The sequence below is a fragment of the Alnus glutinosa genome, chromosome 1 (genome assembly GCF_958979055.1).
Source record: "Alnus glutinosa chromosome 1, dhAlnGlut1.1, whole genome shotgun sequence".
Lineage (NCBI taxonomy): Eukaryota > Viridiplantae > Streptophyta > Magnoliopsida > Fagales > Betulaceae > Alnus > Alnus glutinosa.
The window spans coordinates 36,877,371-37,019,972 of record NC_084886.1 but is presented as its reverse complement, the minus strand read 5'-3'; the positions used below and the strand labels follow the sequence as shown (position 1 = coordinate 37,019,972).

General features: G+C 36.9%; 13 protein-coding genes and 1 pseudogene across 18 annotated transcripts; 10 read left to right on the top strand and 4 right to left on the bottom strand.

Moving 5' to 3' along the window:
• The first annotated feature begins 10,651 nt into the window (after window positions 1–10,651).
• LOC133861168 (probable aspartic proteinase GIP2) lies at window positions 10,652–11,993 on the top strand. Its single transcript, XM_062296926.1, has one exon. The coding sequence runs from the start codon at window positions 10,652–10,654 to the stop codon at window positions 11,966–11,968; it is 1,317 nt and encodes a 438-aa protein (XP_062152910.1). The 3' UTR covers window positions 11,969–11,993.
• A 24,733-nt stretch (window positions 11,994–36,726) lies between these two features.
• LOC133858839 (dirigent protein 11-like) lies at window positions 36,727–37,350 on the top strand. Its single transcript, XM_062294294.1, has one exon. The coding sequence runs from the start codon at window positions 36,776–36,778 to the stop codon at window positions 37,316–37,318; it is 543 nt and encodes a 180-aa protein (XP_062150278.1). The 5' UTR covers window positions 36,727–36,775; the 3' UTR covers window positions 37,319–37,350.
• A 1,049-nt stretch (window positions 37,351–38,399) lies between these two features.
• On the top strand, window positions 38,400–42,649 carry LOC133858838 (uncharacterized). The gene is made up of 14 exons (XM_062294293.1): window positions 38,400–38,511; window positions 38,598–38,743; window positions 38,814–38,862; window positions 38,992–39,138; window positions 39,707–39,840; window positions 39,938–40,007; window positions 40,217–40,307; window positions 40,585–40,654; window positions 40,772–40,867; window positions 40,994–41,093; window positions 41,194–41,280; window positions 41,377–41,468; window positions 41,620–41,769; window positions 42,304–42,649. Exons 1-13 carry the CDS (start codon window positions 38,463–38,465, stop codon window positions 41,755–41,757), a joined length of 1,269 nt encoding a protein of 422 aa, XP_062150277.1. The 5' UTR covers window positions 38,400–38,462; the 3' UTR covers window positions 41,758–41,769; window positions 42,304–42,649.
• Window positions 42,138–42,248, bottom strand: LOC133858966 (U2 spliceosomal RNA; annotated as a pseudogene).
• Window positions 42,650–52,732: 10,083 nt separating the features above from the next.
• Window positions 52,733–59,634, top strand: LOC133879842 (ATP-citrate synthase beta chain protein 2). Its single transcript, XM_062318613.1, has 17 exons — window positions 52,733–52,890; window positions 53,804–53,922; window positions 54,072–54,174; window positions 55,115–55,180; window positions 55,269–55,392; window positions 55,480–55,614; window positions 56,308–56,368; window positions 56,476–56,552; window positions 56,886–57,041; window positions 57,160–57,288; window positions 57,448–57,580; window positions 57,670–57,797; window positions 58,009–58,114; window positions 58,235–58,311; window positions 58,412–58,482; window positions 58,623–58,907; window positions 59,325–59,634. Exons 2-17 carry the CDS (start codon window positions 53,823–53,825, stop codon window positions 59,398–59,400), a joined length of 1,827 nt encoding a protein of 608 aa, XP_062174597.1. The 5' UTR covers window positions 52,733–52,890; window positions 53,804–53,822; the 3' UTR covers window positions 59,401–59,634.
• Window positions 59,635–61,082: 1,448 nt separating this feature from the next.
• On the top strand, window positions 61,083–73,111 carry LOC133879836 (phytochrome B). Its single transcript, XM_062318608.1, has 4 exons — window positions 61,083–63,425; window positions 64,365–65,172; window positions 67,150–67,449; window positions 72,259–73,111. The coding sequence occupies exons 1-4, from the start codon at window positions 61,352–61,354 to the stop codon at window positions 72,473–72,475; spliced, it is 3,399 nt and encodes a 1,132-aa protein (XP_062174592.1). The 5' UTR covers window positions 61,083–61,351; the 3' UTR covers window positions 72,476–73,111.
• Window positions 73,112–76,123: 3,012 nt separating this feature from the next.
• On the top strand, window positions 76,124–82,867 carry LOC133879798 (uncharacterized). Of its 5 annotated transcripts, none has more exons than XR_009902147.1 (14): window positions 76,125–76,966; window positions 77,501–77,921; window positions 78,000–78,663; window positions 78,926–78,966; window positions 79,376–79,444; window positions 79,633–79,733; window positions 79,842–79,920; window positions 80,115–80,213; window positions 80,624–80,692; window positions 80,851–80,900; window positions 81,032–81,113; window positions 81,424–81,518; window positions 82,084–82,610; window positions 82,694–82,867. XR_009902147.1 is itself a non-coding variant. In XM_062318594.1 (14 exons), the coding sequence occupies exons 2-14, from the start codon at window positions 77,299–77,301 to the stop codon at window positions 82,208–82,210; spliced, it is 1,926 nt and encodes a 641-aa protein (XP_062174578.1). In that variant the 5' UTR covers window positions 76,870–76,966; window positions 77,266–77,298; the 3' UTR covers window positions 82,211–82,867. The 5 variants fall into 5 exon arrangements, 3 of the variants coding, with proteins under 3 accessions (XP_062174561.1, XP_062174570.1, XP_062174578.1); XM_062318594.1 differs by adding an exon at window positions 77,266–77,327 and having other exon boundaries at window positions 76,870–76,966; window positions 82,084–82,867; XR_009902148.1 differs by lacking the exon at window positions 82,694–82,867 and having other exon boundaries at window positions 76,124–76,966; window positions 81,413–81,518; window positions 82,084–82,113.
• A 150-nt stretch (window positions 82,868–83,017) lies between these two features.
• LOC133879825 (uncharacterized) lies at window positions 83,018–86,050 on the bottom strand. The gene is made up of 4 exons (XM_062318601.1): window positions 85,824–86,050; window positions 85,618–85,673; window positions 83,489–83,555; window positions 83,018–83,366 (listed from the first exon to the last, which is right to left on the bottom strand). Exons 1-4 carry the CDS (start codon window positions 85,953–85,955, stop codon window positions 83,286–83,288), a joined length of 336 nt encoding a protein of 111 aa, XP_062174585.1. The 5' UTR covers window positions 85,956–86,050; the 3' UTR covers window positions 83,018–83,285.
• An 8,337-nt stretch (window positions 86,051–94,387) lies between these two features.
• On the top strand, window positions 94,388–95,604 carry LOC133859623 (glycine-rich cell wall structural protein-like). Its single transcript, XM_062295091.1, has one exon. It carries the CDS (start codon window positions 94,474–94,476, stop codon window positions 95,602–95,604), a length of 1,131 nt encoding a protein of 376 aa, XP_062151075.1. The 5' UTR covers window positions 94,388–94,473.
• Window positions 95,605–96,111: 507 nt separating this feature from the next.
• On the bottom strand, window positions 96,112–97,965 carry LOC133863131 (probable pectinesterase 67). The gene is made up of 5 exons (XM_062299123.1): window positions 97,673–97,965; window positions 97,407–97,569; window positions 96,747–96,953; window positions 96,392–96,639; window positions 96,112–96,265 (listed from the first exon to the last, which is right to left on the bottom strand). The coding sequence occupies exons 1-5, from the start codon at window positions 97,963–97,965 to the stop codon at window positions 96,112–96,114; spliced, it is 1,065 nt and encodes a 354-aa protein (XP_062155107.1).
• A 10,941-nt stretch (window positions 97,966–108,906) lies between these two features.
• LOC133858836 (peroxidase 29) lies at window positions 108,907–111,029 on the top strand. Its single transcript, XM_062294291.1, has 3 exons — window positions 108,907–109,781; window positions 110,101–110,461; window positions 110,549–111,029. Exons 1-3 carry the CDS (start codon window positions 109,560–109,562, stop codon window positions 110,959–110,961), a joined length of 996 nt encoding a protein of 331 aa, XP_062150275.1. The 5' UTR covers window positions 108,907–109,559; the 3' UTR covers window positions 110,962–111,029.
• A 4,553-nt stretch (window positions 111,030–115,582) lies between these two features.
• On the bottom strand, window positions 115,583–116,002 carry LOC133859613 (uncharacterized). Its single transcript, XM_062295082.1, has one exon. It carries the CDS (start codon window positions 116,000–116,002, stop codon window positions 115,583–115,585), a length of 420 nt encoding a protein of 139 aa, XP_062151066.1.
• Window positions 116,003–117,117: 1,115 nt separating this feature from the next.
• On the top strand, window positions 117,118–119,353 carry LOC133858835 (GDSL esterase/lipase At4g16230-like). Of its 2 annotated transcripts, none has more exons than XM_062294290.1 (5): window positions 117,118–117,448; window positions 117,535–117,644; window positions 118,031–118,276; window positions 118,357–118,612; window positions 118,982–119,353. In XM_062294290.1, the coding sequence occupies exons 1-5, from the start codon at window positions 117,199–117,201 to the stop codon at window positions 119,203–119,205; spliced, it is 1,086 nt and encodes a 361-aa protein (XP_062150274.1). In that variant the 5' UTR covers window positions 117,118–117,198; the 3' UTR covers window positions 119,206–119,353. The 2 variants fall into 2 exon arrangements, with proteins under 2 accessions (XP_062150274.1, XP_062150273.1); XM_062294289.1 differs by having other exon boundaries at window positions 117,119–117,448; window positions 117,514–117,644.
• A 4,408-nt stretch (window positions 119,354–123,761) lies between these two features.
• LOC133879790 (putative ubiquitin-conjugating enzyme E2 38) lies at window positions 123,762–125,513 on the top strand. The gene has a single exon (XM_062318567.1). The coding sequence runs from the start codon at window positions 124,106–124,108 to the stop codon at window positions 125,189–125,191; it is 1,086 nt and encodes a 361-aa protein (XP_062174551.1). The 5' UTR covers window positions 123,762–124,105; the 3' UTR covers window positions 125,192–125,513.
• The last annotated feature ends 17,089 nt before the right edge of the window (window positions 125,514–142,602 follow it).

Sequence of the window (142,602 nt, the reverse complement as noted above, 5' to 3'; positions counted from 1 at the left end):
AAAGCTTAGAAATAATGCTGTAATTTGAGTGTCCAGACGGACCCTAGAAGCATCTGGAAGGCCTCCGTCCGGATGGAAAGATTTTCCTGTCCTGACGGCCCTTCAGAAAATTTCAAAATTACTTTCCGGACAAGAAAAACTGGACCCGTCCGGACGGCCCTGGCTCTCGTTCGGACGCGCGTGCCCCAAAATCCGTTTTTGACTCAGTTTTGGGTTTCCTAAGCCTATAAATAAGAGGCTCTAGGCATGCTTTCAACACAGAATTCGGTGGTGAATTCTCTACAGCTTAGAGACGTGATATTTCCTCTAAAGCCTTGCCAAGTGTGTGATTTGATCAGCTGTCTTAGGGGTTGGCCCTAAGGTAAAGGATTCCATTGAAGACCCCTTCAGGTAGGAGAACCTGGTTGGGAAGCGTTCGTGTTGGGTTACACGTTAGAGAGCAAGGTACGACCACTGCATCAGGGGTATGTGAGTGTTACTGCTTTGTATCTAGCTTTGTCTTCTGAATAGTGGATATCCTGGGTTTGGCTGTCCCGGAGTGGTTTTTCTCTTAATTGGGTTTCCACTTCGTCAACAAAATATTTGTCTCCTTTAAATTCCGCATTTAATATTTTGTTGCACACTGTTCACACAGACTTGTTAAATTTAGAAGTCCATTTATTTTTCAGATACATTACCGGGAGAAAATGAAAAGATGGGGCAAAACGTACTCCCCCAAACTTGGATGTAAGCACACTTGTCTTGAAAAACAAAACACTACTCCAACCGTGTAATAGAAATAAGCACCTTGAAATGAACGTGAGGAGTGTTAGTAAATAAAAACAACTAAAGAAAATAAGCAAAAAGAAATGAATATGAACAAAAACAAACAATTGAATGGATGGGTTGCCTTCCACCAAGCACTAAGTTTAACATCTTCAGCCAGACCCTTCAAAACCGACTTCCTAAGGTAGGATCAAGGAATGATGGGTGATGCGCAGCACTGAAAACCATCCCCGTTCCTAGTGGTCTCCTTGAGACATTAAGGAAATGAAGCTTTGGGTTGATAGTTTGTCTCAAAAAGGTCAGTGGCTGAGTAAGGTACTTCACTTATCACTTCCTTGCCTTTGGCCAGATTAGGCTTTTCTAGTGGTCCTATTTGTTCTGTCCTCTTTTCCTCCACCTGATTATTGACTATCCCTCCACTCCAAAGATTGGTAATCTCCTGGACCTGCTCATGATGAGAATTACTGGAAGCATGCTTATCAATCATGTAGTGTCCTTTAGGGTTAGGCATTCGTTGACTAGGAAGCTTCCCTTCCTCTCTTTGATTGAGTGCATTAGCTAGCTGTCCAATTTGGACTTCTAGCTTGGCTATGGATTGAGAGTGGGAATTGAGCAATTGAGTTTGTGACTCAAGTTTGCTGAGAGCAGTCAACACTTTATCTTCAAAAACAACGTTCCTAGGAGGTGGATGGGCTAATTGCTATTGCTGGTAGGGAGGACGAGGGTTGGATGGTGGCTGGAAAAACTGATTGTTGGACTGCGGATATGCTTGATTGTGCGGTCCATTCAATTGTGGAGCAAAATTTATGTGAGCTTGAGCTCGCCACGCCAAATTAGGGTGATTTCCCCATCCCGAGTTATAGGAATTGGAATAAAGGTCATTTCCCAATCTAGAGAAAGTAGCATTCGCTTGCTCTGTAGAAAATTCAAAAAATTGTACATTGGTAGGACAATCTCTCGCATGGTGTGCGTAGCTAGAGCAAAATGCATGAACAAGGTTCATGCTGTGTGGACATGTGGGAAGATGAAGTAGGAACAAAACCAACTGCCATTAATTGGTCTATTTTACGAGATAATGCGTCCACCTTCGCAGTCACATCGAATGGAGTGCTTGCTTTAAAAAGACTTTCGGTCTTTGAAGCTTTGGGAGTAGGTGTCCTATGACTAGTCGAAGCATGTTGCACATAATTTTCAGTCAAATTGTCAAACAAAATCCATGCTTCGTTCTCGCTCTTCATCATGAAAGTACCTCCACAAGAGGCATCAACCATCTGCCTATGTGGCTTAGTCAAGCCATCATAGAAACATTGTAAAAGCTGCCATTTTGGGACAGCATGGTGCGGGCATTTCCTTAAAAGGTCTTTTAGTCTTTCCCATGTCTCGTGGAATTGCTCTCCCTCAAATTGGGACAAACCAATGGTGGCTTTCCTTATTTGATTGGTTTTGCTAATGAGAAAATATTTCTTCAAGAACTCTTGCTGCATCTGAGTCCATGAAGTGACATTGTTAGGTTCTAAGGACTTTAGCCAATGCTTGGCTTTGTCCTTTAGAGAGACCAGGAAAAGAAGCATCCTCAAAGCATCTTTTGAGAAACCTAGTAACTAATGGTTGAATAGATTTCTAGGAATTCATCAATGTGATTGTAAGGATCTTCATTATTAAGTCCATAAAATGATGGTAGCATTTGAATTATGCTGGACTTAATTTCATAATTAGCCACCGTTACATTTGGCAGCTGAAGGCATGGTGGTGAATAGTAAGTGGATGGGAGATAATGATCTCGCAATAGAACTGGTCTTTCTCCCTCTCCAGCCATGATTTTATTTGAATGTTCTCTAGACACTAGATTTACTTTTAGTCCTACTTTGTCTAAGAGTACGCTCAAGTTCAAGGTCGCACAAATGTAATGGAAGTGATAAAGAACAATGACCTAACATAAACTAACTAAAAACAAATCACAATATATTTACACCACCACAAATTTGTTTTTTTTTTTTTAAACAAAAAAAAAAAAAAAAAAAAACTTAAAACCCCAATAAACCAATAGAAAAACTCACAAAGAGTCTAGAATTTCAGCTTAAAACGATTTGCAATGAATCTAGTTGTTAATGGGGGTTCACTATCCTGTCCCGCATGAGTGCGCTCGATAGCAGGTCGAATGCGCTCGAGCGCTCGATCCACCTTAATGTCGCTTGAGCGACTTTGTCAATGCACACAATCCTGGAAACATAACCGAAACAAAAATGCAATTTATCAAGTCGAAACTTAACCAAACAGTAACTCGGCAAAGCAGATACTTGTAACACAAAGACTTGAAAACCAATTTTTTTTTATATATTTAGAAAAACAGAAACTTTACAACTCTAAAAAAAGGAAAAACAAAAGGGGTAAAATTTGACTTAATTCTAGAAAAACTCGATAATGCAACCGTTAAACAATCCTCGGCAACAGTGCCAAAAATTGATGTGGTCGTTTTGTAGCTTTAATAATAATAATACCACTCGCAATAGCACAAATCACTATAGGATAGTCTATATTAAGGGTGTCGATCCTCAGGGATTGTGTTGATTATATCTATCAAGCTTTAATAAAATCACTTCTAATTTATCCCTTGGAAAATGATATTTTTGTGATTTTTGTTTTTTAAACTAACAACTAAAATTAAATGCTTGAAAATAAATTAAGCTGAACTTAATGAGATGGAAAATAGGGAACTGATTTCACCACTAATCGTGTACCAATGGCTATCATATTAAACATGGGATATTCATTATAGGCATGATATTACTTGTATGTGGTTGTCAAGTACACAACAAAGTGTCAAGAAAATACCTTCATCAACAAATAAGTATAACCCATCTTTGACTAGCACGGATCGTTTACCTAAGCTAGGATGCACCACGATCCATCTACCCTAAGCATGGATTATCAAATTTATTAACTTAGTTACAAACAGACAATGATTAAGCGTAACTCATCTTAGGATTAGAACAAATCATCTACCTAAATTACTCTAATCTAAAATGTAGCATGACTTGTCTATCCTAGGCATGAATTATTAAAACCTCTTGTTGCATGTTCAAATAATACCATTACATTTATCATCCTTTGAACAATAAATATAATTTGAGCACAAGAATAAAAAGCTTTCTCATAGACAAGATAAACATTTCATCATGATTGCATATAACATTAAAACCAATTACAAAATTGGAATCCTCATAGTTATACAATCATCAATGCCCAAAATAAAAATCCCAAAGTAAAACATAATTAAGCCATTGATACTTGGATAGGGTTTATCAAAACCCTAGGGAGAGCTTAGCCACGCATAAAGGTCCTTTGATAATTTGGAGTCGAAGAGCAATCCCCCATGATGTTTGCTGTCCACGAACAAACTAAAAAAAATGCTAAGAAAAGAAAACTCTTCACTATACTTGAAGAGCTTCCTAAAACTAAAACTACCTAAAAATTTAATTTCTACTAGTCTGGAAGCCCAACATTGGATCCTTCTTTTATAGGGAGAGGGAGCTTTCTTCAGCACAAGGAAAGAATCCTTCCATCACAAGCTGCACCGCCCAAGTTACGTATGCCTTTGAAAATGTTCCTTGCTTTTCCATTTTTCCAGACTTGCAGATTGTAAGTCAGCAGTGCGGCGCCACATGGGTCCAGAAAAATTGCCTTTGTGGTTATTCTCCTTTCTTTTTCATTTTTTCAAAACTGTAGAGCTACAGTTTACATTTCGATGCAGCTAACTGCGCTCGAGCGCAACTCGAATGCTCTCGAGCGTCGTTGCGCTAGAGTGACTTAATTGGTCGCTCGAGTGACTTCGCGTTGGCAGGAATAGTCTTTTCCATTTCAGCTCAATTTCTGAGGGCTTTTACGTCTCTTTTCATTTAACAACCTAAAAATGCTGAAAATACTACAAAAATGCAAAATGTTAAATTACAATAAGGCTAAGGGTTTAACAATAGCAAATTAATGGGCTTGGATGTGCAACATTCAAGACCTATCAAAACCCATCTCTCCACTAAAAATAGTAGCATACAAAGCAGCCATTGCCTCCGCAAATGTAGGTTCCATAACATGCTGAAGTGTGATACAACGAGCCACCAACACCAAACCCTTGTAGTCAAGTGCTATCATCCCAAGACCTACTTGACCATTTGCTTTGTCCAAACCAGCATCCCAATTGACTTTTATTATCCCTAGGTGGAGGTTGTCAAATAACATCTTGTGTGTGAGTAGCATCTGGTGGATTCTGCTCATCCCCCTCATTGGTTCTATTGAAATCAGAGAGCATAGTGAAGGCTTCCCTACAGACTTGGTTAGAATGGTGAAAATCCCCTCCATGTACAAATTTATTTCCTCTAAACCAAATACCTCTTGCTGTAATTGCCCACAATTCTAGATCATCTGCTTCACATTGTCCCACGACAATGCATGCACTAAGGAAATAGTATTTGACTAGCTAAATTAACATTTTGTTACGTGCGAATAGAGTTTAGGTGCAATTCAGTAGTTGGTAAGTATTGTGTCTGTTAGAAAGTATTATCTGTTAGATTATTCAATTTATTGCTTTACTAGTTGTTCAATTCATTAGTTATTTTATTAGTTTACTATTGTCGTTTGGGTAGAATTATGTTTCATGTTTATCTTTTTATGTTGTTATTTGGGTAGGATTAGGTTTATCTTTTTTATCTTTATCTATTGGAAGTCTTGTTGTTAGTAGGTTAGGTTGTTAAGTTAGGAGTCAAATGGAAGTTCTATTTCATGTGAAACTCTATTTTCTATTGTATTTCATTCTTTTAAATACTACTTTGTTATTGAATAAAAGTAATCTATCAAGTAAATTATCAAACCTTATGTTTGTTCCATGCACCTCTAATTGCTCAACCAAGAAGGTGTAACGCCCCGCCTTTTACCAAAAGGCATAAGTGAAAATTTCAATTTTTACGTGACATTACGACATCATCAGAATTAAATATTAGAAGCAAAATATATTTTTTCTTTAACAATAACACATCAGAGCTGACTGAATTACCTTATTCTATAAATTATAAACCACGTGTTCCGATATATATAAATACACAAAGCAATAACATATGTGCCACAAGCGGCACTTAATAAATACTTAAACATTGTTTTCTCTAACATATTAAATATAACATATCAACTTAAAAGTCTTCAACCACATTGTAATAATATTATCGTAATATTCCTAGTAGTTCCGTCCATCAATCCATCTTGCAAAAACTCGCATGAGATTGAAGTTACCACCACAATCTCATGATGTGGTCAAGTGAGTCAACGGTCCTTGACCATATCATGAAATACTGAATCATTTAAAAGTACACTATACAATCATATAATGAAAATTATATGTATGCACAATTTCAATATTCATTTGTGCCTCGGGATTTAAACCGTTGGACTTATTACTGATTAATGCTATAGGGTCTAAGCCTTGGTCTTATTATTATCAGTGAATTACTGATCAGTGCCTGTAGACTCTCGCCATCTTAGGTCTTATTAAAACCTATGGTCTGAATCAGTATTACCTCAGGACTATTCCCCTTGGTCTTTGCCTCAAGACTATACCACTTGGTCTGCCTCGGGACATTAACCCTCGGTCTACTCGATTGATTGGTGCATTGGGACTACAACTTGCAGTCTTCGCCTCAGGACTATACCCCTTGGTCTTTTCTTGTTAACAGGTCATATGTTCTCACAGTAAAATATGCAATGACAGTTCATTAGTATAATCATTAATCATGTCAATAATATACTCAATAAAATAAGCATGGTTCCAAACAAAACATGTTACACACAACTCGCATATAATTAAATAAAACAGACGTCACAACGTCATCAAAGACCACCAACACGTATCATCTGCAGTGAGTAAGAAATACTCATAGTTATTTCTCTGCTTCAGAAAAGTATTCACACAAATATTAGCTGCAATATAATTTAATACCAATAATAGTGAATTAGTACAACCCATGATTTGGACGAAACTTAATATCTAACATGAGTGAGCCCATTTTATTCTTACATGAAACCAGCCCAACCCAGTAGAACTCAACCCAGCCCACGTGAAGAAGACCCACAGCCCAGTGTTGGCTTAATCACAATAGGAGATAACAATTTTTCCTTGGAGATGAGTCACGATGCAGCCCCTTTTCACTATTCAGCTCCTTCTCTTCCTTCTTTTTTTATTTGTCTTATATATCAAAGCAAATATCTTACATCAAACTTGCTCCCCAATTCAATTTGCAGCCCTTAGATTAGATCAAGGTGGAGCAATCTCCACCGTTCAAACTTGTATAAAAGAGTGCACCCCTTTTTGTTATTCCCGTTTCATCTCTCTTTATCTCTCCTTTGTTCTCTTTCAATTATAGCAGCTCTCCCTCTTTTTGTTTATTCTTTCTTCAGCTAACAAGACAACAAGAAGAAGAAGCAAAACCAGAAAACTACTCTTCTTTCTCTAAAAAACTCCATCTCTTAACCATCTCTCGGTGGTTGTTGTTTTTACTGGTTGGGGCTCTTTGAGTCCTTTTGCCATTTTAAACCGCCTAGTGCGGCCCCAGGAAAGGCCTAGCTCGTTTATGATTTTTCTGGAATCATCGATGATTACCATTGCCTACTGTTCTCTATTTGTGTCTGTTTTTGCTGCCTTTTCCGTTATGATTCGGTTGGATTGTAGCTTGATCCCCTTCCCCTTTCCTATGTTTGAATAAAAAAAAAAAAAAAAATTGTGTCAATCTCACTCTTAAACTACTAAAACAATGTTAATATCCTATAATGACAAAAATACATTTCATAAAATTTTAGAACATTTCTTAAAATTATAACAAAAAAACTATAAAAAAAAAATATTAAAAAAAAAAGACAATTAATTTTTTTTTCCTTTTTTTTAATTAATTTATTTTTTTTCTAAAAACTGGAAAAAATGATAATTTTTTTTTAAAAAAAAAATATCAAAAAAAAAAGAAATAAATGAAAAACCAAGGCGATCATTTTATTTTTCTTAAATTGTTTTTAATTTTATTTTTTAAAACACTTTTTATTTTTTAGTTTTTTTTTTCGAATTTATAAGGATTTTTTTTTGTTCTATTGACAAATTCTCAAGGTCATTTTTGTCTTTTTGCTGGCCTTGAATGAGACATTAACATTATTTTTATAGTTTAGGGGGGACATTGACAATGTAGTGGAAGTTTGAAGAGATTATCTGTACCAACTTTTCCCTTTAAAAGATATAAATGATTTTTTTTTTTTTTTTGGGTAATGTAATACATATATCTTAAATTATTGTAATACCTAGGCCTATGGAAGATTTTCTTATTAAGTAGCTCGCTACAAGTGCTGAATGCTGTCAAATCTCCCCGTCAAAATTGGAGTAGGTATGTGTACTACATATTATTGATGACATGGTACTGATTTGTATACAAAGTTGGCAGATTGGTCATATTAGTAGGGTGGTAAATTTTGCTACCCATAGTTTAACCCAAGCAGCTGTTAAACAAGTCATACATCAAGCATGAATAGAAGACATTCATAATTGTATTTGTAACTTAGGGTGCGTTTGGGATTGCAATTTCGGAGACAATAAGTGCAATTTTAAACCAAATCGCAGAATATAAATCGTTTAGGAACTGCGTTTTTTAAAATTGCGATTTGAAAACACAAAAAATCTGTTTTTTTTTTAAAAAATTGTAGGTAAAATGATACTTTTTTAAAAATCACTTTTTTCAAATCGCTCAAATTTTAAATTCGTTATTTTAAATTGTACTTTTTGAAATCGTAAACCTAAACAGACCATTAGTTTTATTAGAGTAATTTGCAATATCTTTATCAATTCAATAAAATTCGAAATATTATTATTATTAATTTTTTTTAAAAAAAAAAAAGAAGAAGAAGAAGTCTTCATATATATATATGGGTGGCTTTGTGTGTGATTGTATATCATGCTATAAGACAGATTTATATCTTTCATGTATATTATATATATACTTCTTTTTATCTATATCATTGGCTTTTGAAATTAATTTTAATAGATTTACTTCTTCATACGCATCCTGTTCACACATTTGGTTAAAAAAAGAATTAATAAATAACAAACGACTTGCAATTTCATGTATGAACGAGTTCCGTTCTCGAGGTGGAAGACTTTGACCCATCAACGGGATGACATATCCACATCATATATACAGCTCTTGATGTGTCAAAAAAACCCATCCACTTCAAATAAAATAAAAAACCATATTCTCGATCTATCTTTACCACCCACCAATGACCAACCCATGACATACTTGTTTAAGGAGTAACGTTATATAACAAATTTTTATTTTAGCACAATGGTAACGTGTGTTGGTTACAATTATCTTTTTATTTTTTAAGTAAAAATTGATTAAAATTATATACCATGCACATCATTATTTTTCTTTGTTGACGTGATTAATTCACCTTTGATATAAAGTATTACTCTTTTTAAAAGCAATAAATTTTCATCCACATACTTTATATATTTATAAAAAAATTGTCCCTTTATCCATCTACCATAAAAAGAACTAATTAATAGAATTTTTATTGTGTGTATAAAAAGCTACATAAGAGTTCTAAAATATTATTAAGTGTATATTTCTGTCATATAAATATATCCCTTAAAACAAAAATAAATAGAGAAAGAAAGGAAAAGAAAAAAACAATGAAAGTGCAGTGGTGATGGAACATTTTGTAAGAGCACTAGTAGCAGATGCCCTATAAATAGTTCTATTTCTTAAAATAGGAAAAATTTGAAAAAAGTTTCAAAAAAAACAAGCCACAGCAATTGTCCTATTTTAAGACTCCATGCTTGGGTAGCTACAGTGCTACCCAATTGGGTAGTTCTGTAGCTTCCCAATCTAATATTTTAATAATAAAAAAAAGTCTCTCTCTAATCTCTCTCTCCTTCACGCGTCATTTCTCTTTCTTTTTCGTTCTTCTTCCTTTTCTTCCTTTCTCTGATTCTCTCTCTCACACACAAATGAGAATTGTTGTGGGGCTAGAGGAACCTGACCACGCCGAAAATTCGTCCGATAATCACTAAAACTTGGAGACCCACCGACTATGAGAACACGCCCATGCCTCGTTGATAACAGAGGTGATGTGGGCATCTGCTGAAATTGCGACTATATATGAGAGCACGCCCATGCCCCGACTATGAGAACACGCCTAGCTCATCGTCGTCATCTATTGCTCCTTCGTGAAATTGTGTTTTAATTTGGCAAACCAAGATGAGAGCGCACGTGAAGCTTGAGAAACGTTGTGGTGTTGATGACTATTCCATTGATAACAGAGGTGATGTGGACTCTTGGGTTCGTGATGCTACTATGGATGGCTTGGAAATTAGACCCAAAAGAAGCATTTCTTCCGAGTGATTTTCACTGAAAGGAAGGAAATTCTGGTGGTCAAAATTTAGGTGCGATGGAGAAGATGAGAGAGCATGAGAGAGAAGAAAAGAAATGAATAAAAAAATAAAAGTAAGAAAGAGAAAAAAAAAAGAATAAAATAAGAATAAAAAATAATATTTAATTGATATAGGAAAAATTAAGAGAATCAATTGTGAGGTGTTTTTTCATAGGGAATCAAAAAGTGGTTTGGTTCCCTAAATTTTTCCTAAATTAGGAAAAATGGTTGGGTGTCTGCTGCTAGTGCTTTAAGAGTTTTCAGTCTTTTTGTACACGTGACGTGACAAAAACTGTATTAACCTAAAATTATGTAAAGCAACTTGAAACAAATATTAAAGAAATTCCAACACCACCTATATATATAAAAGTTCACTGCGATCGATCCCATGCACTACTTCCCCCACACACAAAACTCAATTTCTTTTCAATCATCAATGGCTTCCTTATTTCATTTCCTTCTCTTTTGTTCCCTCCTTTTCCTCATCTCCTCCTCCATAACCATAGCCACAACATCCTTTCGTCCCAAAGCTCTTGTTCTTCCTGTCTCCAAGGATGCCTCAACTCTACAATATCTTGCCCAACTAAACCAGAGGACCCCTCTTGTCCCCGTCAAACTAACGGTTGACCTTGGTGGCCAATTCCTTTGGGTAGACTGTGAACAGGGCTATGTCTCATCCACCTACCAACCTGCCCTTTGCGGCTCAGCCCAATGCTTACTTGCTAAGGCTACTATTTTGTGTCAAGACTGCCCCTTTGGCCCTAAGCTAGGGTGCAACAACCACACGTGCAATGTCTACCCAGATAACACCGTGATAGGCACTGCCACAAACGATGAGCTTGCTATAGATGTTGCTTCCATCCAATCCACTGATGGGTCTAACCCCGGCAGGGTGGTTTCAGTGCCCAAGCTCGCCTTCGCTTGTGGCGCCACATTTATCCTAGACCGCCTTGCTAGCGATGTTAAGGGTATGGTTGGCCTTAGAAGGACTGGAGTTTCGTTTCCTTCCCAATTCTCTGCCGCTTTTCGCTTCCGTAGAAAGTTTGCCATTTGCTTGAGTTCTTCAACACGATCCAATGGTGTCATATTCTTCGGCAATGGGCCATATGTTATGCTTCCAAATATCGATGTCTCTAAGTCTCTTATCTACACCCCGCTAATCTTCAACCCCGTAAGTACAGCCTCAGCTTACCAAATAGGTGACCCTTCATTGGAATACTTCATTGGCGTAAAATCCATCAAAATCAACGGAAAATCTGTCCCATTAAATGCAACATTGTTGTCCATTGACAAAAAAGGCTTTGGTGGAACGAAAATCAGCTCCGTTAATCGCTATACCGTCGTGGAGACCACAATCTACAAGGCTGTCATTAAAGCTTTCGTGAAAGCGCTCGCAAATGTCACTAGAGTGGCGTCGGTGGCACCCTTCGGGGCGTGCTTTAGCTCGAAAAACATCCGTAGCACACGCGTTGGGCCGGCAGTGCCCCAGATTGATCTTGTTCTGCAAAGGAAACGCATGCACTGGGCGACCTTTGGCGCAAACTCGATGGTCCAGGTTAGCAATGATGTGGTGTGTTTGGGGTTCGTGGATGGAGGATCAAACCCAAGGACTTCGATTGTGATTGGAGGGCATCAAATAGAGGACAATCTTCTGCAGTTTGATTTAGCCAAATCGAGGCTTGGCTTCAGCTCCTCACTACTTTTCCGGCAAACAACCTGCGCCAACTTCAACTTTACCTCTAATATTGCTTGAAGGCAATAATTTGGACCAAGTGTCGGGGATGACCAGATGAATGAAGACTGGCCTTACCAATATGTTTATTACATCGCATTTTGTATTTTATTTTAATTTTGCTGCAAATGAATTAATAAATAAATATATTACATTATTATATGAGTCCAGGGCATGTGCTTCTCTTTGACCAAGATTTAGCTTCATGATCTCCACATGCATTCTAAATTTCTAATATTTAGAATAGAAAAAAGGGTATGGAGATTGGAGACGCAAGGTATCGATCCCCGTTCCTTCTACCCAGCTCTAAGTAGAGGCTCTACCAATTGAGCTACGTCCCCGTTGATTGAAATAATCTAAACCTAATTGACTACCATTTGATTTAAGTTTCTTTAATTTCCTTCATTTCTTTTTTTCAAAAATATATATTATGAGAAATTTTGTTGATAAATCAACTTTTGCTTTAAAATCACAAACTATCGGCATTCGAAAAAACGCGTGTAAAAACAATGCGTATCAACGCTTATTTAGAGTGCTTGGAAAGTATGCGCTAGTAAAAGACATTTTTTAAGTAGCATGTTGCACTAGATAAAACAAATGGTTACATAGGCATCGGCATTATAGTAGAGTCGTATGGCTGTATTCAAGTTGGGTTGAGTCGAATATTAAATCTTTAAACTTGTTGGGGATAAATTTCACTCAACCCGATCCAAGGAGGAGATAGCCATTTAGCAACTACTTCAGGGAAATCATGTATCAGTTATCTAAGTAAATTGTGATAGGACTCTAATTAGTCCAAGTATAGTTTGATCAGTAATCCTATCCCTAGTGGAATTGGAATAGGACTTATGGTCCAATCAGATAAAAAGAATGATCAGATCAGAAGTCTAATAAAGGATCAGAGTCCAATTAGAACTCTGACATCAATTCTAAATCTTGATTAGAACTCTGACAGCAATTCTAGATCGACAAAGAGCAGGAATTCTAATCCAGCTTTGACTCCACCTCTTTGCCTATAAATAAGCCCATACCCCAGGTATAAACTAAGTCTCAGTTTTTATGCACAGAGCATTATTTTCTTGCAGAAGCTAATTTAGGCATCGGAGAGGACCCCCGAAAGGGTCTGATGTGTCACAAATATTGTATATTTGGACCCCTTAATCTACATTAGTTAAACCTTTAGCTTTGTTATTTTCTAATGCTTTTGTTAGTTTTGGTACTTTAGCATTTTTTAGGTAATAGAGAGAAAAGAGTCTCAATTGTTGCACAATTCTTTCCAAGGGCAGCACGTGGATAGCAGCATCCACTCACTCCCATTTCAGCAAATCCAAGGCACAAACCTCTCCTTAACTTGCCCATGCAGGAACACATGGAGGGGAGTCCAAAAACTGCTTGAGGACCGAACCAAAAGGGGGATTCTGCCCTTCACAAAGCTGTTGAACAGCAGCACCATTTCCACTCCAAGCAGCTCATGCACGTGGGCAGCAGCACCCTTCCTTCTCCTCACCAAGAACCAAGCTGCTGGACAGCATGGACAGCACTTCCCCCAAGCTTGGACGGCCTGGACAGCAACAACATTCTGCAGCACTTGACAGCATGGACAACAGCTCTCCCCAAGGCCTGAACAGCAACAACACTCTGCAGCACTTGCAAGGGACAGCAGCTGCTGGACAGCAACTTGCACGACCTGCAACACCTTCTGCACTTGGACAGCACGCCTGGCAGTACCTGCAAGGGACAACAGCTGCTGGACAGTAACCTGCAGCACCTTTTGAACCTGGACAGCACGCCCAGCAGCTCCTCCAGACAGCACCTTGGACACCACACTCCAGCTTGGACAGCATGTAGGGGTGTTCAAGCAGTTATAACCGACGGTTATTGGCTAAAACCGCTAACCGCATAGGCGGAGGCGGTTATTTTTATAACCGCCGGTTAGCGGTTATTACCTTAATAACCGGCGGTTTTAAAACTGCTTTTGAATTCCGATTTTGGGCCGGGTTTAAACTGGGTTTGGGCCGGGTTTAAAGTGTTTTGGGCCAAGTTTACACCTGTTTTGGGCCGGTTTTTGTACAGATTTAATTTTTTCAAAAAAAAAAAATTTAATACTTTTTGGGCCTTTTGCCCTTTGGCCTTTGGTACAAAATTAACAAATCTAAATACAAAATTACAAATCCAAAACACAAAGACACAAACAAATAACCATATAACCAAATTCAAAATCATAAAATTACAAATCCAAATAACCACATAGGTATTCCAAATTCCAAAACCAAACAAATCCACATACTCCAAATCCAAACAAATCCAAATAACCAATACTCCAAGGCAATACAAATCCAAAATAACCAAATTCAAAACCAAAAAATTACAAATCCAATAACCACATAGATATTCCAAATTCCAAAACCAAACAAATCCAAATACCAAATACTCCAAGGCAATACAAATCCAAAATAACCAAATTCAAAACCAAAAAATTACAAATCCAATAACCACATAGATATTCCAAATTCCAAAACCAAACAAATCCAAATACCAAATACTCCAAGGCAATACAAATCCAAAATAACCAAATTCAAAACCAAAAAATTACAAATCCAATAACTACATAGATATTCCAAATTCCAAAACCAAACAAATCCAAATACCAATACTCCAAGGCAATACAAATCCAAATAACCAAATTCAAAACCATAAAATTACAAATCCAAATAACCACATAGGTACTCCATATTCCAAATACCAAATACTCCAAGGCAATACAAATCCAAAATAACCAAATTCAAAACCAAAAAATTACAAATCCAATAACCACATAGATATTCCAAATTCCAAAACCAAACAAATCCAAATACCAATACTCCAAGGCAATACAAATCCAAATAACCAAATTCAAAACCATTCTTGCATTGTATTATATGAAAACCCCATTCTTGCATTGTATTATCCAACACTATTCCAATAGTCTCACCCTTATGATTGGGAACTAGGCAAAACTTCACGATTTTCTTATGCAATACCCAATTAAAATCTATAAAATGAGCGGTAACACATATGTAATTCAAATTTTGTATGGATGTCCATGTATCAGTAGTGAGACAAATCCTTTGACCGCTCATCAAAGCCTTCAAATGAACCTTCTCTTCCTCATATAACTTCAAACAATCTCTTTGTATAGTAATACGACTAGGCAAATTGAAACTAGGTTCCAATCCATTAACAAATAATATAAACCCCTCACTCTCTACTTGACTAAAAGGCAACTCACATAAGATGAGATACTGAACAAGCAAACGCCTTACACGGTCCGGATCATACTTTACATATCCTAGTTGGGTGCCTTCTACCGCCTTCTTAAAAGACATCTGCAACAAAGTTTGATCTTTGGCAATTTTTGGTTTTCTAAAGGGAGAGTTTGGACAGTTAGAGGTGAGGTGGGTCATCATGGCTGAAGTGCCTTGTTTTTTATAGTGACACCTTATCAATCTCTTGCAATGATTGCAACAAGCTTTAGGGTTCTCCTTATCAATTGGTTCCACCTTTTTAAAGTGATCCCATACAAGAGATTGATTAACATGTCGTTTTTTGAATTGTGTGGAATTTTGAGCATTTATGGAGGAAGGTGTTCCGGGATTATCCTCATCCATAAGAACAGGGGCAGGGCTACTCATGGGAGTCGAAGTAGCACCAATTGTACCACTATTAGCATCCGACATCTGTTATTAAATAAATGATAAATTATATGATAAGAAAAAACAATAAATATAGCAAACCCCCAATCAAAAACTAGAACGAAACCACTAAAATCGAAACCAATATGAGAAGGTTATAGTTAACATGATAAATAATGCAAAGGCAACTCGTTAATATTTTCCCTATATACTTGGTATAAATGAAAGCATAATTTTTCGCAAGCTGAAAAAGAATAGCCTTAAAATTGAAAGCCTAATACCCACAAAATATTTGACTCCATAGAAAAGAGTTCTCACCAAATGTAAACTATTCTCTGCAACAAATAAGACTCCTTTTGGACATTCCACAGAGCATACACTATACAGGGGTCACATGTGTCGAAGGTTGCAATACTTATTCACTTTTCAATAAATAAAAAAAATAGGGTAATAATAATAAGGTACCTTAAGTAGGTGGGAAAACATTTAATGTTAATTAAAGAAAATGTCTCTTTTAAAAGTGGGACAAGGGAGTAGTTCCATATATTGCTTTCTTTCACACATACAGAACAACAAATCAATTTCTAATACGCCAGCAAGTTAACCTCATCAAATTATCAATGATATCAGTGTTATTAATTGTAAGATACAAATATAATTATTAAAAAAAAAAAGTCTGTTTCTACCCCTAAAAGTGGCAGGAAAAACACAATCAATCCTCAAAGGTTGCGGTTTTCACGATTTACAGAACATTGTGTATTTCTTATTCAACCCAAAATGAAAAACCGAATCCCTAAAATGAAACCCTAAAACAAACAAATGCCCTAAATCAAAATCCCAGTGACACACCCTAAATCAAAATCCCACACACTCACACAGTACACAACATACTCTAAAAATGCCGAGACAAAAGCGTGAGAAAGCGAGAGAAATTGAGAAAGAGTGGAGAAACTTACAGTGTAGCAACGGCGGAGACAAGCGGCGGCGAAGACGAGATGGGCGAAGAGGTAGAGGCTAGGCGTCGTGGAGAGTGGAAGGAAGACGAGAGGCAGAGGCTTGGCATCGTGACTCATGGGCGAGCGGCAGCTGGGAGAGAGAGGTGAGGAAAAAAACGATTAAACCCTAAACCTAAAAGAGTAAAATATGGTTATATATGTTGTAAAAAACAGCGTCGTTTTGGGCATTCAGCAATGCCCAAAACGACGCCGGACGCCCTCCAGGTTTTTCACTTTTTAATTTTTATATTTTAATATATATATATATAAGCGGTTAGCGGTTATTAACCAATTTCTCCAAACCCTATAACCGCTTTTAAAACCGGTTAGCGGTTATAAGCGGTTGGCGGTTATAAGCGGTTAGCGGTTTTAAAACGGTTATAACCGCACCATTTGAACACCCCTAACAGCATGGGCATCACGTGAAGGCAGCAACTCCTCTCCAAGACAGCATGAACAGCTCCTAGGACAGCACACTCCACCAAGACAGCAACCTACAGCATGCTATTTCTTTATAAAAGGTAGCACCATGCCATGGAAGAAGGGAGGAGAGAAAAAACAGAAAGAAGAGAAGAGGCATAGAGAAAAGAAAGAGAAGTGTGAGAGCAGAGGCTACGCCTCTGCTTCTCTCCTTCTTGGGCTAGATTTTCTGCACCATATGTCTTTTGTAAATGTTTGATTTTTATGTTTTTAATTTAATGTCTTAGGTTTTATTTATTTTATTATGTGTAGTTAAACCTTCTACTAAGGTTGAGGATGAAACCTCACCATTGAAGAGCGAAAATATTTTCATGAGAGTTTATATTATCTGATTTTATTGGGGTTAATATTTTCAATGTTTTACTTCTTATCAATTTTTGAGATGATTTTTGGATATCTCTTGTGATTTCCGGATACAAGTAATGATTTGAAATAGTCTCATTTAATTGATTGCTTGGTTTATATATATAAATGTTGGATATTCATTGTGTTTCGCTCTACGGATACATTTGTTTTTTTGGTTTAAACCGGATATCTTTTGTGATTTGTACAAAGAATGGATTCATTGAATGATTTAAACAATTTTTTGAAGCATAGTAGAACATACATAAGATTTTTATAGTGACAACTTCGGATAAGTATTGATAAACATGAGAATATTTTGCTATGATTTGGAGGGTGTGGATTCCAAAACCCTAGACCCCTTTATTTTCATTAATTTTGTTTATGTTTTCTTTCATAAAAAACCCCTAAATTTGGAACTAGGTTAAAATAGGATTAGTTTGAATAGGGATTAATTTTCACAACACAATTCCTCGTGGGATCGACCTCGCACTTACATAACGCTATATTGCAAACAATTCGTGCACTTGCGAGTATTATAATTTGCACAACAGGGTCCCTTATTTTTTGTTGTTTTGCAGAATCATTAAGAAGCGTGAAGAACATCAGAAGAACGTGGAGATTCACACCATACCGGAAACTGTACCAACAGTTTGGCACCGTCTGTGGGAACCGATTATTCGTTCCTCATGAAAGAAAAAGAAGATTCAGCATGGTGATGAACACAAGTTCCGGAAGCCAGACCAACCGAGAGCCCATAGTCCGAATGGAGCCAGTTATTCAGAATAACCCACAACCTCCATCGCCCAATGGAGACCAGGATCACATAGCAGCGTTGGAAGCCTAGATCAAATCCTTAACACAGCGGAATGCCGAGTTGCTGCGCAGGAGGCCGGGACAGCCCAATCTCGAGATGAACAGGGATGAGCGTGAGGAAGAAGATCACAACGGCAACAATAATCCTTGGAGGGAGGATGACCGCCAAGGAGATCTGAGCAGAGTTATTGCCGAGCTGGAGAGAAGGTACACATACATGGAGATGGAAAGGAAGGACAAAAACAGATTCGTAGTTGTGGATAAGCTCCTAATGGGTACAGACTCACCCTTCACTAGACGAGTAGCAGACTATTAGCTACCCGAGAAATTTAAGAAGCCTTCGGGATATTTGTTATCATTGCACCAGCAAAGCAACAAAAGTCTTAAGGAGTTCATGGCTCGGTTTAACCGAGAGAAGGTAACGGTCGAAGATCCAACCAAGGATATGGTCTTTGCTGCCATTTATCAAGGAATTTCACTCGAGGTGCCTTTGATGAAGAAGTTGGTCCGAAAGCAACCAAGTACCTTGCAGGGCCTCATAGATAAGGTAGAAGAATTCATCAATTAGGAAGAGACGCTGAAGTCTATGGCCAGTTCTAGGCTACCCCGAGAGACAGCCCTAGAAAAGAAAATGAAAGAATTCAGAAAAGCTGATGGGGAAGAGCAGAGGCAGGTAAAGAAGTTCAAAGATTACAATTTTACACTTCTCAATGTCGAGAGATCAGAAGTCCTTATGGAGATAAAAAGAGATCCGACGTTTCGAGAACCACAAAAGATACCAGGTAATCCTCCTTACAGGAATGCAGGCAAGTATTGTGATTTTCATAAGCAAGCAGGTCATTACACAGAGAGGTGCGTAACCCTAAGGTTGTTAATAGAAGACTTCATAAAGAATGGCAAGCTGGTTCGGTTCTTGGGAGAGCAACGGAACCAGCCAGGAAATAACAAGCCTCGGAATCATCGAAACTATCAGCCCCGAGATCAGCAGCCAAGGGATTACTATCCCCGAGACCGTCCTCAGCTAGACGAGAGGCATCAGAAGAATGATCCCCGAGATGACATAGAAAGAAGAGAAGACCGAGGAAGCAGAAGCCCACGGCGTAGAGAGCCGAGGCAACAACAGAATCTGCCCGTGATCATGTAGAAAGGACTCTCGGGAATTTCAGGCTAGACTTTTATTTTTAGCATTTATGTTTGCAAAGAACTAGACTTTTATTTTTAACTCAGACTAGTTATAATAAAAGACAGAAAATTCCCCAGATTTTGGGAATAAGTATTTTCAGAAAAAAAAAAAAAAAAAAAAAAAAAGAATATAGCTGACTTAAGCATCGGAGTGTTCCCGGTCAAGGGATCGGGAACCCATTGATGTTGCTTCTTTTGCAAGCAAAAGCCTCTCGGATCAGTCCTAGCTGAGAGCAAGAAGAAAACTCTTGGATTAGTCCTAGTCAAGAGAAAGAAGAAAACTCTCGGATCAGTCCTAGCTGAAAAATTGAAATGACTTCTAAAAGTAAAGTGTGTGCATAAGTGTCAACAAAAATTAAAGTACAGCGGAAAGTAAATGACACAGATATTTTTGTTGACGAAGTGGAAACTCAGTTAAGAGAAAAATCACTCCGGGGCAGCCAAACCCAAGAATTCCACTATTCAGAAGACAAAGCTAGATACAAGACAGTAACACTCACATGTACCGATGCAGTGGTCGTACCTTGATCTCTGACGTGTAACCCAACACGAACGCTTCTCAACCAGGTTCACCTACCTGAAGGGGTCTTCAATGGAACTCCTTAACTTAGAGCCGACATCTAAGATAGACTTCGGTTTGCAGCACAACACACTTGAAAAACGGCTTCAGAGGAGATATCACGTCTCTGAGTTCTAATGGAATTCACACCGAATTCTTGCAGCTCTAAGTGCCCAAGGACCCCTATTTATAGGCTGGGGGTCAGAATGGGCGTCAGACAAATTTTGCCTGGGAGCCGTCCGGATGGTGGACCATGGCCGTCCGGACGGACAACTGTGCGACAGGATTTTCCAAAATTTTTGAGGAGAAATCTTTCCTGTATAAGAACATCGTCCGGACGGGATGGCTCGATCGTCCGGACGGACGCACGTCCGCTGCAAGTAATTTCCATAACAGGCTTAGCGCGTCCAGACCATGGGACAGAAGCGTCCGGACGGCTAAACTTCAACACGCAATTTCCATATCTTATGCACGTGCGTCCGGACCATGAGAGGGAGACGTCCGGACGGTTGAAGTCGAATTGGCAGTTACCATATACGATGCACCAGCGTCCGGACCACAGCTGTCAGATGTCTGGACGGTTCATTTTGAACTACGATTCTTGCCTTACGGAGATACGCGTCCGGACGGGATACCACATCGTCCGGACGGTTGATTGATCTTCCCTTTCTTGAAACTTGGAAAGAATCAGTGAACCGTTCGAGAACTGATAGGTGTCCGGACGTGCTGCTGAAACGTCCGGACGGAGCAAGTTTGCACAGAAGCTTCTCAATATGATGTAAGTGTCCGGACGGAAGAAACACGTCGTCCGGACAGATGATGCTTGTATGTCTGATGTCCGGACGGAATGATATGTCATCCGGACGGATGGATCAGTAGACAGATGGGCGTCCGGACGGGATGACACATCGTCCGGACGGCTGACAGGGAACTCTGAAATTCTTCTGACTTTACTCTGAACGTGGAATCCCTATTAACCGCATCATTACACATAAGTGATTTTGTCCAAACACAAAATAAGGCCAAAATACTAACAAACTCTCCCTTTAGCCATTCTGGGACAAAAATCACTTGACCGGTTTGGAAATACATTCTCGGTCCAAAATAAAAATTACTCCCCTTTTTTGTCACAAAGGGACAAAAGGTAAACAGAGTAATAAAACAACCATCTGAATAAAAATTACTCCCCCTAACGGTCTCAGAAGGACCCGGGAAATAGAGTAATATAAGTTCAACAGTTATAATAAGCAACAAATTGTCTCAGAATAACAAAACAATAAAAAAGACAACAAATAAACATGAGGGAATCAAACACCCTCTGCCATAGGTGTAGCTCTGGGAATCTGACGTGCAGCCTTGGGTGCAGCAGCCTCATCATCACTGCTATCTGGATGATGGACTTGGAGGCACTCCTGAAGATCCAGATGGGTCTGCTCCACCCTCTTGCCAATGGACCGCATTTCCAGCTGCATGGAGGACACGGACTGCTACAAGGTGGACATCGACACTTGCATATTGCTCATCCCCCCCTGGAGAGTAGCAAGAGCCTCTATAATCTGAGAAAAATTTACCTCCGGCTCAGATGGCGGGACAGTGTGAGAGGATGAAGCTACGTCCGGAAAAGCAACATGCATCGCAGCAGGTATATCCTCATCAAAATCCTCTCTCCGCAGCTGCGCATTCAACTTCAGCAAAGTCTGTTTGCTGAGGGGCTGTTTCATCTTCATCCTAGGCTCTCCATCTACATTGATACCAGACTGCAGGATGATCTGAGTAATGAGGCAGCCAAAAGGAAGACCGGCAGTGCCCTCATCACGAGCCTCGAGAATGACTCCCAGAATATGCTTGCAGAGACAGAAGGGAAGGTGAAAGTGAATAGCATAAACAAACTGGGCCTTCTTCAAAATCAGATTACTGCGCTTGGTAACCGGCCACAGATTGTGCAGAATAATTTTGGCCAACATACGATGAGTTGGACCTAGAGCACCAATCTTGATGGAGGTCGGATGCTCCTCACCTTGTGGAGCAGCATGGAAAAACTCTCAGAGCTCATCCATAAAGGGAGGAAGCACCACCTCGTTGAATGGACTAGCAGGTAGATCGAGAACAGGTACCCCGATAAAGTGGCTGATGATCTGGGGATAAACAGTGATTATGTGTCCGTCAACAGTGGACTGCAGTACCGTCCCACGCTCATCATCCTGAGCAACCTCCAAGTTTGGATAAAAGAGTCGGACCAGCCTGGTGAGGACGATACAGGCACAGGTATAGAGGTAGGTCCACTGATAATGCTAGATAGTCTCATGGATACTATTCAGCGGAGGCACCATGATATCTACACGGACCACGTTCCGTTCAGCAATGACAGTCCGGTCCATAATCTTCGCTTGAATTTCATTTTGCTTTGCTTCTGTCCTCTGACGGACCCGGCGCTGGGAACTGACAGCAGACAAGATTCTGCAAAAAGAAAACCAACAAGAATATTCCAAAAAAAATAATCCCAAAAAAAAATCTTGTTAGGTTAGCAAAAAATTTGGCAGAATAATAGCAGTAAGAGGACTATCATAAAATTTAGACACAGTCCTACAAATAATCCCACCATGGTATAAGCATTTCAAACTCTCAATAACACTCATAATCAAATATTGAAATTTTAACAGTGTAAGAACTGAAAAGAATAGGACAAGAAAAATACCTGAAGAGGGATTGAGAATGCAATGAGACACACAGGGATGATATTACTCCAAAAACACCAAAGAAAATTACTCACAAAAAGCCAAAAGGTGGATTTGGTGGGGTATGAGGGAGAGAATGACTGATTCTGGGCAATTTATAGCCTCTGTGGGTGACCCGTCCGGACGGAGTTTTCTAGACGTCCGGACTCGTGGGCCTCGGGAACGTGCGTAACGGTCATGCTCGTCCGGACGAAATAAATTACCCGTCCGAACGATGTTGACAGCGCACGTGAGTCCGGACATACAACAAGACCTGTCCGGACGACGAGGCACTGCACATGTCCGGACTTCCAGAGAATACCGTCCGGACTACCATGCTACACCCGTCCGAACGCTCCACACTGAAACACCAAAAAAACTGAGAAAAATTAACAGAGATCAAATTTTCTCAAGTCAGTGTCAGAATACGCATACATAATCAACTGATAACACAATCAGAACGCATCTCAAAAATAAACAGAGATATAAAAGGAAGTTGAGATTTCAATTGGCACAAATAATTTTTCTTGATCATATAAAGATCAAATAGGCAACTCAACTCAAACAATGCGTGTGTGTGTGGAGACTCTTTTCCCACCAGGTAAGACTTTCCAAGACATGACAAATAGCAACTAGATTTTCTAGACATGAGAGAAAATCAAAGACAGATTAGCCAAAAGTCAAACATTATAACTTGCTAGGGCCTAGACACCCTCATCTGATACACTCCCCCTAAGATGCAGCATATATTTTGTTTTACTTGTACCATAAAGGACAAGATAAAATTTTACTTGCTCATAGAGAGCAAGGTGAATTTAAGCACATAAGTAGTGATTAAACAGATTTAAAAAGCACAAAACTTTTTATGAAATACTGCTCGAATCTTATAGAACTGCATACTGTAGGGAGTGCCAGAGTTTATAGATGTTAGGTTCAACTAGCATGTGGTCAATTTGGCCATCTTATCAAGGACTTCTTCTCTATCCAAAATTTCCAAAAGCAAAGAGTCAGAGAAGAAAAGATGTACCATTTAGGGGAGTCCGGGATAGTGCACTTTTTCATCGCATGAGGAAAGAAGCTATCCTACTTTTGTATAAACAGGAAAAACACTTGGCCAATATAGTCAAAATTCTCAATTATATCTAAGCATATTGAATCAATGCAAACCGAATTGAGATATCAGGCAAGAATGCATGCAATATCTAATAAGCCAAAGAGAAAAAAAAAATCCTGCAAATTCTCCCCAAATTTTTATTTTTTATTTTTATTAAAAACAAAAACAACAAGCAATATGGAAAAGACATCATATGCTAAGGCACGATCAAACCTGTGTACGCTCAATGATGCCATTATAGAAAAAACAGTCGCTCGACCTGCTTTTTCTGTCTTCCCCAAAAATACCTGCAAAGTTTTCTCAAGAAAACACAAGGGGGCAAACATAACTTGTTCCTAGATTGCATATAATATAACAAATACAATGAGCAATCAAACCTGATGCCATAGGATTAGGAACAGAATCCTAGGCATGAACACCCGAACCTGCTAGGTGCGTCGGTTCCCCCTCCTGGGGTAACTATCCTTCTCAGCCCAAGTCTGCCTTCCAGTAGGTGGTTGCTGACAAGACTGCATCATCTACTCCATCATGTTTTGCATCCAAACAGGAGGCTCACCGGAGTATTGCTCTTGAGGCCTTCTCAATTGCCTAGGTTTGCTCTTGTAAGTGCCACTCTAATTGGCTGGTACAAACCGCTGTTGAGGCCGCTGACGCTGAGGAGCATGAAACCAAGGGGCTTGGAACTGATGTCTTGGTGCTTGTCCCCATGGTGCTTGATAGGATGCCTGATGCCAAGGAGTCTGATGCTGAGCTGCAGGTACAGTGCCATACTGAGCTTGTCTAGGCACTTCTTTCTTGGCTTTGGCCTTTTGTGCTTTCAAGAGGGAGCACTGAGGCCGTATGTGCCCACTGAGACCACAATGATGGCAAACAGGAGGTCTTCTGATGGAATGAGGCTGCTGAGTGCCTAGAACTTCATCATTGACCTTTTCTTTCTATTTATCTTCAGTAACTGGAGGGAGCTCTGGGATTGTAGGAGGTACAAACACAGTCTTTGAGGAAGAAGGAATATCAGAAGAGGAAGCTACATACCCAAGACCAGTCTTGTCATGTGGGCTCTTCTAGATGGACAGCATACGAGTCAACTTCTCATAAGTGACTCTCTCTAGCTAAAGCTGTGTCTCAAGTAGCTTTTCCTCGAGCTCCTGTATCTTGAGCAGCAGTGAGCTCTTCTCAGTATGCAGACTGTTCAGATCATTAACTTGCTGCTTTCGGCCTTCCCTCAGCTTCTCAAACTCTTTGTAGAGAGTTTTGTATGCTTCCTTGAGCTCTACCTCATTCTCACTATGCTCCGAATAATAAGAGTCTTCTTCTTCAATATAAGGGGCCACAAAAGCCAGAAATTTGTCAGACTCTGGAGCATCTTCTTCGGACTCATCACTGAGAGTCACATTGTAAGCCTTCCCATTGCCCCTCTTGAGATTCCCGCAATCAGCCAGGATATGCCCATAGCCTGAGCATTCAAAACATCGGGGTCCTCTGGGATCTTTCTCATCCTCTAGTTCAGCTTCTCTGATAGGTTTCTTGGCTTTTTCAGAAAACTTCTTCTTGAACCGATCATCTTTCATTAGTCTTCTGAAATTTTTGGCAAGCATTGCCACAACCTTTTCTTCATCCTTAGATTCTTCTTCAGAGGAGGCTTCTACCTTCTTCTTGGAAGCCTTAAGAGCAATGGTCTTTAATTTCTTGACCGGGGGCAAAGACAACTCGTATGTTTGAAGAGATCCAACCAGCTCTTCAATCTTCATTTCTTCAAGATCCTTGCTTTCCCCAATAGTCGTTACCTTAATCCTGAAAAGCTCGGGCAAAGATCTGAGAATTTTTCGGATGAGTTTTACATCCGAGATAGGTTTCCCAAGACTCACCATGGAGTTCCTCAGGTCACTTATTTTGGAGTAAAACTCTCCAAATGTCTCTTCTTCTAACATCTTAATTTCTTCAAATTTTGAAACCAACATCTAAAGTTTGGCAGATTTTACAAGTTTTGTGCCTTCATATATTGTTTCCAAAATTTGCCATGCTACTTTAGCTGATTCGCAATTTGAAATTTTGGCGAATTCAGATGGAGAAAGTGCTTGGCATAGAGCATGGAGGGCTTTGTCATTTGAAAGATGAGCGTTCTTTTGAGGGACTAGTTCAAGTGTTGTATCCTCTGGTTTAGTCCAACCAGTCTCAACAATACCCCAACAGTCAATAGATTTCAAAAAGAAACGCATACGTGCCTTCCAATAGCCATAGTTCGAGCCATCAAAGGCAGGAACAGAATTAAGAGTTTGAGACATAATAAAGATAGAAGTCAAATATAAAAACACTCAAGAAATTAATCATCTCAGAGTGTACCAAGCTCTGATACCAATTGAAAAATTGAAATGACTTCTAAAAGTAAAGTGTGCGCATAAGTGTCAACAAAAATTAAAGCACAGCAGAAAGTAAATGACACAGATATTTTTGTTGACGAAGTGGAAACTCAGTTAAGAGAAAAACCACTCCGGGGCATCCAAACCCAGGAATTCTACTATTCAGAATACGAAGCTAGATACAAGATAGTAACACTCACATGTACCGATGCAGTGGTCGTACCTTGATCTCTGACGTGTAACCCAACACGAACGCTTCCCAACCAGGTTCACCTACCTGAAGGGGTCTTCAATGGAACTCCTTACCTTAGAGCCGACCTCTAAGATAGACTTCGGTTTGCAGCACAGCAAACTTGAAAAACAGCTTCAGAAGAGATATCACGTCTCTGAGCTCTAATGGAATTCACACCGAATTCTTGCAGCTCTAAGTGCCCAAGGACCCCTATTTATAGGCTGGGGGTCAAAATGGGCGTCAGGCAAATTTTTCCTAGGAGCCGTCCAGACGGTGGACCATGGTCGTCCGGACAGACAACTGTGCGACAGGATTTTCCAAAATTTTCGTGGAGAAATCTTTCCTGTATAAGAACATCGTCCGAACGGACGCACGTCCGCTGCAAGTAATTTCCATAACAGGCTTAACGCGTCCGGACCATGGGGTAGGAGCGTTCGGACGGCTAAACTTCAAAATTTCCATATCTGATGAGCGTGCGTCCGGACCATGAGAGGGAGACGTCCAGATGGTTGAAGTCGAATCGGCATTTACCATATACGATGCACCAGCGTCCGGACCACAGCTGTCAGATGTCCAGATGGTTCATTTTGAACTGTGATTCTTGCCTTACGGAGATACGTGTCCGAACGGGATACCACATCGTCCAGACGGTTGATTGATCTTCCCTTTCTTGAAACTTGGAAAGAATCAGTGAACCGTTCGAGAACTGATAGGCGTCCGGGCGTGCTGCTGAAACGTCCAGACGGAGCAAGTTTGCACATAAGCTTCTCGATACGATGTAGGTGTCCGGACGGAAGAAACTCGTCATCCGGACAGATGATACTTGTATGTTTGATGTCCAGACGGAATGATACGTCGTCCGGACGGATGGATGGATCAGTAGACAGATGGGCGTCCGGATGGGGTGACACATCGTCCGGACGGCTGACAGGGAACTCTGAAATTCTTCTGACTTTACTCTGAACGTGGAATCCCTATTAACCGCATCATTACACATAAGTGATTTTGTCCAAACACAGAATAAGGCCAAAATACTAATACTAGCCGAGAGCAAGAAGAAAACTCTCGAATAAGGCCTAGCCGAGAGAAAGAAGAAAACTCTCGGATTAGTCCTAGCCGAGAGTCTTGGATCAGTCCTAGCCGAGAGCAAGAAGCAAAGCCTCTCGGATCAGTCCTAGCCAAGAGCAAGGCAAAGCCTTTCGGATTAGTCCTAGCCAAGAGCAAGAAAAAAGCCTCTCGGATCAGTCCTAGCCGAGAGCAAGAAGAAAGCCTCTCGGATCAGTCCTAGCCGAGAGCGAGGCAAAGCCTCTCGGATCAATCCTAGCCGAGAGCAAGAAAAAATGGGGGTCGGATTTAACCCTCGGGTTTTACAGGTTTTTCAGGAGTTAGCCATTCCAAGAGACAGGGAGAAAACCCTAAGGAAAAACAAGAAGGTAATGGGGGGTAAGATTTAACCCTCAAGGTTTTACAGATTAGCAGGTTTTCAGAATGAGACAAAGCTCAGGTTTCCTTAGAAATAGAATTCTCATTATTCAAGCAAGCTTCAAATAAGGGAATTGGGGGGTAACTGTTGGGGATAAATTTCACTCAACCCGATCCAAGGAGGAGATAGACATTTAGCAACTACTTCAGGGAAATCAGGTATCAGTTATCTCAGTAAATTGGGATAGGACTCTAATTAGTCCAAGTATAGTTTGATCAGTAGTCCTATCCCTGGTGGAATTGGGATAGGACTTATGGTCCAATCAGATAAGAAGAATGATCAGATTAGAAGTCTAATAAAGGATTAGAGTCCAATTAGAACTCTGACATCAATTCTAGATCTTGATTAGAACTATGACAGCAGTTCTATATCGACAAGGAGCAGGAATTCTAATCCAGCTTTGACTCCACCTCTTTGCCTATAAATATGCCCATACCCTAGGTATAAACTAAGTCTCAGTTTTTATGCACAAAGCATTATTTTCTTGCAAAAGCTAATTTAGGCATCGGAGAGAACCCCCGAAAGGGTCCCTTAGTTTTTGTTGTTTTGCAGAATTATTAAGAAACGTGAAGAACATCAGAAGAACGTGCAGATTCACACCATACCGGAAACTGTACCAACAAAACTTAACTCATTTAATTTTATTTCAAACACGAGTCGATGTCGAACTTATAACCAGCTAGATATTCTGTTCAAATTAATTTGACTCGTTTAATTTTATTTCGAACAAGAGTCGAACTCGATCTTATCGGGAGTTACTCAATTAACTTATTCATTTATTATATAAAGTAAATATCATGATTTTTTACCTTTTCATAAATCCATACTAATCATTAATTAATTAGATATTGTTAAAATTTTATTATTTGAGTTAATTAAATAAATTAACTTGAATATTAAATAATATAATCTCAAGTTTATATATACATATTTACATATATGTAAATTCATTATATATGCACGTATACAAACTACATGCGTGCATACACACATATATATAACCACACATACTCACAAACACACTCATGTACACACAAATCTATAAAATTAAACTCACAACAATAATTCAAGTTATATCTACCATATTACTTAAGATGTTCTTATTACAAAATGAAAATACTATGAAAAAAAAAATTGTAAAAATGAATTGTTATACGAGTTTATACAAACTTAATTATCCGAGTCGAGTCGAGCCGAGTTTATACAAATATGTCTTGTTTAATATTTGAACATATGATTGTGTTTATGAACGGCTCATTTATTATTCAAATCGATATCGAATTGAGTTTAACCGAACTGAGCCGAGCTGAATTCACGAGCGGTTGGGCTCATATTACACCCCCTAAGTAAAGGACTCTGAATGTTTTGTATTAAAAAGCAATAAGTACTACTAAAAATATATTAATAGAGTCAGTAATAGCGAAAGCATTGGCTACTTTACATGCAACGAAGTTCAATTGCAACTTGGGACTATAAGAAATGATACTAGAGGGAGATTCAATGCATATTGTGAATGCTGTGAAAGCAAATAGTATATAATGAAGTAAATTTGAACATATATATTGTGGATAATATAAGAGATGTTTTGAATAAGTTGCAATATGATAGGGATAAAGGGTTAGATAGGTTTAATAGTTAAGTTGGAATGGAAATATGATAGTGAACTCCAATTAATGGCGGGAGACAGACCCCAAGTGAATCCAATTAAGGCTGGAATCAAACCACAAGACAAAAGTCTATATCAATTGATAGGGATAAAGGGTTAGATAGGTTTAATAGTTGAGTTGGAATGGAATTCCAACTTATTAGGATTAGAGCTTATTTGAATTTGAATATTTGAACTTTAAGCATTATCACTTTAGGTATTATCTATTTGTATTTCTATTTAAAGACCATTTGGTCGTTAATGAGAAAAGAGAAAATAATTGATATAGACTTTTGTCTTGTGGTTTGATTCCAGCCTTAATTGGATTCACTTGGGGTCTGTCTCTAGCCATTAATTGGAATTCACTATCATATTTCCATTCAATTTCTACATTAATCTCCATTATTCATCAATTCCATCAGAAAGCCCGCATCACAACATTGGCAAATTTATTATGTGAAAAGGGAAAGCTAATTCTGCTGCATATGAATTAGCTAAAATAGCAACTACACATGTCATAGATCAAGTGTAGTTAGATGAGATACCGAAATCTATCTATGATATTGTATTAGGAGAGTAATAGGCTCTCTGTCGACGATTATTAATGAATATAATGTTTTGCTAAAAGAAAAGAAAAAAAAAACAAAATAAAAAAAAAAGTTCTGCTTTATTTAATTATATCCGAGTTGTTTGGGGCATGTTTTGTTTGGAACATTGCATATGTCACTATTGTGAGTATTTCTTACTCAATAGGGATGATACGTGGTGGTCTTTGATGATGTTTTGGTTTCTGTTTTATTTAATTGTATGCGAGTTGTGTGTAACATGTTTTGTTTGGAATATTATGTATTTTATTGTCATGAATAAATGTACATGCTGATAAAATGTCATTGCATATCATGCTATTGAGAATTATGAACCCGTTAATAAAAAAGACTGGAGGTTTAAGTACCAAGGCATCAAGAAATTGATTAAACCAACGATTAAACTGAAAGTTTAAGTACCCAGGCATCAATACATTGATAAGACCGATGGTTAAACCGAAGGTTTAAGATTCCCAAAAAAATATATGATTGTCAAAAGATGAGTTATGTTTATCCCTTCCTTACGTGTATGCTAATTAAGAGATTTGATACTTCATGCATAGGGAAGACGGATCGTACCATATCTTAGAGGTTAAGGGGATTATCTATGCCTAGGGGTGTAAACAGCTGAGCTACTCGTGAGCTTACTCGAGATTGGTTCGAATAAACTCGACTCGTGCTCGAATCGATTATTTAATGAGTTATTCGTGAACACGAAATTAGGCTCGATTATTAAACGATACAAACTCGTATAAACTCAGCTCGACTCGATTAAAGCTCGTGAACCCGCTCGTATATGGATCGACTCGTGTATATATATATAATGACAATTAATCATATTATTCATGTAGCATAATATGACTATATGTCTATATGATCGTAGAAGAATACAACATTGTGCCATATAATATATAATCACTATATCATATGAATATGATCATATGTTCCAAGTATTATCATTACATACTTAGGAATCATTACATCACATGATAATGTCTAAGATCATATGATATAAGTATTCAATAAATAGTTAAAAATTAAGATAATTGTGACTCATAATGATCATACTTATCATAGGTAATCTCATAAGTTATATGATGTATATTGCCACACATAATGCCATAGAAGTATAAAGCTTTATATTAATACAATGATTAAGCATCTAGATACTTAGATACAATGGTAATGTATGATTTACGATTTTAAGTATCTAACAATTATTAGTCTTACTTATATACAATAATTAGGTATATAGATTACATACGTAAGTATGAATTCACATTAATCATATGATGTAATTACAATTCCGACACATAATCATATTATTCATATGCAATGATAATGTGGTTCATATAATCAAAAAAAAAATCATAATTAATATAAGACCATATGATTATATAATAATTATAATTGTTAATGTTATTGAACTTAATACATGTTAGTTAATATTTATATTGACTATTGTTATATTTTTCATCATTATATACTTAAGAATCATTAGATCACATTTTAAGATTTAAGATCAAATGATAATACATTTTTGTTTGAGATCATATAATAATACTTAGATAATATGAAACAATTATTAGATCTATATTAAGTATGTAAGTATCTAAATTATGAATTGTTGTATCATAATTCATAAATATATAATTAGAAAATAAGCTATAAGTTTGAGTTCACACAATCACATTATTATAAGTATGTGTCACATAATCACAAATTAAGCTATGAACATTAAACAATTAAGTATGTGCTCAAAGTCCTAGACTATTAGTTGCATTATCTCTTTATGACTTTAAGTCTTGAATTTTTAAAATTTAAAGACAAAACTATAAGGGAAAGAAAATTTCCTTTAATGAAACAATTTAAGATTAATTTTCAAAATTCAAACTTTGCATTAAATTCCACTTAAATTTTTATAAGTTTCCTATAATTATTATTTAGCATATAATTATGTAAACAAAGTTTTTTTCTCTCTCTCTTTTTTCTTTTTTTCTTTCTTTTTTTTTTAAAAAAAAAAAAAAGAGTTTTAACCGGTTTTTTTAATTTTTTATTTTGTTAGCTTTAGCTTTGAAACGGTTCGTTTTAGGAGTCATGAGTGTTTTTTTTTTTTTAATTTTTTTCTACGCATTATTCGGAAAGTTCTCAACTGTGTGATTATTTTCTATTCAATCACAGTCGTTTAATTTTTATGGTGGGTTATAATTGTAACGCACAGTTTAGACAAGAATTTTTATGGTGTTTCTCACACACACAAGTCATTCATCTGATCCAAATCTATTATATTGAGTGCTAGTAAGGGTACTATAACTTTAACTATAAGTTTTTAATAAATTGATGCGGTAGTCAACATAGCATTTACTACTTCAACCACTAAAAAATTATATAAAAAATGTTTGAGTAACTACAAATTTTAATACAAAGTCATTTACAAATGAATGTGACAATTTGTAATTAGTAAAATAATTAAGAATGTATGATTAACAAATTAATGGCTATAATTATTTCAAACTATATAAGAAAATAAATCAGTATCTAATATTGTGTATAACAAATGGCAAGAAATTTCAATAGAAAATTCTGATATCAGACTAATAAGTCAAATATCTAAAATATATTCTTCTAACATTATTCTAACCGTGCTTATTTAGTTTAGTAGTCTTGTTGGGTTGGTTAATTAATTGTGCTAAAGCGTGAAGAGAAATTGACCCATTTTAGTTAATTATAATTTATAGCGGCAGAATCTATTCAAGTAGAAATGCCTTGGTTTAGTTATATCTCAATTAGTTATTTTTTTCCTAGTTTTGAAAATGCATCGGTTACCCCCTATCGCGCGTGGTTTACTAAATTCGCCCCCGGTTTTGCTTCTTTTTTTTTGTGTCTTTTGAGAACTCGGCAAAGGCACAGTCCCAATGCACGCACGTCGCACGACGTATGTTGCTCCAAAAATAACGTTTCATTCCTTAATTTTCTAGGCCGTGCGATCTTCTGTTGGTGAATCTGAACCGTTGATTTCGAGATTAATTGCATACAGCTGTAACCAACTATCCGGTTTGTCCTACCCCGAGAAAACATATGGTGTAACTGGTGCTTAAATTAATCGTGTGCTCACTCTCACTAGATTTGATCCAACTTTAATTTCTATATATCATGAAATTGATTATATAATTAACGGTTAGGATCATAAGTAGCCCTGATTTCAGCTGTATATTGGCGTAGAGAATTATTCTCAACCATCAACCACAACTCTTAGCAATCACTTCCCCTCATTTACGCAAACACGAAATCACTCATCAGCCATGCGCCCCAAACATTCAGAGACTCACAACCTATCAATAATTCAATATTTTCTCCAACTCTCCAATCCACTCCAGAAAAACAATTTCCCTCTCCCCTTGTGCTTCTATATCTAATATTCCATTCAGACAAACACCCCATGAATTTCTCCTTACTCATAACTCCTTGGCCCTTGCGTAGCTATTAAGATCTCCATTGCCGAAGGCCACCATGGATTCATTATAGAAGTGAGTGCCGGTGAGGAAGATAAAGTCATTGGAGCAGATCTACCTCCACTCGCTGACCATCAAGGAGCGCCACATCGTGCACCATATCGGCAGATCGTGATTTTGTTAGGCAAATTTGTGTTATGTTATTTGGAGAAATTAATTAATAAAATTTGTATATTTTTTTAATTGATTTTTTCTTTTTAAGCTTAAAATGCTCTAACTTGAACCGAGCTCGAGCCGAGTACTCGAACTCGAGATCGGCTAATATGATCGAGCTCGAGCTCGAGTTTGCACATAGATCCCCCATTGGCGAGCCGATCTCGAACACAAACATGAGGCTCGTGTTAAGCTCAGGCTCGAACTCAAGATCGATAAAAAATTAGACGAGCCGATCCCGAACAACCAATACCCGCTCAGGATCGGCTCGTTTACACCCCTATCTATGCCAACCGAAGATGGGCTATTCTTATTTCTTAATAAAATAAATTTCTTGACAACATCGTTGGGTGCTTGACAAACACACATGAGTCATATCATTCATGTAAGTGAAATTCTCATGTTAAATCCAATTTAGCGTTATTATGCGGTTAGCAGTGAAATCAATCCATTATAACTTCTCCATACTATCTTATTTTTACTTTTACATTTTTATTTAGTTTCAATTGAAAAACCAAAACCAAACATCTTTTCTGAATTAGACTAGAGTTAATTTCAATAACTTAACAACAACCAACAGTCATTGAGGTTAAATACCCTCACATAGACCTATCCTACAAAAATTAGTTCTATTGCGAGTGGTTATTTATTATTGATATACTCAAAACCACATCAATTTTTTGTGTTGTTGTCGAGGATTGTTACGGTTACATCGTTAAGTTTTTAGGGTAAATCTAATTTTGATTCGTAGTTTAGGACACTATATATTTTGGTTCTTAAGTTTCTGTTCTACCTTTTCTGTTTCAGGGTCAACACTGTCAGATTGGGCTCGAGCATAGTACAGTTGGGCTCAATCGCAACACTGTTGCACAAAAGGGCTCAAGCACATATTCAATGGGCTCGAGCACATTCCAATTGGGCTCGATCACAACATTCCTGCCTAGAAGGGCGCGAGCGCATCTTCATTGGGCTAAAGAGCACGTTCCCAGATCAGTAGTACTGAAGCTACACTGCAAAGAGCGGTACACCTGAACTTTCTGTGAATTTTTATTTTCTGTATATATTTATATTTGTTTTACTTAGTTATGATTGCTCACTGTTCTTTTGTCACTTCTATTAATCTTTGCAACCTTGACCTTGAACCATGACTATGGATCCATATGAAAGTTATCAAACTTACTTTGGGTTTGATCATTTTGATTTAAAGCCAATGGCTTTCTTCAAACTGGGGAATGATCCTTATTTTGATTATTATAACCCGGGATGGAGAAACCATCCTAATTGTTCATGGCAAGCTCAAGCCATGGGAAAAAATTCAACCCCATGATCACGAACTTCACAATCAAGCATATCCACAGTCCAACAATCAATCTTTCTATTCATCATCCAACTTCCATCTTCCCCACCAGTAATGGCAATCATCTCCATATGGTGCTGGCTTTGAGGATAAAGTATTGGCGGCCCTCGGCGAACTTGAGGCAAACACTCAATTGCTGCATTCCCACTCTCAATCCATAACCAAGCTAGAATTCTAAGTGGGACAGCTAGTTAATGCACCCAATCAGATAAAGGAAGATGAGCTTTGGAGTCAATTTGAAGACAATTCTTCGTACTACATGATTGATGAAGATGATTCAAGTAGTTCTCATTATGATAAGGTCTAGGCCAACATTACACTGAAAAGTGAAAGGATAATTGATAACGAGATGGAGGAAATGAAGAATGAGCATTTTGAAAACCCGGAAAATCCAAATCCATACCCAGTTCCTCTTGAGATAGAATATGAGCTCAATGCTCATTTTCATCACCATCTCGAAGAGCCTATTGAGAATGTAAGAGTAAAGCTTAACATCTTCCATGCCACACAGTCACCACAGTCTAAGAAGGAGCGTTTCTTCCTATACATACTACAAGCATTTGTTGAAGCCTCATTTCCTGGCATCCTATCCTCAGTTATAGTGACACTCCAAATTAATTGTTTGATCATTTTTTTATTTAACAATGATTAATCTAAGGATTAGTTGGAAATGTCACATTAACATTGTTGGACAATTATATGATAATTAAACATATAGTGTTTAGCATTACTCATATTTAATTGAAATGCGAAGTAAATGACGGAAATAAAGTTCGAACCAAAGACCTTTATTCTCATACCACATCAAATCATCACTTATCCCAAAAGTTTAAGCCGATAGAAATTGATGAATTTAATCATTTAATTTAAGAAAAAAATCATATTTAACCCACAAGTTTTCATTTAAATTGAATTTAGTGATTGGGTTTTTAATTTTAAGAATAAGGTTTTTAAATTTTACTCAAGTTTTAAATTGGTCCCTTGATACGTTACTGTCAAAGTTAACTATTTTGTATTTGTCACATGTGTCTCATTTGAGACGACAAGGTCTATCTTAACGTCAAAGTTAATAGTTTTTTCCTCTAACGTTTACAAATCAAGAAGATTAAGATGAAAAAGAAGTTGATTGTTATTTTAGGAGTTGGAATTGGAGTTGGGGTCTTTCTTTTTTTTTTTTTTTTTTATGGATGATTTTGTGCTTAATGATATGACATTGATATTAGGTGTGGATATGAACGCTAGCGCGTCAATTGAGACACACCTGACATATAACAAACCATTCATTTTGATGAAAAAAGTGATATATGATCGTATTTAAAATATGAACAAAACCTAAGGATTATATTCTTAAAATTAAAAACCCAAGAACTAAATTGAAACTAAATAAAAACATAGGGGCTAAGTATGATTTTTTTTACCTTTAATTTATATTCTAAAACAAATTATTAGGAGAATACATAAAGAATCATAGAAAATTGATTATTGAAGCATCGATCAACACTAAATATTTGTCATTTTGTACTAAAAATGATTCCAACATGAAGGCAAAGCATCTTGACCTACACCGGCCGGCCACCTTAATTTAGAAGTACTTGAACACCAAAGCTTCCTTCTCAGTTCTCCCCAAAAGCCATGTCCAATCCTCTAACCCCAACCTCCAACTTCTTCTTCCTCATCTTCACCATAACCATCATCTACGTGGCCTACAACTCCCCAAGGCTCCAACCCAAGCAAACCAACCTCGTCTTCTACGTGCATGACTACTTAACCGGCGATGACACGTCAGCAGTCACGGTGGCCGGCAAAAGAGGACCCACCTCCAGCATCCTACACTTTGGCACAATGGTAGCCGTCGATGATCCAGTAACAGAGGGCCCCGGCATCGAATCAAAGGAGATAGGCAGGGCTCAAGGCTTGTACGTCAACTCTCAGCTGGATGGCAAAGGCTTGCACATGGTTTTCTCTGTGATTTTCACTGATGGAGAATTCAAAGGGAGTAGTTTGGAAATTCAAGGGGCCGATATTTTTAGTATGAAGGAGCGAGAATTCGGAATTGTATCGGGGACGGGTTATTTTCGGTTTGTGAAGGGGTATGGGATCATGGAGACACAGTTCATGGACATTGCTAATCTTAGAGCTGTTCTTAAGCTTAATGTAACAGTTAAGCACTTCTAAATTAAAATATAAATAAATATTATTGTTATTAAGGCGGAGCATATAATCCTTGATTCTTGGGACTAAATTGTTATTCTTATTCATGATTTTCATTAGGTAAAAACTACAAATTTACATTATTTTTTTTTTAAAAAAAAAAAAAAAAAAAAAGGTTAATATCGAAAGGACTACCAAATGCAAATTTATGATATTTAGGGTAGAATTATTTTGAGACTGTAGTTTCCATAACTAGTTTGTTAAAGGCTTTTTATAACTATGTTGTATCCAAAAAGATAGAAAAAGATAAATTTAATCATTTAATTTATATTTTAACTCTCTTTTTCATGTGTGAGCTCAAACTTTCTCTTAAATTCTTAATAGATGAGGCCTAATACATGGAATATTTAATTAAAATGTGAAGTCAATGATGGAAATAGGGTTCGAGCTCAAGATTTCTGCTCTGAACTCATGTTACATCGCTACTTATTCAAAAAAACTTAAACTGATAGGAAGAGATGAATTTAATTATTTAGTTTAGATTCTAACACTACTACCATTTAGGAAAAGTGCTTATTCAACCAAAAGTTTTAACCTTGACATTTCAAAACGTCGCTACAATAAAACTTAGCATCCAATGCCGCTGAAAATATAGTGTGCTTTAAAGAGAAACTTATTGCACGGGTGGCAATTTGTATTTGCGTGTTAGGATTGAGTCGTGTTGAGACATGTGTATAAAACTATATAGATCAATTCTATTTTGACCTATTTAATTAAACGAATCAAACCGCTTAACCCTAACTAGCTAATTTCCTACTAAGTCCGTAGGTTGTGTCAACAATTGTTATCTCTTATGTTGTATGTCAAATTTGGGACGTGTCAAAACATGAGTATAAGATTATATAGTTCAACTTTAACCCGACACATTTAAATAAACTAATAAGACTCTTCAACCCTAATCCGCTAATTTTGTATTGAGTTGGTGTTGAATTCACGGGTCATGTTAAAAAATTGCAGCCTACTCGCACTTAGTTGCGGGCCCATCAATAAGGAAGCCCACAATACCGAACGGTGGAATTCCGTAGTAATAATCCGTTAAACGGATAAAAAAATCTCTCTCGCTCACTCAGTCTCTGTCTCTTCTGGGTTTTAGCCTTTGGGAATTGGGATGGCTCTGAGCTTTTCCTGCAACTCTACAATCTTCCCTCAGCATCAAGGTCGCTTTCGTCTTCTTCTTCTTAATCATTTTCATTCATTCAATCATTCACTTTCTGTCTAAACTCTCTATGGTTTCGAAATTCAGTGAGAGTGAGTCCTAAGAGCAACAAATGCCTTGACAATGTTAGAAACCTCGTCAAAACAGTTGGGATTCCTTCAGTTACGTCTTCTCCGCTTGAATCTCTCCGAAAGGGCAACTGGGTCAAGCTCATATGCGGTGCAAGCTTCGAGGTATCTACAAAACCCCACAAAACTAGTTTCCATATATATCGCCCTCTCACACTTTCCTCTCTCCCCATAGGATATTGTTGATATCAGGAATCTTTCCCTGGTCTACACTCTTGCTGGAGGTGAAAACTCTTCAATACTATTATCTTGCTTTGGTGTCGCCCAGTGATAATTTATCATCTAGCAATTGTTCGTGTGTGTGTGGGATGAAAGCAAATTTGAATTACGTATTTTGACAAATTGTTGTGCAGTGGATTGCATTGACTGTGCTGCCGATGCAGCAGTGGTGAGTGCGGTGAATGATGGAATTGAAGCTGCTAGAGGGATCGTGGGCCTAAGAAGACCTTGGGTAATGATCAGTGTCAATGATGACGATGACCTTCACTTCCGGAAGGCTGGTATATGTGCCTCCTTTCTTTGATTTAATTGGTATTTAGTTTTATCAGCATCACCAAATTCGGAAGCCAATGTGATATAATTTCATTAGTTTAAAGTGTGCTCTCAGTCTTTAATTTATTATTGGATATGATTTGCATGTCTTTTTTACATTATATACCCATTATCGTAGCATTTTTGGTTGATGTATTAATGGATTCGGGAATAAGTAAATTTTAAATTCAGCTCTATCATGAAGAGTCTCATCTATCAAAATGAAGACAATACTTCTCTTGATTCAGTTTTTGACTATGAGAGCAAAGCATTAGGGTCAATGAATTTACTGATGTCGTGGGTCCAAACATGTATAGATAAGAGGGACATAGTATGATTTTGGTTTATGCATTCAGTTTGAATAAAGAGGGACATCGCCTGATCTATGAGGTTGAGCTCAGGTGTTCAACAGGTGGGATGAACTTTGAGTAGGTTTTGGTGGGTGCTAATCTTACCAGTTAATAGAAGAGAAAAAAGGCGTAATCTGTGAGTTCTTTTTTCAACATTGTTTGAGCTAACCTCAAGCAACCCTAACAGAATTTGATCCAGAGGATTGTCCGCTTGACTGTTCAAGGCCTTGTGAAGTTGTTTGTCCTGCTAGTGCAATATTGCTTACAGAAAGAAACTCAACAGTAGAAGTTTCGTGTGGTACCAATACACCTGGAGTTGAGGTTTGTTTACTTGATTTATTTCATTAGGCAGAAAACCATACAGCCTATTGTTAATCATGGATCGCATTTGACATTTCTAATTAACAAAAATGTGCAGGAGGGAGTTATAACTGAACGCTGTTATGGCTGTGGTCGTTGCTTTCCAGTTTGCCCCTATGATAAAATAAGTGGGTGTCATATTACTTTGTCATAGTGCTTCTTTTCCTCTTCGTTAGCCTCTCTTTAATCTTTTCTATGTTATTCTTTCTGAAGCCTCAGTGAAGACTCCAATCCTAATTCCATTCCAAATCATAAATGTGTATTTGTCCCTCTTCTAGAGTGTTTTAATTCAGATCTCTTTCGTCCTTCTCACGTTCAATCTCATAAACTTGTTTAGGGTTGGTTTCATATATAAGAGATACTACTGCTACCGCTGATCTTATTAAAAGAAATGGCATCGATGCTTTGGAGGTCCATACAAGTGGAAGGTACTCTTTCATTATTATATTAAAACAAATGATAATACAAATAATAATAATAATAATAAGCATAGAATTTAGGTTGACTAGTGAAGAATGGGCATGGAATGGAAAAATATCCCCTCAAATATACTTCACTGCAATTCCTTGTGTAGCAGAAATACCTTTTTTTTTTCCTCAACTTCTTGTGCATATCCCAATGTGACTTCATCTAATTCATCTAATTGAGTTTTATTCAAATCTAGGGATTCACACCCTCCCTGAACTAATCCATGTTTTTCTGTAGGCAGACTGCTCTTTTTAAGGAACTTTGGGATGGTTTGGGAGATTCAATTGCATGTCTTAGACTAGTAGCAGTAAGCAAGGGACCTGCCCCCTGTTATCTTAAGCTATAGTAATGTTAGATACGGAGCTGTAGAGCAGTTTGATGTTTAGTATGTTGAGGATTGTGAATCAATACTTTCTGGCTCCAGGTTAGCTTACCTGATGTTGGGGATTCAACTATATCTTCGATGAACACAATGTACTCTATTATGCAATCTCATCTCAATTGCTTCAATTTATGGCAGGTCTGCCTCTGTTACCCAAAACCCCTTTGAACCACTTGAATAATTTTCAAATGATGTCATCTTGAATCCAAATTATACTTTCTCTTTCAAACAATCCATCTATCTAATATGGTTCATGAACTGAAGTTGGATGGTCGCCCCATGAGTGGAGATATTGGACGAGGTGCCACAAGGGAATCAATTAATTTCGCCGTTCAATTGGCTGCTGTGAAAGATAGGCCTCCTGGTTTGTATGCGAATTCTCTAAGTTGCTAGAGAATGTGTAAAGTTTTTATTTACCCTCGGTATGGCTGCAGTTCTTTATTTACTCCTTTCAAATATGGTAGGTTTTCTTCAATTGGCAGGCGGGACCAATGCTCACACAGTTGATGGGTTGAAGAAATTGGGACTTTTTCAAACAACATCCTTTGCTAGTAATTTATCACCTTGTTTCCTACATACTTTTGTCTTGATGAGCTCTAGAAGTTATTTTCTCTTTCCTTCTTTTCACCTTTCCCTTCTATTCCTAGAGAACTCAAAGGATGAAAAACTAACAGCCAGTTCGCCTAGTTCATTGCATGCTTTAATCGGTGGCATAGCTTACGGTGGCTATGCAAGGAAGGTTGGCCATATTTATATGCAGAGAGACTTATTTTTATGTTCCTATTTCAATCCATTTTCCAAGTTCTCTTTAAAAGCTTTGTCTCACTACATAAATGTGGTAACTTTTGCAATTCAATATTTGGTAAAATTGTTTTAGTGTCTCTGTTCAGATTGTTGGAAGGGTCTTGACTTCCATCCAATCCCAGCACGGTGCTACTCATATTGAGGATTACCCAGAGCATCTCTTGGAGGCACTTAGTGAAGCCCTTGCTTTAGTTGGAACTGTCAAATGTTATGATCCATTCTAACACTCACCAGTGGTATTAATCCTTATTATTATCTTGAGGCTTGTGTTACTTCAAAAATTCTTGTCAATCTATGAATCAAAAATAAAGAACAATGTTTGTCGTCTATTTCTTTTTTGGTCCAAATATATGTTGTTAGAGTTGTTCTACTTTGTATTAGCTTGTTATTCTTATAGCTTAAGGGTATTCATGTAATCGTGTTATATTTACCCTAATAATATGTGCTATGGTGAAGGGACTTGAACGTACTGTCCTAAACCTTTTCTAAATATTCTCTTATTCTTTGCGCTCTCTCTTTTAAACCTTACAATTTAACTTATGTTATCTTCGGTTGTTTGTGAAATCGCTGGGGTGTTTTTCAAAACTATTCGTCAGAACACTGTATAGGGTAAAACCGTAAAATATCATGTGAGTGATATGGATCACGTATAAGATATTAAACTTATAAGAACAGTTGCTACACATTATCTTAGCCAAAAGGCAGAGAAAGTGAATGTAAGGTGCCTCTTTTATACTAACCCCTTTGCTTCTATTTTCTTGTGCTCATAGATGTTGAACCACTCCAAATTTTGGGCAGTTGAACTCTCAGAAGGCTTAACAGCGTTCCAAGTACCAAAGAACGGCTGCACAACTGTGGAAAGTCTATTAGCTCCGTTTTGTCTTGTTTGTGGCAGCAACAGGGGGCCAGTATTATTCAATCCTTGATGAAGTTTCAAACGCTGTTCTTGCATGGTAGCGCACTGGGGTAAGATGTTTAGTGACTTTATAAGACTGAACAAGAAATGATTCGAGTGCGTTTGTATGACTTTTTGAAAAGTGTTTTCAGTGTTTGAAAACTGAAGTGATCTGTTGGGTCCATATATGAAAATTTGTTTAGATAAATTGTGTTTGAAAATTGTTTAGATAAGCAAGAACTGAAAAGTGTTTTGATGTAATATTGAAAACAATTTTTCAGAACATAAAGAAACAAAATAGAAAGGGAAAATCACTTCCTAAGTTTCGTGCGTTTATCAAATCTCTCGATGAGTTTCTATTTTTATCTTTTAGCTTCTTGAGTTTGTGCCCGCTATTAAATCAATCCTTCCGTATATATTTCGTCATTTTTTTTTTTATGAAGCTCGAAAAAAATTATAATTTTGCATTTTTCTCCAAAAAAAAGGTTATTAGTGGTGAGCGGTCACTTGTCAGTATGAGTAGCTGCAAGCCACCTCTCTATCAACAGGGTTGGCTCGCGAGCCTCCTCCTGTCAATGAGGGTGGCCACAAGCCAACCCTTAGGAGGGGAGATCCACTTTCCACATATCTGGTAAAAAGGGCGGCCTCCACCTATGAATACCAACTTTTTTTTTTTTTTTTTTTGAAGGATATGAATATCAATTAACCTTTACTTTCTCTTTCTTTTCCTCTTTTTTTTTTTTTTTTATTTATTTATTTATTTTTTTTTATATCAAGGGAAGGTAACCTCCACTTGTTACTATGAATGAAAGGTTGAACCTTGTTTTCAATTTTATTTTTCCCTTTTTAAAAACTGAGTGTGTGATTTCATAACATTCTTATATGAAAATTTGAAAGTTTTTTAGAAGTCCGTTGTGTTTGTTTTCTAAAAAGTGTTTTCTATTTTGTGTTTCGAAAAGTGTTTTCTTTAGGAGCTACATTTGAAAATTTGTTTAAATAACTGTCTTAAAAGTGTTTTCCAGCATATTTTTCGTTGTATTCAAACTCACTGCATGTGTGTGTGCATGCTCTCTCGTGGTGGGATACTCTTTTTTCCTTCAATTTGAACAATTCCAAATTCTCCCATTTCGCTGCACGTAAGGTTGAACTTTTGAATCACTGAGAGCATCTCCAACAAATTAGGCAAACTCTTCATAATAGTTGTTTTTGGCTAATATTACTCAATTTTCATCTCCAACAGATAAGGTTCAAAAGGGGCAAAATATAATATTTGCTACAGTATAGCATAATATCCAAATGTTTTATTATTTCCCTTTCATCATCTCTCTCCCCTTTCTCTCTTCATCCCATTCTCGTCTTCTTCGTCAAGTTCATTAATTGTTGATAACTTGGTCTACAAGCAAATCTTAGTGTACATAGGCAGTAAGCAAATATGTATCTGCTTTGTACAGCTCTTTGAAAAGATCAGGTCATTTGTTTGACCCATTTCCTAACCTTTGTTTGTATTTCTACACCGTTTTCTTTCGATTTGGATCTGTTGTCGGGGAGTTCATCATGTTTTTTATTCCTTCACTCTCTCTTCTTTCGGATTAGGAGTGGTAAGGATCCTCTCATATGTAATCCTTTTCCCTATTTAATTAGGAAAAAAAAAAAAGCATCTCCTGCATAGCGCTTTTATATTGGTTTTAACAGCTATGTTTAGCTATTATTAAGTAATATACCCCTCCAACAAAGCTTTTAAAATAAACGCTTCCCATCCAATTTTCTATAGTAGACTTTCATACTGTAGCAACTTGGACTAATATAATAATATTTAAAGCAATGAAGAGAGAAAGGTGAAATGTGAAAAAATACTGAAAATTGATTAAAAATAATATTTAAAGAAAGGAAACGGTGAAATAAATAATCTCGCTGAAATTTATATTAAAAAATAAATAACTAAAATAAAAAGGATGATTGATGCTCCCATCATTTCAACTTCTACACCAAATTCCGTCAAACCTAAATGCTTATTGGCCCTCTAAGAACTCTAATTCGGCCAACAACGCACAAAACCCATACCCAAAAATCCTCCTCCTTCCCACTACCGAAAACAAAATTCTAAAAAGAAATTATAAGAAGATCAGCCGTGTATACGAATCGTGATGATGAGTAGTAAGCTTTTAAGACAAATAGTAATTTAATATTATTTTTTTGTTGTTGTTATTTTCAATGTTTTGGGCAGATCTCGGATTCTTCAGCTGTTGACACCAGCAAAGGCAAAGAAGAAGAAGAAGACCGAAAGAAAAAATAATAATAAATAATATTTAAAAGCAAGTAGAAAAGAAATTATTTCCATCATTCAATTCTTTTCTCCCTAACTGTGCCTTTAAATATTTTATCTGTTAGCGGTTGCAGTAATGGATACTTACCCGAAAAAAGAATCTTGATCCGATGGATGAAAGCGAAAGACCAAATTGCCACGGAACAGTACAATTGTAGCTCACTTCATGCTGGTTTGAAGTTGGAAATACTTTAGTAATTTCACTCGCATCAATAGCTTTAAGCTTTGGGTGCAAATCCTGTTTAAGCAAAGATAATACAAACTATTTGTTTTTTTTTTTTTTTTTTTTTTTTTTTTTTTTTTGACATTTCTACGTAATTAAGAGGGAGGAGGAGGGATTCGAATTAATCACATCCGCTTCATAAGGCATGATCTTCAACCGATTGAGCTACCCTTTGAAAACCAAAATAATACAAACTGACTGAATGACAATGTTGCCAAAGTATGATTAGAATGGGTCAACTAGATCTGATAGCCCTAGTGATTAAAGTTGTGATCTCATCATACCGTAATTTGTGTAGCTTTGAACAAATAATGGACAATATTCGTCTGATCTTAAATTTGTTTTTTAGTTAGCAGATTCATCATATTAATAGAATTGTTAATTATGTGGCGCATGAATTAGTTAAGGCTGTCGTTAAACATATCATATATCATGTATGGATTCAAAAAAAAATTAATTGTATATGTGATATTGTTTTGTTAGACGAATATACTCTATTTTCATATTTTTTTGGATTCATTAATAAACGTGTTACACCTTTATTCAAAAAATAAAAAATAAAAATAAAAAAAAAAAATCCGGCCAGCCTAATATTCACAAAGGTCAAGTCAGAAACTCACGTGCCATGAGAGAGACTAGGGATAACTATTGAAAGAGATTTTTGAGTGCCTTGTGAAACTGACAAATCTTGGTTGAAAAACTAATCGGGATAAATCTAGGTAGGACTAAAGTAGTTGCAGGGTAGGCATTTTTTTTACACGATTAGTCAATTTGATGCGGACACAATACGAAATTAACGGGGTTAATGTTGAGTGATCTTATCCATTTGATTAAATTAGTCGGATTATGATTGACCGATACGATCTAAACCTGACACGCAACATTAAGACTATTAATTGTTTACATGAACTCAATATAAAATGAACAAGTTATGATTGATGGGTCTAACCCGTTGATGTTTGACAGAATTTATCCATATTTTTGATGAAAAAGAAAATAGAAAAAACGTTAGAAATATATTGGAGCAACGCCTTTTAATTATAAATTTTACATGTTTTCAGACAATGGAAGTAAAAAAATAAAGACTTGATCGTCAAGCTATTGATTTATTTTTTACTTTTTTTATTTACAATTAAGATTTTATTTCCTTTCTTTATTAGGACTAGATTTGCTTTATTTATTTCATTTTCATACTAGGATTAGGTTTACTTTCACTAATAAGAATAGGTTTACCTTTTATACAAGTATGTCTCTGCTATTTATTGGTGAGTTTGAAATGAAAAAAAAAATAAAAAAATCATTGAATTATATATCAAATCAGAGAATTCTCTCAAACGCTCTACGAAGTTTATTGTTTTTTAAGCCTTAAGGCTTGTTTTATCTTTTGGTTAAAAGACGCAAACGTTTCTAATTTTAATAGTTGTTACCAAATCTTTCGCTACGTCATCCGTTTAATTTAACAAGTCAGATTATAATTAACCTATATAATTTTATACTCATATCTCGACACAACCCGAACCCCACTTAGGCATATGCAATTCGAGCCTGGTGATCGAGTTGTGAGCTTCACCTTCCATGGATGGCAATGAGACTTTAGGCCATTTTCAAAACCCATTTTCACAAGCACCAACAAGTAAGTCCAAGAAGATACAATGGATTACTATATTGAAATGACTCTTTTGGTGTTGTGACTAATTAAATTATTGTTTGTTTTGGTAAAACGAAAGCACAACCTATTCCCCCTAAGAACGCTAGGAGTAATAAATTGATCTTAAAACTCATGTACTTTTTAATTTGGCTTACCTAAAATACAAGTGAGACAAAAAGATTGCTTTAGTTTTGTAGTTGGTGTACATGACGGCAGGGTCTAATGCCTTCATTAGCTAACTTACGTTACACGTACGGCGTCGTATGGCACAAACTTGTAGAATTACTTAGGTCGGCTTGACCATAGCTTTTTTTTTTTTTTTTAATAATAAAAAAAAAAGAGAGTCCGTGTGGTCTATTTGATTTAAGGTGTATTTGTAATTTTGTAGATAATAAGTACGATTTTAAATCAAATCGCAAAATATAAATCGTTTGGGAACCGCGTTTTAAAAATTTGTGATTTGAAAACGTAGAAAATATATTTTTTCAAATCATAGGTAAGATGGTACTTTTTTAAAAACGCATAATTTAAAAGGCTAATTTGAGATTTTAAATGTTAAATTGCGATTTTGCCAAACATTTAATTGCGTTTTTAAAAATTACTTTTCAATTCGTACATTTTAAAATTGCACTTTTTGAAATTGCAAATCCAAACGGACCCTTACATTTAACTTCCTGTGGTATCGAAATAAACTCAGAGATCCCTGAAGTATGCCAAAAAAAACAAATCACTCACTATAGTCAAATTATGTCAAATACTTAACAGATTCTGTTAGTGTGTCACGTCAATACCAATAAAATGAAAACATGTGTCACTCTTCATAAAAAAAAAATATAAATATAAAATATATAAAATTAAAGAAATTAAAACTTAAAGAATTATTATTTTTTAATTTTAAAAAAATAGAAAAAAAAAAAAAAAAAAAAAAAAAAGGGGGGGGATGACGTGGCACACTAAAAGTTGATAGGCTAATTTTAAAGTTGGTCAAGTTAAATATATATATTAATAAATAGACATATAAAATAAAAAAAGTTTAACCATTTAATGATGATCTTAAGGCTATTTTGGTAATTCAATTTGTGCATAGGTGTTGTTTTGTAATATAACTCATTCTGATGGAAGAGGTCAAGAAAAGCTACCTATATATATATATATATATATATATATATATTAAATAGAAGAACAGTGTATAAATATCTTTTGTGTAAAATTCTCCTGCTAATTTAGTTTTGAGACGTCTCTGTCATTGACGTTTTGTCTTCCAAGAAAACGTAATGAAATGAAAATGCACGCACCAGTCCAGTGTCCAGACTCAATGACTAATTGACTAATTGACTACGTTTGTATTTCTTTTTTATTTTTTGATATATATAAATATGAGAATAAATAGATTGGGTGTTGGTGTGAAAGATATGAAATTATGAACACTCGTGCAAGTGGGTTAGCGTAGAGGAAAGGGTACAATGCTTTTCACGAAATCAATTCCAAAAGTTTGAATTCCAAATTCATCGCGTAATTCTCACTTTTCCTTTCTTTTTTCTTTTTTTTTTTTTTTAAAAAAAAAATTAAAAATTAAAAATTGAAACTATGATGGGATGACCTAGATCTACCATTCTTTTTTCTTTTTTTCTAATTAAAAAAATGTAGGAGAGAGCGATCAAAGTGGCGGCTCTTTTTGGGTGTAATCATGGTAGCACCTACTCGCTAAAAACCACACAAGAGGGGCATAAACGATGGTTTTTACATGTGCTTTTTCAATTCCGATTGGGTCATAGTCTGACTTAACTTCATCAGGACATTAGTGAGACCCTTTACACTAATTATACATAATTAAAGATTCTCATTGTGAAATTCAAACCCGTGCTTTAATATGTACCTGACAACTTCAATTTTTTTTTTTTGGGCCTACTTAATTACCACCCTAGATGGTACCTAAACCTACCATTAGAAGTGTGGTATGGCCAGCCGACGGCATAGAGAAATGAATTATTATTTTTTAAATATAAATAATCAACATGAGATATAAATAATGTCATTTCACTAGCTATTATCAATAATGTGATAAAAAAAATAAAATAGTGTACATCTCACATGATTAATTAGATTAATTTGTTAAATAAAAGAAAGTTTTAACAGAATATTTGATTTGTCATAAACGCAATAATTCTAATAGAAAGTATAGGAAGTTAGGAACTGAGTTAATACCCATATGAAAGTCTAAGCTGAGTATATATATATATATATATATATATATATATATATATATATATATATACTTACATAGCAATAACTGATCATAGCCGCAATATAGTGTAAGGGCAACCTTAGATAAAAACAATGTGCAATTGCGGGGTTTCCCACTTTCCACCAACTTTTTTTTTTTTTTAACGGAAGATTCGAGTATTTTATTATAAAAAATCACGAGTATAAATTTTTTTGCAAAATCATAGTCACATGTTATGATATTACATAGTCATAGATACAAATAAAATTCTTACAATAAAAGTGATATCTATGACTTTCATCTTTCGCTGACCCATGTATAAAAATAGTTAAAGAGTAGGCCTGCTCCGAGCAAATTAGATCTAAGATTAGTGTAGCCAAATATCCTAAAAATTTATTTAAACCGGCCGTGAGAGATAACCTCTCACACCAAACTATCTAGGCCGTGAGAAATAACTCTTCACACCTGATCAACCTTCATCCTATAGATAGTCCGTGATGACAGATCTAAAGAGAATAAAATTTTTATTCAAAGCAAAAACATAATTGACAAATAACAGTTGCAGCCAGGGAAAGATGGACGGCACAACACGGAGGTAGATGAATGAATGTATAGCGGAAAGGCCAAAATTATTAATCTGATAAGAAAAACACCTAAAAAAAAATCATAATAAGAAGAAGATGGTAAGAGCGTAGGGTAAAAAATCTATTTTCTGAGGAATAAAATCTAGTGTAGGCGATCCTCTCACGGGAGGAAAGCATTGTTAGTGTAGATTCACGTGTCCCACTTTCCACCAACTTGGTGATGAAAACTATTATATTAAATCAAAATTAAAAATATATACAAAAACTTCATGTCTACTTCAACACTAAATCTGGCAACTAGCTTGCATTGCACGTTTTGACTTTGTGGTTTCGTCCTTGTTTGACTCTACACAAGTGACACGTGTGTGTGTGTATATATATATATATATATATATATATATATATATATATATATATATATATGATTAAATACATATTTACCCCCGGTGCTTTACGACCTTTATTTTTTGTTCCCTCAGTTTCACTTTTTATCAAATTTGGTACATGTGGTATATGAAAAGACGGAAATGGTACATCCGTCTGATTTCCCGTCCAAACTAACGTCCACCCACGTCATTGGGTACCTAAAAATTTGAAGCCCCGAACCCAATTCTTTACACATCGTTCCCAACAATATCCAGACAACAACATGAAAGAAAATGCCGTGGGTGGACGTTAGTTTTGGACTGAAAATCAGACGAAGGTACCATTTCCGTCTTTTCATATACCACAGGTACCAAATTTGATAAAAAGTGAAATTGAGGGGGCAAAAAATAAAGGTTGTAAAGCATAGAAGGTAAATATGTATTTAACCCATATATATAAAGAGAAATTTTCAAAAAAATTAATATCCACAATTTTTGTTTATTTAGCTGACTTTTTTTCAATAATAGAGGAAAAAAAAGGTTATATAAATATTTAGATGTCTATTTTTCAATTTCTATAAGTTATATTGGTTTATTCATTCAAAAACAAATACAATTAAAATAATGTTAGTCCACGTTGACTTATGGCGGTTTGAGTCTGAATTCTAGTATACTTTTTTTTATTACGAGAATTGATTAGCACACAATAATATTGGACAACTTGTACAAAACACAAAATTCAGTTTATTATTATTATTATTATTATTATTATTATTCTACAAAAGTAATTAATAGTATATATATACTTGGAACGTGTCAGTTTTCTATTTATTTGTTGAGTGATGCATTTGAAGAGGCCCATTACTTTGACTTCAATTCGCACTAGGAATCAATATGAAGATGCAATTTAATACAATTAATTTTCAATTTTCTCAATGCAATGGAGATCAACCCATTACTTTAATCACAAGTGACTTTAAGCATGGCTTGATCTCATTTCAAATGATCATAATAATAATAATAAAAAAAAAAAAAATAATTATCTAATTAATATTTTAACGTATTTAAAACAAAGAATAATATTAAAAAAGCAAATAGCATGAAGGCTACTTGTGGGGCATGGGATGCATGGCATAGAACATTAGAATTAGTGTCACAAACAATATCAAAGTCACCGCACAAGAAAATTGAGACCATATATATCAATCGCATGTGAATCCAACCCCACCCATGGGAAGGTTCATCTTTGAAGCCGACTAAAAGCGATAGCCACAATATAACTAAATATTGGACCACGAGGGAATCGACTACAATGAAGTTTTATGCATCTTTTCCTTTTTGTTGAAGATATATTTAAGGATGTTGTGAATACAATTTTAATTACCTTATAATAAAATCAGCAATGAATTATATTTTTCATCGGTACCCATAGTTTAATTTGGATTCTAATTTTTTTTTTTTTTTTTTTTTTTTTTTTTTTTTTTTTAATTTAAATGATAGCTAGTTTTCTTTTTGGCACGAACATAAATATAATGGTGAGATTTTGTGAGGGACCGACATACAATTTTTATGTTATTGCAATTTTTATTAGGTAAAGGCAGAGGAGTTCGTCTATCTGACTATCTAGCTCCCTTTCATCTCATGATAGTCCGACTTTCGTGCCCACGTTCCACGTGGCACATGTTAAAAATAAAATAAAATGAAAGCTTCTAAATTTTGAAAGCCATTGACAAGTATCCTCTGTGCAGAAAACTTCTAAACACACGCATCATTTCCTCTATCGCCCTCTCTCTTTCTTCGGTTGGCTGTTCTTACCAACGCCGATAAGATCTGGACCAACTCCTCTCTCTATCTTTAGCGATTTCTGCTCTCCCCCATCGATCTCTCTCCCCCTGCATCTAGTGTTTTTTTTTGTTTTTTTTGTTTTCCCGCATGCTCTCCTTTTCTCCAGCATTTTTTGTCGTTTTTTCCAGCATTGATAAGAGAATCTTTTAATTTTTATTTATTTATTTAACACGTGCCACGTGGGCACGAAAGTCGGACTATCGAGCCGGATAGACGAACTCAAGACAGAGAGAGGTCAACAATATTATTTATAAGATTTGAATATAAATAATGTTACTCCAATGTGATATATAAGGTCAAAAGACAGGAAAATGTGATATATACATATAATGTAACTCAAATTTGAATATACAACGAGCTTAGATGGTTGTGATTTTGGCATATCAATATTTACTATTTCTAAAATTCTTCGTCTATTGGGGCAGTGGTCGAAGGTGGGTTGGGCCGGATGGTGGCAGTAGATAGGATCTGTTTTCAAGTTTCAATGTAATTCCGCCCCTTGATTATATTAAAGAATATTTATTCTCAGTAATGACAGCGTAACCAAATAAGTTAATAACATAATAAATATTTCATAGCAATAGTCATTTTGTTCCCGGATGATTGGATCTATTAATGTGTACAAAACCTGTCCTAAGTGTTTATTATATTTTAATAATGATAAATATTGGTGTGATAATATTTGAATTATCTAATTTTTTTAAAAAAATGATAAAGATTCGTAATCCATGAAAAATATATACAATTGGCAATCTCAATTCCCATTTCTCACTTTTTATTATTATTTGTCATTAATTATTAATTTATTTCTGTGAGTGTTGGTGGCAGATTAGTAGTTCGTGCTTAACAACCAAGATAGATACAGATGTGGGTCAAGCCAACGCTTGATCCACCTACCACCAACCAGACGGTAACCAGAGCAGCCCGCCCATGGAAATTACAAAAAAGCCCTCCTCTCTTTCTCAAATCTCTTAACAAACAAAAGCATTAATAAAGTAAAAAAAAAAATTTGGGCCTTTTATTATTAGAAATAAAATCAATCATAGCCGTGCGAGCTAACTACCGAGAGACACGTGCGTAGCGCACACCTCGGGGTGGCTGAGCTCTACTTCCCTCTCTTCCCTATATAAACCAACCTACCCTCCCCTCCGATTTTCCAGCATTCCATTTCCGATTCCCGATTTGACAATTCCACCTCTTCTCACTAACTCGCCCGAGTCAGTGAGTCCTTCAGCCTTCTTCGTTGGCAGGTAGGATTTCCTTTCCCATTTCCCGTTTTCCGTTTTCCGTTTCCCAATTCCCACCTTGGTTTCCAATTCTCTTTCTCTGGTTCTTTTAACGTTGACCGAGCTCTTTGTCTTTTTAACGACTCGGGTCCTGATCTTAGATCCGGAATTCGAAGTCCTGTCTCTATTTGAATTTGAGTTCCGTTGCTTGTCGAGTTCTGACACGGATTTGTCGATGTCTTCGAGGTGGAGCGAAATGCTCTGTTTTGTTAGTTAGTGAACTAATTTGGAGGTTTTGAATGTAGTTGGGCTTGTATAAAAAGCGTGAGAGACCTGCTACTTTTTTTTTTTTTTCTTTTTTCTTTTTTCTTTTTTTTTTTTAATTCGTGGCATTCGATTTTGGAATTTAAGGTTGTCGGATTCTATATAACACACATTTTGCGTTTTTCAATCAAAATTGAGATCCGGGTAGGGTATAGTTTCAGGTTAGGTGCACCTTCCTTACCTGAAAAATTCAGGATTTCAAGTTTGGTAGAAATGTGTGTTTTTTTAGTTTAATGTTTGGTGCAACCAATTCTTGATTGTATACTGCAGTGGATTCGGTTGATCCAGTAAGAGATGTATCTAGATATGTACATGTAATGTTTGACGCAGCTAATGCTTCATTGTTGTGCCTGTGGATCTGCCTTACAAAGTGATATACTATTGTAATTAATAACAAAACTTGCTGGAATCTGTTTGGTCTTTATTCGAGAATAATAGTGATTGGGTTAGAGTAAGAGAGTGTCTCATGCACCCAATTGAGAATTAGACTGATCTAGACAAGTCTGATCATAGGTGGTTTTGTTGTGATTTGGATTCAGTAAAAGTTGTAGATTTCCTTCTATATCTGGTACACCCTTCCTGAGGTAATATCATGTTCTTATGTGTGTAACAGGTTCCTTTGACTCTACACCATGGCCACCGGGCAACTATTCTCCCGTACGACACAAGCTTTGTTTTACAACTACAAGCAACTCCCGATTCAGCGGATGCTCGATTTTGACTTCCTTTGCGGTGGGTATTGAATCCCTTCTGTTTTACTTATGTCAAGAGGGATATAATGATATATAGACTGAATTTTGCATTAGTCTCTTGGATTAGATTTCCGTCTATGTTAAGTTGGCGTTTTGGTGTTAATGGGGTGTTCATGCTTGTATATATAGGGAGGGAAACACCATCAGTTGCTGGAATCATTAACCCTGGTGGCGATGGATTTCAGAAACTCTTTTTCGGTCAGGAGGAAATTGCCATCCCTGTGCATTCAACGTATGACTTATTTCTCGCTTTTTGTTTATATGTTATACTCTTGTTTTCATTATTTAAATTTGGACTTAGGATAGGCAACCTTTAAATGACTTCCATCCATTTGGTTGGACTATCACCATATGTAGTATTGTTTTTTTCTAGTGATATAATTACCTGAAATAAACTGGTTTGACTATCACACAACAATGACTTCTTGGGTATGTTTGGCAAGTGACCGAACAGAGCAGAATCGTGCGTCTGACATAAGGGAAAGAATTTTTTAGTTGAATTTTTTTGGGAGTAGTGGTAAGAAGTGATAAATGTGATATAAAGTTAAAAGAATCTGTATGGAAAAGTGAAAAAGTTTTGTATTGTAGTGGATTTTTTTATTTGAAAAATAATAAAAAAGTTATTGATGTGATATAAAGTTAGAATGTTTTGTAGTTGATTGTTTTTGGGAAAAGTGAAAATAAAGTAGGAGAATTTTCTGTCACTTGCCAAACAACCCCCTTATATTTTGTTTCTTTTGTTTTTGTATTTTTTTTGTTTTGTTTTGTTATTATTATTATTTTTTGTTCTCCAATATAATAAACTGCTTACGCATTAACATGTTGCTCGCATAAACTGGTTGATGCAAAGAAGTACTTGATCTTGATGGTTTCTGCATAGACAAATCATAACTGGTTATAAATAGTGGAATGCAGCTTTACTTGTTCATAGGTTTGCTTGCGGTAATTGTGGCCTCTTGGGAGAATCGATGACTGCATCAAAGATGTCATTCTTTAGTTGCAAGTTTGATTTTCAATTGCAGTATGCCCAGAAAACTATTAGTACAATCAAAACACATGATCTGTGGTTTATAGTTGTTACGTCTTCATGACATGTTAGAAATCAGCTTACTTGTGGGTTCTGAACTTCTCTGAGTAAAATTTTCTTACTTTCATGTCAACTTCTTTTGCAGTATTGAGGCAGCTAGTGCTGCACATCCTACTGCTGATGTCTTTATCAACTTTGCATCGTTTAGAAGGTTCGCACTCATTAAATTAACAATGTTGTGGAGTGCAGCACTTCTTTAGTTGTACTTTATAATTAGTTATATATTGATGAATATGCAGTGCTGCTGCTTCATCCATGGCCGCTTTGAAGCAACCAACCATTCGAGTTGTGGCTATCATTGCGGAAGGTGTTCCAGAGTCGGACGCTAAGCAATTGATCGCATATGCACGTGCAAATAATAAGGTTAGATGAATGCTGCATATTCATATAAACTGAATTAACCAGTAAAGAGATTAATCAAGTGATACTAATTTATTGCTGATGTTGCAGGTTGTTATTGGCCCAGCTACCGTTGGAGGCATTCAAGCTGGGGCTTTTAAGATAGGTGACACTGCTGGAACAATTGATAATATAATTCAATGCAAGCTCTACAGGCCTGGATCTGTTGGTTTTGTCTCCAAATCTGTATGTAGTCGTTCCAGAGCTTTTTGTCTCTTCATTGCATGTATATTTCTCACATCGTGGACCATTCTTTGCCCTATACTCTCTGAAACTTCCCAGTAATAAGTACAATTTTCAGACTGCTCCCTGGTTTTCATCATAGTTTTCTTTTGTGTTAAACCAGTTGCATGATATGTTAAATAATTCTCAAGTTTGTTCTTCACCGTCAGAATTTTGTATCTGATGTGAGATTGAGGTTTTTTTTTCTTCTTCTTCTTCTCTTTTTTTTTTTATTTTTTTTGTCCTGTCTTGTCTTGTATCCATGAACTTAAAATTTAATAGTGGAACCTCATTTGTAAGTAATGATGAAACAAAATAGTCTAGCGCAAGGTTTCTGTAGGAAATATAGGAGTGAGCAGTTTTTATTCAGCACTTGAAAAGTGCAATCTGTTCCAATCTGTCAAGCAGAGTCTGCTACTTTATTTGGCAGATGGACTTGTTACACTTGTATAATCTTTAAGTTGTTGAGCGGAAATTTTATTTTTTCTTCAAGAATGCAATTTAACATCTTTTGGGAGGAAATTGTGTGTCTCATACCTCATCAATATGACTGAAAATCGTCCAGACTTGCTTAATTTGTTTTCAAGCATTGAACATATTGTCTTTGGCAAGAATGTCACATGTATGTTGATGGTTAGAAATTTCTTACAATTGCAGGGTGGGATGTCTAATGAATTATACAATACTATTGCCCGTGTTTCTGATGGAATTTATGAAGGTACCCGTATTCTGGCTGTATTGTTTAGTTTTAACCTCATGATGGCCTTAATCTGTGTGGATTTTGGTTGTAATTTAAACTTTGATGTGTTTTTGGAACTGCTTTAGGTATTGCAATTGGAGGAGACGTGTTCCCAGGCTCCACTCTTTCTGATCATGTTTTGCGGTTTAACAACATCCCACAGGTATTATCACTTTGATTTACTCCTTTTTAGGTGCCTGCCAAACATTTGTCTCCTGAATGTGTAGTTTTCCTCTTTGACAAGTGTTAAAGCCATCTAATCCTGCATCAGCTTGCTATTTACGTTCTGCATGATCAAGTCCCTTCTCTTTCAGGATTAGAAATTGATGTTCTTAATATCATACCTATGCAACTTTCGGTGGTGAAAAGTTGCAGACTCTGTGCTTTGACTGGCGTGAAAGCTGACAAATTTTATAACATTGTCACTGAGTTTTCTCGTGTTGGACACTTTGCATTTATTGTTATCCTTCAATCTGAGTTTTTAATTGTACCTCAGGTTAAAATGATTGTTGTTCTTGGGGAACTTGGTGGACGAGATGAGTATTCCCTGGTTGAAGCCCTGAAACAGGGGAAAGTGAATAAACCATTGGTTGCTTGGGTTAGTGGAACTTGTGCACGACTCTTCAAGTCTGAAGTACAATTTGGTCATGCTGTAAGAAACTACCCCATTTGTCTTTTACTGATATCTTTTTAATTCTGTAGTCTGTAGTGATATCATAAAAGGGGCACCATTCCTAGATGATTATGTTCCTCAATATTGTCTAAATCAGGGGGCTAAAAGCGGTGGTGAGATGGAGTCTGCTCAAGCAAAAAATCAAGCACTAAGAGAAGCTGGAGCTATTGTTCCCACGTCATATGAAGCTTTAGAAGCTGCAATTAAGGAAACTTTTGAGAAGCTGGTTAGTTTCTATGTTTTATGAGCTTTTATCGGTCATAAGACCTGACCACCCCCCCACCCCACCAAAGAAGGAAAAAAAACAGAAACAAGGTGTCTTGATATGAGTTGCTTTGGATCTGCAACTAGTTATATTTACGTGCTTATTTATATTTTCTGTTAGGTTGAAGAGGGGAAGACTACACCAGTAAAGGAAATTAAGCCTCCACAAATCCCTGAGGATCTTAGCACTGCCATCAAGAGTGGGAAAGTTCGCGCCCCAACTCATATTATTTCTACCATCTCTGACGATAGGGGTACGTCTTGAACGAATAATAATTTGGTATTCATGTTTTTCTGGCTTAGATATGATTGGCCCTAAATGCATCTTTCAATCAATTTGTAGGTGAAGAGCCATGCTATGCTGGTGTGCCAATGTCTTCGATTGTTGAATCGGGTTATGGTGTTGGTGATGTTATCTCTCTTTTGTGGTTCAAACGCAGCCTTCCCCGTTACTGCACACATTTTATTGAGGTAGGTTTCTCATGACGAGTTTTTTTTTTTTTTTTTTTTTTTTTTTTTAAAAAAAAAATTATTTATTTATATGTTTGTAATCACGTATTTGCTTAAAATGCTCACTTGATTTAGCTAATTGTCCTGTTTGTTTTCCATTTAAATAAACACTGGACTATGCAAGCAACTTTTGTTTTCTTGTCATTTCACTAATACGTTTGTCATTGGTCAGATATGTATCATGTTATGTGCCGACCATGGTCCTTGTGTATCTGGTGCTCACAACACTATAGTGACAGCAAGAGCTGGAAAAGACCTTGTTTCCAGCCTGGTCTCAGGTAAATAGTTGCCATTTAATGGTTTTTTCTCACTGAAGTTACTGCTTAATATTGCTGACAGGACTGGCTCCTGTGAGCTGATTTTGTAATGGAATGGTGGCTGATGAACTTGTTAAACAGGTTTGCTTACAATTGGTCCCCGATTTGGTGGTGCCATCGATGATGCTGCTCGATACTTCAAGGATGCTTCCGACAAGGTGAGACTTGATGGGGATTACCAGGGATCCTTTATTTTGATTTTTAACTATGAAGGTCTGAACATTCTAACTTGCTATCCTTTTGCTGTGTGTTTGTCAGGGTTTGACACCTTACGAGTTTGTTGAAAGCATGAAAAAGAAGGGCATTCGCGTACCAGGAATTGGGCACAGGTATAGGGAGTTTTAAACTCAGTTTGTTTTTCAAATTATGAAAAAACCAGAAACCATGAAGTTAAAAAAAAATTACATGCTTGTACTGGTATATTACAAATCTGGGTTTTTGAAACTCTTCTTTATTTGGCGTGGAAAAGGATTAAGAGAGGGGACAACAGAGATAAGAGAGTAGAGCTGCTACAACTGTTTGCACGCACACATTTCCCATCTGTGAAGTACATGGAATATGCTGTGCAAGTTGAAACATACACGCTCTCCAAGGCAAATAACTTGGTGCTCAATGTAGATGGTGCTATTGGGTCCCTTTTCTTGGATCTACTTGCCGGCAGTGGAATGTTCACCAAGCAAGAGATTGACGAGATAGTTGAGATTGGCTATCTGAATGGGCTGTTCGTGCTGGCTCGCTCCATTGGTCTGATTGGGTGAGTTGGATTACGCAAAAACATTTCTTATCTAGACCATTGGGTTATGTTTTGTGTTGCTTATTAAGGTACAATCAGATCCTTGACATTGAGACTTGTTGTGACCCCATTATCTCCTTGTTTATCCTCAAGTGTGACATGGTTGAGCTCTATGGTCCCATAACAGATTAGATGGTCCTAGGTTCACCGAACATAGATATGACCTTTTTGTGATAAAAGCATATACGTCTATAGCTTTGGGTATCTAGCTTCCATTATATACCTTGGTCTAGGCGGGCAAAAATAAGTGGAGGAAAGAGAAAAAAGCAGTGTCATTCAAGCTACAGTGATGGTTCAGATAAAACTTTAACATGTGCATTTTGCTTGAAGTGTTTCTCATACTTGTTTCCCACTGATTGCCCGTTTGTTCAAAAACAGGCACACCTTTGACCAGAAGAGATTGAAGCAGCCGCTATACCGCCACCCATGGGAGGATGTTCTCTACACCAAGTGAAAGCACTTGCGTTTGCTTTGCGTCGACCATGCTGTCAACTAGCGTTTTTCTCTTCCAAGTTTCTGCAATCTGCTGAAATGATTGTCCGATTGTTAGACTAGTGTTTGTACTGCTCATGCCAAGCTGATGAGTATCTTCATTTGTAAGTTGTATCAAAATTCATAAGAGTGAAACCTCCCAAATCGTTTGTTAAACAAAGTTACTACGTTTCCATTAAGAAATCCTTCCTGCTTTTGGTCTGCTGTCAAGGAGAAATAATGGGATATCGATGTACGTGATGAAATTGTGTACTTGAGAGAGAGAGTGTGTACTGTTTTTCAATTCTAAAATAAGGACTACTAGCTGTCAAGCTCAGAAAGAAAAGAAAAAGTAACACTATTCCTATACTTTTGTACCTTCCTTCCTACGGATTCAGTAAGACCTATTCTCACGTAGATATTTTTACATTATCTACCAGTAATTCGGATAAATAATTGGTGTGAATTCTTATTTTTCATCCCACATATCGAATATCAAGAAGTAATTTTTACACAATAATTACATAACTCTACTCATATAAATTTCAGTATTTTTCGAATATCTCATAGAGAGAGAGAGAGGAGGAAGCTTGAAAGTACCCATGTGTGAAAATAGCATCTCCTTAAAAAATTCATCAACAGAAAAGTAATAGATAAATAATCAAACAAAGTTGAATGCCAAATCCATATTGTGTGGTAAGCATGCGGACATCTGGACTTGAACCCATGGGATATTATTATTCTGTTACGGTGTGAAATAACCCTTTTGCTTATTCTATTAAGGGGAATTTGTATGGAAATTGTTTTTTTTTTTATTTGAAAAAATAATGTATTTTGACATGAAATAAAGATGAGAAATTGTTTTTATACATATATCTCCCCTTGTTATGAACGGACTAGGGATTCTCGATCTCTAGTCGAGGAAAACCGGAAAAGAATTAGTCTTTTATATACATGGATATTTTTATAATTTCACATGGCAATCTCCAACTGCGGAGCATCAGAGAGGAGTCAGTTTTTTATACATAGAAGTATTTTTGTAATTTTACACTATATAAAATTATAAAAGAATGTTTCTATGTATATAAGATTGGCTCATCTTCAATTAATTTTTAACTGGAGAAGATCCAGATGCGTTCCGGACAAGTGGCAGTCAAATGAAATAAGAAAGAGTTATAATTGCATTTCAAATTTAAAAATGGCCCTGGGGCCGGTATAAACGGCTTCGCAAGATATATATGCATACTATTTATAGAAAGTATACAAAAGGAACTGATAGATATGAAAGAAGACGAAATATATATATATATATAAAAAGGGGCACCAACTTAAGCACCAATCAAAATGTGCTCGTATTCCCAAATCTATCTTCCGGTGCCCACATGTCATTAGCATCACTGAAATGAAGAGAAAAAAAGGCAAACAATATATATATATATATATATATATATATAGTTCCTCCCATCACAGAAAATGAAGAAGAAAACACAAAGCAAGATGGAGCAAGAAAGTAACAACACAAGGGCAAAAGCAAAAGAAGATGAACACATAACTGGTCACTTCTCAGTCAAAAAGAAGATCAGCCCCAACCCCAACCAACTTTTTATTTGTTTTTTTTTTTATTTTACCAGGCTAAAAAAAAAAAAAAAAAAAAAAGGGGTATCGTCGGAAAATGAAGAATAGCAACGTACAGCAACTTGAGCGACAGTTTTAAGTTTTTACTGTCTAATGAAAACATAATTGCACGACCACCTTCGAATTTCCCATTTAACCCCACTGAGAATCTTGAAGCTCATGTGGGTTTTTCCCAAATCGCTGTCTTTCCCACTCGCCATTACCACCAAACCAAACAAGGCGAACAAACAAACACAGAACTGTGGAAGACAACAAGACCCCAACGCAACAACAACAACAACAACAACAACAACCCAGCAATGGCTTCAGGTAGCAGAGCCAACAACAACAGCAACCAATTAGCTCAGTCCTCGAACACAACGAGCAACATGAAGCTCCACCACGCCGAGTCGTCCATACCCAGAGCCATTGAGCAGTACACCGTGGACGCTCGCCTCCACGCCGTGTTCGAACAGTCCGGCGAGTCCGGTAAGTCCTTCGACTACTCTCAGTCCGTTAGAACCGGCACACAGTCGGTCCCCGAGCAACAAATCACAGCCTACTTGTCCAGAATCCAAAGGGGTGGCCATATCCAACCCTTTGGTTGCATGATTGCCGTGGAGGAAGGCACCTGCCGCGTCATCGCGTACAGCGAAAACGCACGCGAGATGCTCGGTCTCTTGCCTCAGTCAGTCCCGAGTCTCGAGAGGCCCGAGATTTTGACAATTGGGATTGATGTGAGGACGCTATTTACGCCTTCGAGCTCGGTTCTGCTCGAGAAGGCTTTTGGAGCTAGGGAAATCACGTTGTTGAACCCGGTTTGGATTCATTCCAAGAATTCTGGGAATCCCTTTTACGCGATTTTGCACAGGATAGATGTGGGGATTGTGATTGATTTGGAGCCTGCGAGGACAGAGGACCCTGCTCTGTCTATTGCCGGGGCGGTGCAGTCTCAGAAGTTGGCTGTGCGGGCTATTTCGCAGCTGCAGTCGCTTCCCGGTGGGGATATCAAGCTCTTGTGTGATACTGTAGTCGAGAGTGTGAGAGAGCTTACTGGGTATGATAGGGTTATGGTGTATAAGTTTCATGAGGATGAGCATGGTGAGGTTGTGGCCGAGAGCAAGAGGCCAGATTTGGAGCCGTATATTGGGTTGCATTATCCGGCCACGGATATTCCTCAGGCTTCGAGGTTTTTGTTTAAGCAGAACAGGGTTAGGATGATTGTGGATTGCCATGCCACGTCGGTTCGGGTGATTCAGGATGAGCGGCTTATGCAGCCTTTGTGCTTGGTTGGTTCCACACTTCGTGCTCCTCATGGTTGTCATGCTCAGTATATGGCCAATATGGGCTCAAATGCCTCATTAGCAATGGCAGTTGTTATCAATGGGAATGACGAGGAAGCTGTTGGTGGGCGGAATGTAATGAGGTTGTGGGGCTTGGTTGTTTGCCACCACACTTCTGCTCGATGCATTCCATTCCCTCTCCGCTATGCTTGTGAGTTCTTGATGCAGGCGTTTGGACTCCAATTGAATATGGAGTTGCAATTGGCATCGCAATTGTTGGAGAAACATGTTTTAAGGACGCAGACTCTCTTGTGCGATATGCTTCTTCGTGACTCACCTACTGGAATTGTTACTCAAAGTCCTAGCATTATGGACCTCGTGAAGTGTGATGGGGCAGCCCTCTACTATCAGGGGAAGTACTACCCAATGGGTGTGACCCCTACAGAGGCGCAGATAAAGGACATAGTGGAGTGGTTGTTGGCTTTCCATGGAGACTCCACAGGTTTAAGCACAGACAGTTTGGCTGATGCTGGGTACCCTGGAGCAGCCTCGCTTGGAGATGCTGTTTGTGGTTTGGCCGTTGCTTATATCACTAAAAGGGATTTTCTATTCTGGTTCCGATCCCACACTGGAAAAGAGATCAAATGGGGTGGTGCCAAGCATCATCCGCAGGACAAGGATGATGGGCAGAGGATGCATCCACGTTCTTCGTTCAAGGCATTTTTGGAAGTGGTAAAAAGCCGCAGCTTGCCATGGGAGAATGCAGAAATGGATGCTATCCACTCTTTGCAGCTTATTCTGCGAGACTCGTTTAGAGATGCTGAGGCAAGCAATTCTAAGGCTGTTATACATGCCGAGCTTGGGGGCCTGGAGCTGCAAGGGATGGATGAGCTCGGTGCCGTTGCGAGAGAAATGGTCAGGTTGATAGAGACTGCAACTGCACCTATATTTGCTGTAGACGTTGATGGCTGTATAAATGGGTGGAATGCGAAGGTTGCAGAGTTGACTGGGCTCTCAGTAGATGAAGCTATGGGGAAGTCCTTGGTTCACGATCTTGTTTATAAAGAATCTGAAGAAACAGTAGACAAGCTTCTTTATCACGCTTTGGGAGGTAGTCTATTTACATCTAATGTCTTTCTCCCTGCTAATTCAAGAAATTCAATAAGGGGGTGTATTGGCATCCTGTTGAAATGTTTTGTTCCAGTTCATTTTGTATTGCACAAAGAAAACCCTGCTAATTAAAACAATTAAACAAATTGAGTTCTTTGCCATGGACAATAGTTGCTAGTATGTTGCATTATATATATATTTTTTTAAGAAAAAAAAAAAAAAAAATCATCTGCAGATAATCAAATGTATATTAAAGATTAGATACAAAGCAAGAAGTCACTCACTTTGACTATGTATACTCTGATGGTTTAACTTGAATAGTTTGTCCAAACACCTCAGCAATTGAGCATTATATGCTAGCCTCTCTTCAACCATTCTCTCCATATGACTGGTTAAAGTTATAATCTGCCAGAGCGTGCTTATGTCTGATGTTGTGTTAATATATTTGCATTTTATCTTCCTAGACTCGGACATCTTGGGTTCGATTTCACACTAGGAGTTCTCTTGAATATCTTGATACACGGTCCTAGCAGGTGGCGTCCCTTATAATTACTATAAGTAGCTTTGACTAAAAAGTTGAAGAATTTCTACTATTTTCTCAATAATAAACCTAATGGATGTCCTATCATGTGGTTGCTGATTATTTTGTTAGCAACTGGACATGGACAGTGGCATGAGTGTCAATGTCCAATATAGGTAAGTGCCAACACAGTGATTTAAGGGATACAGTCCTGAACATAATGTTGGTGTTCAGAAATGATGTCCTGTGTCAAAAAAAGGAGAGGCTAAAGTATTAATATCCTTGTTTCATGGGTTGGAAGGTCTGAATCTTATTTTTTAGCTTGGAAGGGATCTTCTATTTATCGGTACATAATCTTGGCTTTGAAAGGGAGTTGGTTTTGGTTACATTGTTTATATCACTTTAGTTTAATTAATGCAGGTGAAGAAGAAAAGAATGTAGAGATAAAACTGAAGACCTTTGGCCCTGAGAATCCTAAGAACGCTATATATGTGGTGGTCAATGCTTGCTCCAGCAAGGATTACATGAATAATATCGTTGGAGTTTGTTTTGTTGGTCAGGATGTTACCGGTCAGAAAGTGGTGATGGACAAGTTCATCCACATACAAGGTGATTACAAGGCTATTGTTCACAGTCCCAATCCTTTGATCCCTCCCATATTTGCTTCAGATGAGAATACGTGTTGCTCAGAGTGGAACACTGCCATGGAAAAGCTCACTGGGTGGACCCGAGGGGACATCATGGGAAAAATGTTGGTTGGAGAGGTTTTTGGCAGTTGCTGTCGACTCAAGGGTCCAGATGCTTTGACAAAATTCATGATTGTCTTGCACAATGCAATTGGAGGGCAGGACACAGATAAGTTCCCATTTTCCTTCTTTGATCGGAATGGGAAATATGTACAAGCTCTCTTGACAGCAAACAAGAGGGTAAATATGGATGGCCAGATTATTGGAGCCTTCTGCTTCTTGCACATTGCTAGTCCTGAGCTGCAGCAAGCTCTGAAAGTTCAGCGGCAACAAGAGAAGAAATGCTTTTCAAGGATGAAAGAGTTGGCTTACATTTGCCAGGAAATAAAGAACCCTTTGAGTGGTATTCGTTTTACTAACTCACTTTTGGAGGCTACAGAATTGACCGAAGATCAAAAGCAGTTCCTTGAGACTAGTGCTGCTTGTGAGAAGCAGATGTTGAAGATTATAAAGGATATTGATCTTGAGAGCTTTGAAGATGGGTGAGTTTTTCTTGAACAAATTATTTTGATTGATGAGTTTTGGATGCATATAGCAATATTTTGTCATTTGGCTACTAAACTCTTACAATAAATATACAATTTAAAGTAGTCACAAGTTATTGTCATCTCTCTATTGACACCACTGGGAATCTAAATCTGATGCATGTTTCAACCAATTATACTACATCCAGCTTGATATATAAGGCACTTTCCTATAATAGTGGCTTTTAGTTTAGTCCAAAAATGTATTAATATAGATGGGCGATAACCTTAACATTCACTCTGATGTGCAATAGTTTTTTTTTTTTTTTTTTTTTTTTGAGTAAGATTGTATTGAACATAAAAGAACAAGTACACAATGAGGGGTGGGGACCCTAACAATCACCCTAGTACAGTAGAAAAGTGCCCGAAAAAGCATAAAAAAATACTAGGAATGGGCCAAATAATTGGTCCGACTCAATGGCTTCTTCCCCCATATGCGAAGAAATGGGTCATCAGAAACAACGGTTTTTAAGGTAGTCCTAAGGATAGGCAGCTTGGAGAAACTCTTACTGCGGCGAGAAGAAAGCTTGGTAGCTACAGCCAGAAAGATTGCACTGAGATCGACTGGACCAAAGCCATTGAAGAGGAGCTCCACTTTGATGCCTGATGAGGGAGGTGTCCTGCAGTTGATGCTTAGGGGACATTGGATTTGGATCTAGCAATCTCCATAGGCAAAAAGGGAGTATGGGTATAGAGAGGCTGATGAGGAGAGGATGTATGGGAGAGCCAAAAAAATTGCTGCGTGAAATCAAAGCGCGGTGGAGAAGAGCAACGTGGGGTGGTCAGGAGGCCAACAAAGGTGATGGGGTGGCATGTGGATGAAGATGGAGTAAAAAAGGGGAGGGAGAGCAATGGGCGAGGTTTTGGGGTAAAAGGAAGGAGGAAGCACAGCTCTTCTATTGCGCGGGGTGGGGAACTCTCACACATGGGGTTGAGAGGGGAGAGCTTCTCTCTAAAAAGTTAGAGAGAGAAGCAAAGGCTTGTTAGAGTGTTGATTTGCGATAGTTGGAAGATTAAAGATTATGGGGATCTAAGAAAGTATACACGTGGATCTTGGCTAAATAATTGTGTATTTATCCAATTAACTTAAAGTTTTATCATTCCATGTCATGGATAATGGTCTATAACTTTGCTTAAGGAGAGGAAACATTGAGTTCTATCTGTTCAAATGTGTTGTGGCTTATGCTTATAAAAAAAAAAAAATGTGTAGTGGCTTATGGCTTTGAGAATTGCCAACCACATTCTCTAATGTAATTTCTAGTAATAATGATAATGTCACCTTGCTTCTCCTTTTCTTTTTCATTGCTAACTTTTAGCTTTATAAAAACTTGCTTTTGAATTGGTCCACCCCAAAGTCATTCTTGTAGATTCTCATTTTGGCTCTTACTTAGTTCAGAAGGTCCTTGCTTGAAGTGGTATGTACCATGATGATGTTGTCAATCTAAATCTATTGACTGCAAGTATCACTTGATTGCTGTTAACTCATCAAAACTTATTCCGCCTAGATGGGCTGACTACATGATCCTTATCTATCATTTGACTTTATGATGCTGTCAATTGTGTGTGTGTGTGTGTGTGTGTTACTTGTGTTATAGTAGGCTTTCCTTCTAGGATTTGTCAAAAGAGGGAAAGCAGCGAAATGTTCGTGCTGAGAGAATAAATAAACATCAGTTTATTTAAAATTTGCATTATATTTCTGGCCAATTACATATTATAGCTTTTGATTGAAAATAATGTCTTTTTATTTTTAACTTGTTTTATTCATTGCTATCATGCTATTACATATTATAGCTTTTGATTGAAAATAATGTCTTTTATTTTTAACTTGTGTTCATTCATTGCTATCATGCTAAAGTTCATGCTTTTATTAATATCAAAAGCTCAGCATAATTTTGTTAATGAGAAAACATGACTTAAGTTTCTAATTTCTTTCAGAATCGGTTCATTGGAGCTTGAGAATGTAGAATTCTTACTTGGGAGTGTCATAAATGCTGTTGTTAGCCAAGTAATGATATTGCTGAGGGAAAGAAATTTACAATTGATTCGGGATATTCCAGAAGAAATCAAATCATTGGCCATTTGTGGTGATCAAGTAAGAATTCAACAGGTGCTTGCCGATTTCTTGTTAAATATGGTGCGTTATGCACCATCTCCAGAAGGTTGGGTAGAGATTCATGTTCGTCCAAGCTTGAAGCAAATTTCTGATGGAATCACACTTTTGCACACAGAATTCAGGTATGTTGGACTTGCATTTATTTTACATTTTTTTCAACTATATGTTGATGGATTAATACTGATTTATTAAAAAGGAACCATGTAGGGTGTCTTACTCTTTACCATTTTTTTTCATTCTTCTTTTCATAAAGTTGAGAGGACCTCAATAACAAATGTTTGTCTGTTTGGGTGCGAACAAAACTGTGCTGGTTTTGATAATGGTTCTCCTGATTTGTTCACTCCTTCCGTCTCCCACTGTCCTTCAGCACTCCTTAGAATCAATTTAGTGAGGCATACTTGGGTTGTGGATCATTATTTGTGTTCTTTGAATCTTTCTTATAAAAAAAGCACCAGACCTGCCAATTTATCTTTACTTTAAAGCTACCAGAAGTTGGGCACTGATTCAGCCAAGTTAAGCTTTCAATCAGAACCGGCGTGGTTGACTCATAATGTGAGTAGGGCAAAATCATTTGAATACCACTTATTATGCAAGTTGTTGACTTATCCAAAGACACGATGGTTTATAGTGGGAACCATTGTTCCTAGAATGATTTTTTGCATGTAATATCTCTTTAAAATTGAAGAACATGATGGTTTATACTAAGGGCTGTAATCGAGTCGAACTTTAAGATTTCAAGACTGGCTTGTTTATGAGTGGAGCTTTAATAGTCGAGCTCAAACTCAAGCCGAGCTATAAAATGTGTGTTCAAGTTCGACTTGTTTAAAATTCGGGCGAGCTTGAGCACGAGTTCAAGCTCAAGCTTGAGCTCGTTGAGAATACCATTCGCCAAGTCGGGTACCCGACAAGCTTGGCTCAACTAGAGCTCAAACTAAGCTATTAAATTTTTTAATATGTCATCAAAGCGGAGTTCAAGCCCGAGTTTGTGACAACCTCTATACATTTATTTATAGCATAAATATCTAATATGTAACTATATAAGACATATTATAAAATATAGTACATAACTATAGTCTATAAGTACAATTTTTTTTTTTGATAAGTAATAAACCAATCTTATTAAAAGCGTAAGGTGTCCCTAAGTACATTGACAGTATACAAGATGAGGCACCTAACTAGAAAGAGAAAAGTGAACAAGAAAATCATCATAACTAATCGTTAGAAGGGACACAAAAGCTGCAGTCCAAAGGTACAAAGTATGGAAGAAAGAGGAAATAATATCCTCCAAGGATATATCTAAATCCCCAAAGCTCTTATTATTTATCTCTCTCAAAATAGTCCAAAAAAGGCAAGTGGGCACCATTTTCCAACCATAGCACTCCTAGGCCTTCCAGCGGACCACCAATACACAAACAAGTCTATAACCCGTCTAGGCATAACCCAAGACATCCCGAAGTGGATAAAGAGAACACTCCACAAAGCAGAAGCCACATCACAATGAAGAAGAAGAAGATGGTCCACAGACTCCCCATTTCTCTTACACATGCAACAACTATCTATGACAATAATACGCTGTTTCCTAAGATTATCCAAAGTAAGAATTTTGCCTTTAGTTGCCGACCATCCGAAAAAGACTGCCCTCAAAGGAGCCTAGGTCCGCTACATGCTCTTCCAAGGAAAGCGACTCCCTTCAGAACACAAAGAACAGAAGAACGACTTAACCTTGAAAAGACCTCGTTTGGAGGGAACCCACAAAAGCTTATTTTCGCTACCTCTTCTCACTGTAACTGAATGCAAGACTTGTAGAAAATACGCAAAAACACCCACTTCCCAATCATGCGCCTCTCTAGTAAAGCTCACATTCCACTGAATAGAATCGCCTAGGAGCTCCACATTAGCCGCAACAGAGGCGTCCTTTGACCAAGCAATACAAAAAAGAACAAGAAAAACATCTTTGAGAACCGTATCCCCACACCATAGATCATGCCAAAATCTAATCCTAGTCCTATCCCTCACCACAAGTCTAGAAAAGCTTAAGAATGACTCCCAACCTTTTCTAATGTTCTTCCACAACCCCACCCCAAAGGTTCCTGTCGGCTCAAGAGAGCACCACCCACCCCATAAGTTGTCATATTTTGAATCCATCACAATTCTCCACCAAGCGTCTCTCTCAATCCCATGGCACCACATCCGCTTACCTAACAGAGCACGATTGAAAACCAACAAATTTCTTATACCCAACCCTCCCTCAGAAATCAGAGTGCATACCTTGGACCAACTCACCAAATGAAATTTGAACTCTTCACCTAGCCCGCTCCATAAGAAATCACGTTGTAGCTTCTCAATGCGTTTAGCAACACTCACCGGGAGATGGAAGAGGAACATGTAGTACGTGGGTAAATTAGCGAGGGTGCTCTTGATAAGGGTGGCTTTGCTACCCTTGGACAGATACATACTTTTCTAACTAGCCAGGTGAAGTATAATATACTCTATATAACTAAGTAACTATAGTATAAGTATAATATATATAACTGTTGTTAACCATGTGTGATGTGATATATGTATGTTTATATATATATACTAATTATTAATAAATTAATATGTTTGTTTAACATACTAAATACTATTATCAAAGTATTATAATTAATATGTAATACTATATTTACTTAGCTAGTATACTATATGCTTATTTAGTATATATATATATGAACATACATATATAATATGTTAGTTTATGAACTAACTAGTTAGTATGTCAACTAATACACACATAAATATTAAGTAACATATATTACTTAATTACTAATATACATGTTTAAATTTATATAACTCATTTTTAGTAATATATTAATATATATATTTGTATATATATACAAGAGATATGAACAAGCTAACAAGTCAGACTAACGAGCCGGGCGAACGATTCGGTTGAGCTTTAAACGAGCTAAGCTCGCGAGCCCCTATCGAGTTTTGTCGAGTGAATCGGGTATGTATCACTTACTAATCGAGCGGGTTTCTATAGTATTGAGCTCGAGTTCGGATCGGGCTAAACTAAGTGGGTATTGAGTGGGTTGTTGAATAGACTGGTTTATTTACAGCTCTGTGACTCTTTATAGTTTCAAGTATTCCTCTTACCTATGACATGCAGAGGCTTGTCTCTCAATATGTTCATTGGTGTAGAAGAGGCTTGTGTTGGTGACTGGGGTTTTTAGGAATATTAGCCAACCCCACACCCCCCCCCCCCCCCCCCAAAAAAAAAAATTCTTATTATCATGGCGGGTTGATTAACATAATCTCGTGCGTCTGATAAGCTTAGAGGTCCTCTGAGGCTTGCGCACATCATCACATCGTTCTTTAGATCTGTGTCATCAACAGCTTGTCTTCATGGCTTCTTAGAGTAGCTAATAAAGATGTGGATGTTTTGGTGGAATCTTTAAGCCTGTTCCAATTCTTGTGATTTCATATATCAGCATTAGATTTTCCATGCATGTCACTTGATTTATTATAGATTGTTTTCCATGACTTTCAAAAGTGGGTTTGGAGTTGCCCAATCTGCCAACACTGATACCCTGCTAAATTCTGTTCAAATGTTAGGTTTGGCCTTTAATTTGACCTAACCAGCCAGAGTTGCATACCTAATATAGGAAGTTCTTTTTTCGGTAGAATTTATTATATATATAGCTTTTTTAGAGAAACAAATAATAATGAGCTTTAAGCAAGTTGATTACTTGATATTGGGTGAACAAACTTGGATGGGCATATATGGGCACTGCAAAGTTGTGTTACTGTACTTGTGATTCCTCTGTACTCTATGTTGCCATAGCCTAACTGATATCTGCTTTGTATTTACTTTTCGATATGAATTCTTTATTGGCAATTTATTTTGTAAGACAAGAATATATATATATATATATATATATATATATATATATATATATATATATATATATATGGAAGTAATTGGTTATTATTGCAAGTTCTATTCCTTCTCACTCTCTCTATATAATAATAATAATAATAATATTATTATTATTATTTTTTTATATTAAATTTAAAATCATTGAAAAGTTTTATATTGGGAAAATGAAAATTTGTACTTTGCCATAAGTTTTCAAAACTTGAAACAATGACTCAGAATTTATAACCTTTGCGAAAAGAGTTAAAAGTGTAGAATAGACAAATAGTGATATGAAAGACTGTAAAAGAAAAGAGGAGGAAAATAATTAAAAAGGAAATAGAGTTATAGATAAAGTAGAATGTTCTAGATAAAAATTCAGTCTCTATGAGCGGTTAAGTAGACTTGTTGAAAATGAGATCTTAAGTTACATTAAGTAATTAAGTTATTTTTAATCTTCTCTCTCAAGGGTAAAGGCATATTTCACCTTCTCTTGATTTTTTTTATTTTTTATTTTTGTTCGTAAAGATGCCTTTCAAATGTCAATGATGCCTAACTAGTTATAAATTATTTTCATCATTAGTTGTAAATTATTTTTTAAGGGGCTTTATTTCTTAGGTGCCCCCTTTTAATGCTATTTTTAAGATTTTTTTTTTTTTTAAGAGGTTTTTAATGTTACTTTTTTAGGGGCTTTATTTCATGGGGGTCTGAGTTGCCTATCCCTTTGAGACGCCCATATATATATATATACACACACACACGCGTTGGAAAATATAACTTTTGTCTATAGAAAAAGCGAGAAAGATTTTTTTTTTAAAAAGCCTCATTTTCAAGCTTCTCCCAAAACGCAGTTTTGGGTTTTTTCAAGAATAAAAAAGTCAAAGAAGTGTTTTTTAAGTTTTTCACCAAATTGACCCATTTTTTTCCTGACACAACCTTTTATGTACTAAAAGTATTTTTTAAGTTCTTTAACACAATCTCAAACAGGCTAAGTCTTTGCTTTCCACTTAACTAATTGCTGATGTTACTTGTGAAGGATGGTATGCCCTGGTGAAGGTCTCCCTCCTGAATTGATTCAGGACATGTTCCACAGCAGTCGATGGGTGACTCAGGAAGGCCTAGGGCTGAGCATGTGCAGAAAAATTTTAAAGTGCATGAACGGTGAAGTCCAATATATCAGAGAGTCAGAAAGATGTTATTTCTTAGTTATTCTTGAACTACCCGTGCCTCAGACAGACTCAAAGAGTGTTTGACTAGGTTGTCAGCGTTAGAGAGGCCCCCAAAACTTGAAAGCTTTCTGGGTTTCAACCTCAGATGCTTGTTCTGGCATATATACCATTTGGATGGTTCTCATAAACCAGTTAGGAGGCTTACACTTGCAGCAAAGGCACTTGATCCAGCTGATTGGTTTTTAATAAGATTGAGAGCATTTAGAATTGTTATCCACCTTGCTGTTGGGTAAAAGGATCAGCAACCTACTCATATGAGGTAGCTGCTTAATTTTGTAGGCGCTGATGTAGTAGTTATATGCTGCCAACACAAACATTATTGCATGGGTTATTCATCAAAGAAAGAGCAAGTGCATGGATGCCATTTGAGATTGTTATTGAGGATTCACTCATCATGAGAAGCAGTTGCCGTTGTGGATTTGGTTGGATTGACTCTCATGTTTCTCCTTCCATAAGCATGTGTTGTAGTTATTGTCTGTACTATATATATATATATATATATATATATATATATATATATATATATATATATATATTCGAGTTCCCAAAATAAATGTAAAATATTCTCCTGCTTGGGCGGCTATTTACGCCCTTTCCTTCTTGTGTAATAAAGCCAATGGTCGTGTTATAGTTGTTGAGTTTTATGAAACATCTTCTGTCGATCTGATTCTATTCTAATCCTTACAAAAGACTGATCTAAGACTAAGGGACACCCACTCACCGTTTGGCTTTTGGATTTGGTTTAGAGCAGCCTGCGGCCTGCAGCCTGCCAGCAAGGTTTGGAAATATTTATGGGAAGAAGTTTTGATACCAAAATGAACTTAAAACAAAATATATATGGTGTAGGAGAATCTGAACGTGAATTTGTTTTGTTTTAGGGTTTAGGATTGGATTTTGGTGGATAAAAGGTTTGAATATATTTATGGGAATGTGGGATTTTGAATGGTATAACAGAAGAAAATAAAGAAGAAAACTTAGGGTTCGGTTCGAGTGGCTGTACCTGGACCATATATGAACAGTAACCTGGGGAGTGGGGAATCTGGGGATAGTCTTTGAACTTTTTTCGGGGTTGTTTGACAGCTATTTCCCTATAATCCAATCATAAATAATATATATATATATATATGAGATGTGTTTCATGTTATTCTCTTATGTATTTCTTACACTTCTTTTTTGCAAACCTACTACTAAATCTGTGAAACCCACATGTGGTTTTATAATGGTGGATTTGCGTATCTTTTGTACGGAGATGGACAAGATAATAAAACCAAACATAGGTATGTACTTATATGTATATTCGTACTTTTCTTAACACAACACGTTTTAAAGTCTTAATGACCATAAATTTATCAGAACTCCGCATTAAGCATGCTTATGTAGGAGTAGTACCAGGATAAGTGACTTCCTGAAAAGTTTGGTTTGGAATAGTAAAAAATGAACAATATTGTGTCGTTGGGAGTAGATCGTTACATAGACACACCTATTCATCGCATGATCTAGCTTTCGAGAGCAATAGTTGTTGAAAATTTAACTTGATAGCTATCTTTCAAAACATTTGAAAAGGGAGTGTCAGTGTGATGTGCATCAGCAAGTGCTCCATCTCTGTAGATGGGGGGATGGATACTCCACTATCCTTAACGATGGGGGATGGATGGATGGATGGATGGATGCTGCTCTACTAAATAAAGTTGACCAACAAAAAGATAGCTGAGATGGTTTGCAATTCATTTTTGGACTGTTGTTGGAGCTCCCAAAAGAAAGTTGGTTCATTGGGATAAAAATATACCTGAATATTTATTAGTTTCAACAAATATTTTTAGGACTTGCTAATCTTCATATGATCATACGTATAGTTTATTCAAGATAATATTTAGTTTATTTTGGAACTTGGGTAGGTGGTGATGAGCTTTTGAGGTCAACTTTCGAGTGAGGTTTAGAATATTATATATATATATATATATATATATATATATATATATATATATATATATGAGTGGCGATAAGGATGCAAGGCAATAGATCAGCTTAGGGTTTTTTTTTTTTCCTTGTTAATGAAATAAAGTTTAGAGACGTAATTAATGGAAGAGTCAGTTGCTTCCCTTGCTTGTTGATGATGTTAAGTTATCCTGCATTTAAGGAAAGGCAAGTAGAAGACTTTTACGCTGCCCTAGCTCCTATCTTCGTGTGCATGCACGTCCTCAATTATGTTAAACTTTCAATTAGAAAAGAGTAATGCTATACGCTCTTTTAATTTTTTTTATGTAACTTTTAAAATTATCATTATTGAAGTGAGAGTGTGAAAGTGAAAGTTTTTGTAGAAATTTTTATAAGAAAAAACAGGTTTCAAGAGAGAGAGCGTCAAGGTTACGAACTTGAAGATTAAGTTAGTCAAATTAAGCTTAAAAGGTAATTTTATTATTATTATTATTATTATTAACTTTTATGGTATATACACCACCATTTACATACCCAAAAACATGAGCTCGACAGCTTCTACACAACAACTCTGCAATTCTTTTGGACATATGCGTGAAGCTCTTCATACATATCAACTTCTTATGATTAATTGCATCCATTATCTCATATACCTAACATTTTTCCAGCTGTGTAAATTAGAGGGGACAAATCGGTAAACTGACTATAAGTGTACTAGTCTGCCTAATGAATTATATGCCGTCGCAAATCAAGTAACATTTGTATATGTGAAGAATTAGTTGATCGGATACTGTACTCTCAAGTCGATGGAACTTGCAATGGAAAGAAAAACAAGCATGAGTGCCCTAACTTGTTGGGTGTATCGACAAGAAAACACTATGATGCCTAAGTGAATGTTTTCTTGGTGAAGAAGTGAAGGACATTCAGAGCATTGTTTAGGGAGAGAATAATGCGTACCTTGTGAATGAACCATTCTCATTCCTTTTGTGGAGTATTTTCCAAGTGATGGTGGTTTCGAGGGAAGGAGATCTAGGAATAACCGATTTGATTCATTGAATCCCACTCTGTTAAGCGATTGCTCCCTCATATCTCGAGAATATCAAGATGTGTTAGGATACATATGGCTTGACTATGATCTTTCGTAGACGTTGTTTTCCTCATACTGGTACGCTTATTGTCCATAGCCCGATCGGGTTTGAATTGGTTGTAGTGCAACTTGTGAGATAGGTCTTATTAGGTCAATTTCGAGCACCGAGAGCGCATTACTTGGGGGATTATTCTTGGTACATGCACCACTATGGCACAAAAGAAATTAAGTAATCTAAGCGTGAAGCAAGCCAAAACCCACTATTAAATTCCTTTTGAGAGACAAAAGGAAGAAAATAATGGGCAAATTGGTGTGTTAGGGCATTCTCTATCAAAACTAGCTTTGCATGGACCGTAGAATTGGAAGATAGACAAGGAGGGGTTGGGGGGGGGGGGGGGGGGGGGGGGGGAGGTATTTGAAAGGGGGGAGCAGAAATGAACCAATAGGAAGGGCATTTTGCGTAAGAAAAGAAATCCAAAATATGCAACAGCTCCCGTGTTGGACACGCTCCATGCGCGTTGGACCTATAGCCACGAATGAGTTCGAATGATAGGCTACAAAGCATCACGCGCTAGTTTCAGACGTGGGTTTAAGCATTTAAAGTCATTCTGGTATATAATTACTGACATGTTGGTCTATATAGTTAGAATCAGCTGATAATGATGAGATAAAAACAGACAGAGAAATAGAAAGAGAGAGACCCCAAAGAGTTGAAGAATAAGGAAAAGCAAAAACTAAAAAGAGAAAGAAGCTGGGAAAGATAGAAAGGAAGAGAGAGAGAGAAAGTCAGTTCAGAGAGATTCATAAATCTCCAAGTCTTATCAATTTCAAACCCATACATGTTTATATCTGTGAAGATTATCAACTGGGTCGTCTTCAATTATTCAAAATAAACCAGAGATAGGCATTGATTGTATATATATATATATAGAGAGAGAGAGAGAGAGAGGATCCCTTGATGTGCTGGTATCACTTACACGAAGTGGGTATTGCTGAGTGACTCAGAGAGAGAGAGAGAGAGAGAGAGTCCCAAATCCGCAAATGGGAACCCCACCAGCAGAGGAGCTTCTGAGGAAGATCCAAGACCTCGAAGCCGGCCAAGCCGACCTCAGGCAAGAGATTTCAAAGCTCAAGCTCTCCGGCGATGCCAAATCCGAGCAACAACAGGCCCACCACCAGAGGTCCCACTCCGTGTCCCCACAGCGTTCGAACTTGGCCACCTCTGCGCCGCGAAGAAGAGGTGGCGCCGCCGGATTGGACGCCGGAACGGGGGCTTGGAAGAAGGGTTCGGCTTCGTTTCGGCATTCGTCGCCGCTGCAGAGGGAGAGCCGGAGCGGTGAGCCGGTGAATGTTAGAATTGGTGGTGGTGGTGGTTGTGGTGGTGGCGGTGGACCTTCGGCCGTGAATTTTACTGATAGGCAGTATTTGAATATCTTGCAGTCTATGGGACAGTCTGTGCATATATTTGATCTTAATGGACGTATAATTTACTGGTTAGTGGTTCAGTCAAGTTCAACTAGATTTTTTTTTTTTTTTTTTTGAAGCTTTTGATGCTTCTTTTATTGGTTTATGCATTTGGGTATTGTTTAATGCTCATGGTCATACAATTTATTGGTGGGCAGCTCACTTGAGAGGCTTGTTTTGCAGATTTTTTGATGGGTCTGTTAGTTCGGTATTTCTTGGTTCATGAATAGTGGGAATTTATTGTTGTTTTATTTCACTGTATATTTTCTTTTATTGTGCTGCTGGGTTTTTGGGTGGTTGTTTGATTTGATGCTTGTTGCAAATGTAGATTTGATGGGGTTTTTGGAATTGAGGATTTGAGATGTACTCTGAGTTTGATTCTGAAATTGGGTTCGTATGATACCAATGATAAACCCTGAACTTGCAAAATTGCAGTTTATATACTTACTGAATGTGTTTATTTACGTAAAGGTGCTATTTGTCTTATTGATTAAATAACAGTTTGCTTTCACTGTGATTTAATTTTCCAATTTGGCCCATTTGGGAATGTTCAATTTTTGCAGGAACCGTACCGCTGAGAACCTGTATGGTTATTCAGCAGCAGAAGCACTAGGCCAGGATGCCATCGTGCTTCTAATAGATCCCCAGAACTTTGCTTTAGCAAATAATATAGTACAACGCGTCCGCATGGGAGAGAGCTGGACTGGGCAGATTCCTGTCAAGAAGAAGACGGGGGATAAGTTTTTAGCCGTTACAACCAGTACTCCATTGTATGATGATGATGGTACTTTGGTTGGGATTATTTGTGTATCGACTGATTGGCAGCCCTTTCAAGAAATGAGGGATTCATTGTCAGGTGTAAAGCACTCAGAACCAGATTCAAGTGTTAGTCGGCCCCGAACTGGGGTCACAATCACGAATAAACTTGGTCTTGATTCTCAGCAGCCTCTGCAAGTTGCAATTGCATCAAAAATTTCTAATTTGGTTAGTCTATTAGTTTTTTTTATGTTCCTGTGATTTATTATGATGTCGCATATCTTGAATGTTAAACTACCAAAACAGGCATCCAAGGTGAGCAACAAAGTCAAGTCAAGAATTCGGACGGGTGAGAATAACACAGATCATGAAGGTGGGAGTGGAGATAGTCACCATTCTGATCATGGTTGGTCAGATGCAGTTCTCTCTGACCATAGGGAGGATGCAACTTCGAGTGGAGCGAGCACACCCAGAGGAGATATAACTCCATCTCCTTTTGGGGTATTTTCTCACAGAGAGGAGAAGTCCCCTGGAAAAGCCTCCAGAGATTCTGGGGATGAGAGTGAAGGAAGACCTGCAATTCACAAGATCATAACCTCCAAGGCGGAAGCATGGATTGGTAAGAAAGGGATGTCATGGCCATGGAAAGGGAATGAGCGAGAAGGTTCAGAGGCAAGGACTGCCCGTTTTGCATGGCCCTGGTTGCATAATGATCAAGAAAAGGAACCAGTTCATCAGAAGAGTCCCTCTTTTGGGCCAAAACCAGAAAGCCAGGCGAGTGAAAGTAATAGGCCTGGCAATAATGAGGCGCCGGGGTCCTGGTCCTCATTTAATGTTAACAGCACAAGCAGTGCCAGCAGCTGTGGAAGTACCAGCAGTAGTGCTGTTAATAAGGTGGACGTGGATTCTGACTGCTTGGATTACGAAATCTTGTGGGAGGACTTGACAATTGGAGAACAAATTGGGCAAGGTAATCACCTAATAAGTGAACAGCATGTCTTGTGAAGTATGGATTCTCCGTTTGTTTTCATATACTGTAATTGTAGTTAATGCTGGTAAAACATGTGACTGATTGGCCAGAATGTCAATGAGTGTATGCAGTTATTCAGATTTGATCTTTCCTAAATTTATAATTTTGAATTTATGTTTCCTTATCTATGAGTCTATGCCACGATGTATTGCTTGGTCCTCTATCAATCTGACATTTTTTGCTGTATTTTCCACTTCTGCAGGTTCTTGTGGAACTGTATATCATGGTCTGTGGTATGGATCAGTATGTTCCTTGTTCTCTTGCTTTAGTTAACTTCACTTTTGTGTGAATGTATAAATACCAAACTGTGAGTCCAGGTTATGTTATTTGAGACGACATACTGCAGTTTTGACTTTCAACTAGCCGAGTCAAGGGCTTTTGTGTCCATAGAGTATGCATAGGGTTTCCAGGTCTGCATGTTTTGCATGATATGATAAAGTGTTATAGAAATTACCCAAATCCCATTTAATATGCATGACTAGACGTCACTCTTCTACTATTATAAACTGATGATGCTGGTGTATGAAGTGGGAATTTCCTTTTTTCAGTTTTAATTATCTTTTTCTCTTAGATGAAAACAACAAGCAGAAGAAGATTGCGACTGTTATTATTATCTTTGTGTGTGATTCAAATTGTATCCATACTGCTGCAGGATGTTGCTGTCAAGGTATTCTCCAAGCAAGAATACACAGATGATGTAATACTTTCCTTTAGACAAGAGGTTTGCTTTCTATTTATCCTGTTGTTGTACTTGTTTATGTAATTGGGACATAAATGACATATTATCTTGAATCTTATTCATATGTGAAGCCCACTTCATATCTGGGGTTATTTTTTGTTTCTTCTTTACTAGACATCAACCTCTTTTTGAGTAAACACTGATGTCAAGATATGGTTTTGTTTCTGAAGGTATCTCTTATGAAAAGACTTCGCCATCCAAATGTTTTGCTCTTTATGGGAGCTGTAACTTCACCTGAACATCTCTGCATTGTTACAGAGTTCCTTCCACGGTTCATTCTTGACTTCCCCTTTTGAAGCTCCATATTACAGACGTTTTGATTTATGTTTCTCATGTTCACCCATTGGATGTCTCTTATATCTATACTCCATTGATGCAGTGGAAGTTTGTTTCACTTAATACAGAGGAACACAACCAAATTAGATTGGAGACATCGGGTTCATATGGCTTTGGATATAGTAAGTATTGAGTACTTTTATGGATTTCTTTTTGGTTTGATTTTTCAGTGATTCTTTTGGGGTTCTCAAGCATTATGTTTGCTTTGTTACTTTTTTCTAACTTTGAGCTGAATGAACTTGTATCAATATGTCGATCTTGTAATATCTTCCTCGTAGTGGTTCATGAACTTTTACACTGTTTAATCCTTCTACAGGCCCGGGGCATGAATTATCTTCACCATTTCAATCCACCAATCATTCATCGAGATTTGAAGTCATCAAATCTTCTAGTTGATAGGAATTGGACTGTCAAGGTCTGCCTTTTATATGTATAAAAATGTTAATTAATCATTCCTGCTGGAGGTCTGGACCCTTTTTTTTTTTTTTTTTTTTCCAATCCTTTGATTAAATCAACAATTTCCCATTAATTTAAGCTTTTTGAATAAATGATGATTTAACATGATTTCAGAGTAATGGTTATAAGTATGAACCATGACTCAGTAATTTATCTCCCATTTCAGTTAAATATTTTACTTATTAGACCTTACTTGTTGATGGAGAATTTGAGTCCAACGTGAGGGGGAGGCTTAGAATATTAATTTAATGATTAAATCTATCATTTTCTATTAGCTTAAGCTTTTGGAACAAGTGATGGTTTAACAATGTGTTTATTTTCTTTTCCATCAAGGCAAAGCATAATCTCATCAGTTTTTCATCTGAACAGGTTGGTGATTTTGGTCTCTCACGTCTTAAGCATGAAACATATCTCGCAACTACGACTGGGAAGGGAACGGTATCAGCTGGCACCAATTGCTTTCTTCTTTATTATTTATATCTTCGTCATCTGTCTAATTTGTCTTGCATAAGGTTGCATGGAAATTCTCTGTTGACATGCATACTGCTTTTTATTTTTTTCTTTTTTTTAAAAAAAAAAAAAAACACTTTTTGCAGCCTCAATGGATGGCACCAGAAGTTCTTCGTAATGAACCTTCAGATGAGAAGTATGTTATAATCTTTAAGCTGGGTCAACATTAAAATTGCCTCTGAATCTTTTGATTCAAGTGTTTGTTTTCTTTGCTTAAATCTCCAAAACTAAACATACAATTATTGTTGCCTCTTTGGATAAATTTAGGTCTGATGTATATAGCTATGGGGTGATATTGTGGGAGCTTGCCACTGAGAAGATCCCTTGGGATAATCTGAACTCAATGCAGGTATTTTCTTCATTTGACAAATATACCAGGACATTCTATTGAAGGGCGAAAATAATCAGTTACGTAATGTTATGCAAGTTAAAATATTGTGTTTACAGTTCTATTCATCTCTGTTTTATCCGTTAAAGAATCTCTTTTCATATTTGACCAAACTGTTGTCGCAAGATAAATTCCTTCAGTACTCGAAAGTTAGATACCTTCACTGGCTAGGAGTGAAGTTGGTCTTCTTGGTGGGAATTTTTTCATATGCCATTCGCTAAACAATGATAATGTGCTGCACATATGAACAACTTCTTTAGGATACTTGCAGGTGATTGGAGCTGTTGGGTTCATGAACCAACAGCTAGAGATTCCTAAGGATGTGGATCAACAGTGGGCTTCTATAATTGAAAGCTGCTGTAACAGGTGTGTATAATCTTTATGCATGTCACTTAGTTTGATTTTCATTATCTAGAGCCATCGCTGAACTTTCATTGTAAGCACTAGTACCTGCAAAAGAACAACCTGGATTAATTTGTCATTTCAACTAAAATGTCTGAGTAGTTTGTTATGATGCTTGAAATTCCTTTACGTCAATTAATTGGCTTGTGCTCTGGGTTAGGGGCATGCCACTCTGTGCATTGCCATAGTATTATTTGATGATAATTTTTTCTTCTGAAATTAGCCTCATAGGGCCTTTCTGTAACTGTGTTGAATGTGCTCATGTGTGATTTGAAGGTATGGACCTTAAAGCTAAATAAACGATTCACATAACTAAACCAAAGTATTTGGGGTTGGCCTTCTATTAGTAAGCTTACACATCATAGGTCAGTATGAATTTCCAATAGGAACATGATGGCCTCAATGGTCAAATTAGTTGTGCTCTTCTTAATCTTGTCTTTATGTAGTTTCTAGTCATGAGAAGATATTCTATCATAGACCAACTTGCGAAAATAGCTAATTTGGTGATGTACAACTTTGTGAAAACTAGAGATCCAGCATGCCGACCAACATTCCAGGAACTCTTGCAAAAGCTTAGAGAGTTACAGAGACAGTATGCCCTTCAATTCAAGGCAGCCCGGTCTGCAGCCGTCGATAGTGCCCAGAAGGAACCGTAGATACAAACTCATTGTTCTTTGGATTTCACTGGCAATGATGCTGCCAGCAGCAATTTTTGGGCAAACATTTTGCACCCAATACCGGTCCGCATGTGGTGACCACAGATTGCGATGATCAGCCCTGTGGCATTGGAACCACAAAGTTGAAATTCAGAAAATCTTTGCTCACCCTTTAGCCAGATGAAGAGAGAAATAAGAGGAGAAATATTGGTTGTCATCCATGTGAAGCTACCAAATTTTGGTGGTGATATATATGGGTTGGCTCTGTGATGTTTGTTCATTGCCATTGGCTTGACGTCAAAAGAGAATCTTCATAATGGTGCTGTGTTCTGGTCGGTATCATGTGACCCAACTTTGTGGTTTTATGTATGGAGAATGTCAGAGCCACTTAAAACAAAAGGTTGTACAAAAAGAAAATTACAGTTTTTAGGTTAGAGTTAATTGAGTGCAAGCAGTGACTTTCTTCATTTTTATGATTACCAGGATTCGTAAAGAATGTAAGCCAAAAGAGTTGGCAGAGCTGCAGAAGCTAAAGTTTAGATGGGATGTTGTCTTTGTTTTCACTCTAGCTGGGTCTCTGTTTTGCCTTGAGTATCTCAAGTTGAGGGAGCAAAGACAGTCTAATTTATTGAAGGAAGACGACGCAAATTCTCTCCATCATGGAAGCATATGATTTTTTGATAAGTAGTGACAATCCATTCATCCTCCCCCACACACGGAAACACCAATAAAGAAAAGCAACTACTGTGAGATTATGGCGCTTCAATTTATACATCGCTTTGTATGAAAATGAAAAGCATTCGCGGCTTATAAAATAAGGCAAAATTACTGATATTAACCGAGTAAAACAGCATTCAGCAGCACCGAAACAAGTCTGGGTCAATTGGCATGGTGAGAAATACATCTTTCTGAAGCAAACATGTTTCATAACAAAGACACAGGGATTTTGATGCTTTCTATTGATTAAATAATATAGCTGTAAAGTGTTCACGATTCATATTTCAAAAGCACGCAAATGATTGCAGCAAAATATGAAAACCCAAAAACTCTTGCTACATTTCCCCTCAATGCCTTTCTATCGAAGCAAATGTCGAATGGCAGCCACAGCATCACCTTTGTGCTCACGTAAGGTCCTCTCAGCCACCTTTGGGTCCAACTGTGCTCGATATTGAAGAAAGAAACATCATAATGATCATATTGCAAGTCTTTGGCAGTCAGAGGGGTGTACGGTAAACAGCATGAGGAAAAAAATATAAAGAAAAAAAGGACTCAACTAACCTCTAGTTCATTTGCAATTATGTCAACATCAGCTGCCCTGATCTTAACAGCAGCCAATTCTTTCTCTCTGCAAGGAATAAAATACCATCTTTGCTTTGAAATACAGCAACACAGAATAAGCCACAAGCAACTCAGAAATAAACCAGATGAAGGTGAAATGATATTTTAAATAAAGCTTAATGCAGCAGGCCCCTAACATAGTCAAATAAAAAAAAAATTAAAAAAAAAAACTTGCGGATTAGAGCTGTATTAAGTAGTGAAAACGAGTTATGGTATAGATAGCACTCAATTTACAGTCATAGTACCAAATAAGCTTGAGGTTCCAAGGTGTTACTCTTAAAGGTATATTAACAATGGCAAACACGATGAGAAAAAATAAATAAATAAAATAAAATCATCTGATTCAGGATGGGAAACCAATATTATGCCAAAAATCAAAATGAGATTGGTCAAACATATCTCATCTGTTTAAATTGTAAACTAAAGCATACATATATAAATGTCATCTATGCCATCACACATGGTGGTCTCAAATCTAAATGGCTGCACCAACACTTGACAAGTTCATAAACGCTTATTATCTGGGTCATTGGCCTGAGAATATCCTTGAGTCAGTGGTGCAGATAGGCAGGGGTAGGCAGCGGAGCCCGACCCTGCAAAAATCTTGAAAAAATGTTTTTGACTGGAAGTTTTTTAAGTTTTCTCATGCCCTGGCCCCTCTCATGCTTTCCCTCTCTTTTTCTCACTTTTCCCCAAACAGTTTCTTTCCCCTCTCTGGAACTTTCTCTCTCTCAAACTCTCACTCCCAAAAGTCTCCTCTCTCTCTCTCTCTGGATGGAATCTCAGAGACCCACTTTCCTTTTCCTTTTTTTTTTCAACCCACCATTTGGCAAATGAATTTTTGGCATTTCAGCCACTTAATTGGTTCAAGTACGGCCCACTCTTAAAAAAAAAAATTCTCTTGAACCCAATGCACTTATACGGCCACTTTATGTTCTTTCTCTAAGTTTTTTTTAAGAGGCCAACTAAGAATAATACTGTTTGATAAAGAATAGTGTTACATCAATTATTTTCATCATAGCATGAAAAATATTTGAAAATGTATAATATGTTTTCTAGACGTTAAGTAAAGAAGGTATTAGATGTTACATGAAGGAAAATAACTTCAAAATAATTGCAAATCATTGATAGATAATTAAATATTGGAAGCAATAAATTGGGCATGCAATACTTTATTTTATGTGTTTGAAATAAAGAAATTATTTATGTTGGTTCTTGGTAAACCGTAGTAAAATGTAACATTATTTTATATTAATTAATTATTAGTCCTGCATCCCGCTCCTACAATAAGAAGATCCTAGCTCCGCCACTGGAGCCTTGAGTTGCACTCTGGTTTGGCTCAGATGCAACTACAGCAAATACTTAAAAGTTTTAACTTGTGACACTCACTTAAGAACATCTACTAAATTTTTTTATTTTTTTTTTATTTTTTGGTAAGTAACATCTACTAAATTTAAATTACATTCATAAAAAATTTCGTATGCAGCTAAAAATACTAGTTTTATTTAAATTCAGATGGTCAACATTTAAATTATAAACCCTAAGAAGCCTAACCATTGAAAAAAAAAAGGTTCATTATTGCAGTCCAACACATAACACACACGATAACTTGCAAGCTATTCATGTAAAGAAATGCAGTTCAAGGGCAGCACGCAAATCACATAATCAAGGCTTACCTTCACCACAATATACCGGAAAAAGATATCAGGTAACAAACTCAAAGATCTACAATTCTGATCAAATGAAAAGGATTAAAATATCATTTAATTTTAGTTTAATTCTGACTTCAAAATACTTTTTAGCTCTTCAAAATGAAGAAAGAAGAGGAAACAGTAGAAAAAGCAGCAATTTTTTTTTGTCATAAATTTTGTTCGGAGCTGTTGAGAATGCAGATAAAGCCGCAATGAATTTCACATTCAACAAAAACAAAGGAGAAATTCAAACATAAAACTGTAATAATAATCCAAAAATATTCACTATAATATAACTCCACGACTACACTACACGTCGTTTTGAATCAATTCCTTAGCTCGCAACCAAAAGCAAAAGCCAGAGAATCCAATTCGTACCTCATTCTCGCAGCGTTCCAGTCCGCTTCCCCCGATGCAGCAATCGACGCCATCGCCTGCCACGTCATCCAACACAACCATGAGAAAAAGCACTAGAACTTCACACATTCCATTATATAAGTTTCAAGAATTCATTTTTATTTTTCCTGCATTTTCTTGGCAGGCAAACAGAGCATCAGAGAGAGAGAGAGAGAGAGAGAGAGGACCTCTTGGACGCGAGTGGAATCCAGCTGGCGATCTTCGACGCGGTCGGTGAGCTTGTCGAGGGCTTTGCTCTGTTGCTGCAAGTCCTTCGAGTCCACCACTCTCTCTACCCCTCCGTCGTCTCCGCCCTCCATTTTTTCTTCGATCGATTGCTCTCCGTGCAAAGCCAAAATGTGAGAATCTGAAACCCTAATCTAAGCTCTGCCAACTGCTGTGGACTTCGATAGCGTCATAGCGAAACGAAGCAATATGCGAGGAAGAAGCCCATTGATAATAGCCCAAGCCCATGGGCTTCAATCAACATCCCACACCTCGGCCCAAATCTAATTAAATTACTTTTTTTTAAGAGCGTCTCCTGCAAAATAGGCAAATAAGTGACAATAACTAAATTTAACTATTATGAATAATTTTTTTGTGTCAGCAGAATAGACAAACTAACCTTTTTTCTTCTAGTTTGGACAGTTTAAAGTATCTCCAGCAATAATAGCCAAAGTAACTGTTAAAAAAGTAAAACTCTCTATTTTAGTTACTATGTTTTTTATACTATCTCCAACAAATTTTCTATTATACTCTAAACTTGCATTTAAATAATTACGGTAGTTAAAAAAAAGGAGCTCTCTCTCTCTCTCTCTCTCTCTCTCGTAGGTCTTTGTCAAAAGAGGGAGAGTTTTTTCTGAGCTTGGGTTGCCGGGAGGAGGGAGTTTCCCTCCCTCCTCCCGGATTTTGTTCCTCCCGGGGTTTGCCTAGTGGAGGTTAGAGTCTCCCAACCATTAGGGTTGTGGAGTTTTGAGTCCCCCTGGAATTGTTCCAGTGTGGTTTTGATCTCCTTGTCTTTTTGGACAATGGAGTGGTTTGTTTTTCTTAGTTTCTTTAGGTTTCTTTGTTTCTTGGCAGGAAAACACCTCAGAAAGGAGATGGAGGGGGAGCATCCGTCGTTCGTGTCGCCGGCGGAATGATTTGGAGAGGCCCAGTTTTTATCATTCTTTTAGTTCCAGATCTGCTCTGTTCTGCCACTTTCTAGTCGACACGCGCCCCCCAGCCTTGCCCGCCGTCGTCCTCCGGTTCTGCCGCTACTTGCTCCGGCCGAAAATCTCACTGTTGACCGGCGCGTGGTCGGCACGCGCCAGGGGGTTTAGTTACTCCATGGCCGCGCGTGTTGACCACGTTTCCGCCCCTGTTGCCGTGCGTGGTGGTATTCGGTGGATTTATGTTCGGTTGCTGCAGAGGATTTGCCGGCGGCGGCGCGTGTGGTACACGCGCCGTCTCCGGCGGTTCATTATTCCGACGACAGCTCCTTTGTTGGGTGTTTTTTCCTGTTCTTGTATGCAGATTGTATTTGATAGTATTGCTCTGTATTAGATTTAGCCTGGTCTTTGATGGTTTGTGACCGACTCCATAGTGCAAGTAGAGGTTCATATGTCAACGTAGAGGCACATTCCTGTTGATTAGGTTTATTTGTAGCAACTATCAGTATAATCTGAGTTTCAGGGTAATTGTAATGGGACGTTTGATGAGTCCCTTATTGGTCTGAGTTGATGACTGTAACTTTGTTACCCTTGGGGTGTATTAATGAAATGTTTACATGTTCCTTTCAAAAAAAAAAAAAAAAAAAACTTGCATTTAAATATTATTTCTTATTTTTCTATTATATTTTCGCCAACACTCAATGAAAAAGGAAATATTGAATTTCCATACATTGTTTGAGCTACACCGTACGAGTGTGACAGCAGTTCAATATTTTAGCAAAATTACACAATTTAAGAAAGCAAAGCAACAAAAAAAAACAAAGCAATTAGTATTTCTTTTTCTTTTCTTTTCTTTTTCTTTTTTTTTTTTTTTTTTTTTTTAAAAAAACAATGCCAAAAAAAAACAAAGCAACTAAAAACAACATAATATAATTACACGTAGCCCTTGCAATGAAAAGTGAGAGCGAGCGTGGGATGTGAGAGAATATCATATTGTTTTAGTTAATATTTTATTAAAGCATCTCCAGCATGCTAGTGAAATCCTTCAAAATAGTCAAATTTGACTATTTTCAAGTTTTTTTCCAATCCACCAGATAAGGCAAAGTGGCTATTTTCCTTCTAGAATGAATAGTGAATAGGCTCTATAGCATATTTACTATTCAATCTATAACTAATAAAATATTGAGAAAAACTAAAACTAAAACCATGTGATATTCATGTATCCAGCGACGGAAGGGGGGGACCGGTAGGAGAAACAGATCCTCTCCAATTCAAGGGAACTGAAGAATATTTAGTCCCTTATAATGTAGGAATATTTTTGTCTTTTCATATTTTTTGAGACAAAAATACCCTTACATTATAAGGGACTAAATACTCTCCAGTTCTCTTGAACTGAAGAGGATCCTAATACGCCGGAAGGGGCGATAGCCCCCCAATTTCTTAGAAAAAAAAATACAAGTTGCTAATAACTAGCTTAAATATGGCTTCTCAACACTTGCAAGCAATTTTCCAGAGTGCTTGTTTGATCATTCCCGCGGGTGCCATTGCTGCTACTCGAAACTGGAACCAAGTCAAAAGAATCAACATTCAGCAACTTATGCTTCGTTTGTTTCTATGTAAAATGGTTTCCGTCGTAAAATGGTTTTAGGGAAGTCATTTTTCTGGAAAATATTTTTCGCCGAAAGCATTTTTCGGTGTTTGACGCGTACGGAAAATCACAAATATTTTTTATATTTTTATTCAATCATATTAACCTATAAAAATCAATTTTTATTCAAAACATATAAATATTAATGTAAAATAATATAAAAATCACCGGAGACGAGATTCTCTGACTGACTGACAGGATTTCGGCCACTTTTACCGGATTCCGACTACTATAGCCAGAATCCAAAATAAATGCCGGAATCCGAATAGTTTCGTCAGAATCTGGGTTGGCCGGATTCCGGCGAAAGTGGCCAGATTACGGCAAAAGTGACTAGATTCCGGCCAAAATTGCTGGAATTCGGCACAGAACAGCCGAACTTCGGCCTACTGGCCGGAATCTTGCCAGAACTGCTAGAATTCGGCCGTTCTGGCCGGGATATTCTGGCCAGATCTATCCGGCTAGTCGGTCCGGATGTTCTGGCCAGATTCGGCCAGACGACCAAAATCCGGTTGGATGGCTGGAATATGACCAGTTTGGTCGTCGGAATCTGGGCTGACCGGATTCCGTCGCCAAATTCCGAAGACATGGACCAGATGTTGGCAAATTTCAGTACCGGTAAGATTTTGGTGATGGTCGACTATTTGAACGTGAAGGTCGACTGTGTCGTTTAAAATGGTTGAATGCGTCTGGTGTCTTTGAAAAATGATTTACGCTAAAAAGCGTAAATCATTTTCTAAAATTTACTAAGCATTTTTTGTCAAACATATATCATTTTTTGGTTGATTATTATTTTTCGCTCCTACCAAACACCGAAAAATACCGAAATCATTTTTCAGAAATCAGTTTACGCCGAAACAAACGGAGCATTAAGGGAAAATTAACTTCTGGAGTCTCCCTAGCTAAATCAGGATGAAGGACAAACCTTAGATTTTAAGGTCAATGTTAGAATTGAATGCCATTAGAAGCAGATCCAGATGATTGAACTGAGTGTGCATCCAAGTGCAGATTGTTTATGGCATCCATGACATCAAGCAAAATATATTCTCTATAGAGCATTAGCAACAGACACCCAACTATTTTCCTTAATTTAAGGAAAATTTAGTGAATCAAACCACTTTTTTTTTCCTATAAAAAAAAATACCCCACAACAGATTTCCTTAATCTTCCTTATATCAATAAAATAATATTTTTTACTTTTAATATATATTTTTTTAATTCCAAAAAAGTGTGTTCTCTCTCTTCTCCATCTTTCTAGTTTCTTCTTTCTCTCCATTTGTCTCTGCAGAGCATCTTCTGACTCTTCTCCTCTCTCTCTCTCTCTCTCTCTCTCTCTCTCTCTCTCTCTCTCTCTCTCTCTCTCTCTCTCTCTCTCTCTCTCTCTCTCTCTCTCTCTCTCGTTTGTCTCTGAATCTCTCTATTGTCTCCTCCATTGATTTATTGGTTTTGTTGCTTTGTTGTTCTTTATTTGTTGATTTCGAGTTGTATTTTGGGGGTTTTTGAGATGTGGAGTTTGGAGGTGTTCCAGGACGAGGACGACTTGGAGATCGACAACGACGATGATGTTTCACAGCGCTCTGTGGCGGCTGGAGGAATGGACTCGGAGGAGAGATTGATTCACTTTGCTTTGTGAATGAAATCTGTGTGTTTAATTTTACTCTGTTTATGTCTATTTTGTTCTTATAGTGACTGTTTGGTTGTTGAGAAAAGAAAATTGAATTCGAATTGTATGGTTATTGCTTGTCTTTCTTCACTTTACTAGAATGAGTGGCGAATTCTTCGAAGGCATGGGGTGCTGGTGCTGAGCTGCAAAAAAAAGAAGAAGAAGAGAGTGGGCAATAAGAGAGGAGAGAGGAGAGAGAGATTTTTTTTTATTAAAATAATCTATTGGTAGCTACAGTGTTACCCAATGTATTGAGTAGCACTGTAGCTACCTAAGGATGGAGCCCTAAAATAGGGCAACTGCTGTGGCTTGATTTTGGAACTTTTTTCAAATTTTTCCTATTTTAGATAAGGGAACCACATATAGGGCATCTGCTACTAGTGCTATAAGGACATCTCATCTCAATCAGAACCTCCTGCTCGATCTTTAATGTTAACTTTCATGTCTAACCATAGGTCGTACGTCTTCGGGAACAACTCTGTTGATTTCGAGGGTCAGTTTCATCAATGTCATAAGCCTTCCTCTTGTTTATCCAAGACTTCATGCCATTATCAATCTTTTTCTTGTCGTAGTTATCTGATGGCTGATATTCGTGAATGATAGCTTGGAAGTATATTTTCTTTAGTATTTTTTTTTTTTAAAAAAAAAAAAAAAATGCTTTGGCCCTTGTCTAAAATACTTTCCGGCTCCATCCCTGTATATATCCATCTCTCTCCCACTCACTTTTCATTATAAAAAGCATGCATAATAATAGATAACATGATTATTGAAGACAAACGAAATACTGACGATGCTACATTGAATATGAATAAATCGATGAAACTCCCTATGTACAAATTTTTCACGAGCATACCCATAGATCTCTGGAGTTCATTGAGAGGCATGTAAACATTAGAGACGGTCAAACTCATTATCAGCTGCTATTCGACCTTATCAAGTACATGTGGCAATTGTATGGTCAATTTTAAGAATTATTAATCTTATTGTATGTTTCTAGCAGCTTTGTTTTTCTTTTGTATTTTGTATTTTTGTTGCTTTTCTTTTAAAAAAAGAATGATCAATTGCTTTTTCTTTTTCTTTTTCCATAAATTGTGTAATCCTGTTAGAATGTTGAACCGGTGCAACATTTGTACGGTGTAGCTCAAAAAATGTGTGAAAATTCAATATTTTCTCTTCGTTGAGTGTTGGCAAAAATATAATAAGAAAAGAATGAGAAATAATATTTAAATGCAAGTAAAGAATGTAATAGATAACTTGTTTTCCGTCCACCAAGTTAACATAATTCTTGAGTTTGTCACGTCATAGCCAATAGAAAATCGACACATGTCCATTATAATAAAAAAATAAAAAAATATTAAAAATATAAATAAATAAAACTTAAAAACTATTTTTTTTAAAAAAATAAAATAGAAAATAGAATTCGTAAGTTTGGGGGTGGCGCATGGCCACCTCCAGCGCCTAGGGGTGGGGTGCAGCCACCCCCGACACTTGGGGGTGGCTGCCCAAAATTAATGTTTAATGCGATGGTTATAAAAAATAAAATAAATAGATAAATAAATAAATAAAAGTGAAAAATTATATTATTGGTCCGTGTGGTTAACGTAAATTATAAATCACTCCCCGTTGTATCAAAATTAATTCAGAAATCCTTGTGGTTGGTAATTTACAAATCTCTCCCTAGAGTTAAATTCCGTTAAAAATTTTAACAAATTCAATTAGGCGCCATGTCAGCACTAATAAATTAGACCAACCACATGGATTTCTGAATTAATTTAAATACGACAAAGAGTGATTTGTAATTTAGGCCAACTATATAGACCAATATTAATGTAATTTTCCCATATAAAAAACTAACGCTCAAAGAAAACGGATGTTGCAAGAAAACGAATGCACTAACACGCAACGGCTTTCGCGCTAGCGCGCTCGTCCATTGCTTGTTCGTTAGCGAAACGGCTTTCTAAAGCTCAATCTGTTGCTTCTTTTAACGCGCACTACGGCTTTTCTTCCTCTCCCTATAGTCGAGCTATTTTCAATATCTCCGATTACTTGTTTTTGAGATATTTGTTTTTCATAATGATGAGTGATTCATGTACAACCATTTTTGTACAACTCCCATACAACCTAGACACATTAGGTGAGACTCATGTATGTAGGTTTCACATGTGGGTCCTGCCCAATGTGTCTGGGTTGTGTATGAATTGTACAAAAGAGTTGTGAAAGAATCATTTCACTTTCAGAATTAAGTCTAAAGACTCTTTGAATGGAGCAGTTTCCGGTCCATCTTCATCTTGAATTAGATACATCTTGAAAGTTTTAATGTCAAGACCCCCTTATGTTTTTGGAGAAGATATTTGTTTTCATGAAGGAAAATGCTACACTTACTACCAAATCCTTACAACCAAATTTTTACAACCTGATGTGGAATTTTCACATCAGATATATATATATATATATATATATATATATATATATATATTTTTTTTTTTTCTTTTTCTTTTTCTTTTTTTCATTTTCAACCAACGCTCTCTTTCTCTCTCTCTCTCTCTCTCTCTCTCTCTCTCTCTCTCTCTCTCTCTCTCTCTCTCTCTCTCTCTCTCTCTCTCTCTCTCTCTCTCTGTGTTTCTTCTTCTTCTCTCTCATTCTTCTTCGATCCAAAACCAAAACCACCCACCCCGGCGCCACCCACCCTGAACCATCCCAGCGCCGCCTACCCCGGCGACCCACACAGGCACCGCCCACCCCGGAACAAGCCGTCACTGTCCACCACGGACCACGCCGGCAACACCCATCCGGCACCCCAGATCACGCACACCCGAGTTTTGGGTCGGATCCGTGCGTGGAGAAGAACCCCGCGCCGCCTGAAGCCGACCGTCGTTCCACGTGGACCCTCCGCGCCGCTGGACCCGGCCGATCTCACCGGAGTCATCGGAAAACTCAGCACACCCGGATCGAAAACGCACCCACCGAAGAAGATCCGGAAACACACCCACCGACGAAGGGCCTCACCGAGGTAGATACAACCGGAACGACGCCGGCGCAACCGAGACGACGAGATCCAGACCCCAAAGATCGCCGGCGACTGCATCTCGGGATTTGGAGAGCCGGCTGTCCTTTCCTCAGCCAGAACGGTCGGATCCCGTTTGGTTGGCCGGAGAATGGCTGAATCCGGCCCTTCCCCGGCCGGATTCCGGCCTCGGGGTGGGCAATTCGAGGGTGGAAAACGGGAAAAAAAAAAAAAAAAAATCTAACGTGGCATGCCACGTCAGGTTGTGAGAAGTTGGGCGTGGGAACTTGGTTGTAAGTGTAGCAGCCCTCTTTCATGATCGTAAAATGCTTTTGATCGTAAAATATTTTCAACGAAATAATTTTTCAAAAAAATATTTTTTCTGAAAATATATTCCGGCATTTACAAAAAAATCACCAACGATGTAAAATGGAATTCAGCGACGTCCGACCGCTGTTACTAGATTCCAACCAGTTTTGTTAGAATCTGGAATAGTTTGGTCGAAATTCGACAACGTCATCGGAATCTAGTAGTCCAGATTCTGGCACCGGCCGGATTCCGGTGGTTGTTGCCGAAATCTGATCAGTGCCGCTGATTTCAGTAATCAGATACCAAAATTCAGAAATCTTCGGCGGAAGAACCGGGCTACCAACAATTCTAGTAAACCGTAAATCATTTTTTAAAAATTAAAGAGGTTTTTACGGTCAAACTAAAAATAAATTTCATTGAGTATTATTTTCGTCTCTACCAAATACTAAAAAAATAACTAAAATATTAAAACCCCGAAACAAATGAGGTATAAGACTATAATAATCATGGACAAATTTGGAAGGATAAAAAAAAAGATATGAGTACTCCACCGATCGTACGTAGCTGTAATTACGAGCGGGAAGATCGTGAGCGAGAGAGACAGAAAAAGTAAGCTCATAAAGCGTGGTTTGTGATACTCATAAGTCATAACCTGATAATAGGCTGGTGTCAAACTGACGCAGACAAGGACGCGAAGTAGCTGATTAGAGACGAATTGGACAGGTGACGGTGGGGGTAGTGTTGTACATTTTGGAAGTAGTTGGGAGGTGGGACGTCGGTCTATATGTAGACTATATACCATTATGATTTCACCGGCCGTGAGCCTTTCCTTTTCAAACCAGTTGAATTTTGCGCCATTTTCATTAAGCTAGCTGGCCTTATTAATGGTCCACAGTCGCAATTGCATGTAACAAAATTAAGTTGAGTAGAGTTCAACTGCATGAATTAATGTTGTCTCTTAATACTTGCACTATAAAACCTTTACCACTCGATCTGCTAAACGTACCTACAAAGCAAATATTCACATCTTATATTTAATATTTCCCTCCTTTTGTTTCGAACAAACATGGGGAGGTTTTCTAAGTACGTTGGTGTGTTTGGTGTGATTCTGGTATTCTTGGTGATAGGGCTGTCAGAGTGTCGAAAAATTGAGAAAGATACATTTTCTGATGGCATAGGAGGTGGAGGCCTCGGAGGTGGTGGTGGTGTTGGCGGAGGATTTGGTAAGGGTGGTGGAATTGGTGGCGGGGCTGGAGGGGGTCTTGGAGGTGGCGGTGGTGCAGGAGGAGGAGTTGGAGGGGGAGCCGGAGGTGGTGCAGGTGGTGGCTTTGGAGGTGGAAAAGGTGGTGGCGTAGGAGTTGGCCATGGAGGGGGAGCCGGAGGTGGTGTAGGAGGTGGTACAGGTGGTGGCGGAGGAGCTGGAGGTGGTGCAGGTGGTGGTGCTGGTGGTGGCTTTGGAGGTGGAAAAGGTGGTGGCGTAGGAGTTGGCCATGGAGGGGGAGCCGGAGGTGGTGTAGGAGGTGGTACAGGTGGTGGCTTTGGGGGTGGAAAAGGTGGTGGCGGAGGAGTTGGAGGGGGAGCTGGCCATGGAGGTGGTGCAGGTGGTGGTTTTGGAGGTGGTGCTGGTGGTGGAAAAGGTGGTGGTGGAGGAATTGGAGGGGGAGCTGGAGGTGGTGAAGGTGGCGGTGTTGGTGGTGGTGCAGGAGGAGGAGTTGGAGGGGGAGCCGGAGGTGGTGTAGGTGGTGGTGCTGGTGGTGGCGGAGGAGTTGGAGGGGGAGCTGGCCATGGAGGTGGTGCAGGCGGTGGTTTTGGAGGTGGTGCTGGTGGTGGAAAAGGTGGTGGTGGAGGAATTGGAGGGGGAGCTGGAGGTGGTGAAGGTGGCGGTGTTGGTGGTGGTGCAGGAGGAGGAGTTGGAGGGGGAGCCGGAGGTGGTGTAGGTGGTGGTGCTGGTGGTGGCGGAGGAGTTGGAGGGGGAGCTGGCCATGGAGGTGGTGCAGGCGGTGGCTTTGGAGGTGGTGCTGGTGGTGGTGGAGGAATTGGAGGGGGAGCTGGAGGTGGTGCAGGAGGAGGAGTTGGAGGGGGAGCCGGAGGTGGGGTAGGTGGTGGTGCTGGTGGTGGAGGAGGTGTTGGAGGAGGGTTTGGTGGTGGAGGTGGTGCTGGAGGAGGTGCTGGTGGGGGAATTGGTGGGGGATTTTGATGAGAAAATTAAGCGATCAAAGCTTAGAAGCAATGTCCGACGTATTGTGATACCATGCTTTTGTATGGATGTACTACTTATGTATCAATTAACATGTGAAATAAATGAATTAAGATCGAGCTACAACTTCTTCGTCCAAAAATATAATTAATTCTGCATGCATTTCCATGCAATCATATACTCAGAATAAAACTAATTAATTAATTAATTAATTAATTAGCAACGTCTTTTGGTAGCACTTCGCCGTTTAAATGTACCGGCCGATTACCATTCAAGGTCGATATTAATTACTGCAATCGCATTGTACATTCAATTCCTGATATATATACTATATATATATATATATTGGTAGCCCAAAGGCGCCACCTACATTCACATAAATGATAAAACCCTCAAACTATATATAAGGCTAAAAATGGATTTGATTTGAAACGAATTAACGCGAGAAATTAATTAATATTAATATTCTTCATACCCATTTGTGAAGCACACGTACAGCAATATTCTTCATATCCACACCGGCAGCCATTCCCTGCCTTCAATGTAATCTATAGAAAGGAAGGGGGCAGCTTCTTTTTCAGTGAGTTGTTTCGACCAAGGAGCACGCTCTTCTGACTCCGATCCCGGTCCATGGCACTTAAACTCCGCGTGGTGTAGATTCCTGTTTCAATATTAATTAATTACAACACTTTCTAAATTATTCTGCTTAAGATTTACGTGATTCTAATATGATAGGGGAATCTGTACGTAAGGGAATTGAAACTGTGGGGGTAGCTAGCTTTCTTACTCTGTGGCACCGTCAAAGCTCCAATTGGTCCAGCCCTTCGGTACAATGGTCTTAGAGAGGTATGTCTTTGCAAAAATCACTCTGGAATATGCACCTTTTGCTCTCCCCAAGTATACATCACCAACGCCATACACCTTGCCTTTGACAAACACAAACCCACTATTCTCGTCTTTACTTTCCCTGTTTTGAGCTGTGACAGATCCATGAATCTTCACCCTCTTGTCTGAAATCACAAAGATCTCACAGCTCTGCATATATATATATATATATATATATCCAAAATTTGTAATATTATGCATGGCTCGCTATTTGTGGACTGTCAGACACCAAATAGAAGGTGAATTTAGTTACTTACATGGAAGATGGATCTGCCACGGCCAAAGATGAAGTCGATGGAGCCTTGGATGTAACAATTATCGTAGTAATGCCTGCCTTTGTAGTCAAAGAGAGTGTTATGTGTACTGTAGAATGCGCAGTGGTAGAATGCTACTTTGTCTGCACCAACAAATACTGCCACTGACTGATTTTGTGACGTATAAGCGACCCCAGTGGGAGCCTCATTCTGCATTGTTCAAGACAACCAAAAAAAAAAAAGAGAAAAGGTTAATCTAATGATAATATCGAAAATTAAATGAATAAATGTTTTTCGTTTCTGAAAACAAAATGAAATGCGCTCCAGACTTTTGGGCAGGGGGTAGATTTACGAAGACTCGGGCAAATCTTATTCTTTGTCAAAACTGGAATATTACTGCGGATTTACTAGCTTGATTCTAGTTCTTTTTAGTCTTTGTGCTCTGTTTTGGGGGGTCTGAAACAGAGCCTGGTTTTTTTTACAGGTTATTCCTGTTGTGTTTCAGCTTCTATGCTGTTTAATTGTATTGGTTTAGTTATTGAATGAAAATGTTTACTTATTCATAAAATAAATAAATAAATAAATAAAGATTATTTGTTAGATATCATACAACTTTGGAGAAAGAAAGATAGGCAAACAAGATCGAAGTATAAATTAATGGACCTTGAAGCTAATCCCAAAGGCAATGAAATTGGTGGCTTCGACCCTAAAAGTAGCAGATGCCACGTTTTCAGAAGAGCTTTCAGCCCATACAATTGCCGATCTTCCTCTCCCATTCCCTCTCAGGAATATATATGGCTTGTTTTTTGGAATGTGCACCTTTTCTCTGCCACCCAAAAATAAACAAGCATTATTAATTCATTCATTGCAAAAGTTACAATTATAAGCTTCTCCTACACAGACAGATATGATTAAAAATATTGTATAACCTGTAGACCCCTTTCCTAACATGGATGATGACCCAGTGCGAATTGCCTTCAGGAACAGAATCAATGGCCGCTTGGACAGATTTGAATTCCCCATCCCCATTAATATCGACCTTGATTGTGCGGTTGGTGCTAATCTTTTCCGTCAGTAAAGGAGAGTTGATGACCGTTTGGACATCCAAGGCACGCACGTCAGCCGTAAAAGTGACAGAGATGATCACAAAGACGATTGCCAAGGCAATATGCATTGTTGCTGTACGGAGCGGTGGCGGCGATGGGCGAGAAGAGGAAGACATATATGGTTAATTAATTGACACAAAAAATTTGGTTAAGGGCAATGTGGGGGAGGTTGGTTTCACTATTTTGGAGGGTCTTCAACGGATTCTTGTGTGGTTCACATGCACTCCTTCATTATGGCTTCTCTTATTTACTAACAATAACATTAACGCCAGTTTCCCACCATTTTTAAGGGCGCCAATTCTTGGCTGGTGGATGCTATGCTTACGTTATATGGAAGGGTTTGACTGGACCTATTTACTATAAGTCCGCGCAAATTTGGGCTTAATCTCATCTCCACAAATAATGACATTGGGCCGGTTTAATGTTTTTGGAACACGAGCTAAGTTTCAACTTATCATTGAGGTAGATAATCTGTTTATTTATTTTTCGAACTAGATAGAATTTGTTCAAGAGTTACTCAATTAATTTATGAGTAATTACATTTTCCCCCTATCAACTACCAGCCATTGTCAATATGCCCCAATGAACTGACACATCGACCGAAAGAGAATATCCAACTATCATTTTTACATAGTTTGTCCCCTTCTGTCAGTCAAACCCGTTAACTCGAACGGTCAAAGGGCCATGTGCGCCTCACGTGCTGTTTAAGCCGATTTTCTTCCCATTTTGCCCTCAGTCTCGGTTGTTAAAAGACGAATATACCTTTATTAAAAAACTGGCTGAATTTCAAAAATTTCACTTATTGATTTACACATATACCCTTAGTTTTGCATATAGAATACCTGAAATGCCCCGTCCCCCCGTGTGTGAATGTCCGAACTAACCTAATTTGAGCATTGTTGCGCCGCACAGTACTTCACTCTCTTTTGGATGAACACCACACACTTCACTGTCAGCACTCAAAGCCCTAGAAATTTTACTCAGACCTAACGCGATCTTCGAACATCAAACCGTCCCAAACCCAATAGATCTGCTACAAGTAATCTAAAAATCACTCGAGATTTTCAGCATTGTAAATATTTTTATTTATTCTTTTGTTTTCATTAAGTTATAGCATCAAAGCTGTTGATTTCTTTTTTTTACTGTTATTTGTTGGTGGTACCCATAGTTTTGCTACTTGGGATTTGGTCGTTTACTTGTTTATTGGTTTCATTTTTGTCCGAAGTGGTCCCGCGGTGGTCGCCCCTTTGTCAGTGTTTGGTTTGGTTTGCTTTTGTTGCTTTTTTCTTTTTTCTTTTTTTTTTTTTTTGTTTTTTCCTGAAGTGGTCCCCTTTATTCCATTTTTTTTTTCCTGAAGTGGTTCCATTTTTTTTTTTTTTTTTCCGTTCGTGTGTTGGGTTTTTGCTTTTTTTTCCCTGAAATGGTCCCATTTGTTCCAATTTGTTTGTTGGGTGTTTTTTTTTTTTTTTTTTTTCCTGAAGTGGCATTTTTTTTTTTCATGAAGTGGTCCTGAATTGCTCCTGGAATCTATCAAACAGGTTATTCAAATGCATATCCATACTGCCCCTATTATCAAATTTAACTAAAATTTTGAAACTCCTAATTCCTTATACACCTATAAAACAAACAATAATAAATCATCACTCATTGCAATTACAAATGACAAAATATCACACTCTTAGTTTTACAATGAATATGGTCTCAAAGGGTTCAATAACTGCATAAATTGTGTTCAGTTACCCTTGTGTTTCATCGTTTTACATGCATGAACATATATCAATGTATATAAGACAATTAAATCTAAATCAAATTTTTTGTTGGGGACAAAAACCGTCCCAAATCCTAATTAACCACGCAATGGAATATATCTAACTAAACATAGGGGTCTTCCAACAACTGAACCAATCAAATTAAATATGTTCTTCCAATGCTTGAAAAAAAAAATTACTTACAATTTGTAAGCTTATAGGAAAAGTAGTTACAATTTGAGAATCTTATTATAATGTGAAGTAGAGTTAGTCAATGTTTATTTAAAACTCAATTCAAACCAATACGTAGGGAACTTTTTGTTTGGAATATTGATTTTTTTTTTCTTTTTCTTTTTAACACCTTTTGATGCTTTTTTGTCTGCCACATGTATTTTTTGTCTTTCCACTTTGCTTGATTTATTTTTGTTTGTCACTTCTATTGTATATACTTCACATTAGTTACTTAGTTGCTTATTTTTTGGATTAACAGTATAGTATTGTTAAGTGTCACTTACCAAAGAAAAGAAAACTATAGTATAGTATAGTTACGTGTCCATCCTTTATGTCTTTCCACTTTGCTTCTTTTTTTTTCTTTTTTTTTTGTCTGCCAATTCTATAGTATATGGTTTGTATTAGTTATTTGCGTGTCAAGATCAATTCATTGTCACTTACCAAATAAAAATGTTTGTTCTTTCGATGTCGTGTTACATATAAAATGGCAAGCAACGACGTCATTTTTAGGGTTCATCGTGGGGGCTGGTTTGATAGGCGATACAAGAGCATATATGTTGAAGGGGATATAGGGTTGTACGAAGAGTCCTATGACCTGGATTGTCTCTCCTTTTTTGAGATTGAAACGGTAGTGAGGAAGTTTGGATACCAACCAGGTGATCTGATTTACTATCGAGAACCCGATAGAGATCTAGATGATGGGTTAGTTTTCTTAACTTCTGATGCGGATGTCATCAGAATGGTTGAGGTTCATTTAGGTCATAAACTTTTACTACTGTACAATGTTTCTTTTGTAAATGTTGGTGATGAAGTAGGCTCATATGTGGGTGAGGGTGATGAGGTTGAGGATAGTGGTGATGAGGAAAGGAGAATGAAGATTATAAATGACCCATACTGGAGGTCATTGATGAGTGATGATGACGATACATAGGATGGGGCTAACCAGAAGCTGGTACATCAAACCATGATGTTGATTTTCTTCCTGATTTTGATGAGGAGGATGGTGGAGAGAGTGATGTGGCAAGTTGCCATGATGAGGGTGGCTATGAGGAGGGTGGCAATGAAAAGGCAGCTCAACCAGAGACCACTCATGTTGGTGGCTCAAGTGGTCCAGCTACTTTGGATGGCCAATTGTTGGATGATGTAGAAGAGGATGAGGTATCTTCTAATTTGGCTAGAAGTGATATCTTGATTACTCTCTCTAAAAGTGATGAGAAATATGAGGCGGCTAGTAGGGCTAAGTTTGTTACTAAGACTTCTCAGTTTGAGGATGTGGACGTGGAAGACCCACATTTGGATGTTGGTATGTCATTTGAATCAGCTGCTCAATTCAGCAAAGCTGTGAGGGAATACAATTTGTTTGGAGGGAAGGATGTTGTGTTCACAAAAAATGATGGGGACCATGTGATTGGAGTGTGTAGGAGTAGGGACAAGGGTTGTCCTTGGAGAGTTTATGGCTCAATGGTAACGAGTGAGGTGACTTTTATGCTTAGGTCACTGAACCCTAAGCATCAGTGTACAAGATGTTACAAGTCTTCGATATATTGTAACGTCTAGGTGGATTGCAGATAGAATGGTCCACAAATTTAAGACAGCCAAACTATCCACTTGCATCTCTATATGATGATGCATGTAAAAAGGAGATGGAATGTAGATGTCACTACCAAACAATTGTACAGGGCTAAGGTGAAGGAGTGTGGTCACGAATAAGTGTACCCACGAGCACTGCAACGGAGTTGAGTTTTGATGATGTAAGTATATATCCTTAACATATGTTTATAATAAAATGTTATTGCCAACATAGGTAATGATTTTACTAACTTTGGTTGTTTTGTGTTGCAGATTCCTTCTCAACCAATTGCTGATAATTCACAACCTACACAGTCATCTACACTTGCACCTCCTGTTTCAAGACCCAGCAAGAGAATCGCATCTAATACTGTTGATGTATGTATCAGTAACATTTGTTATTATCGTATTATATATTTGTGTTATTTCTAATGATTATGTTGCATATGCAGCCTCCTTCTACCAAAAGGATTAAGACAAACTTTGACTCAATGCATACTCGGCCATTAGGAAAAGGAAACCCCACAAATGTATGTAAATACACACATGAACAAATAAAACTCTATTTATAATTAAATACCACATCGACTTATTAACTCTTCATGTGTGACATAGGTCACTGAACCCACAACTGCACCTCCTAGACAAAAGACATTGGGTCTTGGATATTACAGTGTACCTACTAGAAGATCTGGTAGGTTGTTAGCTACGTTTAAGAAGCCGGATCCCAATAACAAAATACCAACTGTTGATCTCATAGAGGATGCTCGTCAACCAACAACTGCACCAGCGGTGGTCATTCGAGAACCCGCTAGGGCATTAGGAGTTGTTATTCGGGAACCTTCAAGAAGATCAGCAAGAGTTCTGGTACCAACTATTGAGAATGGTATCCAATGCATGGAAGCCAAGAACAAAGACAAAGGGAAAAGACCAATATGGCAGCCTTGATAGAATATTGAAAATATAGTTGTGCATGTGTTTATGTTGGTTGGGAAAGAACAAGGAACATTTTGGTGTTGTTAGTTATATATGAAGTAACAGTTTGACATTATGGTTGTGTTTGTAAGGCCGAGGGGTGTCCTTGAAGTTCTTGAATTTGTGCTTATGTAGCAACAATGTTTATATGTTGTTTTTTATGATGTTGTTGGAACCAATTGGTTGTTGTTGTTGTGGTTATGTGGATTATGTTGGTGACAGGATTGTTGTGCATGTGTTTAGGTTTGTAGGAAATCTAGGTTGATGACCTGTATTGTGGTTGTTGTTAGGAATATTGTTGTTTAGATTTGTTAGAGATAAGAGGCCAAATAAAGTTGTTGTTTCTACAGGGAATGTAATTAATCAATTTGGAGTTGGTGTATGTATCATGTAAATATATATTGATGAACTATGTTGGTCTTGTGGTTGGAAATTACCTCTTTTTTGGTATGTTGGAAATATTGTACTTTAGGTTTGTTGGAGAATTCAGGCCAAATAAACATGCAATACTGAATCAGTTTGAGATTGTCAAACTTTTGTGTAATACTGATCAATTTACAATCACCAATACCAAATTTCATGTCATTTAATGATACGGATTATTTACATTTTCCCTCCATGAACTAACAATAATTGTCAAAATGCCATCATAAAATGATAACCCTAACCAAAGTAGGGCATTGAACTACCATATGCTACCAACCGAATTCAAATAAACATCATATTACAAACATTACAAGTACATTAGTTAATACAATACAAATTACAAAATAAGGCATTAGGCTACCAATCGAATTCAAATTTGAACATTAGTCATTACAAACATTCACTACAAAAAAAAGGTATTTAAAGCCGTTTTAAGCCCTTAAAATGGCTCTAAACAATTTGCACTTTTTTTTTAACTGTTTTGAGAACGGGTCAACACATCAAGTATTAAAGACCTGAATTGAGCCGTTTTTACCTAAAACGGCTCTAACCGGTTAGAACAGCTTTTTTAGAGATGCTCAAAATGGTTACAGCCGCTTTAAAAAAGCGGTTCAAAAATTAGAGTCGTTTAAAGGACCCTAAAACGGCTCTAAATAAATAAAAAATGTAAAAAAGAAAAAAGAAAAAAGAAAAGGGACTTGTAGAGTAGCGTTTGGTTACCTAGAAAACTAATTAAAATCCACCATTGATTCTTTTCTTTTCTTTTTCTTTTCCCCATTTTCCGTGCAACCAAACAGATTATAATATATATATATATATATATACGGTCCTTGTTCTTTCTCTTTTTCTTTTTCTATGCGTTCTTTGCCGCATCTTGTCGAGCACCTTTGCTGCAACCATGGCTAGATGAATCATAATCAGGAGAAAAAAATTCTATCATATTACTGTAACAACAAAGCAGTAGACAACACAAAACACCAAAACCTTTACAACAGAAACACCCAATACCGCAACAACAAAGCTGCAAAAAAAGAAAACTAAACAAAACAACAAATACCTTCTTGATGCTTTTAACAGGCTTCCCATCAAATTCAATCACAATATCACCTGGACATATCCAGTATGAGACTCAGGAGTTACCTAGTCAAAAAATGGGAAATCCATCAGAAATAAGCAACATGCATTTTTTTCACAAATTAAAATATCAAAACTCAAGAGACCCACGTCGACGGTGGTCGTCGAGAGAGAGAGAGAGAGAGAGAGAGAGAGAGGAAGAAGGGACAAGAAGAATAAGAAAGACGAAAGAAAGGGAGAAAGGAAGATGATTGAGAGTTATGCAGAGAGAGAGTAAAGAAAGAGAGATCCAAATATTTTATGGGTGTGTGAAAGGAAAAAAAAAATTAAAATTCAAAAAGTAGAATTTTTTTTGGCTGTGCGCATGCGGGACACGAAAAATTTCGTATCCGCGCGAAGGGCCCCAAAATTTAGAGCCGTTTTCCAAAATGGCTCCAATTGGAGCCTCTTTTTTTTGCAAAAACGGCTCCAATCACTTATTTTTATTTTTAATTAATTTTTTGATAACTAAGCATATAGTATACTAGTTAATTAAATATAGTATTACATATTAATTATAGGGAAAAGTACACATAAAAAATATTTTTTTTAAAAAAAAATTAAATAAAAAAGGAAAAAAAAATAAAAAAACAAATTTTTGTTTAAAAAAAACGGAAAATTATAAAAAAAAAATTAAATGTGATCGATCGTGGTAGGATCTATGTAATGGATCGTGGTACGATCATGTGTGATCGATCGTGGTACGATCGTGGTACGATCTATGTGATCGATCGTAGTAGGATCTAAGTGTGATCGATCCTGGTACGATCTATGTGATCAGTCGTGGCACGATCTATATGATCGGTCGTGGTACGATTAATGTGATCGATCATGGTACGATCTATATGATCAGTCGTAGTACGATCTATGTGATCGATCGTGGTACGATTTAAGTGTGATTGTTCGTGGTACGATTTAAGTGAGATCGATCGTGGTACGATCTAAGTGAGATCGATCGTGGTACGATCTAAGTGTGATCGGTCGTGGTACGATCAATGTGATCGATCGTGGTACGATCTATGTGATGGAACGTGGTACGATCAAGTGATCTATCGTGGTACGATCTATGTGATCGATTGTGGTAGGATCTAAGTGATGGAACGTGGTACGATCAATGTGAGACCTTTTTTTTTTTGTTTAAACGTCTCTAATTTAAGACATTTTTTTTTTAAAAAAAAACGGCTGTAATTAGAGCCGTTTTGCTAAAACGGCTCAAATTAGAGGCCGCTTTAAAAACGGCTCAAACTAATTTTACTTGTTTTAATGAAAACAGCTTCAATTGGAGCCGTTTTAATAAAAACGGCTTAAAATTAATTAGATCCGTTTTAGAAAATGCAGCTCTAATTGGAGCCGTTTTAGTTTAAAATAGCTCAAATTAGAGTTGTTTTGTTAAAACGGCTCTAACAAAAACAGCTCAAAAAGCCATTTTTTTTGTAGTGATACATTACAAGTACATTAGTCATTACAAGTCTACCAATACACTAGTCATAGTTTAACAATACACGACTCATTACAAAGTTTACCAATACACAATACACTACAAAGTTTCAAACTTACATATCGAATAACAAAGTTTCATAAACCATTTTTTTTTTCATGGTAGCCGTTTATAGTGCAAATGTTCATTACATGCAACATAATAGTTGCTCCAAAACACAACTGCAAAGACACCAAAAAAAATTCAGGAAATTGCCAAAAATTGAATATTTGTCTTGGACTGTTTCACTTGCATCTCATATCGAATTGCTTCAATATATAACTTCGCATTCAATTCCATAATCTATTTGTTCTGAGCCGTGAATCTGTGTTGCAAACGACCCAACAATCATTTGGCATGGTCACACATGTTAGTATTTTTCCATTGGAAGAATCCACATGACCAACCAGCTTATTCAAATTAAAGGCCATAAAATCAAGTTAGTTTATCAACGTTAAAAAACATTAAATAAAAGGCCAATTATAATTAAGAGTTGATATCACTTTACTATCATAATTAACACTATTAATGTGTGACTGAGTGTTATTTTCATAAGTTTAGGTAGTTAACAAGACTGCATTAACACTATTAATGTTCGCTACTCACTGATATTTTGAGTTGTAAAGTGTTGAATGCAACACAAGCTAAACAGGGTCTATAAAATGACACCTTCAAGGCATCAATCACATTAATTCTGATGCACAATGGGAACATATTAGCCACATTCGGATGCACAATGTTCAAATGAATAATGACACCTTCGAGACATCAATCACATTCGGATGCATAATGTTCATATTAGTCACATTCGGATGCACAATGTTCATATTAGCATTTCATAAGTATTAATTTTGATTTACTAAATATAAGCAAAGTATATATTGGATTTTCTAGATGTGATTATTATTTATTCCATATAAGCAAAATAAACATCATACATACCACAAAGTTAATACTTCATATCTCTTATACTTGTTGTTGCTTTTGATTGAATTTAACATAAGTGACAATAAGATATGAAAGTATTAACAATAATGTCACTATGTTCAATAGTTAATACTTTAGCACATGAAGCACACCGTGGTTAATACTTTCTGACAAATTATTACATTCAAACATAAATATCCACACAAACACATGCACCATTATACACATTCACACAAATAAGGGGCCAATAAAACTCTACAAAAGCAAAATCGTAACTACCAAAACAAGAAGGAACTCACTTCTCAAAACTATATCTACTATCTATAAACCTCCATCGTACACAATAACATAGCATTACATAACATGTTTTTGACTTAACTCAAAAACAAAAAAAAAATATGCGATGAAGAAACAGATCAAGCAAAAAAACCAACCCAAAAATAAAACTAAAAAACAACTCGGGCAAAAACAAGAAACAGCTCAACAACAACAAAAGCAAAATTCCAAAAACAAGAATCTGGATCTAAGATTTAAACTTTCAAATCCTAAAAAAAATTACATACTATCTACGAAATATAATAGAAGTACCCATCAAGTCTGAAACCCAATCTTTAAAGTTACAAATCTATGAAAAAAATACTTACCTCAAATTAATACAACCGTAGAACAAACGGCCGAAGTTGTCCTCGGTGAAGGAAGTCTTCAAAGGTGCAGGGTCCACATCGGCACAAGGGCTCTCCAAACATAGCTTCGCTCTTCAGTGAACACGACATTGTTGCTCTTTAAGTCAACTCTTCAAGAACTCTTGCTGTTTCGAGTGGAAGTGGGAGATACGAAAATGACGTGAAGAAGCTTCGAGTGTTCCTCTTTTGAATTTTTTTTCATTTTTTTATTTTTTTTGTTCAGATTTGTTAAGCAACCGAGGTTGATGGCAAAATGGGAAGGAAATTGGCTTAGACGGCACGTGACGCGCACATGTCCCTTTGACCGTTCGAGTTAACAGGTCTGACTAACGGAAGGGGCAAACTATATAAAAATGGTAGTTAGATACTCTCTCTTGGTCGATACGTCAGTTCATGGGGGCATATTGACAATGGTTGGTAGTTAATGGAGGGAAAAATGTAAGTACCCCATTAATTTATTCATTCTATATGTAAAATAAATGTCGTGATTGTTTAATTTTTTTTTTTTTAAAAAAAAAAATTACACTAATTGCTAGTTATTTAATACGGTTACAATTTGTTATTTGAGTAATTAGAGAAATTAACACAAATCTTAAACAATCTAGTCTCAAGTTTATATGTTTATCTTATAGTATGCATATACATTCATTACATACACACTCACCTATACATACGCATAAAGCCATAAACCCACTTATATACACACACAAATACACATATTTATATATCCAAACCCACAATTACAATAATTCAAGTTATATATATTTATTACATTACAAAGAAAATTTCTTTTTATTTTTTTTAATAGATAAATGTTCTCATTACAAAGTTTAAAAAAGTTATATTATAAAATAATAAAAATGAAATTATACGAGCTTTTATGAGTAAAACCAAGCTTATACAAGTTTGGCTAATTTAATAAATGAGTCTAAATTTTTATTCAAGCTCTGTTCATTTAATAAATGAACCAAGCTCAAACTGAGTTAATTCGAGTTGAGCTTGAGCCTGTTCGCGAACGACTTAATTCACTCCCAGTCCAATCCATATTAATGAAATCCACCTATTGATGTTGCCATTAATATCAATTGAAGCTAATACATATTCGGCAATCATTATTTGCTTAGAAAAAATTTAAAAAGAAAAAAAAGCAAGCTTTGGTCAGTGAAACTTTCTTGATGTACGTATTCTAAGAGCACCAACAGCAGTTTTTTTTCGATTTTCTCTAAATTTAAGGAACATAATTACTTTTTGTTATCTTATCCAAATATACTTGACTATAGCTTTGATTATCTTTCTCTATACCATTAAGATGTTATTTTTTTACAAAATATGAGTTCCTTGCTTATCCTCACATTTTTTACAAAATCCCAACATTTTCCCTAATGAAAGGCAAAAAGATGAGAGGTGAGAGATGTTTTATATTAAAATAATGTATAGGAAACCTAAAGTGTTACCCGATGTATTTGGTAATACTATAGCATTCTCAACATTTAAAGAAATAATAAGGTAGTTGTTGCGTGTGAAATAAGAAAGCTTGGGAATAGGTTATATGGAAACTGTTACTAGCTAGTGCTCTCATAAAGAAATAAGAAAGAAAGATACTTTAATGTCTTCCAAACATGTGAGAGGATGGTCATGTCATTGATTGAGATCTACATGGTTGATGTTTAGCATGCAGTCATTTTCAAACCCAGAATCAATCTCTTAACTGCACCTTTTCGGGTTTAGTAAAGTTATCCCATATAAAGAAATTATAGAGAGCAGGGAACATTAACATCTCAACCAATAATTAATTAATAGATCGATATATATAAATGAATAATGAAATGGAGATAGGATGGAATCCAAGGAAATTAAATGTTGAATTTCACCTGTGATAATTGAGAAAGCTTGTTCGGAGTGTAGATGAAAATAAATTAATTTGTATATGACCATATTAAGCATCCAATTACTATGTTGGTTACCAGCCAATTTGAATTTTCAGATCTAGTCCTACAATTCTCGATCTTTTCATCATTTTATTTTTCAGAAATAAATGTTACTAATCCTTATCCCTACACACACACACACACACAGAAACAGAGAGAACTTATTATGGTGATGGTGGTTATTGCCTTCCATCCATATTGTTCTTCTCTATTGCAGTATTATATTTATTAAATTCTAAGAATATTTTAAGTGAATAAACTTACAATTTATAACAAGGTAGATGGCATTTAAAACTTGCAAGTTTAATGCAAAAGGATTTGTGTATTCAAGGACAAGGCCACAAAATCCTCTCTTGACGAATACTCATCCCTTTCCCAAACTTTTACCGCTAGCAAATTAACCAGGGGCAATTTACCCATCTTCCCTTTTTCTGATTTCTGTCGATATTCCCACTGTTTGCTATGTTTCCAACCTACAAAGTACTTAATTATCATAATTAATTAGTCATCCGAGTAGATAAAAGTATTCAATAACATAGGACAAGTAATTTCTTTAGTTAGGGCTACGTACTGTGGTGTGGTGCTTCTCTGCTTATAAATAGTGCAAATCTGAATTCAAGCTCCCATCTGATCATGAATAACATGGATATGAGAACCATAGTTGCAATGGTCCTTATGTTTGTTGTACTCAGGATTAATGGGGTTGAAGGAGGAGCTCTCCAGTACAACTTTTACGAGAAGTCATGCCCACAACTTGAGGATATTGTCAGAGCTGGCCTTCAACCCATCTTTCTCACTGATCCCACCTCACCTGCAGCTTTGTTGAGGCTCATGTTCCATGACTGCCAAGTTCAGGTCTCTCTCTCTTTCACACACAAATACACATGCACACAGCACACGCACCTGTTTTTTTTTTTTTTATAATTTGCCCCGCCTAGATTCCGGGACATCGTGCAAAGCACACCCCCCCCCCCCCCCCCCCCCCCCCCTTAATTCACATGGATCGACGGCATGATGCTTCATGAGACAGTACTACAAAGGCCGACTGACCGACTTACCACTCGAGCCAACCCGTTCGGTTTGGAGCTAGCAAGCTAGAGATCTTGGTTTTGAACCTAAGCCTTTACTTTTTGATGTAATTTTCCTTCTTTTCTTTTTTTCATGATCATAAAAGGGCTGCGATGCTTCCATTCTGGTTGATCCGGTTGAGGCAGATGGGTTATCCGAGATGACTTCAGCGAAAAATTTTGGAATTCGAAAGAGGGAGTTAATCAGCATTCTCAAGTCAATGGTTGAAGCAGCATGCCCCGAACAAGTTTCATGTGCCGACATTCTCGTATTGGCTGCTCGAGAGGCGGTTGCTAGGTCCGGGGGGCCACAGATAAAGGTTCCCTTGGGCCGGCGGGATTCCTCCACTGCTCCAAGCTATGAACTTGCCGATACTTTAATCCCTCCTGCAACTACCGGGGTCGATGACATGCTTCATATTTTTGCCAGAAAAGGAATGACCATTGAAGAATCCGTCGCCATTATGGGTATTTAATGAAATCATATGCTTTTGATGCATGTTCATGCATATATATATAGCTGATATCCCTACACATACATATGCATTTATGCAGGCGCACATACGCTAGGAGTTACACATTGTTTAAACATTGTGAATCGTCTGTACAAACCTGAAGGTGGCGAGGGTGATCAAGGATTAATGGAGCCGAGATTTGAAGCATTCTTAAGGTTGAATTGTCCAAAAGGGTGTTTAGCAGCCTCAAACGCAAGTTTTGTTCTTAATGATCCTACCGCATTAATGTTTGATAATCGGTATTACATGAATGCAATGGGCGGGCGCGGTGTGCTGAGAATTGATGCTGAAATAGTGTTGGATCCTCGAACGGCTCAAATTGTGGAACATTTTGCCGCTGATCAGGATGATTTCTTTCATGCATTTTCCACTGCCTTTCTGAAGCTCTCTGCTTCAGGTGTCCTGATCGGGGATCAAGGTGTTGTTAGAAACAAATGTAACGTAATAGACTAAGAACTTTTCGAACATGCATGTAGTTTACTATATATATATTAATATTATTATGATTATTGGCCTTCTCATTTGAAGTAGATCGAGAAGCATGCATGCTCCATGTACGTACATACTTCAAAACTTTGCTTCAAGAAGCTGACCATCTTAATTTTGGTCATGACCTCGATCGATCTATTCCAGTGTTGTCTCAATGCTCTCCAGATTACATATTCATTGCTTTTCTGCAAGATTTATGTAAATATCCTTAAGTAATTAAGCCTAGTTAGGTTTTATCATGTGATCAACAATTTGATCAAAAAATAGGTACGGTATTTATTATTTAATGGACCTTATTTTTGTAGGTTATAAAAATGTTCAACATTTCAATAAACTAAAGGGATTAATTCTAGATTTATTTGATGTGTGAGTACTGTTCTAAAATTCATCAAAATTTTGTGATAAAACTTTTTGGCTTAATTAGATCAAGGATTAGAACTCAATTAAGAAAAGTTGCAAGCTTTATATATTCAATAATGAGAACTATAGGATAGGACAAAGGGTCCTAATATTTTACTCTATCATAAGTAAGCTGGTTTTCCTAGGAAAATCTAACAAACTTGAGAATATTGAAACATAAGTTTTTTCCTAGGGTTCATCAGTTATTGCTTATTAATTATTACACCTCATCTCACTCGTATTTTACTTGGGCTGATGTGACAGTGCCCATAAGCTCTTCAATATATATTTTTTTTTGAGAAATGATCAAAACACTCCAAATGTACAACAATGGTACAATAACAAGATACATTGGGGTGAGACCCAAACATTGGGTCTCACCCCAATGTGTCTTGTTGTTGTACCATTGTTGTACCCCAAGAGTGTAAGTATCATTTTCCTATTTTTTTTAACGGATAAGGATCCCCTCAAATTTTCTACCCAAATTTGAGAGAATTTGAGTAGGTAATTGTGAGAGAGCATTTATGGAGTCTACCTGACCAAATTAAAATTAGGCTACTCAACTACTTATCATGTTAAGTGAGTCCCATAAGTACTCTCTCACAATCACCTATCCAAATTCTCTCAAATTCAAGTAGAGAATTTGAAGGAATCCTGATCGGTAGTGTATATATATATATATAGCATTTCTCTATTATTATCGGCCAGCCTAAGGGTTCATTTGAAATGCCCAAAGGAAGCTGGCAAATCGTCTGGGCCCATTAAATTTCAAAAATAAGGTTGGGCATAACTATTAACATTGTTTCGGGCTGGGCTTAACTATTAAACTAGACTTTGAATGTGTTTGTCGATACCTAACGTTGGGTTTGGGATTTTGCATTTTGGAGGGCACTCTGGCCTCCGAGAGTCCATCAAAATAACTTGGCATCTTCTTAGAGATGTGAAGAGACTCATAGGAGCATATACTTTCTTTTTCTCAAGCAAATTAAGGGCATGTTTGGGTAGTATTTTATTTTTTTTTTATATTTTTTAAAAATATGTTTGGGTGAGTTATTTAAATTCAAATTATACTCTAGCCTTGAAAATAGTAAAGAATAGTATAATAAAATAAAATAAAATAAATCGCACACCCATACGAGCCAGGAATTTGGGTAAGGAGAAGAAACGACACTATCAAAACTGAATAAGAAAGAATGAGTCATAAGCGGGACTTACAAAGGTACTCCATTCAAACAATTGCTGACTGTGAGAGGACCTTGTGGAGCTTATGATGAGCTTATAAGCTCCAAAAGGTCATCTTCCGATCAGCAATTACCTAGATTAGGTACTCCTACAGCTTAGAAATTGTTGCAATGAGCTCAAACAATGTCATTTGGACAATTTGGCTTCAAAAAATTTACAGCATTGTATATTTGAATGGCCCCTGGGATTTAAAGCTAGAACAGATATTATTTGCAATTTGATATGATAATTCAGAATTGATAGAATAATTAAAAATTGATAATCCAAATTATTTGAAATATTTAGGGAAAGAAATGGCCATCTGTCGCAGGAAATAAATGCTGGCAGTACTGACGTCAAATTTTAGAAAATCTAACATGTATCATGTATGACCTTTTTGTACTATATATGTCATGTTCTCTGTTTTTCAACTTTTGGCGTTGGTACATGTTCAACGTTTTGTTTTAATGTGAAGCTCACGGGATATATAAAGACAATGGATATACCTACTCAAGATGTGGACCTTTTTATCATTTTTTATTATTATTATTTTTACAAAAAAATTAAAATTTAAAAAAAAAAAATACTTGGGCTTTTCTAAGAAAATTTAAGGGCATGTTTGAGATTGTGTTTAGAAATAAAGCTTTTATAGTCAAAAATAGCTTTTAAGAAAAAGTTTTTATTTTTAAGTTTTTCTCAAAAATGCATTTTTGGCCTTTTTTTAGAGCAAAAAAGGTTAAAAAATAATTTTTTGAGATTTTTATCAAACAGACTCATTTTTTCTTTAATAACTTTTTATATACTAAAAGTATTTTTTAAGCTTCTTAACGCAATCTCAAAAAGGTCCTAAATCTTTTTATGAAACTTTCCTTAAAACGCAATATTCAACCCAAAACTTTACAAAATACTCTAACAAAGAAATACCCACAAGACTTCGAAAAACTCTATCTCTACAATCATATGATACATTAAACTCCACAAAATAGAAGAAAAGGGCTTAGAAACTTACCTTTATCTTTCACCTCGATCTTACTCAAAGTTCCATTCTTTTCTTCTTCTTTTCTTCCTCTCCCTATCTTTCCTTTCTCCCTAGAAACGGTTCTCTCGCACCAAAATGGTAGCCGAGAGGTGGTTGACCGCTTTTCTTTTAACAAAAATTGTTTTTAGCCATTTTTTTTTTTATAACTTTTTTATTTAAGGTATTTTATAGTTTAAAGTAATTGTACCATGTAACTCATACTGTTTAAACATAACTTTGTCAAATGAAAGCCACGTTACATTAATTGATTGGTTTGACGTGACATGTTAATTAATTGAACGGTAAATTTACAAAAAAACTTATTTTAAATCAAATAAAAACTTAACGACCTAATTATCAAAATTGAAAACCCAAACTTAACGACCTAATTTGGCAAAATTATCATTTCATTATTTCTTAAAACAGTTTTGGAACTCATTTGAAATTAGAGGAGTCCTTCTCCAACAGGAAATTAAAAGGAGGTGCCATTTATGACCATTTGGAGGCAAGAAATTTTGAACAAACTCACCAAAACCCATTACCATGCCATGTGGTGCGTAGCCATAAATGCTCGCTGGCATACCATCTGTGCTGCACGAAAAGAAATATGAAACAATGCCAAAAAAGGGTTTTTTTTTTTAAATTTATTTTTCTGGCCGGTGTTGCTATATTAAGAGAGCCGAGTGCATTAATTGCCAACGCGTGGTGTCCCTGCATTAGAAAATGATACACTCATAACTTCCATCCAACTCCCACACAATTCCCACTCACATGTGTGTGGATCTCATGTACTTGAGTCCCACACATATGTGAGTAAGGGTTATGTGAAAGTTGGGTAGGAGTTGTAAGGCAAGCATTTCCCCTTGCATTAGTTTGAAAACCAAACAGCCGTTGGGCAGTTGGCAGTTGGCAGCTGGGAAAATTGAAGAATGTTTACTGGATAACTGTTTCAATAGATGATCATGTTTAAAGCTTTTAGTTCATAAAAATAAAAAATAAAAAACCAAAGCCTCAGTCTAGCTGGTTTGCACTGCCATAATACAAAGCTTTCACATCGGTCTACCTAACGTGTCAAAAAGGCTCTAATAGCTTTTCATCGGCCCCAACAAATTGCTGAAAAATCTACTGATGGTAAACAGTAATAAGTGCTCGTTGCATTTGGTGGGCATTATTTACGATAAAGTTTATTGAGTCTTATTCAAAGCGGGTCTCTTGAGATGATAGATTTTTTTCTCTCGTATTTTAAACACATATTTGGTCAAAATTATTACGTGAGGGAGCGTGTTAAAGTGTACCCACATTAACAAGATTAACTTGACCTGAATACTTTATAAGTCATGGTATCTCTTCCTCTCTCAAAGCATCTTAGAGAGAGGATTGAGCTTTTTCTCCCGCTGTTGCTCTGATGCAATTATTTGGACAATAGTGTCATACGTGAAAGGCGTGTTAAGTATCACCCTTTCTTAATGCGTCTTTTGAGAATGAGTAAGGCTTATAAACTTTTACAGTTTACTTATCAAATAAAATTTTTTTAAAAAAAAAATCACATTTTCATAAATATATTCAGGGATAATTACATCATTGGTTCCTGTGGTTAGCTCTAATTGCAAATCACTACTTGTGGCAACAAAATTAAATGGGGGATCCCTCTGGTAAACCATAATAACAAATAGGTCCCTGAACGTGTTTTCCGTCAGCCATTTTATCAGTTGTCGTTACCCCGCCATGTCAGAACCAATCAGAGGCTGACACGTGTAATTTTTTTAAAAAAAAAATATTAACACAAATTTTTAATTTACACAAAAAATATTAACACAAAATTAACACAAAATTAACACAAAAATGACACAAGTGTCATTTTTTCTCACATCAGCTACAGTACTTTCTAGGGTTTTCTTTATTTTTTTTTCCCTCAAAATTAACCCCCCCTTCTTCCACCTCCCATCCTCACGTATCGATGGCCACCACATCTCCGCTCTGCACCTTCTCCTTCCCCAGCGCCTCGATCATCTTTGCGCCCAAGTCGTACACTGTCTCCATCTCTGTGGACTTCAGGGTCAGCTTATCGATCTTGGAAGCTGCTCTGGCGATGACAAGGTGGTCGATCTGGATCTCCACGACCTCTCCCTTGATGACCTCGGTCTCCTCCTTGATGCGCACGTCGATGGCCTTGCGGAAGGCCTGGGTTAGGGCTTCAGTCTTCGACATCTCCAGTGAGAAGAGCTCGCTATCGGCGAGCATGGCAAACGGGGTCTCCTGACCAAGCGACTTGGCCAAGCCCATGGCAATGGCAGTCTTGCCGGTTCCGGGCTGACACGCCAGGAGGATGATGCCGATGGCCTTGCAGGCTGCGGTCTGGCCCACCATGCCATTCGAGACTTGGCGGGGCTCGAGGGCCGAATCCAGACCCAAGCCACGGATGTGGGAGTGTGCGCATAGATGGCTCTTCCGTATAATGGTGGCGGTGGGAGACTAGTGCATGGTACGAGAGGGACAGATTTTTGTGTTAATATTTTTTTAAAAAAAAAATTACACGTGTCGACCTCTGATTAGTTTTGACGTGACGGGGTAACGGTAACTGTTAAAATGACTGACGGAAAACATGTTCAGAGACCTATTTGTTATTATGGTTTACTAGAGGGATCCCCTATTTAATTTTGTTACTACAGGGAGTAATTTGCAATTAGAGTCAACTACAAGATCAATGGTGCAATAATCTCAAATATTCATTAGGAAAAGGCAAATCTTCCAATGATTGTTGCAGGAATATATAAAAAGAAACCTTTAAAAATGAATATTTAAATGAAATAATAAAAGCAGATATCTAAAATAAAGAAAGACGGTTTCCAACTGAATGCCCTACGGATATAATTTATATTGAATGTTTGACAACAGCTTTGCTCTCATGAGTTGGAGGTGAATGTGCAGCGCATTGAATACTACAGCTTTGCTCTCAACTGACTGCCCTACGGATATAATTTACATTGAATGTTTGACAACAGCTTTGCTCTCATGAGTTGGAGGTGAATGTGCAGCGCATTGAATACTCTAAGTCTATCTCTTAGCTATATATGAGTTGGGATGATGTGTAGCATTCCTCTTTTTCCCGCTTACTTGGAAAAGGGATATCTTTTTTTTTTTTTCTGTGAATAATTTACATGAGATTCCGTTCCTCAATGGCTTAACAAAATGTGAAAGAGCCCATCCATGACCCATATGTAAAGGCTCATTATGTCTTCCCTTGGTTGTTTCTAGTCTGATTAAGGAGAGAGAAATTAAGTTCAACTGTTTGTTTGATCTTTCTTCAGGCTGTCAACAGTTAAATAAATATCCTGATTTCAAAGTTCATTTGTTTAAGTGTGGTTAATGTTGTCCTTTTCCTTGAAAGACCCACTTCTTCTATATATGTCCTTTTTCTTTTCAATTGAAAGGCCCACTTGTCATTAAATTCTTCAATGGCTTCTATAATTGCCTCTTATAAGTTAGTGCAGTAGTTGTAGGTTAAAGAAAGTTTGACTACTGAAAGAGCATAACATAGATTTATACTGTTCGTGTTGCTTGTAATGGGTTTCTTCTTGAATAGAAAACTCATTTCTGAGATTGTGCCTGGAATCTTGACAGTCTCAATCCTGGTGGGGATCTGCTTTGCAAAGAATGTTCCTGCTAATTTTGTTTTTGGGGATTCCTTGGTTGATGTGGGAAACAATAATTACATTGTTTCACTCTCCAAGGCTAATTATGTTCCCAATGGGGTTGATTTTGGAATGCCAACAGGACGATACACAAATGGAAGAACCATTGTCGACATCATAGGCAAGTACTGATTTTCCATTAGTTTAGTTCTACTTTCAATATTCATAAGCATATTTTCTTAACAGGTCAGCAATTGGGTCTTAAAGACTTCACTCCTCCCTACTTGGCTCCAACTACAGCAGGGCATGTGGTTCTGCAGGGTGTCAATTACGCTTCTGGTGGGGGTGGAATTCTTAATAAAACTGGAACGATCTTTGTAAGCTTTTTCTTTTTCTTTGTTTCTCTTTTTTTTTTTTTTGGTAATTCCATTATAGATCTTGCTATTCTCATAAGCAGTTCAATGGAGTGTGTGGATCAACGCTATCCTATCCAATCATGACTTTGAACTGCGTTCTAGTGACTTCAATGTGTTAGATGTGTATACACACTACAAGAAATTTCGCATATTTAGCGACAACCGGTCGTCGAGAAATGTTATCAGCGATGAGCTTAGAATCATCGCTGATAATGACATATCAGTAGTGATCGACGGCGACTTTTGTTGTCTTTGATAATATTAGAAGTTGTCGCAGATAGCGTAAGAACTTAAGCCAACGTGCCATCGCTGATGATAATAAGTATATTTGTACATGATGCGCATAGGGTGGCCGAATCAACCTGGACGCACAGATAGATAATTTTGCAAATACCAGGCAAGACATAATCTCAATGATTGGTGCTCCTGCAGCTCTTAAGTTGATTGGATCAGCCTTGTTCTCAGTTACAATCGGCTCAAATGATTTCATCAATAACTACCTTGTACCTGTCATCTCAGTTCCTGAACAGAAGTTAATTTCGCCACAAGTGTTTGTTGCCACCATGATTTCCAGATACAGACTACAACTAACGGTAGCTGTTTAGAAAGCTTTCATGCTCATGTCACGTTTCTACTTCAATTGTACTCTTAACATATTTGTTTCTGTTAGCAGAGACTACACAACTTGGGTGCTAGAAAGATTGTTGTGGCAAATGTAGGACCAATTGGGTGTATACCATATCAGAGGGATTCAAATCCAGCAGCAGGAGACAATTGTGTTAATTTGCCGAATCAGTTAGCTCAACTATTCAACACCCAGCTGAAATGCCTTATCACAGAGCTCAACACTGATCTTCAGGGATCACAGTTTGCCTATGCAGATGTTTATCACATTGTAGAAGATATCCTGCAAAACTTCATATCATATGGTATGATGCTCAGGACTTTACTGCTAGTTTAACTTGAATTCGAATGATCTATCCTATAAAAAGCTTCTTTTCGTTTTTTTATTGGAATGTTTAAAGTTCCTCAAATCACCCTACCAAAACCTATCGTTCTTGTTGATTTTTCATCACACGTTACGTCTACACAAAGTACCTCGAATTTGAATTATCTATCCTTAAAAAAAGCTGATTTTCGTTTGTTTATCGGGAGGTTTAAAGTTCTTCGACTACCGTAAAATAAGAACACCCAGAATTCTTCGAATTATCTTGCGACGTTACGTAGGTACGTAACAGATCTAGTAGCTTGAATTTGGATGATCTATCCTAAAAAGAGCTTCCTTTTGGATTTAACAGGTTTTGAGAATGCAAATTCTGCATGCTGCTATCTTGTTGGGCGCTTTGGGGGTTTGATCCCATGTGGTCCTCCATCAAAAGTTTGTAGGGACAGATCCAAGTATGTGTTCTGGGATCCATACCATCCGTCTGATGCTTCAAATGTTATCATTGCCAGGCGTCTCTTGGATGGCGACTCCAATGACATTACACCTATGAACATTAGGCAACTGGCTGGATTGTGATCATTCAAAAGATTTCCCTACTCTTTCAAGGACATCAAGAGGCATAGTTTATGTATAGAAAGTTTATTAATTATTATACAACATTTGATTTTCCCCAAGAATTTTTACTACAAGCTATACTAAATTCCTATCTGCAGCCTTTGTTTCAGTCCAAGTGATGGGGGACAAGACTGAGTTAATTGGGTCTTATAGTTTTATTAATTAATTGAGTTGTTATTTTGTAATTCAATAAAGTCGGTCAAATTAAGGTTTAGTTATAAGATTTATTCGAGTGAACTATTGTACTCTAATGCAGACAGACTTGATGAATAATTAAACAGATTTCGTTTGAGTCCTCTTCTTCTTCTTTTTGAGGACGAAACCTCACCGGATTCCCCTATTCTTCTTCCGCTCGATGGTGAGAATCCGTCAAACTATCCTTATCTTTAAACTGTTCTTCTTCTCTTCCAAATACTTTTCTCCTACATCATGTAGCAGGTAATTTCTTCAATGTCAGATTATTATCAGGCAAGTGGTGGTCATTTTCATAATAACTTATTTGGTGACAGTTCGAATATATTCCTTCTACTTCAGTCGCGCATGGAAAGCTAAAATCCAAACAAGCTGAACTTTCCTTGCTCGTGAACACACCATATATAATAGGCTAATATGGTAGGCTTATTCCTTTATTTTCTTTTAAAAAGAAAAAGTATGAACAACCCAATAATAAGTCTTGAAACGACCTACTCAGTTCAGGTAAATAATTTTTTTTTTTTTTAAATATATATATATATATATATATATGTCAAATAAATGATATGACCCTATAAATTCTTGGGATAGAGGCCAAAAAATATTGACCGCCAGATCACAAATTTTTTGTTCAAACTAGGTTTTGAAGAAAAAAATAAAGAAGGAAAAAACTTGGTACACAACAGGTTGTGTACAACCACTCATATAGGTAGGACCTATTTGAGTGGGTGGGTCTCACTCATGTGAGTAAGTTGTGCACAACCTATTGTGCAAGGATCAAACCCTCATAAACAATCACTTTGTTGGCCCCACAAGATTTACCGCTCAAAAGCATACCCTCCTTCTAATATTCCTAAAAGAGAAGGGTTAGAACTTAGAAATCATAATTTCATCTTAATTTGACAAAAATAATAATTTTATTTTAATCTTAATAAGCTTGTGAAAATCAGAAGATGTCTATCCCATAGTCAGTTTGGATATGGCTCAAGTGCTGAAAATAAATAAATAAATAATACTATAATTTTTTTTTTTTACAACATTTAAGCTAAATTCACTTAGTCGTTGTCTATTATATTTCTAGTTTCTCTACTCCAGGCTCTCCAGTGAGAACAATTGTTTTCACATTTTATTCCTCCAACAGTTTTGGCTTGTTATTAAATGTTATTTACTTTTCGGGAGAACTTTATTTATAATTTTGGGTTAAATACATTATTGGTACTTGAGTTTTAAGCATTATTAAATTTAGTACTTGAATTTTTATTTGTATCAAGTGGTACTTGATTTAAGAGTAAAAACCTATTTAGTACCTCTGTTAGATTTTCCGTCATAAAATTAACGGTCTGCCACGTGTCAACCGCTGAGGTTGACATGTGACACTCTATAAAAAAATAAAAAACTTAAAAATAAAAAACTTTAAAAAATTATATAAAAATAATATAATAATATAATTTTGAAAAAAGAAAAAGAAAAAAGAAAGAAGAAAAAATTATGGGTTTTGGCCCATGGGGTGGCCGAACCACCCCCAAACCCTCTCTAAGGGCCAAAACCCATAAATTTTTTTTTTTTTTGCCATGGGGTGGCCGAGGGGTGGTCCGGCCACCCCAAACCCGCCAAGCTACCCCTCTTTTTTTTTTTTTTTTTTTCTTTTTCCTTTTTTCAATTTTTTTTAAATTATATTATTTTTATATAATTTTTTAAATATTTTAATTTTGAAGTTTTTAATTTTTTTTATATATATTTCCACGTGTCAGTCTCAGCGGTTAACACGTGACAGACCGTTAATTTTAGAACGAAAAATTTAACAGAGGTACTAAATGAATTTTTATTACTAACTCAAGTACCACTTATGATACAAATAAAAATTTAGGTACTAAATTTAAAAACACTTCAAACTCAAGTACTAATAAAATAATTAACCCTATAGTTTTTTATCTTTCAGTGTATCACCTTTCTCCTCTGTTCTCAATCCCGTAGATGATCATATAGAGAAATTCAACGTTAGAATTATTATAAGATGATGAGAAGGATTAGAGTTTGTTTTAGCGGATTCGTATATATGTCAAGGTCAAGAGAATCCTTTCCCACATTTCATAGAAGATGATATTGTTGGATCAGTAACTCCGACTCACACTTCACCGAGAAAACATGGTGAAACGACTGAAATACATTTTATGACAAAATTTTTAAAATTTTTAAAATCAAAATTTCACAACTGTGCCTCGAAAATGTATTGGAAGAGAATCTTTATGATTATAATAATGCTACGTATTTAATTATCATCTTATTATTAGTTTATTGGATTGATATGACAGTGTTTATCGGCTCTTATATCAGTCTTTATTAAAAAGAAAAAATCTTAAGGGTGAGATAAGAATTTAGTATTTAGAATTACTCAATTCAATATGTATCCACCATCTTGCTTTGTATTCAATTATTCAATGTAACCTTTTATAAAAATTCATCCACAATCAATTAATAATATATATACCTGCATAGAGAGAAAAATTCTAAGAAAACAATCTGCTGCTCCTCCTCTCTCTTTCCCTTTCTACTCTCCGCTCCTACCTTCTCTCTCCTATTGTGGTTTTTTTTTTTATTTTGTGTGAAGGTGTTCTCCGACCAAATCAGCAATTTTGACATCTTCGATATGCATCCATTCATCTACCTCTGTATTGTGCAGTTCTTCTCCTCCATGACTATCACTGTTGTTTGCTGGTTGTATTTTTTGTTTTGAATAAGAGTTTTCCTTCTCCATAGATCTACTATCATAAATGATTTATGGGATGAAGATTAGTCAGGTATGAGGGGTTATCCCTCACAGCCTAGATAGTTTGGTGTGAGAGATTATCTCTCACGACCTGGATAGTTCAATATGAGGGGTTATCTCTTATGGCCGGTTTAAATAAATTTTTTTAAAATATTTGGATATCATTGTCTTAAATTTGGTCTGCTCGGAGTAGATCTACTTTTTAACTATTTTTATACATGGGTTAGTGGAAGATGAAAATCATAGATAACACTTTATTGTAAGAATTTTGTTGTATCTATAATTTTGTAACCTCATAGCATGTGGCTATGATTTTGCAAAACTTTATGCTTTGTGATGTAAAAGTTTTGTGCTCGTGATATTTGATCAATGAAATACATAAATATTTCGTTAAAAAAAAAATGTAACCTTTTTATATTTGAGTAAGATTAATTATATACACATTAGTTTATCCCACAATGCCACAACTATCTCATAATGTTCATGACAATTTCAACTAATCCTTGTATTTTTATCTTCTTTTTTTAATAATAACTTATCCAAGAGTTGATTGCGACTTCCATGCCAGCATTGTAAGATAATTGTGAGATAAAAATATGATTTTTAACAGTACTCAATACTATAAACTATAGTTTTATCAAACAACTATCTCACAATATTAACGTGTCAGTTTCAACAAACCTTTAGATCATTTATTGTTAAATAAATAAATAAATACAAATGTTAGTTGAAACTACTATGTCAGGATTGTGGGATAATTATAGAATAAAAATGTGATATTTACCATTATTGTTAGGATTTAGATCGGTGAATTTGACGTCCAAATAGGTTAATTGTCAGAATATATTAAACTTATAAGATTTGGATGTAATTTGGATTTTTGAGTGTAAATTAACCTCCATTTGCCAAACTGTTTGCCGGAGGGTTACATGACGACTCAACCAAGTTAGAACAAACAAGAAACACGAAACACAAACCAAACGAAAAGAAGAGAAAATGAATTATTTGTACTCAAATATAAAAGATTATATTGAATATTATCCCACAATGTTGATGTGATAATCATAACAAACTCTTGGATTAGTCTTTATTTTTTAAATTAAAAAAAAAAAAAAAAAAAATCTAACGTTTAGTTGGACCTGTTCAAGTCAGCATTGTGATATAAAATATGATATGTATCATAACTTGAATTGAAAACAATAACCATTAGTACTAGCTCTTCATTATATAGTTAGGATTTGGCTCGGGTGCTATTGAAAAACTATAGCACTTCTAAGCCGTAGTTTCACACAAATTTAAGTCATATTCCGGGAAGTTGTAATTTAGCTCTTAATTATCTAAACCAAATGGTAAGAACTAGCCAGGAAGTAGCCAAGAGAATAAATAATATTGATATGAATTTAAGACCATATTCCAACAAATTTCATGCAAGTGTACGAGGGTAATGAATTGCCGTAATCAAACTCCAACATGTGCCCAACCCAAACAGATCACGTAAATGCCCATAACATTAACCGCTAATGCGCACGAACCGATCATGATCAATATTCCCTACATTGCCTACATTGCTCACTCACCCATTTCATCAAACACCTAATTAATCAGACGTAATTGATATGCCCTGATCACCGTCCACTTCATCTCCATCTGGCATCTGGCACCTATGAATCTGATCAAACAGTTTTCTATTCATATAACAAAATATCATCTCAAACAGCTTTGTGTTCATTGATCATAGGCTTAGCGTTGGCCCTTGGATCACCGTTAATTTTTTTTCATCCCAAGGTAGACCCCACTTAATACTTATCCCCAGTTAAATCAGGGAAAGGAACATTCCTCTACCAATCCCCATATGGTACTTTTGTCTCTCCCAACACGCAGTCCTACGAATCGTCAAATCCAATGGCCCTCTCTGTGAACGGCGAGATAGAAGAAGCGATGGACGCGCATTTCAAGCGATTCGACGTCGTTTCGGACGAATCCGACCACTCCTACCTCAACCTCAACCGCCCCAAAAAGGACGGCGCAGATTGCTTCATCAACGGGAACTGTAGGACCCACAAGAAGATTATGCAGGAGTGGAGGATCCTAGAGAAGAGCCTCCCGGAGACGATCTTCGTGCGGGCCTACGAGAAGCGCATCGATCTGCTCAGGGCAGTCATCGTCGGCGCCGCGGGCACGCCGTACCACGATGGACTCTTCTTCTTCGATTTGGCCTTCCCGCCCGATTACCCGACCAGCCCGCCCCAGGTCCATTTCCGCTCGTACGGTATGCGCCTGAATCCGAACCTGTACGCCAACGGGAGGGTCTGCTTGTCGCTGCTCAACACCTGGGCCGGTAAGAAGAGCGAGAAGTGGAACCCATGTGAGTCCACTGTGCTCCAGGTCTTGCTCTCGATCCAGGCGCTGGTTCTCAACGAGAAACCGTACTTCAACGAACCGGGTCACGGGATGTTGGGTCGGGCTATCTGGGAAAAGAAGTCGCAGGCTTATAACGAGGACGTGTTCATCTTGTCGTGCAAGACAATGCTATTTTTGATCCGAAGGCCACCGAGGAATTTCGAGGACCTTGTGGTCAGGCATTTTCGGGAGCGAGGGGATTGGATATTAAGGGCCTGTGATGCTTATAGAGGTGGGCTTCTGAGAGTTGGGTACTATGGGAATTATGGGTCGTCGTCGTCGTCGAGTTCTTCGTCTTCAACGAGCGTCGAGGTGTCGGAGAAATTCAAAGGGTCGATGGAGAAGCTGTACCCGGAGCTTGTTGCTGCGTTTCATAGGGGCGGAGCTTCGGTAGGGAATTTCGTCGAACGGTTGAAGGTCGAGAGAAAAACGGCGCCATCGTCGTCCAAGGCGGCGCAGGTGGTTGTGAAAAAGAAGCGCGGTGGTGGGATTGCGAAGAGTGTCATTCGGAGAATAAAGAAGGCTTTGGGATTGAACAAGAAGAGTGAGAAAAGCGATGGGGATATGACCAAAAAGGACTCTCCTTGAAATGGGTGCGCAATGTGATGGAAGAAAACAGAGCGAGAGAGAGACAGAGAGAGGACACGAAGTGGGGACCAAATTGGGGGATTTTGATTTCTTTCTTTGGCACTTTAGACAAGGGGAAGATTAGGAGTTAACCCTTTTTTTTTTTCTTTTTTTTTTTTTCCTCTTTTAATTATTTCTTTAGGTTTTGAATGATGATTGAGGTACATAATTTTACTCAAAGGAACAGGATATGAAGCTTTATTTTAAAACACACTTTTATCTTGGATTGTACATAAAGATCAACATTCACCGAACCCAATTATTGCTCCAATTTTGCTTTTGAGCTGATTGATTGACTCGTCACATTTTAATGTTTATGTACGTAATTAATATTTCATATTTGTAAATAATTAATCCTTGTAGGACAAGGAAAAGAATAAAAAAAAAAAAAAAAAAAAAAATTGCACCGGCAAGAGATGTGACGCTTTACTAATAATTCAGCGCATAAAGAATGTGGGTCTATTGAAAGCCTTTTTTCACAGGACCTGCGTTGTTTTTTTTACGAGGTTGTCACTAACAAAAACTTCAAGCAGTTCACGAGACCAAACTGTGCAGTGCACTTTTGGGCCCATTTACTTGAGGTTGGTGGGCCACACTATTGATTTTTTTTATTTTTTTTATTTTTTAAAAAAAAAATCTGTATTATTTAAGTAACGGCCCCAAGATAATTATAGTATTTTATAATTACCACGTGGCACTGTTACTTTCTTTACTGTAATCTCAAATGCATACTTGTGACTAAATTTACATAAACTATAACTACATACAAGAGGGCAGGTATGCTATCCAAGATTACCTCAAAGCACTACTCCTAGTTGGATCCAAAACTATACAAGTCAAAGAACTCGAGTTGCGATTGAAGGTTCGATTGAGGCATTCTATGTCATGTTCAATTGATTAAAATACGCTTTCCTCGTCCGAAACGCAGCAAAATCCTAATTTTTCACTCCATAACTTACTACACTTACACCAACAAATCAACAATCTTAAAACAACTTCCTCCATACTAAAAATCCTTTATTCTTACAGCTTTATTAATATTCAAAACAAACAACAACAAACACGCTAACTACACTTTGCAACTCTCACCAATTTTCAATAACGCCACAACCAAAAATCATTCCTTCATCAATAACACAATACCATATCAACAACAACATCACCATAACCATAAAAATCAACAAACTAATATCCTTCAAGCATCTTAACAAAATATCCAAAAACTTTAGCATAGCATATGAAAAAAAAAAAAAAAAAAGACGGGTGAAAGGACTTACCCTCGAAGCCTCCTCTTCTAGCTCTTCCCCTTAAGCTTCGTCTCTCTCTCTCTCTCTCAATGTTCGAACATGGAGAAGGAAAAATGAAAACTTTCCTTTATCCATGCGTTTAAAAGTTTCTCATGCAAGCTTCTAAATAATTTTGATCAGCCAAAACACATTGGTCAGCATTAAATACGCATCAAATCTCATGTACCCACACATGCGATCAATCATAGCCATCCATCTTCACCCATCGTTCTTGCGGTTTGTTGCCATGTGGAGATGCTCTTTCGATTGAATGAACCTTATCTAGGGGTGAGCAAATACCCGTAGAACCCGCCCCGCGAAGCCTAAACCCGCACCCATGGTGCGGGTTTAGGGGCGTTTTTTGGGCCCCCCGTGCGGTGCGGGGGGGCCCTTGAAATTTTGCGGGTCCCCGCCCCGCCCCGCAGATTTTGAAAAAAAAGAAAGAAAGAAAGAAGGCAGCCCTCAGGCCCCTCACGAGTCAGTCACGCAGCATTCACTCCCTAACCCTAACTTAACTTCTCTAAGTTTCTAACTCCCAGCTCCGCAGCACATTCACTCCGCCAGAACCGCCACTCGCCTCACGGCCCTCACCAGTCACCGGCCGGTCTGACCCTCACGGCTCACGCCCTCACTCCGTCACTCGCTAGTCGTTGCCTCACGCCCTCACCTCCCTGCACGCACGGTCGCTCGGACACACGTCACAGACTCACACACCCGCAGGCCGCAGAAGAGGAAGGGGAAGGCCCCTGCAGGTCAGTCCGTTTCTGATTTCTGCTTTTGGTCGTGATTTGGTAGCGATTTCTAGCGGGAAATCCGGCGACTTCCAGTGGCGATTTTCCGGCGACCCGAGTCTGTTTTTTTGGCGATTTCAGTGGGTCTTACACGGTGGATTTCTCTGTGTTTCAACAAAAAATCCCTAGGAAATTTCTTGTGATTTGGCTTAATTAATTTGGATTATTGTTGATTTATTTGATGTAGTGATTATGGTTGGGTTGTTGATGATTATTGGCTAATTTGGGTGAAGTTTCGGTGATGGGTATTTTGTTGTTGTTGAATTCACGGCTGAACCGTGTTTGGTGCCTCCCCTGTTTCATAACCCATCATAACCCGCGGGGATCCCCGCATACCCACAGGGATCCCCGCCCCATCCCCACCCGCCCTGTGCGGGTGCATGGGGTAATCTGCGGGGTGCGGGTTCCCTTTGGGGAATCCGCACCTCTGCGGGGCGGGGGCAAAAAAACCCCATCCCCCCCCCCCCCCCGGCCCATGCTCAGCCCTAACCTTATCCTTGATCGATCGAACTTTTCAACTCTAAATCTTTGCCACTTAATTTCTCCCACATGCACGTAGGACCGCCACACAAAGATTCTTTTTTTGATAGATCAAACCCCAATCGGCCTTAATCGATCAAACTTGCACAAATTCAAATCGTTTCGAGGATTCCGTCCAACTTTTAAACTACTTATTGATCAAGAACCTACGAGCCCATTGTGTTCCATCATTTGTAATATACCAAAAAATAAAATCCTTTTTAAAACACAAAATCTTTTAGAAATACATATGGTTTCAAAACAAAGTTTCTTTTAAACCAATGATTTGGTGTTTTCCTTTTTCTTTTTCTTTTTTTTAAAAAAAAAAAGAAAAAAAAAATGGGGACTGATCCTACCCACCACTTAAACACTATATTGGATGTATAAACGTTATATGTTAACACAACTTGTCTTTTAATGAACATGCTCTAAACAGGTTGATGTCTTCAACATTTTACTCCTTATATTTACATCATTGCAAACCGTTCATTTCAACAGGAAAAATGTTATAATTCCATTACATATGTCAACTGGAAATATTACAACAGTGAAAGTACTCCATTACACAGAAAGTTAAAGTTATGCACTAAGCATACAAAGAACCAGCAATTACAACATCAAAGTTAGGATTAACCCTTTATCTCTTGCCCTATATATGTCATTTTCCTTCTCTAGGTATTCAACCCTTTCCGTGTATATGTTGTCTCTCTTCTCCAGCTGCATCTTCAGTTGCTTAACCATTTTCATATATTTGACATTTTCATTATCTAGGATCATAACCCTTTCATTGAGTGTCTCATTTTCGTTGTCCAGGTTGTTAAGCTTTTTTCACAGCACATGTAAGACCTCTACAACCCTATTAGAAGTTGAGGGTCTATTTATTAGAAAAAACAGATCGATTGCGTAAAGCCCACGGTAGCAACGGAACCGAGGAAAGTGTACAGAAAAGACAACGGCCAGCTGGAATTTTTTGCATCGAGGGAAAAAATTTGGGGATTTATCATATCAGTAACAATTCTTACAATCCCAACAATATGAATTTTCCCCTTATGGGAAAAAAAACTTACTACTTATGGATCATATTGGGTGCAACCCCAAAATCATCTTCCAAGGTTTTCATCAGTCCATAAAGTCTTCAGTGGTGCGGTTAAGCCACACTTACAAACCAAAGACCCTATACCACGCCCAACCGAGGAAGAACCCGAAATGACTTCATCTTTATTTATCATTGGCACCCAAAAATCAGCATTTCTATTTTTTTACCCAAAACAAATCAAGCAGTGATCGAGTAGAACAAACCTTATCTTTGGCACAACCATCTGACATGTTGTAAACATCGGAGGATGGAGTTGGTCGGGCTGCTAATATATGATGGTGTGTGTACAATATCTTGGACACCGTTGTTGTATTACAGGTCCCTTGAGATAGCGCCAACTCTATTGGGAATGGGTTAATATCCTATGCAGATCATTTGGAGTTAAACTATAACATGATTATCTTATTATAGCATATACTTTATCTATATTGCATTTATTCATCAAATCGAAACTATAACCTTACATTAAGGGTGTACAAGTGGGGCGGTTATTAACCGAAAATAACCGGTAGCCGTTAATAATCGGCAATAACCGTTAACCAAGAAAACTGGGAAACCGAAAATAACCGCAAACGGATAACCGGGTACTCGGTTGCAGTTACCGGTTATTGTATTCTAAAAAATCGGTTAATAATAGGTAACCAGTTTTTATAATAATAATAATAATAATAATAATAATAATAAGATAAAACGTTGGATCACCTTAAGGATTTACGTTCAACGGAAAAAAATTCTAAGAACTGGCAAACGTTTGTCTAACTGTCACACAAATCACATTGGACATGGAATTTTATTAAGAAATTTTTTATGTGAATGAAAAAACAGCATTTCTCTGGCATTTTTTTTTTTTTTTTGGTTTTTTTTTTTCTCTTTGTTACTTCTTATATACAGTGGATAATGCATTGCAAAGTCTCATCTTGACTAATAAGAAATGCTACTTAAGAGACTGAAAGGACAAAATGATGCTACTTAAGAAATGCTAATTAATGAGTTATGTGTTATATTGACTCTTGTGATAATTTACCGTGATTGTCATTTAAATAAAACATGGAAGGAAAGAATGATGTACCTAAAATTCAGATATTGGATTTAAAAAATTGAAAATATTCCATAATATAGAAAAACCGGTTATCCGGTTAATAACCGATTTAAAATAACCGGCGGTTAGTAAAAACTCTACCGGTTGCGGTTATTAAAATAAGAATAACTGGGGACTCCAATTGCGGTTATAAGCAAATAACCGCAGCTGCAACCGGTTGTACACCCCTACCTTACATTGCTGCATGTGATTTATATATTAAACATCTGAGTTCACCATATGATAACATGTACAGTCAGGGGCGGAGAGAGGGGGGGCCGAGGGTAGGCAAATGCCCCCCCCTCCCCAATACACACATAGCAATTTATCAAGGGACAAGCTTGCCCACTCTTTGTCGTGGTTTTTTTTTTTTCCTGCCCCACCTTTCTCATTTCTGTTACTTTGTAACTGTAAGACTGTAATAGTTCGTTTGGGTGTTGAATTTTTGAAATCAGATTTGAATTCCTATTCTGTTTGCGAATTTTGAAACAAATAAAATATATTTGGACGATGAGTAGAATTAAAATTCTTTTTGAAATTGTGTTTGGGTGTTGAATTTTTGAGATTGAAAATTAGTGTTTTTTAATAGTAGAAAATGATTAGAGGTATAAAAAGTTATTTATAATGATTGGTGTCATGAAAAGTAGTGTTGAATAATGATTGAAATAATATTTATTTATTATAAAAAAATATTAAAAACTATTATTTTATTTAAATAATAATTTTCTCAGGTGGGACCCGCGGTAAAGCAAACAAATTTTGTCTACTGTGCAGGTGTGCTGTCCTTTCTCCAGGTGAGACCCACGCAGAATAAGATTTGAATTTGAATTCCGGGTTTCTGGGTACAGGAAAAAAAACCGAGTAGAATCTTGATTCTACTCTGTTCCCAAACACACCATAAGTAGGTAGTTTAGTTCAGAGGTTGAAGAAGCCGGACGAAGGTAGAAGACGACAGTATTTTTTTTTTTTCTTTATCCAAAATGCATTGTTTAAAACAAACAAAAAAAGTTGGATAACTCATAACTTGGAGTCGCGCACGTTTGGACTTCGGACCGTTCAGTTAAACGAAGAGAAGATTAAAAAACAAGTGGATTGTGGATGCAAGCTGGCAGCAGCCAGTAGCCTATGCTACCTATCAAGTAGACCGCGTAGTCTTTGAGTATTATTTACTCTTGACTAAAAGTCTTCACATTTCTCAAGACTTGAAGTCGTGCAAAAAGTTTATCAATTTAATGCAAAAGGCAAATAAATTTAATGCAAATAAATTCATGTGTGAAAAGCAAATGAATTCATGTGCAAAAAAAAATAATAATAATAATTTAATGCGGTACTTGGAAAAAAAATCCAATTAGTGTGCGATGACGTGCATGTGTGACCTTGTGCAATGTGTCATTTCGAGTCAGTCATCAATGCAATGTGCGACTTGCTTGAGACTGTTGAGTAATCTTAGAGCCGTGTGAGTGTCAAATCTTACTCAGAAAATTTGTAGACTTTGAGGCTTTGAGCGTAACGCGTAAGAGCTTTGGATAAACTTAACACAATAACACATACGAGTGTTATTTTTACAAATCGTGAACAAGTTTGAAATCACTGAAATCATAGAGGAGGAGAAGGATCCGGCTTCTAACTCAGTGTCTGAGTTACTCAAAGCTCTCAAGCTTCAATCATTCAAATAAACCTTTCAACCAGCCTATCAGGTATGTAAATATGCAATAAACTTTTATTTTGATTAAGATTTAAATTTTTATATTTGAATTGTTCTTTTCAATTTTTTATTTTTTATTTTTTTTATATTTAGATTTTTTTTTTTAATACTTGTTTTTATATTTAATTGTTAAGGAATATATATAGACTTATAGTTTTTGTTTCATATATTAATTGTATAAAATATATAATTGTAGTTGTATAAGATTATCGAGAACAATCAATTAAGCTACAATCAAATTCTAAACGAGGTCATATTGTGGTAGATTCAGCAAATCTGCCAACCGATCCTTGCTTAAGGAAAAAAAAAAATTCAGATTACTATCCTAGTGATAGAGACAAAATTCGAAGAGCATATTTACAAAAAAGACTTTGTCAACCATTTGAGCATAATTTTCCACAAACACAATTTGAAAAAACATGGCATCGTTTTAATCCAGCATGATTGGAAGAGTATTCTGACTGGTTGGAACACAACATTTTAAAAGATGTTGCCTATTGCTTGTTTTGTGATCTCTTCAGACCGGACATTGAAAATCAAGTAGGAGAAAACTCATTTGTTATTGAAGGGTTTAAAAATTGAAAAAAAGAAAAAAAAAAAAGAGAAGTTATAAAGTCATGTGGGGGCTCACAATAGTGCACATAATCAAGTTCGACGAAGATTTGAATCTTTGTTAAATCAGAAACAAAGCATCATAACATTTTTTGACAAGCAATCAGATCAACAAAAAGGAGACTATAGAACTCGTTTGAATGCATCAGTTGATTGTATTCGCTTTTTACAGCAACAAAGATTAGCATTTCATGGCCATGATGAATCTAAAAACTCAAGTAATCAAGGAAAATTTTGTGAATTGTTACAGTTTCTTGCGAAACATAGTGAAGAAATTGACAAGGTAGTCTTGAAAAATGCTATTAAAAACCATCAAATGACTGTATTGGACATTTAAAAAGAAATAGCAAATGCTGCAGCAAGTGAAACTCTAGATGATATTCTTAAAGATCTTGGAGACTCGTCATTTTCTATACTAGTTGATGAATCTAGTGATATACCTATTAAAGAACAATTGACAATCATTTTGTGATATGTAGATAAGCGGGGCCATGTGATTGAACGTTTTTTAGGCATTACACATATTAGCAATACCATAGATGCAGTATTGAAGATGACAATTGAGTCAGTACTTAACAAGCATCATTTAAATATTAGCAGATTGCGAGGACAAGGATACAATGGAGCTAGCAATATGCAAGGTGAGTTGAATGGACTCAAAACACTTATTTTGAATGAAAACTCATTTGCCTATTATGTTCATTGCTTTGCACATCAGCTTCAACTGACTTTAGTTGCTGTTGCTAAAAATCACATCCAAATTGCAACTTTTTTTAGCTTGGTTAATAGTGTTTTTAATGTTGTTGAAGCATCATGCAAACATCGTGACACACTTCGTAAAAAACGAATTGCTGAAGTTGTGGAAGCACTACAAAATAATGAAATTTCTACTGGTCGTGGCTTGAATCAAGAAATAAATCTAAAGAGACCTAGAGATACACGTTGGAGCTTTCATTATGGTTCAATTATTAATCTTATTCTCATGTTTTCTTCTATCATCGAGGCGGTTGAAGATATTGTGGAAGATGGTTTATATTCTGAACAGAGAGCAGAAGCAAATATATTGATTCAATGCTACAGACTTTTGAATTTGCTTTTAATTTACATTTAATGAAAAGTGTTTTGGGAATTACAAATGAGTTATCTCAAGCATTACAACGAAAAGATCAAAATATTCTGAATGCAATGATGTTGGTTCAAGTTTCAAAGCATCATTTACAGGTTATGAGAGAAGAAGGGTGGAACTCTTTATTTGAAGAAGTTTGTGTGTTTTGTGCCAAAAAAAAAATATTGTTGTGCCTAATATAGATGATATGTACCAACCTAGATCACAGAAAAAAGATCAAAGCATAACAAATTATCATCATTACTGTGTGGAGCTTTATTATACTGTTATAGACATGCAACTCCAAGAACTTAACAGTCGCTTTACTGAGGCGAATTCTGAATTATTACTTTGTGTTGCGTGCCTGAGTCTAGATGACTTGTTTGCTGTTTTTAATAAGGATAATATACTTCGTCTTGCTCAGTTTTATTCGAATGATTTTTCAGCAGTTCAACTTATGACCTTGGACAACCAACTTGAAACATATATTATTGACATGTGTTCTAGTGAAGAATTTGCAACACTTAAAGGGATTGGACAACTTGCTGAGAAGATGGTGGAGATGAAAAAAGATATCACCTATCCATTGGTTTATTCATTGGTGACATTGATCATTGATTTTCAAAGAACATTTTCAACTATGAATATTGTTAAAAATCGTTTACGTAACAGAATGAAAGATCAGTGAATGAATTATTGTTTGGTCACGTACACTGAGAAGGATATATTCAAGACTATTAGCAATGAAAAAATCATGCAGCGATTTCAAGGAATAAAGACTCGTCGAGGACAACTCAATTAAATTGTAAGTTACATTTATATGTTTTAAAAAAATTAGTTTAATTTTGATCAATTATTTATTTATTGCGTTAGTTAAAATTTTTAATTAATTTTTGTTCAACTTCAATTTTTTTAATTCATTGAAAAAAAAAATTATTGACCCTCCTCACCCAAAATCCTAGCTCCACCACTGTGTACAATATGCGTATTTATGCTAACTAAGTCGTGGACTTACACTTGCATCTTTTCTACCTGTAAAACATGTGTTGTTCAATAGTTAGTTTCGGAGATGATGGTTCAAGATAGGAGGATGGTGCGATTAGAGGATCTAATACGGATTATCTTTGAGGAGCTGGATCTAGTTTGGCTAAAGTCCATGTGGAAGTGGGATGGAGATGATTAGGATACCCGTCATGACATGATTGAGATTGTACATTTGCTTTACCTTCTTAAAACTAGACTTTAAATCTTTATATTTATTTATGACTTGTAGACTCAATTTGTAATATGGAGACTGGTCTTTGACCGTAATATTTGGAAAATTATCTATGTTTTGACGTTTTAGATTGTGGATTCTACATTAGTAAGTTATTTTTGTGTACAAGTAAAAAGTCTTTCGCTACAAGCTCTCTTTGGAGAGCGTGAGATCCTGAGTCTTATTCTGTAAGGAATAAGGCTGGAAGGCGAACCATAAAGTTAACTACTGGTTAGTTAATTTCACCATATGATAACATGTACAACATGCTTATTTATGGTCACTAAGTAATGGACTTTCACTTGTATCTTTTCCACCTATAAAACATGTATTGTTCTATAGTTAGTTTCAGAGATGACGGTTTGAGAGACAAGGATGGTGTGATTAGAGGATCGAATACAGATTATCTTTGAGGAAATGGATTTAGTTTGGTTGAAGTCCATGTGGAATGGAGATGAGGATACCCTTCATGACATGATTGAGATTGTACATTTGCTTTACCTTCTTAAAAATAGGCTTTAAATCTTCATCTTTATTTATGACTCGTAGACTTGGTTTGTAATGTGGAGACTGATCTTTGATCATAATATTTGAAAAATTAACTATGTTATGACGTTTTAGATTGTGGATTCTCAATTAGTAAGTTATTACTGTGTGTAAGTGAAAAGTCTTCCACTACAGGCTCTCTTTAGAGAGTGTGAGATTCCTGAGTTTGATTCTATAAGGAATAAGGCTGGGAGGTGAACCATGAAGTCAACTACCGACTAGTTAATTTCACCATATGATAACATGTAAAACATGTTTAATAATGTTCACTAAGTCGTGGATTTATACTTGTATCTTTTCCACCTATAAAACATGTGTTGTTCTATAGTTAGTTTCGGAGATGACAGTTCGAGAGACGAAGATGGCGCGATCAGAGGATCTAATATGGATTATCTTTGAAGAACTGGATGCAGTTTGACTAAGTCCATGTAGGATGGAGATGAGGATACTCGTCATGACATGATTGAGACTGTACATTTGCTTTATCTTCTTAAAAATATGCTTTAAATCTTTATATTTATTTATGACTCGTAGACTTGGTTTGTAATATGGAGACTGGTCTTTGACCATAATATTTGGAAAATTATCTATGTTATGACATTTTAGATTGTGGATTCTACATTAGTAAGTTATTTTTGTGTGTAAGTGAAAAGTTTTCCATTATAAGCTCTCTTCAAAGAGTGTGAGATCCTTGAGTGATTCTGTAAGGAATAAGGCTGAGAGGCGAACCATGAAGTTAACTACCGGTTAGTTAATTTTACCGTAGCGTTACACCCTCCAAATTATTAAAAATTGTGAATGTCCCTCAAATGCTAACAAAAAGACAAAAATTACCTTGAAATTTTTTAATAAGACACAAATGCCCATATAAATTTGGGGGAAAAAAATAGAGAGATTGTAGAGGTTGGAGGGTGGCTCGGTCACCCTAAATATGGCAAAATAAGCATTTTTTTTTCTTTTTTTTATTATTATTTATTATTTATTATTTATTATTTATTATTTTTATGTTGGGAAAAGTGACGGATGATAAATAAATAGGCAATTGAGTACCACCACCCAGGAGACAATAGATATTACCCTCATATGTTAATATTAGGGGTGTGCAAGTAGTTACAGTTGCAATTATTGCCTCTTAAACGCAACCACAACAACCTTAGACGGTTATTACTTTTGAGTAATCGCATCCGCCTCAGTAGTCGGCAGTTATGGTAGTTATTGAAGATCAAACCACAATAGTTAATTGCTTGTCAACTAAAGGCCTTTTTATTTTTATTTTTTTCTTTTTTGTCTCTTTTAGTTTTTTTGTGCCTTATTTGAACCTCTTTCTATGGTATATTTTAAACAAATATGTACTTTGGCCATCAATTTAAAGTCGTAATTTCCTTGTTGAGGCTATTAAGAGCAATTTTTCTTCTTTGACCTAAAAAATGCGAACAATTAACCAATAAATTTGAAAATGTTGAGAGGCATTAAATTCTAACTTGTCCTGGAGCAATTTATCATTGTTCTCATTCAAGTTAGCCAATTCCTTATAGTTGCTTTAGGTCTTTGGGCCTTTTTTGTTTTTAGATCCATGTTACAGAAGAGTTAATGAACAGCTGAAAGATCCTCACACTGTGTTGGAATATCTTGTCTTCCTTGGCCTTTTCTGACTCCCTATTTCGTGGGTTGCTCGATTTTTATCCTTATTTTTGTGAAAAAAATTTAAGCTCTTTCTCCCATCGGCAGTTCATCATCCTATTTAATAGCTGCCTGCATTTGCAAGCTCTCAATAAATTATTTTGGACTGTTTTGTTAATGCGAATCAAAGGTCGATCGAGAGCCGTTATGCTATCTTAAAACTACTAACGGCAACTGCTCTAGGCGGTAAGCAGTTTTTGCTAATTGTTCACTAAAGTAATTATGTGGTGATAAAGTTAGTGGTTATTAACAGTTAATAATCGACACACCTCTACACCATAGTCTCCTCTATTCCATCCTTTACAGTTTATTAACCGACACACCTCTACACCATTTGTAATGACCCCGACCCCTTTCGAGGGTAGAATAGTCTTTACCACCTATAAGAATAGATAACTAGACGGGAATAATAAACGCCTGATTTTTACATATGAAAATTTATTTTATTCCTTCTTGTTAAATAACCGCTTCAATATTTTATTAAATACTTGCCTTTAAATTTAATAATTTTATATCAATTTAAACTTCACTTTTACGGTTAATATTTTATGTTATAGTTAAAAACCCTAGCAGCCAATTTCTCCTCTCATCACCGAAAAGTTTCAAGCCTTTTCTTTTCCCTCGCACTGCGTACAAGGATTTTCAGCTTCCTTCACTTCTACCTGCAGGTATATTTTTCATATTTCTGTTCTTTTCTTTCTTTTCTGTTGTACCGATGTAATGTACGTCTTCCTTGTTCTTTTGTTTTTTTTTCCTCTCTTCTTTCTTTTCCTTACTGACTACCATAGCAGCCTTAACGTGTGGTGGCATGGCCTTTTCAATTTAATGCAATCATCTCAAGTCTCTAGGGCTAGCTAGATTTTTTTTTTTTTTTTCTTTAGCTTTGCTCTTGACTTTTCTTTTTGGCCTTGATATTTTACTTTTCTGCTTGGCATACAGCCAAGGCTCTTGTCCTATTTGCATGTTGTTGTTTTTTTTCTCTTTCTTTTTCTAGCACCAATGTCACCCTCCTATTTCCTCCAATTCCCTTACAGAAATTTTGTAGTACCACATGCCAAACTTGCAATTCCTTTTATTATCATTATTCTTATTCCTTCAAGAAGCTTCACGCCGAGTGCCTCTCTCGGTTTCTTAATTTATTTATTTCTTTTCTTTTCTTTTCTTTCCTAGCAACAAAATCACAAGAGGCATAGCCTTTATTATTTTTATTATTTCCTTCTTTTTGGACAGCAGGGTCTCCACGCCCGAGTGATTCATGTTATATATATATATATATATATATATATTTTCTCTTCTAGCCGTAAACATAGCAGACTAGCCTTACTGTTTATTCTTTTATTTTTATTTTATTTTATTTTTCTTTTAAATCTTTTCCACAGAGAAGCAAAACTATTTTAGTTCAACTGTTTCAAACCTTCTCGTAAATTTCTTAAAAATCATGGATCATTTTTATAAACCATTTTTATTAAGAGTATAGTTCGTGATATCGGAATTTATTAAACTTTATTATATTGAAGGAGAATATTTCTGATGACAATTATCTTTATTAATGTCTTTAAACATATCTAGGGAATCCATTCTCAATAGGCTAGCAAGACGAACCGTAGTAGTGTCTGGATATTTTCTAGTGTCGAGTATGTAGTAATTTGTTGGAACCTGTACTCAGGTGACTAGCTAGCTGTCAAGGAATTTGCTTTAATTGCATTCGGAGAGGTAAAGGATCCTCTACCCCTTTTCAACTTGTTTTATGTCATATTACTTTATCATTTTTTTTAAGCATATTTGCAATTAATTGTTCTTGTTCTATATTTCAAATTATATTGATGCATGAAGGACTGTTTTAAAAATAGTTTTGAGATGAAAATTGTCGGTATAAATGTTAATCTTGAAATCACTGTTTTAAAAGAAGCTTTGGTTATAAAGGATTTTCTAATTATTAGTAAATTGTTTAGTTGGTTCCCGAGACGGGAAGTTACAGCTTTTTGAAATTAATGAGAAAAAGAAAGTAAAAACCCTCCCACACGTTGCCTCAAGAGTTATCAAAGGAATAAGAATAATTTTTCTATCCCTATGTCATGTTAAGTGCACTTCAATTAATTAGCTGACGGGGGCGGCCTGTGGCCACAGTTTACCTGCCTGAGGTCGCAGTAGACCTTGCAACCCTAGTACACAGGATGTAATAGTGTACATGGGCCCTATATATGAGAAGTCTTAATTGTTAACGGGTATTTTATGTGTTAAGTAAAATGCCGAATTTTGAATTGTGTTCTAGAAATTTAGATTTCAATTGTATTTTAATAATTGTTTTAAAGAAAATGAAGTTAACTCAACCGTTTTATGGTTGAGGGTTGTCTTACTGAGCATTTCTCGCTCACCCCTTATTTTTGTTTTGTTTTCAGGTTATGAGTAGAGAGATCTAGGCGGCCGAGATGGGATCTAGGCTAGCATTAGGACATTACATATCAGTACCTCAATAAGTGCACTTGCACAATAAATTTGGTTTTTCTTTAGATTTTCAATTATTGAATCAAACATAATTGCTCTTTTTGAAATAACTGTTTCTGTATTTATTAAAGCTCTGAGTTTTAAAATTATTATTATTATTTTTATTTAAATCAGCATATTAGCTAGGTTATCTGGCAGACCTTACGAATCTTTGCAGTTTGGTGTATGAAAATGGACGAACCTAACCCTTAGCGGTTTAGGGGCGTTACAGTTTTGGTATCAAAGATGTGGTCTTTTGTTTATCAAAATATATCAATAATAAATAACCACTCGCAATAGGACGAATTCTTGTAGGATAAGGCTATGAGAGGGTGTCGAACCTCAAGGACTGTAGGGGCATTACTATCAAGTTTTTCGAGATTAAATATAACTTAATTAAAAAGATGTTTGATTTGGTTTTTATTTTATAAAAAGAAATACATAAAAGTAAAAGACATAAAAGTAAAGATAGTAGGGATGAGATAAAGAATAGGGGATTGATTTTACCACTCACCGCATAACAATGGTCAATCATAAATTAACAAGGGAAATTCATACTATGTATGATATAGGGCTCGTCTCACTCGAGTAGTCAAGAAATTACCTCTAAAGAATAAGTATAATCCATCTTCGGTTGGCACGGACCGTCCACCTAACCACTAAGATGCGGTACGACCCGTCTTTCCTAGGCATGGACTAGCTACGTCTTTAATAGGATATACACACAATCAATGGAATAGTATAACCCATCTTCGGTTGGCATGGACTGTCTACCTAAATTACACTAAACTAGGGTGTAGTACAATCCGTCTTCCCTAGGCATGGTCTATCTAATCCTCTTGATCATATATCAATTAAAACCGTTGTATAACAATCATTCACATAATCACAGAAAATATGAAGGATTGAGTTCAATCAATATAAAAGACTTTCTAAGACAATATAAGAAATTCACAATGATTGAATATAAACATTAAAATCAATTCTCACAGTCATACAACCATCATGCATAGAGAAAATCCCAAACTAAAATACAATTAAACCATTGTTACTTGGAAAAGGGCTACATCAACACCCTATTAGGAATTTAGCCGCTCATCGTAGTGCTGGGATAGCCTCCTGCCATGTTCTTCTCCTCTTCAACTTATCAGGCCTCCGAGAAGAATTTTCTGTCTAAATATAAGCACAAGCCCAAGCACCAAGCACACATTCTCTTGAAGCTTAAGGGTCTATTTATAGGGAGCACACAAGTCCTATAAGCCCTTGGAATTCCATAAAAATCTCTCTTGAGTCTTCTTGTCCAAGTAGAAGATTGAAACTTTAATCCAAATAGGAAAAGGATTCCAAATTCGCCAGAATTGTGGTCTTTTATTGCGATGCGATTTTGATATAGTAAACTTCCGAATTTAGGAAAATCTATTTCTGACATATTTGTTAAATTGTTTATTAGCTTTCTAACGCAATCAATTTTATTGCAATCTGATGTCTGAAGCAAAAGTTATGATTCAAACACTGAGACATATGCAGAATCCAAATTTGAATCCAATCCGATTTTTGACTCTTCGTAGAGAAATTCCGATTTAATCCTTTACTTGATTTGATTAAACTTAACCATATCATATAGGTATTCTATTATGATTGGTTAAGCTTAAACATATCTTCTAAGTCTTCTCAAAGTGTGCTTTAAGCCCAAAATCAATGAAATTAATTGCATCTTTATTTAAAACCTGAAAACAATAAAACAACACAAAATCAAACAAATAACAATACTAAAGAATTAACATATATAAGTTAAGGGGCTTGAATGTGCAACATTCGACGCTTATCCGCAAAGGTTATAAGGTTCTGTAGACTTTAGGAGCCAGATCATTAAGATAGACTTAGTGGGGTAATGGGGAATCACATTCCAGCCTAGCAGAGTCAGTCCCTTTTGTCTTATATTCAGTGCTAGGGAATCATTCCCTAATTTTTCTTTTTCCTCACTAACACTTATAACATCAATTGTATAGATGGCACACCACACTCGCAACTAAGGGAACCTCCACGAGAACGAGAATATCGGTAATGTGGGAAACCTGGCGCCGAACGGAAACCCCGAGACTTTGACCGCATTGGCTGCTCAACTAGTGGACCTACTGAAGATGGGTGCAAATGCTAACCGATAGTTGAGACAGAATGAAGAAGAACAACGGGGTTGTACTTTTGAACAATTCAATAAGCAACACCCCCTAGTTTTGAAGGACTACCAGATGCGGTGGCTGCAGAGAACTGGGTATTGCATATGGAGAAGCTAATGGAGGTTATGTGTTGTACAGATGAACAGATGGTCAGCTATGCTACCTTCAAGTTAACAGCTGAAGCAGAACGTTGGTGGACATCAAAGAAGGACCACCTGCAACAACAGGTAGGCGAAGGCGTACCAATCACTTGGAAGGACTTCAAAGATGCATTCCTGGAACGCTTCTTTCCTCAGTCAGTTCAACTGGCTAAGGCACAAGAATTTACAGACTTGGTGCAAGGGTCGTTGACAGTGGAATAGTATGTAGCAAGGTTCATAGAACTATCACGGTTTGCGCCGTACTTAGTACCCACAGAAAACCTAAAGGCAAGAAAGTTTGAAAGGGGTTTACAGCCAAGGATCATGAATCAAGTGGTTGCATTCGAAATTGGAAATCTGACGGACCTTGTCAACAAAGCGGTGGTGGTGGAGCGGACACTGAATATCAATGCAGATCACTTCAACCATAGAAAGAGGAGTGCTCCACAAGGGAGTCGTTATGGTGGAAATTCCCATGATCACAATAAAAGAAGATTCAACCCAACGGGTGGAAGAAACACGGCCCATCAGCAGCCCCATCATCAGGGAGGAGGTGGACCACACCCTATGTGCCAGACTTGTGGGAAAATGCATTCTGGGAGATGCCGGCTTGGACAGCCGGGTTGTTATCGGTGTGGTGGACCAGGACACCTCGCTAAGGATTGCAAGGTCCCTGCCAATAATCCAACCAATCAGAATCGCCCAGGGGAACAACGGAATACTGCACCTACACGTGTATATGCCTTGACTCCAGGTGATGCAGCAGCGTCAAACGAAGTAGTGACAGGTACACTTTTTATTTCATCCCACTAGGCTACTGTGCTTTTTGACTCTGGTGCAACACATTCATTTGTATCATACTCTTTTTCCCGAGACTGTAACTTGATGTCTGAATGGT

What these genes read in the sequence shown, in the direction of transcription:
- LOC133858838 (XM_062294293.1), top strand. Translation starts at nt 38,463, where the DNA reads ATGGCTCTGAGCTTTTCCTGCAACTCTACAATCTTCCCTCAGCATCAA. An exon ending in CATGTCTTAGACTAGTAGCA is followed by an intron (nt 40,655 to 40,771) that starts GTAAGCAAGGGA and finishes TTCTGGCTCCAG; the next exon opens with GTTAGCTTACCTGATGTTGG. An exon ending in TGTGAAAGATAGGCCTCCTG is followed by an intron (nt 41,094 to 41,193) that starts GTTTGTATGCGA and finishes CAAATATGGTAG; the next exon opens with GTTTTCTTCAATTGGCAGGC.
- LOC133879790 (XM_062318567.1), top strand. Translation starts at nt 124,106, where the DNA reads ATGGCCCTCTCTGTGAACGGCGAGATAGAAGAAGCGATGGACGCGCAT.
- LOC133879798 (XM_062318577.1), top strand. Translation starts at nt 76,515, where the DNA reads ATGGGAACCCCACCAGCAGAGGAGCTTCTGAGGAAGATCCAAGACCTC. An exon ending in TACTTTCCTTTAGACAAGAG is followed by an intron (nt 79,445 to 79,632) that starts GTTTGCTTTCTA and finishes TTGTTTCTGAAG; the next exon opens with GTATCTCTTATGAAAAGACT. An exon ending in AATGAACCTTCAGATGAGAA is followed by an intron (nt 80,901 to 81,031) that starts GTATGTTATAAT and finishes GGATAAATTTAG; the next exon opens with GTCTGATGTATATAGCTATG.
- LOC133879836 (XM_062318608.1), top strand. Translation starts at nt 61,352, where the DNA reads ATGGCTTCAGGTAGCAGAGCCAACAACAACAGCAACCAATTAGCTCAG. An exon ending in CTTGAGAGCTTTGAAGATGG is followed by an intron (nt 65,173 to 67,149) that starts GTGAGTTTTTCT and finishes AATTTCTTTCAG; the next exon opens with AATCGGTTCATTGGAGCTTG. An exon ending in CTTTTGCACACAGAATTCAG is followed by an intron (nt 67,450 to 72,258) that starts GTATGTTGGACT and finishes TTACTTGTGAAG; the next exon opens with GATGGTATGCCCTGGTGAAG.
- LOC133859623 (XM_062295091.1), top strand. Translation starts at nt 94,474, where the DNA reads ATGGGGAGGTTTTCTAAGTACGTTGGTGTGTTTGGTGTGATTCTGGTA.
- LOC133858836 (XM_062294291.1), top strand. Translation starts at nt 109,560, where the DNA reads ATGAATAACATGGATATGAGAACCATAGTTGCAATGGTCCTTATGTTT. An exon ending in TCCATGACTGCCAAGTTCAG is followed by an intron (nt 109,782 to 110,100) that starts GTCTCTCTCTCT and finishes TGATCATAAAAG; the next exon opens with GGCTGCGATGCTTCCATTCT. An exon ending in AGAATCCGTCGCCATTATGG is followed by an intron (nt 110,462 to 110,548) that starts GTATTTAATGAA and finishes GCATTTATGCAG; the next exon opens with GCGCACATACGCTAGGAGTT.
- LOC133861168 (XM_062296926.1), top strand. Translation starts at nt 10,652, where the DNA reads ATGGCTTCCTTATTTCATTTCCTTCTCTTTTGTTCCCTCCTTTTCCTC.
- LOC133859613 (XM_062295082.1), bottom strand. Translation starts at nt 116,002, where the DNA reads ATGGTGGGCCAGACCGCAGCCTGCAAGGCCATCGGCATCATCCTCCTG.
- LOC133879842 (XM_062318613.1), top strand. Translation starts at nt 53,823, where the DNA reads ATGGCCACCGGGCAACTATTCTCCCGTACGACACAAGCTTTGTTTTAC. An exon ending in AACTTTGCATCGTTTAGAAG is followed by an intron (nt 55,181 to 55,268) that starts GTTCGCACTCAT and finishes ATGAATATGCAG; the next exon opens with TGCTGCTGCTTCATCCATGG. An exon ending in ATGCACGTGCAAATAATAAG is followed by an intron (nt 55,393 to 55,479) that starts GTTAGATGAATG and finishes CTGATGTTGCAG; the next exon opens with GTTGTTATTGGCCCAGCTAC.
- LOC133858835 (XM_062294289.1), top strand. Translation starts at nt 117,199, where the DNA reads ATGGGTTTCTTCTTGAATAGAAAACTCATTTCTGAGATTGTGCCTGGA. An exon ending in AACCATTGTCGACATCATAG is followed by an intron (nt 117,449 to 117,513) that starts GCAAGTACTGAT and finishes TTTTCTTAACAG; the next exon opens with GTCAGCAATTGGGTCTTAAA. An exon ending in GCAAAACTTCATATCATATG is followed by an intron (nt 118,613 to 118,981) that starts GTATGATGCTCA and finishes TGGATTTAACAG; the next exon opens with GTTTTGAGAATGCAAATTCT.
- LOC133863131 (XM_062299123.1), bottom strand. Translation starts at nt 97,965, where the DNA reads ATGTCTTCCTCTTCTCGCCCATCGCCGCCACCGCTCCGTACAGCAACA. An exon ending in GTTAGGAAAGGGGTCTACAG is followed by an intron (nt 97,570 to 97,672) that starts GTTATACAATAT and finishes TTTGGGTGGCAG; the next exon opens with AGAAAAGGTGCACATTCCAA. An exon ending in AGCTTTGACGGTGCCACAGA is followed by an intron (nt 96,266 to 96,391) that starts GTAAGAAAGCTA and finishes ATATTGAAACAG; the next exon opens with GAATCTACACCACGCGGAGT.
- LOC133858839 (XM_062294294.1), top strand. Translation starts at nt 36,776, where the DNA reads ATGTCCAATCCTCTAACCCCAACCTCCAACTTCTTCTTCCTCATCTTC.
- LOC133879825 (XM_062318601.1), bottom strand. Translation starts at nt 85,955, where the DNA reads ATGGAGGGCGGAGACGACGGAGGGGTAGAGAGAGTGGTGGACTCGAAG. An exon ending in ATTCCACTCGCGTCCAAGAG is followed by an intron (nt 85,674 to 85,823) that starts GTCCTCTCTCTC and finishes ATGACGTGGCAG; the next exon opens with GCGATGGCGTCGATTGCTGC. An exon ending in TGGAACGCTGCGAGAATGAG is followed by an intron (nt 83,556 to 85,617) that starts GTACGAATTGGA and finishes TATTCCTTGCAG; the next exon opens with AGAGAAAGAATTGGCTGCTG.